The sequence below is a fragment of the Tinamus guttatus genome, unplaced genomic scaffold (assembly GCF_059628265.1).
Source record: "Tinamus guttatus ecotype Peru unplaced genomic scaffold, ASM5962826v1 Tinamus_guttatus_pri_ptg000459l, whole genome shotgun sequence".
In the NCBI taxonomy this organism is placed as follows: domain Eukaryota; kingdom Metazoa; phylum Chordata; class Aves; order Tinamiformes; family Tinamidae; genus Tinamus; species Tinamus guttatus.
Window position 1 is genome coordinate 5,444,546 of NW_028288993.1, and position 114,398 is coordinate 5,558,943.

The 114,398-nt window shown below is 46.9% G+C and overlaps 6 protein-coding genes across 11 annotated transcripts; 3 read left to right on the forward strand and 3 right to left on the reverse strand.

The window, feature by feature from the left end:
* Window positions 1-8,825: 8,825 nt before the first annotated feature.
* PATZ1 (POZ/BTB and AT hook containing zinc finger 1) lies at window positions 8,826-26,303 on the forward strand. Of its 2 annotated transcripts, XM_010228668.2 has the most exons (6): window positions 8,826-10,115; window positions 12,084-12,147; window positions 14,790-14,861; window positions 17,161-17,332; window positions 22,752-22,889; window positions 24,804-26,303. In XM_010228668.2, the coding sequence occupies exons 1-6, from the start codon at window positions 8,839-8,841 to the stop codon at window positions 25,220-25,222; spliced, it is 2,142 nt and encodes a 713-aa protein (XP_010226970.2). In that variant the 5' UTR covers window positions 8,826-8,838; the 3' UTR covers window positions 25,223-26,303. The 2 variants fall into 2 exon arrangements, with proteins under 2 accessions (XP_010226970.2, XP_088388517.1); XM_088532391.1 differs by lacking the exon at window positions 14,790-14,861.
* Window positions 26,304-37,932: 11,629 nt separating this feature from the next.
* PIK3IP1 (phosphoinositide-3-kinase interacting protein 1) lies at window positions 37,933-44,607 on the forward strand. The gene is made up of 6 exons (XM_088532392.1): window positions 37,933-38,026; window positions 38,134-38,250; window positions 38,326-38,442; window positions 40,701-40,886; window positions 41,007-41,085; window positions 43,020-44,607. The coding sequence occupies exons 1-6, from the start codon at window positions 37,933-37,935 to the stop codon at window positions 43,225-43,227; spliced, it is 801 nt and encodes a 266-aa protein (XP_088388518.1). The 3' UTR covers window positions 43,228-44,607.
* Window positions 44,608-47,451: 2,844 nt separating this feature from the next.
* LIMK2 (LIM domain kinase 2) lies at window positions 47,452-76,354 on the reverse strand. 2 transcript variants are annotated; one of them, XM_088532393.1, is made up of 16 exons: window positions 76,247-76,354; window positions 73,329-73,428; window positions 60,247-60,382; window positions 59,516-59,625; window positions 59,067-59,255; window positions 58,508-58,613; window positions 57,431-57,627; window positions 56,577-56,763; window positions 54,172-54,258; window positions 53,292-53,423; window positions 52,952-53,008; window positions 52,700-52,765; window positions 51,748-51,922; window positions 50,313-50,368; window positions 48,221-48,378; window positions 47,452-47,674 (listed from the first exon to the last, which is right to left on the reverse strand). In XM_088532393.1, the coding sequence occupies exons 1-16, from the start codon at window positions 76,260-76,262 to the stop codon at window positions 47,518-47,520; spliced, it is 1,929 nt and encodes a 642-aa protein (XP_088388519.1). In that variant the 5' UTR covers window positions 76,263-76,354; the 3' UTR covers window positions 47,452-47,517. The 2 variants fall into 2 exon arrangements, with proteins under 2 accessions (XP_088388519.1, XP_088388520.1); XM_088532394.1 differs by lacking the exons at window positions 73,329-73,428; window positions 76,247-76,354 and adding an exon at window positions 65,000-65,081.
* Window positions 76,355-77,924: 1,570 nt separating this feature from the next.
* On the reverse strand, window positions 77,925-89,039 carry RNF185 (ring finger protein 185). 3 transcript variants are annotated; one of them, XM_088532420.1, is made up of 8 exons: window positions 88,962-89,039; window positions 87,898-88,010; window positions 85,039-85,267; window positions 83,424-83,442; window positions 82,673-82,785; window positions 82,093-82,147; window positions 80,009-80,126; window positions 77,925-78,936 (listed from the first exon to the last, which is right to left on the reverse strand). In XM_088532420.1, the coding sequence occupies exons 3-8, from the start codon at window positions 85,215-85,217 to the stop codon at window positions 78,839-78,841; spliced, it is 582 nt and encodes a 193-aa protein (XP_088388546.1). In that variant the 5' UTR covers window positions 85,218-85,267; window positions 87,898-88,010; window positions 88,962-89,039; the 3' UTR covers window positions 77,925-78,838. The 3 variants fall into 3 exon arrangements, with proteins under 3 accessions (XP_088388546.1, XP_088388547.1, XP_088388545.1); XM_088532421.1 differs by lacking the exon at window positions 87,898-88,010 and having other exon boundaries at window positions 88,962-88,991; XM_088532419.1 differs by lacking the exons at window positions 87,898-88,010; window positions 88,962-89,039 and adding an exon at window positions 85,869-86,065.
* A 459-nt stretch (window positions 89,040-89,498) lies between these two features.
* On the forward strand, window positions 89,499-92,535 carry CUNH12orf43 (chromosome unknown C12orf43 homolog). The gene is made up of 5 exons (XM_088532268.1): window positions 89,499-89,695; window positions 90,384-90,482; window positions 91,144-91,217; window positions 91,551-91,638; window positions 92,019-92,535. Exons 1-5 carry the CDS (start codon window positions 89,499-89,501, stop codon window positions 92,404-92,406), a joined length of 846 nt encoding a protein of 281 aa, XP_088388394.1. The 3' UTR covers window positions 92,407-92,535.
* Window positions 92,536-95,289: 2,754 nt separating this feature from the next.
* On the reverse strand, window positions 95,290-109,214 carry HNF1A (HNF1 homeobox A). 2 transcript variants are annotated; one of them, XM_010228676.2, is made up of 10 exons: window positions 108,761-109,214; window positions 101,740-101,939; window positions 101,130-101,316; window positions 100,618-100,856; window positions 99,682-99,839; window positions 97,818-98,019; window positions 96,845-97,036; window positions 96,459-96,580; window positions 96,031-96,172; window positions 95,290-95,450 (listed from the first exon to the last, which is right to left on the reverse strand). In XM_010228676.2, exons 1-10 carry the CDS (start codon window positions 109,093-109,095, stop codon window positions 95,323-95,325), a joined length of 1,905 nt encoding a protein of 634 aa, XP_010226978.2. In that variant the 5' UTR covers window positions 109,096-109,214; the 3' UTR covers window positions 95,290-95,322. The 2 variants fall into 2 exon arrangements, with proteins under 2 accessions (XP_010226978.2, XP_088388350.1); XM_088532224.1 differs by lacking the exon at window positions 96,845-97,036.
* Window positions 109,215-114,398: the final 5,184 nt, after the last annotated feature.

The following is a 114,398-nucleotide window of genomic DNA, read 5'->3' on the forward strand; positions in this document are numbered from 1 at the left end:
TCCCCGGGACAAGAGGGACATTGAGCTTCTAGAGAGGGTCCAGGGTAGGGCCACGAAGATGATTAAGGGACTGGAGCGTCTGTCGTATGAGGAAAGACTGAGCGAGCTGGGCCTGTTTAGTCTGGAGAAGAGAAGGCTGAGAGGAGATTTGATCAACATGTTCAAGTACCTGAGGGGTGAATGTAGGGAGGATGGGGCCAGGCTCATCTCTGTGGTGGCCGGTGACAGGACGAGGGGTAATGGGTGTAAGCTGAAACACAGGAAGTTCCACCTTCATGTGAGGAAGAACTTCTGTACTGTGAGGGTGCCAGAGCCCTGGAACAGGCTGCCCAGGGAGGCTGTGGAGTCTCCTTCTGTGGAGACTCCATGGAGACTTCCTTCCAAACCCGCCTGGATGCCACCCTGTGCCACGTGCTCTAGATATCCCTGCTGGAACAGGGGGTTGGACTAGATGATCTCTAGAGGCCCCTTCCAACCTTAAGCAGTCTGTGATAGCAAAAACACTGAGGAAAAAGCAGACTCCAAATCCTTAGTCTGAGGTTTAAGACCACCTCTGTTTCTGCAGCAGATGTCGGCTAAATTCGAAACTTGTTGCTAGCAACAGCTTGAGGAGTCTTGCAAACTAACTCAAAATCCTATATACTATGTCAGACTAAAAATCTCTTTCAGAGCTTGGGCTAAAGGAATAAAGAAGCCAACAAAATAACTTTGGAGTTTTAAGATTGCTGGATGGGTTTGTTTTTATATTTTTTGTTTTTTGTTTTTTTTTTGGTTTAGGTACTCAGGGTCTTCCTACCTCACAGTTCTCAGTGTAGCTTAAATTCCTTCCTTTTTTATTTTTCTCTATAAAATTACTAAAGCAAAAATGTTCTAAGGGATTTAGGCAACAACCTTTTTTTAAAAAAAAAAAAAAAGTATTGCATATCATCCTTGGTGACACAAAGGAAGTCATAGAATCCTGAAGGTTGGAAGGGACCTCTAGAGATCATCTAGTCCAACCCCCTGCACACGCAGGGTCACCTAGAGCACGTGGCACAGGACTGCGTCCAAGTGGGTTTTGAAGATCCCCAGAGAAAGAGACTCCACAACCTCTCTAGGCAGCCTGTTCCAGGGCTCTGTCACCCTCACTGTTAAGATTTTTTTTTTCCTTGAGTTCCTGTGGAACTTTTAGTGCTTCAGTTTGTGGCTGTTTCCTCTAGTTCTGTCAGTGGCCACCAGTGAAAAGAGGCCAGCACCATCCTCCTCACTGCCTCCCTTGAGGTACTTCTAGACACTGCTCAGGTCCCCTCTCAGCCTTCTCTTCTCCAGGCTGAACAGGCCCAGCTCTCAGTCTCTCCTCATAGGGCAGATGTTCCAGGCCCCTGATCATCCTTGTAGCCCTGCGCTGGACTCTCTCCAGCAGCTCCACATCCCTCTTGTACTGTGGGGCCCAGAACTGAACACAATACTCCAGATGTGGCCTCACCAGGGCTGAGTAGAGGGGCAGGATCACCTCCCTCGACCTGCTGGAGACGCTCTTCTTAATGCACCCCAGGATCCCATTGGCCTTCTTGACCGCAAGGGCAACTGCTGCCTCATGGTCAACTTGTCCACCACGACGCCCAGGTCCTTCTCTGCAGAGCTGCTCACCAGAAGAGAGTCAAAGCTTAATAAATACAGGTAATTTGCCCGAGCTTCTCCCAACCAGATGAATGTTTTCTAGATGGACAGGATATTTTGAGCAGTCAGTATAACAACACCCTCTGAAGCCTCAGAAAGGCTTATTCAAAATAGATTGATTCCAGGTTGTAAGCAGAATACAATTATTTTTCTTTACTGTGACAACTGTCTAACAGAACACAGTTTTGTTTTTGTTTTTGTTTTTTTTTTAAAAAAAGGTCTTTTATATCTGTGGTACTTGCAAATTAAGTGGTTATAAATATGGGAAGTTAGATATGCCAATGGGGAAGTGGCTGCAGGTGGGAAGTTGGGAATGGATAAATGAAGTTAGAACTGGAAAATAGAGTGGAAATGATCAAAGTTAGACAAGAAAGGAAAAGAGAGGAAAGGAAAAGGAAAGGAAAGCCCAAGCAACATCTATAAGAGGAAAAATCAGGGAAAATGTTCACAGAAAAAAAAAAAAAAAGTTTTAGTATCAGAAAAGGAAAAAGCTCCCAATTGAACCTGAAAGAAAATTAAAGGAAGTGCAAGAGCCTGAGGTCTCCTCGAAAGATTAATTGAGCTTTACAGCGGTTGCTGAAGGAAGATAGAACACGAAAACTGCTCCCCCCCCTTTTTTTTCCTCTCCTTAAAATGTACATGCATTTTTCAGTTGAGAGAAGTGCGGTTAGTAAATCTTGATGAAGTGAGAGAGGGGATATATTTCGAAAAGCTGCACATTATACAGTTCTGCATTCAGTCTCTTAGGTGGCCTACTAGTTTATGTTTGGAACATAATGTAATGATTAAACTTGGGAGTGTAGGAAAAAAAAATAACAAGTAGTCTCATGAATTACTGACTGATAACTTAAAGTGTATAACATAAGCACTTCTATAATATTTTTAATTATGTAAGGAAAGCAAAATTCTACAGGGCATTTAGGAAAGGCAGGGAAATGCACAAGTAGCAAAGGCTGTCTCATCAATCAATCAAGAAACATGACACAGTATGGAATCATTGAGATTGAGAAGTGAGAGGAATTCGTGTTTCATCAAGCTAGTGACAGGAATGAGCCTGAAATGGCTCCTACCTCATTAGCAAAATCTAAACGATAGAGTACTGTAGCAAGACCTGTGTATTCTGCACAGTCCAGTCCTGCAGACTCATTGATTTTGAGCAAGTCATTTCCTCCACTTGTGCCTCAGTTTCAGTTTTTGCACAACAGGAATGTGCACTATCCTCACAATGATTGAAACTGTAGTGTTTCCATACTGCTGCCCTCTCAAATGCGGGTATGGTAACGTGGATCACTTCAATAGCAGAGCTGAATAGTAAAAGCATGTGGTTTGTTTTCTGTCAAACCACCAATTTTAAACAGGCTTCTTCATTATGGGCCAAATTATGCAACTCCTTCTGGGACAGCACTTAGCTTAACTTGAGTAAGGCTTTTACCACATAAGGAGCAAACTAAATATATTGCCATATGGCTTGCAAGTCTTTCGGATAACTATTGTAAAACAGACGGTAGTAAGTGTATGAATTATTTGTGATAACATCTGGGTAATGTATGCTTCATTAAAATCACCCAGAGAGCCACCTTAACAATAAGCAATGCTTGCTAGCCTATTTATTTTTTTCTTCCCCCACTCCTCTGTTTTAACAAATAAGTTTGATGGCAAATTGCTTGTGGGTATCAAGTCCATTCATAGTGTACCGAGCTAGAGCTTTTAGCCTGAGAGCATTCTGATAGTACCTGCTGCACTTGTTTGGGCAGTTCACCACGTCACAGCAGCTACACAGTATATTGGGAAACTTGCTTTGCTGATAGGTGTATCTTTATGGACTTCCTAGGGACAACATTTCTAGCTTTGTGGTGGAGATAATAAGCATTTTCTTTCTAAGATTTAAAAAGGAGAAGGGAAATGGCAGGGGAGACATTAACTCATGATTACTTGAAATTTCATATTCTCTCAGAAGTGATCACCAGCTTAGTGAAAAATACCTGTATACAATGATAACACTGAGCTGAGAACATATGATTTTAAGAATTATGGATATGGGGCTCTAACCAACCTGTCAGAGTACCTTCATGGAAGAGTTAACTAATAGATCAGGCATATAGAGAACCTGTTTATTTTAAGATCTTTCTCTTGATATTTACTCCTGCATACACTGTACTTCGGTTTGAGAAGTACACACTCCACTAATTAACCCTATTATTGTACTTAGAAGAACTGCTGGTGCTGAAGAGAAGATAGGACATTTAACACGGTGCAAATGAAGTGACTAAGAGACAGTCTTATACCAGCTTGGAGGAAAAATATTTTGAGATCCTACTATCAAAAGGTAAGATTTTGAGATGTGAAACCTGAGTGGAGAGTCCTTGATGGAACCATACTATTGGTTTCCTGAAGTGAAGTCCTTTTTTGAAGATGAAACACTTCACATCTTAACGGAATCTTGATGCAACCAGCATAAGGTTGTATGCCTTTGAAATCCTGTTAAGAACTGCAGATGCATCAGTTAGTTCTGTCTTCCTGAATTAAGTTTTTATGCTAATTTGCTTGTTGTTTATGGAAAAGTTGTTCTCAGGACAGCAAAATAGTTCATTTATTAATCAATAAGTGCCAAAAATATACTTGCATAGTATATTTATAAATGCACTGTACTGTGTGATTTTCATGAGACAGTCATCTAAGTCAGGTTTGCTTAGCTAGATGTGGGCACCTAATTCATAGAGTCAATTAGGTGGAATAGGAAGCCTATCTTATATTCCCATTTTGGTAAGATCCTTAGTGTAGCACTCTTGTTTTGAATGGCTTAGGTGCTTTGGTTCCAAACAGTCTAGAATATGTTAGGATGGGCAGAGTGAAGAAATGAGGGGAATAAAAGAGATCAAATATCCAAAATTGACTTCTAAGACCATGTTAAATTAGTTTAAGAACAAGAGGTCTGTAGTTTAGCATCAACTTCCCAGATATTTTTTTTATCGTGGCCTGCTATACAAGAGATGGACTCAATGGCACGTGAGGGCAATGAGGGAATTGATCAAAATGAAGCAAAGTGAACAGTTCAGTCGTCTCTTTTTAAAATAACTTTCATTACATACTTTTCATAGAACCATATATCTCCCTTTAAGCAGTGGCTGTAGTTTTTGTGAGAATACCAGGTATTTTTAAACGGGCAGGTGTTTGTCTGCTACTAAAGGAGGAAGCTGACGAATTACTAACCCATTTCTGTATGACAGAGCAGACTGTGCTGCCTCCAAATCTGAGAATGCTGCCAGTTCAAGTTAGCATTCTCATGGGATAATTCCCAGTAAAAAAAAATTGAGTTTTAAAAACTAAGTAATAATCAACCTAACAAGTAATGAATGCTGAATTAATTGCTTGTTAGAGCAGTAGCAGTTAATTAAAATTCCAGTGAAAGATCAGAAAAAAAAAAAACATCTACTCCCTGAAATTGTAGGTATGCCATAAAATGCCCAATGTTATATATTTATGTGAAACAAAGGATATGGTCCACGTGACTATTAGCTGGCATAAGTACTGGGTAGAAGAGTCTCTGCAGCATAATAAGCTATGTGAAACAGTGACTAACTAACCTTAAAGAATATTGGAGACTGTTTTGAAAACAGTTTGGTATCCTCAAGACCTACACAGAAACATGAGCCGAGAATGTTCAACAAATACATATGACTCAAATATATTTGCATAACTTCAATGATAGACAGGTTGTTAAAATTGAGTCATGGTAGACTTCCAGCTTCAGCAAGTAGCTGTCATTTTTTTTCCCTGTGCTTTCACTGGAATTTTAGTATTTGTGGACCAATTTATTCTAAGGTCTGCAGTTCTGAGTAAGGCCAGTAGCAACTGGTCTGCAGTGACGTGAGAAATGTATAGTAAATACAATCCCAAATGGTACACACATGTTCAGAGCAAAAGAGGATTTTTTAATACTATTGAAATACCAAAAAAAAAATGCTTCAACAAGGACCAGACAGCTGCAAAACATTTGGGGACAGATCACGAATTCCCATGAGCAGGAGTGAGACAGGAAATAGAGAGAAGCTGAATAAAGTGGCTGAGGAGAAAGCCTTTACTAAAAACAGAGATGCGTTAAAAAGTTCAGCAGATCCAACTGCCGAAGAAGGCAAAGAAAATAGAGCAGGAATCATCTGAAAAGGGGGATAAGTTTCATATACTGAATTCATCATTCTTTTATGCTAATTTAAAGCTGTATTTTGCATCATCTGTGACTTTGTCTTCAAAATAGTAACTAGCTAGTTTGATGATAAATTAAAAAGTAATAATGCTGGTATACTAACATAGTGAAGTATAAGGAAATGATACTAGTTACCACAGTAAATTGAGAGAGCTCATTTTCCAAGCCTGTTTCTATGGGTGACCCAAATTTTGTCTTGATACTGCTCAAATTGTGTTCTTATTTGTAAATGGAATACATTTGAATACATTGTATCTAACCCTAATTAAATGACTAATTTGATAGACACATATTCTGAGTTAGAATAAGTTTGGAACCAGAAAATGTTATAGCAAGTGATTCTTCAAAGGTTCTGTAACAGTTGGTAATGGCATAAAGGTGGAGAAGACCATTACAATAGGAGTGGAAGAATTATAATGAGAGATTCCAGATCTTTTTCTGAACAGAATAGTCTTGGCACCGTCAGGTTCTTGAAGAGCTAAGGCAAAGGGCTGTGTTGGTCTCCTTGTGATTTCCCTGGGAGCGCAGTGCACTCGTGGTCATCCTTAACAAGCCTCCGCTAACTTAATTCAGTGTATTAGCTCACAGCACGTTAATCGGGTGTTCTTATGGGAAGCCTGGAAGGGTGGCTTGCCAAGGAGCTGCCACGCGCTGGGTGGATGCGGAGATTTACCTGAGGGAAGCAGGCAGAGCATGTTGGATGGTGCTTTTTAAATGGGGGAGCTGGAAGCTGAAACCAGAACATTCCATGGCAACTGGAGAAAGTTGTGAGGAAAGTGCAGGGCCAGCGGCAGGAGCCCCCCCGCCCCCCGCTCCTCCTGCCTAGAGCACAGACAAAGAACAGGCGAGGAGGGAACTGAAATAGGAAGCAGGAACCATGTCAGGAGACTGGGGACTAAAAGAAAGCAAGTTAATAAGCCCGGGGAACCACTGGGGAAAAAGGCGTGCAACTGCCTAAAGCCGCTAGAAAAGATAAGCCAATTCCAGATTCTTTCTGTGCTCTAAGTGTGTGTGCAGCCTGGCTAATGTGTTTAAATAGAATCATTTTCTTCACTGTAACAAGCACAACTCATGTTCCTGTGACACAGAAAGAGAACTGCAGGATGCAAGCACAGGCTTATCCGTGTAACATGGTGCATGAGAGCCAGGTTTGTCAGTGTTACTACCACTCAAACAGCTTCCCAAATCTGTGTGTGTGTACCCAGTGTGTGCATGCGTAACGCAGCAATAGAAAACTACTGGTAACGCTGTGCCTGCAGTGTAGACAAACAGCTCCCGTCCCAAGCAAGAGAAAGCAGCGCACACACTGCAGGCACCGTGTGGCCTTAAGCGTTAAGGTACTGCTGCGTTCGGAAGCTGGGGGCTCCGCATGCTCCTTTGCGCATCGGTACCTGGAGCGCTGCTTTGGCTCCACGCTCTTTAATGCTCTTTAATTCGTGTGCTGGGGCTGAGCTCTTGGGGAGCTCTGTAGTTTGAGATGTCCTTGCGTGTACCAAGCAGAGGGTTTTGTGCAGGATAGTCTAAGTGACGATATGGGAGCGTGAAGAGGTCATGCAGAGATTGTTACTTAGGCTCAGTTTCACAGATGCAAAAGTGGACTTTAAATCTGTAACTTTTTTTTCTCTCTTTTAAGAGCGTTATTTTAACAAAACCAAGAACTCACTTCCTCGGAGCATGCACGTGCAGAATATTCCTGCAAAAGTAAACAAAAGTTGTTCTCCGAGTCCGAGAGCAGCTCGTGCCCGGGCAGCGCCGGGGTGCCGCGGCAGGAGCGGCCCTTCCCGCCGAGCACGCGGGGCGGCTGCAGCCCCCGCCGCGCCGAGCGGCTCCCGCGGGGCCTGCGGAGGCCGCGGGGGCTCGGGGGAGGCGGCGCGGCCCCAACATGGAGGCGGCGGCCGCCCGCGCCGCCCGCAGCCCCCGGCCCCGCTCCGTCGCCGGGGAGGGGGGGTTGGCGCTGCAGGCTCTGCGCCCCGCGGGGAGGGGGGCCCGCAGCCCCCGGGGAGCCGCGGCGGCCCCCGCGCCTCTGCATTGGGCGGCCGCGGGCTGGGGAGGGGGGCGGCCGCAGCCCCCCCCCCCCCCGCCGCCTCTCCGCCGGCCCCTCCTCTCCGCGGCGGGAGGGGGGAGGAGGAGGGGGGGAGCCGCAGCCCGGATATTCGGGGGAGGGGGCGAGCGCGGCCCCGCCGCCCCCGCGCGCCGCGGGCGGGGGCCGCGCTGCCGCCTCGGCATTGGCGGAGCGGCGCGGGGAGGGGGGGGCGCAGCCCCCAGCCCCCGCGGGCGGGCGGGGTGGGGGCCGGCCCGCTGGCTCGCGCTGCGCTTGCATTGGCGGATGCGGCGAGGGAGGGGGGCAGGAAGCGGGGGGGCCGGGGGGAGCCGCGCGGCCGGAGGGGGGGTCTCTATGAATAGGGTGGGGGGCGCCGGCGCCGGAGAGCAGCGGAAAGTTGGCGGCGGCGGCAGCGGCGGCGGCGCGGGCGGGGCGTGGAGCGGAGCCGGCGGCGGCGGCGGCGGCGCCTGGTGGGGGAGCAGCGGCCGGGGGGCCCCCGCTGGATTTTCGTAGGGGGGGTGGTATCGCCCCCTCCTTCTCCTCCCCCCAGGGGTGAAAGTGCAAGAGGAAGTGCAGCCGCTGCCATCTTTCCTCCGCTCCAAACACACAGGGACGGACGGAGCCGGCAGCCCGCAGCCGCCGGAGCCCCCCTGCGCGCCGGCCCCGCCGCGCCCGCCCCTTCCCGCCGCGGCCGCCGCGGCCGCAGCGCCTCGTGGCGGCCGGGCCCGGGCGGCGCCGGCGGCCCCGCGCGGCGCGCGCCCCTCCGCCGCCCGAGCCTTTTGTCTCGCCCCCCCCCGCCATCCCCTCGCGCTGTGCGGGGAGCGCGGCGCGCGCCGCCGCCGTCGGGCCCGCGCAGGGGCGGGGAGCAGGAGGCGGCGCCGCGCGGGCGGAGAGCGCGCGCCCCCTGCGGGCGCCGGCGCCGCGGCGCGGCCCCATGGAGCGGGTGAGCGAGGCCGCCGCCTGCGGCCCCTCGGCCGGCTGCTACACGTACCAGGTGAGCCGGCACAGCGCCGACATGCTGCACAGCCTCAACCAGCAGCGCAAGAACGGCGGCCGCTTCTGCGACGTGCTGCTGCGCGTGGGCGACGAGAGCTTCCCGGCACACCGCGCCGTGCTGGCCGCCTGCAGCGAGTACTTTGAGTCGGTGTTCAGCGCGCAGCTGGGCGATGGGGCCGCTGGCGGCGGCGCGGAGGCCGGCACGGCGGAGGGAGCGGCGGCCGGCGGGGCGGCAGCCACCAGCACCGGTGGTGGCGGGCGGGAGCTGGAGATGCACACCATTAGCTCCAAGGTGTTCGGCGACATCCTGGACTTCGCCTACACATCGCGCATCGTGGTGCGGCTGGAGAGCTTCCCCGAGCTCATGACGGCGGCCAAGTTCCTGCTCATGCGCTCCGTGATCGACATCTGCCAGGAGGTCATCAAGCAGTCCAATGTGCAGATCCTCGTGCCTCCCACGCGCCCGGACATCATGCTCTTCCGCCCAGGCGCCACCGATCTCGGCTTCCCGCTTGACATGACCAACGGCGCCGGCTTGGCGCCTAACGGCAATGGCATCGCCGGCATGCCTGAAGACGAGGCCACGCGGGCTGCGCTCTCCGCCGCGCAGTCCTCCCTGCCCGTTCTGCAGGGCGTGGACCGCTTGCCCATGGTGGCAGGACCCCTGTCCCCACCGCTGTTGGCCTCGCCCTTCCAGAACGTCGCTGCCAACACCCCCGCTTTAAGCACCAAGAGGGGCAGAGGACGTCCTCGTAAGGCCAATCTCTTGGACTCCATGATGTTTGGTACCCCGGGGGGCCTGCGAGAGGCGGGTATCCTGCCTTGCGGCCTCTGTGGGAAAGTGTTTACGGATGCTAATCGTCTTCGTCAGCACGAGGCTCAACACGGGGTGACAAGCTTGCAGCTGGGCTACATAGACATCCCGCCCACAAGACTGGGTGAAAACGGTGTCCCTGGTCAGGATGACCCTGATGCACCCCGAAAAAGAAGCAGGACAAGGAAACAGGTGGCATGTGAGATCTGTGGCAAGATTTTTCGGGACGTGTACCACCTGAATCGGCACAAGCTGTCGCACTCTGGCGAGAAGCCGTACTCTTGTCCTGTGTGTGGGTTACGGTTCAAGCGGAAAGACAGGATGTCCTATCACGTTCGATCCCATGATGGCTCTGTGGGAAAACCCTATATCTGCCAGAGCTGTGGAAAAGGCTTCTCCAGGTAAGAAGGAACTCAAAAGTCATAGATGCCAGCAAGGGCCAGCAAAGATGTTTCCTGTCAGATCCTTTGGGAAGTGGAAATAGTCTGTACTTAGAATAGTTTAACCGCTGCAATTTAAAGCATCTGAAGAAAGGCGGCTTTCATCATTTCCATTGGGAGGTTATTCTGCAGCCTCTTGAAAGGATTTAAAAGTAATTAAGATGTAGAACTGGGAGTTGGTTAGCTCTGCATGCCGTTTCCAGCTCTGTCCCCGTGTTGCTGTATGCGTGGCCTTGGGCAAACCAGTTAGTCATTCCCTCAAAACTCTTCTGTGAAATGGGTATTGAGGTAATTATCTACCTCACCTGAGCGTCTTGAGACTTTGGATTTCTAAGTAGTTCGAAGGTACTGTCGAAGTGCAAAATATTAACGCATCTCAAGATCACTTTTTCTTGTATCTATTTTACATTTTCTTTTACTTCATTTCTTTTGGTTCGTAATGTTTTAATCACTCAAATGTGAAATAAGAGGTGAGATTTTAAAAGTTGCGTCATCAGATATCTTTTAACACATGGTCTTTGTGTCCTTTGCGTTTACATTCTTCTGAAGGGCATCTTGCTTCTACACAGCAACATACACAGGATATGTGCATTTAATGTTACTGATTTTTTGTTGCCGCTTTTTTGTTCTGGGTTGTTCCTTAAATAAGTAGAGCTGTTTTAGTGGTATCTTACAGTCTGAATTAATGAGTTTGAAACTTTCTGGGGAAATTTGATGCTCGCTTTAAGATGAGAAGTAGTCGGGGCTGAGGGGAATACATACGCTCCACGCTACTTCTGTAGCAGCAGTTCATTTGCTCTAGCAGGCGGGAAAGAATCAAGATTGGAAATATGAATCAAAAGTCTACTAGGAGTTAGAATTAACCCAGCTATGTAATCCTCACAGATGTGCATCTACTATTTCTGTTTTTGATAGAGGGACTTTTTGTTACTGCTGCAAACATTAACACTTTTTTTTTTCAATCAGCAATATTTGGGAGGCCTTTTTTTTTTCTTTTTCTTTTTTTTTTTTCTTTTTAAGAACTGAAGATCTGGAGGTGGAAGGTCATCATAGACTCGAAATTTTACCTAGAAAGTAAAAGTCCTAGAAGTAAAAATGTTTTTCTTATTAAAGCGTATCTAAGATCATCTGCCAGTTTTTGTCATTTTTAGTCATGCACAAAGATTTCTGCTGTTGCTGTATGAAAGATTTCTATGAATAAGGGAAAGTGAAAGGTGTTGAGTTCTCCTTTTTCTCAATGAGTTACCACGAGCAGGCACAAGCGGTGCTACGAAAGTAAACAACAGAAATGTCTACGCATCTTTGTAAAACTGAAGTAGCGAATCTTTCTTGAGTTTCAGTGCTCAGACATAGGTGGTCTGCCCGGAAATGACTAAAAAGAAAAGTTGGAAGCGTGCGATCTGATTTGCAGAGGCTCTCCTTCATTCAGAAGCAGGGAGGCTGCTAGGTCTGAAGTACCTCAAAGGACCCCCAACCAGTCCTTCTGGTTGCCCCGCTCCAGCCCCCTTGCTGGAGCATCAGGTTTAGCAGCCAGACTGCAAAGTTCAGTGTCTTTTCTGTGTGCAGGCCGTCCGCCGCGTCCTCTCATTGGCGCAGCTGGAAGGCTAGGGGAGGAGGGCTGGGGAACTTGTTTCCAAGCAGTTTTGGCCTCATACAATGAAAAGCTTTCTTGCTGCTAGGAGAAACTCTCACTAGGAAAATCTGCAGCTATTTAGACATCTCTTCATCGAAGTGGGCTTTGCTGATTGTGAAAATGGTCTAAGAGTTCTTATCAGCGTGGATCTTTGTTGGTGATGTGGTTCTTGATAAGTTTAAATTTATTGCTGAATTTTAATGTCTCCGCTGCAGGGAACTTCTTTTTTTTGGTTGAAATATTACATTCTAATTTTAATATTTGTTTTAAGTGTGTATATGTGTACTTTTTTTAAGGCCAGACCACTTGAATGGACACATCAAACAGGTGCATACCTCAGAGAGACCTCACAAGTGTCAGGTAGGAGTTGGGGGGGTGGTTAGTGTGGTTTTTTTTTTTTTTTTTTTTTTTAAGGCATTGGATTTATAAGTGTGAAGGGAATTGCCAAGTAACAATTAAAAAAATGAATGTGTGAAATGGGATAAATGTTTGTAAATAATAGTGTTCAACAATGACAGTTGCTTACATCCCTCCCCTGCTACTCCTGCCTCCTGTGTCATCTGATGCCTTGGTCCTTCTGCCTCCCACCCGTTCTGCCAGATGTTCTTTCCTGCTGCTCTGTCCCAGTCTCCTCCCTGGATCTCATACCCAGCCAATTCAACCCTGGGCTTTGAGTCATTGTCACAAATGATATACCTTTTTTCCTTTGGATTTGCAGTGGTAACCAGCGGGACGCTCCAATGCTGACTTTTTTTTTTTTTTTAGAGTAATTTCAAATAAAACTTACAATCATCACGTGCCAAGATGCTCTTTTTTATCACATAGCCTTCATTGCACTGAGCAAAATTGGAAGCTTGTTTTTACAGCTTTAAGTAATGAATATAGTTTTTATACATATTGAGTTGCCTAAAGGTTTCTGTTGTCCTCAAGAAGATTTGTGGAACCTCACTCAACAACTTTGAAAACTAGACCATTGAGCCTTCACATTTATGCATCAGCTTTACTGACCTGGAGTCTTAGTTGGTTTGAGCTTCCTAAGAAATTGAATGCTATAAATTTATTTACATTGAAGAATTCCACTCACAGCAACTATCTTCCAATTTGGGAATAACAAGTAGATGAACTGCAGATGACTAAAGATTTTGAAGAATTTTGCCTGTAAGCATGTGTTTGTATGCAGGTGCAAAAATGAATATAGGACCCCAAATTCTCCTTCGTCAGCTGATACCTGCTCTAGATATGTTTTTAATTGTTCTAAGAACTTTAAATGCATGTACTTTGTAAGCATGAATTAGAGGATACACTCAAAACTAAAATGTCAGGAAAAACGGAAATTTTACAGCCAAACTCAACGCTATTTCCTTGCATGCACGTATTTTGTGATAGTATTCTGAGAACACCCTTCTGGGCTTTGTTTTGTTGCTCAGTGTGTCATAATATTATAGGCACCATTCATTTCATTATAGAGCTATAGTCTGTAGGTTATAAGTGTGAAGGCAGAGTTGAAGTTACCTCTTGGCTTGATTTGCTCGTCATTTTCATTGCCCAACCTTGCAAGGTTAACTCTTCATTCAAATCAAACAGGGCGTTGAAAGTCTGTTAAAGACCTGCTGCGTGTCTTTGCAAAAACTCTTTGACAATGTCCTGTCACGTTTACAAAATCTTCTTAAATATGCACAGTTCTCATATATATATGGTACACGCCACAAAAAGGATGCTTTCACATTGAAAACTTTCAAATCTGAAAGCTGATGTGTAAATTGATAACATTCTCCTTTTGATTATCTTATATCTGGTAACACTTTAGTTCCTGAACATTTTGGCCACTAGCTTAATGTTGGCGTGTTTCTATTATGTTTTTCCGTTGACTTCATTTGGAATTTTAGATCCTTGTGAGAATAAACAGAGCAACATTGAGCATCCATTTGAATCAGCTGAATTTGTGTTGAAAATTCCAGTTATTGTCAGTTACTGCCAAAGAGAAGGACTCCTTTGGTAAAAAGAAAAGCTTTCCAGAATTCTCTGTCCCAGTGCCTTTCTTGGAAGTGGCACTATGCAATGATTTAAACAATGTCCACTGTTTACTTGAGTCCTTCATGTATCTTTGCAAACCAAAGTATAATTAACATTTTGCTGATGGAGCATCATAGTACATTTTCAATTTTCAGAACAAAACTGGTATGTTACTGGCACAACTCCAGGACAGATAAAAGGAAACTGTGAGAAGCAGGATAATTTTCAGTTCAACATCCCTGTAACAGCTACAGTTTGCAGTGCTCCGTGTGTCAACCTGCGCTCATCCCCCTAAAATAAAAGCCGGACATGACAAAACTTTTAAAGAACTAGTCTAAGATTCAGCATCAGGTGCCAGACAAAGATCCGATTCCATCTTTTTCGCTACTCATAAACCACACTCAGAATGGGAAAGGAAGGCCTCCAGCAGAGCCGAGGCACCTGAGAAATCGGATCCCAGAAGCTGCTTTGGTGCCCAGACAAGACGCCAAGTGGAACTCTGGATGTTTCTCTCTCAGATTGCTAGTGATTTGAGTTTTTATTTTAACTTTGACAGCTGAGTTTTTGATGTAGGAGAAGGGGTAAGTCAGCTTGGTGGCTACAAGGGAATAGTTGAGCTTGTTGACTTGCCTTGGGAAGGGGTGAGGCTGGGTTCTGGCTTCAGAGTGTGAATGAGATGAATGTTAGTCCGCAGTTTGGGAGGAAGCGGTGATATGAAAGCCTGCGGATGGAAAAGGGAAATGGGAGAAAAAGGAAATTAATTCTTTTTCAGTGACAAGAGCCAGGTGGTTCACCTGGCAATTTCCATTAAAAAAAAAAGATAGATGCAGGTTAAATTAAAAAAATACTTTTGAAAAATAATATATATATATATATAAACTATTTAAATCAACCTGAAATTGGCATCCAAAGTCCAGTGCTTTTCCCATTGATTTCAATGCAGATTGAGTTTCTTCCTGTCCTAATTTCTCTTACTTCCTGCCTATTAGCAGGAAAATGGCAGCCACCATGGAATAAGCTCAGAGACATCCACAACCATAGAAAAGTTGAAACTTCAAGAGGTATTTCTTAAACAATGTTTTTTTAAAGAAAAACTATATATATTCTTTTTATCTATTTATATACCTGTGCAATGTTTGATAGGAAAGCACTGGAATTTCCTTCTATTATTAACAATTAATGGTAAATACTTAGCACTTATTTAGCACTTATATCTTTTATAAAATAAAACTTTTTACTTTTTTTTGCTCTATACCTTTTACAAATATTAACTATTTGAATATTAACTTTGGGGTTTTCTTTAAACCTAGTCCTGTCTCCCATTTTTATGATTCAGCTAAACTGGTTCTTGCTTTCTCCACTGGACTTTATTTAAGCTTCTTTGCAGTTATATTAAACTATATAGATTATCCAAAGAAACTTTACCAAACTTAGCAGAAGACTGAGAAATCAAGCACAGAAATTATTGTATTGCCTCTCCCCAAGCTTTCCACTTGTTCAGTTCAATATGGGACAGATCTGTTTTTACTTCTGGTATCCCTGTATTTATGTGGTTTGTCTCTGGTCTGCTTCATAAACTGATGCCCTTCCAATGCTTTTTTTTATGGACACTTACTGTGGCTCAGTATTAGAGTTAAAATTAATGGACCTTTTGGCTGTCATCCTTGGTTGTCTAATAATGCACCTCTAGCTGATACTCAGCAGGTTGACTAGTATCAGTCCTGGAATCATGGCTTACATGAGTGTTTACTTCTAAAAACGTTCTAGTAAATGAAAGCTGTACCTGTTTTGCTCAGTGCTGTGTCCTGACATTTGAACTGAAGAGAAATCTTTTACATTCAAGGGTTTGCTTCTTCACCTCTAGTGATTCCCAGATGTTTGCCTGGTGAGCTTAGTTCCACTCTGTGTACCACAGAAATCCAGGTTATCATACTGTTGTCTTTAAGTATATTAAGTCCTGATCCTGTAAGGTGCTAAGTCTTCTGCCTGCTGCAGAGTATCCGCAGTTCTGTGGGAGCTTACTGTACTTCAGCATCTCCTAGAATTGAACAAGTAGAGTCTACGGCCTGTTGAAATCAATAGACACTTTCTGGTTGCCTTTGCTATAAATCATAAAATCACATGGGTTATTCTATTCTGTATTGTCAGTTGATTCTAATTTACCATCTTGAATTTTAGTAGTTGTTGCTTTACAAACCTATTCTATAGTGAAGCAAGTGTCTTGTTTAATTACTCACTAATCCTTAAAAAGATAGAATATATCCAGTTCCCTGTCAGTTAATATTCCCATATTATCTCTAAGGGGACTGGGTTACACATATTGAACTGCATTTTTCTGTCTAAGTCTAAAGCAGATGCTGTAGACTCTTGAATGTCACTGTTGCCCACTTGCTGTGGTCATTCTAATGTATGTCGCTTTTGTTTTAATTCTGCACTTGTGAGGGTTTCAGACTGTGGTTTATTGCTTTTATGCACACATGAAATATATGGCAAGCCTTTCAGAATTGGCAGGCCAGTTTTGGCCATATACATGCTCTGTGTACCTGCCAATGATTATAATAACGGGAAGGAACCCTCCCTTGTCTATCATCCGACTTTCCTCTGGGGAGTGGGCAAGTAGAACCAGTATTATCTTATGCCGAATCAAACTTGTTTCATGTAGTAAATGGAATGCGATACCTTGATCAGGGTGAGTTATAAACGGGCTACAGTGTCATGCAGTTATTTTGATATCTGCACCCTTCTGAGACTTCACTTCTGCACTTAACTTTTGTCTGCCCTGTCACTGTGGATACCAGGATGGCTCTTTTGTAGTCTTTTGTCATCTTCTCATCCCAGCCAATTCTCTGATGCTTCATATATGTGTTGTGATAGTCCAAAGGGGAGGTCCAGGGCAATGAGGCCAGACTGATCAAATCAAACAGTAAAATTTAGGAAGGTGACAGAGAGGTCATTTTGAGCTGTTTGAAGTGATTGTCATGTCTCAGTGAAATGGCATAATTGGCAGTAACCAGTGTGGTTTGTGCTGTTTCTGTTATTAAATATTACTTAAAGTTTTAATATCTGAATCCTCAGTGAGGAGCTCTAAGGCTTTACAAATTTGTTTGGTTTTAAATTTTACAGACTGTAGTATATTAGAACTGTTTTCTTGCTAAATTCTTTTAAAGTAGTAACATCACATCTTGTGTAGTGTGTTGGTGATCTCATTTTTTTGTTTGGGGAGAAATGGCTCATGCATCATGTAATTTGTTTAATTGCACAGGGACTGAGATACTTACTCTTAACAATATTAAATAGATTCAGCAATATCAATGTTTTTAGCAGAGTTGATAAGTCACATGATTCTCATTGTACCCGCAGACTTGCAATGCTTCCTTTGCCACTCGTGACCGACTGCGCTCACACCTAGCATGTCATGAAGACAAAGTTCCCTGCCAGGTGTGTGGGAAGTACTTGCGGGCAGCATATATGGCAGATCATTTGAAGAAACATAGTGAAGGACCAAGCAATTTCTGCACTATCTGTAACAGAGGTAATGAGACGTCTTTATTTTAGTGGGATGGGGCAACTGTTGAGGGCAGCTGTGCGGCTGCGTGATCCTGTCTGCAGCAGGAGGAGGTTGCACACGTGTACGTACATATCTACGCATTTACGTGTGTAGATATTCTGTCTTTCTTTCCTTATTGAATACTTAGTTTGAAATTGGTGAAGTCAGAGGCCTGACCATTTTACATGAGCAACAGTACCTGAATAAACTCAGTTTAAATGTGAAGCAAATTACCTTTGGACAGATTGAAGAATTTTGTATGCCAAACTATAAGATCCCCACAAAACAACCACCTTATATTGCTTTGCCACCATTCACCATGCATCTTTCTTCCAATACATGTTTGGAACTGAAAACTGCATTGAGCTTGGAAGAAGACTCTGAAATACACACTGAGTTGAAATCTGTAGGTGAAAGAGCTGTGTGATGTTACCAGTCTTGCTTAACCTCCTGATGCAGAAGTAAAGTCAAGCTGCTCCTCCTACTTAATCCAAGAAATGGCTTTGTACTAACTTTACATTTCTAAAACAAATCTTGTAAAGAAGAGCATGAGTAACATTATTGTATTTATATGAATACAGTTTTGGGAGCTTTTGCATCTGTTTGTGATACTCTCAAATGGAAGAAAGACTTGTAGGTTTAAGCACTGTGGGATGTAAAGTGAGCTGGACAAATTTCAGGAAGAAAAAAAACTTTACTTTTTTGAACTATGAATGTACAACTTCAAAGTATGTGTTGACTCACACAGACATACTGGAGTACCTGATGACTGTAGGAGAACATTGCTTCTGTTGTGTTTTAGGATCTAATTCCTTTTTTTTTTTTTTCCTGATGAGTTCTGGATAACATATGTTGCCTTTTCTAATTGCAGAGAGGTAAAAGCTTTTGAGAGAGTGTAGGTGTTGCGTATTTATGTGAGGACTGTACGGGAATGGAGCTTTTGGGTGATTAGGAGATGATGAGTAATGTGAGGCATGAAATTGTAAAGGAGACATTTTCCAGTAGTTAAACCATCTGTTACATCCTGACAGTGGTATTTACAGTTCTTGTGGAAATGACAACTGGCTTGAAAATCTGCAGATTCCGAAACTCCAGGTAGATGGTACAAAATGAAGCCTGGCCCATCTTCTGAAAGTCTGCTTAAATTTAACCCCATTCTTTTTGTGGTAACAAGACAGAAGACCCTATCTAAGATCAGAGCCCTATTTTGCTTTCCTTTGGTTGAACATGATTCTGAACATGAGCTCATTATTTGAGGAGAATTGTCATGTTTTCAGGGTTTGTAAGCCTGGGTTTTACCTTGAATACCACTGGATGTCACTGCAGCTCTTCAGAAATTCAGCCAGAATGGCAGACAGATCTGGCATTCAAACAATGAAATGTTTGGAAAGATTATGCGCATTTTACAGGCTGAAATGTACCATGGAAATGTAAATTAAATGTATTTATGTGTAGAAGGATAGGGAACCTGTTGTACAGTTAAGTACAGCCCCTGCTTTCTTCTTTCAGGGGCTTCTGTATTTCTTATATGTTGTCAGTGAAAATCTTTGCTGCTGTGAATTTCAGTTCATGTCAGTACTTAAAACAATAACTAATCTGTTAAATTGTTGTTAAAGATTTAGCCTTTGTTAATATTTAGCAGAAAGGAAAGTTGCAAACTGGATTTTTCAACTGTGTTATGAACTCAGTAATATATCCTGTCAGTTCTGATTACAGCTTTATGATCCATGGTGTCAGGATGTATAATTCAGTGTTCTAAAATAGAGATGTAATGTTCATGCTCTAAATATCTTTTAAATTGTGGAGTATGGAGATACGCAACGTGCTAGAAAAAAAATTGAATTAAAACCTTTATGATAGGCATGGAGATAGTCGGAAGCTACATGATTCTCCCTGCAGTCCCCCCGCTGTGACTGTCCCATGGTTATCGTGCTTGTGCAGCGAAATTGTGTTTTATTCTTCCCTCAGCTAATGTGCTGGTGTATTTTTGAATTGGAACTTGATGATGGGCATAGTTGTCAAGGAAGAAGGCAAATATTTCTGAAAACTCCTACAGGGAGAAGTTTGAATGCTGACAGGAAAAAAAAAGTCTGAAATGGATGCAAAGGTCTCTTACACAGCTGAACATATTCAACATATCCTACTGCTGAAGTCAGAATGGGAAATGCAGGCTTGGAAACCACAACTTTATCCCATCAGAGGGGCTTTCTATGAATTCACTAAAGTGTATCTTGCTCTCTTAAAGGTTTAATGGATTTAGGATATAGGGAAATTGGTACCTTGACTAAGAGCAATAGCCGGTGGTTTGCTATATAATGTTTCTTCCCAGCTGCTAATTTTATCTATTTACCTATTTATTTCAGATTGGCAATATAATCTCCAAAAATTACCATCTGTGAGTTGATAGTTTTTGCAGGTTATGTTTTACTTAGGATGCTTCTGCTTAGAAAAATATGTAAGCAAACAAGTCTCAGTCAGAGATACTGTGCAGTAGTTTTTGTTTGCTTTTTTCTTTTTTTCCCCCTAGGAAGAGATATTTTTAAAGAAAACATGCAGTATACCAAGTAATCAGTTTTCTGTATTTTTGCAGTTAGGAAAACAATTTTCACAAAATGTATCTCGAGATTTGTATCTGTGCCCAGTGAGAAAGACCACTAATTTAGAGGAGAGCCATCCTGCCCTCCTATGCTAAGACCAAGAGGTCAGCAAGTATATCTCATTTATAGGAAGCAGGCCATTTCCTTTCTTACGCATGTTTTTAATATTTCTGTGGTTTGAAGAAATATTTATTCTGCAAAATTGTAAGATATGTATGGATAAAGCAATAAATGCATTCCTTCATTTAAAAAATGAAAAAGATACTACAACTTTATCCTTTTCCTGGACCCTGTCCTTAGCCTGAATTTGTATTTAAGTATTTAACAAGTAGAAGATTACTGTTTAGGAATCTCTTCCACCTCTTCCTAGGGCAAGCATTCCTAATTAAGGCCTGATAAATATAAATCATCATTAGTGTGTGAGAAAAAAATAGTATTTAAAAAAACCCTCTCTCTAACCAATTTCCTGTGAAGCAACTGACACTCTTTCTGCTTTGATGAAAATCGATGACTCCCAAGTTCATCGATCACGTGCATAAAACAAGGCCAACACACTTTGCTCACAATTTTCATTACGTAAAGCCACGTAGCTTGCAAATAGAATTGCAGAGGTCAGAAAATACAGCATTTTGCAGAGATTCTGCAAAACTCTTTTTTCTTGTGTCACTTGTAGTATAGGAAAGCACTCAATGTTGTGTGTAGTCCTCTTATGGCTGGCAGTGAGATTTTGATGCGCTGCCACATGTAGAGACTCATGTTATCATATGTGTACTTATTAGACATTGGTATGAAATAAGGGAAGTATCTTATAGTTGGAAGTATGGCTGATACATTATGTCCTTCTCCCTAACAGTAAAATTTGAGTTCTTTAACTAGTGAATTTTGCTAAATAGAGAAATATATTTTCTGCTGGCATTTTATGTCTTAAGGTAGATTTTGCATTATTTCAGGTGTGAATATGCTTATCTTAGTTCCCCAGATGATTTAGCCTAAGTGATTTGACTCCCTTTTATTTTTTTGAGTTTTCTTTTGTTGGTTTCTTTAGTTGCGGTTTTCTTGTTGGATCTATTTTCTCTACTTTTATCTTCAATCAGGAGTCTACAGCAGTTCCTTTTTGTTATTCTCAGCAACCATTTTTCTCCCCTGGCAGGTTGTTGGGAGTTCTGCCTTGTTCCGTACGTCCTGTATATGCAATTCATAATAAATCCTGCAATTTCTAATAACTTCTGAAGACCCTCTGGCCTTGGGTTCTAAGAGAAGTCTTTGCAGAGGGAGGTTCTCTAGGTTTGGCACAGAGAAATCTAGCGTAATGCTACATTCATTATTAAATTCAGTGCCTGAAAGTAATGTCTGCTATCATAAAATCCACCCTGGAATGGTGCATCAGTGCTGGTTTTGCAGCCTTCCTAATAAACTGTTACATCTAACCAAATTTAAATGCAGTCATTTCACTGTAAAAGTGTCTTTGCAGTAATATATCTATTCTTTGCAGTAGTATATCTATTCTTAAAGTGAAGTATGGCAAGCATTGCTATTAAAGTTGTCTTGCAAGAGCCTCTGCTGTAAATGCTGTATTAGTTTAAAAAACCTTACAAGTTTGTGTACAGATCTTGCTCACAGTAGTAGAAACGTTTTTGAGTTGCATATTTTTCTCTATGCAGAAAGGGAACCTGAAGCTCTGTGTCTGTGACAGTGGAACTTGCAACGTGTTCTCTGTTCTTAAAGGGAAATCTAGCATGAAAATACCGTAATATTCTGTTCGGAATTTTAAAATGAAGAGTGTTGTCAGTAGGCTTACCTGTGTAGAAATTCTTCAGAACTTTGTCCTCTCTGTGCCTATGGTCCAAATGCTTCTAGTACTATTTGTAAAAGTTTTTAAAATCTGACTTTAAAACATTCCAAATATACTCAAGAGGATTTATTGCATTACAGGAAAAGGTCGTAGTTGTGAAACTTAAAAAAGTATAAAATAATATTTTTAAAAAATGCTCAAATGTCAAAAATGGTTGTGTTTTGAAATCTGTGGTTTGAAATATATGTTCTTAATTTCCATGTTTTGGGTTTGCAAATCAGAGGTAATAGATGTTTTGAAATTTAATCATGAAAAAAAGATTTTTTTCCAGAGTTTTGCTGACTGCAGACACTCTAATGTTTTTAAAACGTAGTATGAACAGAATAGGGGAAATAATATTTTTTGAAAATTTTTATAGAAAAAAATATATCTTAAAAACGAATCAATAGTTTTAACTTTCTGCCTTCCAAGAGTCATTCATTGTAAGTGCTAGAAAACTGAGGGTAAGCACACTAAGTGTTAAAACGGGGTGTTACTAAATGACATTCCTACAAAACTTAACAGCCTGAAAGAAATCATTTTAAGCTGCCTCTAAAAGTTTGTCATATGATGAATTTTTTGTGAAGGCAAATGAACACCCCACAGACTGGTGAAGAGACGTGGGTGCCCTTTGTGTCATGTCTCTTCTGCCTTCTCTTCCTGAACATTTCATGTGACCTGATTGTTTTTTTTCAACGTAGAATCTGTTTCTTAGGGAGGCTGTCACTCTTTCATCATGGCTTCAAAAAAAAAAAAAGAAAAAAAAAGAAATGAAGTCTAATGAAGGGTATGCATTGGATTCATTGCTTGGTTGTGTCTCAGGATTTTACTTGAACATGTTATAGGTAACAAGAAATCAAGCTAGAACAATGGCTATTTTGTGATGGAGAGTAGGAGCAAGAGAAAGATTAGAACAGGGAAGGCAGATGTGTGTCTTTGCTGGTGGCAGGATCTCATCTCCTTTTATCTTGTTTAGGTTTCTCCTCTGCCTCCTACTTAAAGGTCCATGTTAAAACCCACCACGGTGTTCCCCTTCCCCAGGTCTCCAGGCACCAGGAGTCCATCCCGAATGGGGGAGCAGCGTTCCACTGCGTCAGGACCTATGGCATCAAAGGCAAGAGACTCGCTGCTCTGCACCTTGCTGCTCTGTGCAGAGCAACTTTGTGTTGGGGGATGCTGGGCTGGGCCTAAGGAAGGGGGAGGGAGGAACAACAGAGAAATACCAGGAAGCAGCTTAGGGAGGTGCAGAGAAATCACGTAGGGTCATGTACGTAGGATGTAATGTCTATGCTTAGACACCAGGTTTGACAAGTCCAGGGGAGTGAGGAGGGCAGATGAGAGTGCTTGAGTTCTTGGCGGATTCTTTCACTTTAGCAATGGAAAAGGCAATGTTGGTTAATCTGGACAGTCATCCTAGAGCAGTCAGTACTTGAATTTTGCCTGGGGAGTGCGGATCCTTGACAGTGACTTAGTCCAATACTCTTGATCATTGCGTCAAACCGTGTTTCTGATTTGTGGTGAAGAAAGGGGAAGCCGCAGATTGCAGTTCATAAAGATTCTTGAATGGTGAAAGCAATATCCCTCCTCAGATTGATGAGGAACTGTACAGCTGTCTATAGTTAAACATCCACTTTTTAATGCTGGTGATGGGGAGGAGAGGTAGGGTATCAAAGTAGTGCTACTACTTCTTTGTTTTTAATTTACTATTCCTGCCTGCAAAAACAAATGTAAGGATTATTTTTGTAAGAATAGTATGTAAAATTCTGTGTTACTCTATATAAGGTAGCTTGTTTTTTGCTTCTTCATTCTGAGCTGTCAGCAGAGTAGAGCTGAAACAGCAGAAAATTCTTTTAAACCCTGTTAGTCCCAGTAAACTATGGCTACTCTTCCTAGGAGAACAGCAGTCTGGATTAAATAAAGTCTGTGCTCTGTGTTATGCCAATAGGATGTTCCACTTGTTGTGGGTTTTGGTTTTTTTGGTGGTGATGGTTTTTGGTTTTTTATTCTGTTAAAGTCTGCACAGAGTTACTACACAAGCCCTTTGGTTCTGGGTAGTGTGCTCATTTAACAAGAGATTTACTCCAGCTCAGTTGTATATGGATTTCATGCATATCCTGTTTGGTTCGTAATGCCGAGTCCAGAGCAAATTGGTCTTTTGGACTGTGCCAAGTGCTTCTTTGGTCTTTCAGAGTTAACAGTTGATCCTGCTTATTTGTATTCAAAGACTTGTTTAGGGAGCATGTCTGAGTTTCCCACGCTCATTCATCTGCGCTAAGCAAAAAGTGTGGACAAACTTTCTTGGCATAATGTCAGAGAAGAATGGGGAACACTCCAAACATACCAATGGCTTTGCCAGGATATGTATCCAAATGACTTAAAATAGTGTCTTTAAACCGTCTCCTACTTCATGCTCCAGTGTGTAAGGATGGAACAATTTTAGGTTATGATGTCTGCATCTTAACAGCATTATACTTAACTTGTAAAAAGGAGCCCCACCAGATTAATGGAATTGCACCTCTGAGATTGCAGTAGCTCCCTACTGCTTTGCTATTAATGAGTAAAATATTTCCATGTTTCTTCACACCTTGTCGTAGCCTGCTGTAAGTTTCTAGATACTCCCTGAAAGTATTAGCTGTATTTCAGAAGTGTGGGAAGTGACTTCAGTAACTAAAAGCTCACTATCAGGTCTATGTTTTTATAATGTCTAAGGTGTAAGCTTTGACACCTTTGGGAATTAAAAGAAATAACATATAAACCTAAGACACATAATGGATGTGCTCACTGTCATTATAAATCCTTGATTAAAAAATCTGGATGTGCTGTAGCCATATTGTTTGTAAAGAAAAATATGGTCAAGGACTTTAGAACATGTGGGATAGTGATATTAAGTGTATTTAATTCTTTCATGATGGGCAGTAATGAATCAGGTGGTGACTGACATCACCTATTTGAATGCTGGTTAAATTAAATGTTTTGGGCTGGTGAGGTTCTAAAAATTTCTCTCTCTTTTTTTTTTTTTTTCTCATAGAAGGCCAGAAATGTTCACATTCGGACCCGATTGAGAGTTCTGATTCATACGGAGACCTCTCTGACACCAGTGACCTCAAGACTCCTGAGAAGCAGAGCACCAACGGGTCCTTCTCCTGTGACATGGCAGTCAGCAAAAACAAAATGGAGACGGAGGGAGAGAAGAAGTACCCTTGCCCTGAATGTGGCAGCTTTTTCAGATCAAAGTCTTATCTGAACAAACATATACAGAAGGTTCACGTCAGGGCCCTTGGTGGCCCATTGGGGGACCTTGGTCCTGCTCTAGGATCCCCCTTTTCACCCCAACAGAACATGTCTCTCCTGGAGTCATTTGGGTTTCAAATCGTCCAGTCAGCGTTTGCATCATCCCTAGTGGATCCAGAGGTCGACCAGCAACCAATGGGGCCAGAGGGGAAATGAGATCAGTTTGACCTTAACAGAGCAAAGCAGCAGTCTGGCTATAATAAGATGCTGTGAATGAAAGAGAAAATAATGAAATTTTGTTCTATAGCTGAGAATTTTTTATTCATTTTAGCTTCCCTCTTTGTCTCATGCCCCACCCCACCTTTAAACCTTCACTGATGAGAGGGAGAAAAGGCTTCTTAGACGATGAATTACAGAAGATTGTGACCTTGAATAGAAGACATGATTTAAAACATGGAGTAGAGCTTCTGAGGTGCCTGACGGTGTTCCATCATGATCTTCTAGAATAAACAAAAGTTGCCAGCACTCATCTGAGAATTAGAGACAGGCCTAGTGACCTGGACACTTGGGGAGCTACAGTTTATGCTTTTGTTCTCTCTCTATTCCCCACCTTCCCTAACTTACCCCAGAAAAACACAGTAAGTTTTAAAAATAGACCCATTATTGACTGAATATAACATTAAAAAAAGCCCCATGGTACCTAGCAGGTTACAATGCAGTTGTCCTTTTATAAATGGAAATATTTTAAGAAGGTGAGAGAATTTGAACCCCCTTCTGCCATTTGTGAGGCTGTGAGTGCTACAGCAGGACTGAACTGCTGAGGAAAAATCACCATTCAGAACAGGTTGTTTTTGTTACTTTTAACCATTAAACTTGCTGTCAGGTTTTTAATTCTCTTATTATTATTATTATTATTTTAGGACCTGTTGTAGTGAATTGCTACTGAAAAGCCGGTCTAAGGCGATATACAGAGCACTCTTAAAGCAGCAGTCACATTAGGGTTAGTATTAATTTTTTTTTAGATGTATCATAATTAATAACTTGGCTAGTTGATTGTTTTAAGTCTATGAAAGAAATAGTTTTATGCAAAAAAAAAGTAAGGAAGAAAAAAATACCATTGCAGTCTGCTTGACTGGTGCTCGTTTTTCATGTGGGGACCTAGAGTATAAACATGATGAGCTATTGGGTAAACTCTATGTACCACTGACTTGTTTAGTGTGAATAAACCCAGGGGTTCACAGAGTGATTTTGGTTTAATCAAATTGAACTCTATTAAAGAAGTTAGTATGTTACTTTATATCCCCTCGTTTTGTCTGGTTTTTGAGCAATTTAGCCACCTGTCTAAAGGGTGTGCAAACAAGAACCAGTAAGTAGGATGTTACTCCCTCTCTTGACTGTGCTGTACTCTCAGTGCCCTGGACTTTTGGGCTCCAGTCCTACTCTCCTGATCTGCCATTAGTCAGGTTTGCAAAAGCCAGTCTGACTCCTTTCTTTTGCAAAGAAGAAGGGTGTCTACTGTAAGAGATTGGAACTGCAAGCAGCAGATCTCTGAAAAAGAACTGATTACATAAGACAAGCTGGATTCTAGGCTGCTGGAGGTTCTGTTTCATCTGAAAATGTCACTTGTGCAGAAACAGTGTCCCTTCCTGTTCCCATGTAATTTGTCAAAGTGTTTATGTACCAAACCCAGGTATGAATGTTGTGTAATAACTGAACACAGGGTTAGAGGTTAGGAATACTCTGAGTTATAATTATGGTTCTGCTGTTGATGCTCAAGGTCACACAGGACAGCTCACTGAATTTATTCCTTAATTCCCTATATCTGAAATAAACAGTTTTCTCTGTATCACCAGCTCGTTGCAAGTTTTAGTTAGCTAGCAGCGATTTGGTAGTGTAAGCTCCTGTGTGTTACTGAACATTGCTAGAAAGGCCCAAATGAAGAGCCTGATTCCCACACCGAACTTGTGTTCTGTGAAACAATGAATACAGTGCTGGGTCAGGATAGACCACTGCAAGCCGGGACCTACATCCTCTACAGGATGTGTGTCTCCATTAAAGGCAAATATTGCCACAAGCTGCTGTTGTGGCACTCTGCATTGCCTGGTTGTTCCTAATCCAAACCCCACAGCTAGCTCATAACCTAATTAAGGCATTGGGGGATATATATGATACTCTTTTTTTTGTGCTTGTTCTTGAGTATTTTAAACCAAGGATGAATAATCAATGGCTTTCTCTTTATAGCACCAGCACTTTCTAAATTGAGAGCATGTTGCTGTGAACTTGACATTTTGCTATTAATCTGGCTTAGGAGGCTGAAGGACATGCTCTTCTCCATTCGTCTTCCCCCAGAATCCCAGGAATAAGTATGACTCTCTCTTAAAAAAAGAAAAAAAAAAACTTCAAACCAAAGCTTCGTGGAGTTGCTGCACTGATAAGCTTAGTGGACAAGTAGAAACAGAACATTTCAGAAAGGTAACAAACGTTTTAAAATACCTTACTAATCTAGACCATGACCAGACAATCCTGTGAGCTGCTGAGACTTGCATCTGGTGGGAGCAAGTCAAGATAGAGCAGGTTTCCAGTCAGCAGAACAGCTCATCAGATTCGGCAAAGGCAACTGCAGCTGTGCTGACTTACTGATAACTGTGTTTAAGATATCAGGAGTATGCCAGCAGGAAAGTGTCTGTGGAATTGGAACTGTACCCTGAAGAGGATTTGAGAAGAGTTTTGTGTTGCCTTTGTGGTAATTGCTGTATAATTGAACCTAGGATGGGAGGAGAAAGGAGCTTTCACTAAAAAAGTTATAGGAACTTTCTGTTTCCAGTATTCCTATATGAACTTGAAGAGAGTGCATTAGTCAAAATTCAATTCCAAATGCCGAACCCAGAGAAAAAAAATAAAAAGGACACTTTCATCCTGTTTTAGGTCCGCTGACTTCAGTGTCACTAGTGGGATGAATGTGGGCCATATGTATGGGAATTAGTTATGAACACTGTAGAACTTGGCCTGATAAAGCCAGTGAAAAGCCTTGAGATAAAAAGGAAACCTTCTACAACACTAGCCCTGCATTTTGCTTGTCAAGGAAAATGCTTACTAAGTTGGCATGAACAAATGGAATTTAAGCTGCTTTCTTCTCAGTCTAGTGGACACGGACACAAATAGACAGTAATTTAACAATCCCGAAATGACAGTTCTGGATCGTCCAGTGTAAATGGGCGAGATTTGCACCAGCACAGTGAGCAGTGCAGGCTCATGCCAACAGTGCAAGAAAGCAGGTCTTTAGCAGTTGCATTTTTAAAAGTCCTTTTGGGAGGCACATTGTTCATTTCTTATTAGGAAATTAATCTACGTACAAATTCTTCATGTTCCCTACTTTGTGAAATACCTGCTTCTCCTAGCATAGCAAACAGGTCCAAACAGAAAACTTGGCCTCAAGTTCAGAGTCCAAAGGGAGATAACTTAATGTCCCCTGAGCTGCAAGCTCACTCAGCTGTGTTTCTGTCCTGTTTTTAAGTGGCGTATCCGTGTATAGATTATGATTCTTTTTTTTTTTATGCCATCTCTTCTTTCCTTACATTCTTTGTTGGGATTGCAGTCCAGCAGTTGAGTTCATGCACTTCTCTGCCAAGAAATGAATTTCAGTTCATGCAGATTTTGGTAATCAAAGTAGTATTTCTTTGTATTACTGAGGTGCTTAAACCCCTCAGCTGAGGCTCAGTCCCTTGTATATGAGCTGTGATGAAAACATACCAGCAAGATCCCATCTTCAATAGGCTATAATGCAAGCATAAAGATAAGATAAGAAAGGAATAGTTGCTATAATTTTATGGATTAATGATTGAAATACGTGCGTAAATTAAAAACACATGCATGTACATTTTAATATGATGTTGAGTTTAGAGTCTCAGACTTACCATCAGGTTTCTCTTATTGCATAAAGTAATTTTACCTCTACATGCTGTTAGTCCCCAACAAGTGGACTAAATTGCAAGGTAAAGCAATTTAATATGATTTCATAACAAATTAACTGATATTACCTTGTATTTGTCGTGTGCTAGGCAAGTACAAACAGACTCCTGGTGTGGCTCATCTGATGCGGTGGAGTGTGAGCTCGCAGGCTGCAATGATTTGCCTATGGCTGTGTCAAAACTGATTGCAGAACCAGAAATTGAACCCAGATTTTCCTTTTCTCAATCCAGTGCCTTAACCATAGTAGGACAAAGTACTACATGTTTGGGGAATTGTTTTTTCTTTTTTTTTTAAAGCCTAGAACTATAAGATGGTGTGGAGTTGGGTTTTATACCAATCTTTGGAATAATTGCAAATGCTCAGTAACAGTTTTAGACCTATTTTCAGTGCCAGTGACTTAGGGAATACTTGTTATTTCCCAAGCATTTCCTAAAATTATTGTTCCTCCCTCAATTGCTATCAGCTGTAAGGAATGACTTGAATAGAAGAACTGTGTAACTGAATGTCTGTCTAACTCAACTAATTGAATTGATAGTATGAAAGCTACCTAGATTTTGTAGGCTCTGTTGTATCTTTAGTGTCTTTTTTTTTTTTTTTTTAACTAAACCTTTGTTCCTGGAAATCAATATCTGACCTTATGTGTTGAGTCTGGAGTGGGGTACCACTTTCAGCTTTAATTTCTTTAAGGTGCTTGCTTGAGGAGGTAGATGCCAAAGTAAATTTCAGAGGACTCCAGACTTCTGTGTTGGACAAATGAATAGAGAGCGAGAGCTCTGGGTTTCATGAGAGATATATGAACAAATTAAAAAAGACAGCTACCAAAATTTTATTATACTGGGTACAGGAAAGGCTTTTCTTCATTACTTACCAATAGAGTAAAATATTTTCAATTGCCCATGATGACAAAACTCTGAGAGCAAATGCCAAACAAAACTGTGGGATGTGTTGGCTTTTTCAGGATCATGACTATACCCTAACAGCATTATGAATATTTTAACATTAATTAAGCCAGCTTTACACCATTCACTGTTTGCCTAGGCACACAGTACCTGAGTTTTAATTGAACAGAATATAAACTCATGTTGAATCCCTCAAGTTAGCTCTCAGTTCCATCCCAAGGGAAGGAACAAATCAGCAAATGGAAAATAAAAAAGTAGGACTTAAAAGGAAAGACAGATTTGAGAAGAATCTTGTGCTTCCTGAGAGTCCCACCTTTCACGTGGAATAGCCTTTTGAAAACAAGACCTTTCTGCTGCTGTGGTGAGCACTGGGGCAGTCTTGGCTTCCACCTCGCCTGCTGCTCTTGTCTTTGCAGGAAGCTCCTGGCCCGCAGCCCGAGGCCAGCTTCCCTGCTGCAGAGTCCCCTGCCACCTCCCTGCGCCCAGGGCGCTGTGACAGCATGTGCCCTGCGCGCAGGGAGAGAGCTCTGCAAACTCTGCTAGCTCAGAACCGCACCGGGGACCGCCTGGCTTAAAAAGAGTCCTTTAAAAAAGTAGTTCCTTGACCTGTGTGCAAAGTGGTGCAGAGCAAGAGCTGGAGCCCTGGCTGTTAGGGGTTATGGGCATGGGTGGAACTGTTAAAGCATTATATTGGAAAACCACAGTTGTTTTTCTTGTGGTTGGGGTAATGACCGCCTGTTTGTAAAGAATTAACACCTCGTGTCATCGCTAGCCTCTTCCTGCTTTTTGTTCCTGTCTCTAAATGAGATGATGATAACCCCTGGGTAGGAATATTTCAGGATGTGAATGGCATGCCAGGCTGTGCTGCGCAGTGTGCTGCTGAACTCTGCTACAAGTGTTTGTTCCCTCTGACTTTAGGCATGATACAAAGTTAAAATTTGGCCACATTTTTCCTAAAAGATAAAATATCTACATTAATTAATTAATGTACATTAATTAATACATTAAGACTCCCTGCCCTTATTGATCTACTCTCAGGGTTTATGTGAATGCAGCTTTTCCTGGGTGGCCTCTCTACTTGCACTGCAGTTTTGCAGACCTGGAAGTGCTCTGAGCTGAGATGTGCTGAAGAAAGGAGATATTTGGTGTCTCACTGACGTTCCAGTAACTCCTTCCCAGTTCCTGGGCCCCATGCAGACCATGGGGTCACTTCATAAAGGCACTCGTTGCTCTTGAATTTCCTGCAGTCACATAGTGAGCTTGGGTAAGTGCTTTTTTAATAGACAGTCTCTCATTGCTAATAGATTTCTAGCTTCTGGGTCTACAAGCTGGTGCCTTCTCCAGCCAGTTTTTACATGTCTTCTTCAAAGTTGTCACGCTGACTGCTGGCTCTCGGATACCAACCAAGCCTTGCTCCTGGGTTCAGAATTTCTCTCTGCAGTATGTTGCAATTTGAAAATTTGCTGCAATTAATGCGAATACACAGTGTAAGAGAAAATAAAAGGCCATTCTCAGATGTCCTGTAGAGAGAACAACTGAAACATGAGTGTGGGATAAGCCAAGAAAATTGGCATTTTTCCCTGGCTTCATGCCCTATGGAAGAGACAGTGCCTTGGAAGTGAGGGAGGAGAAAAGCTTGCCACTGGCTCTGATCAATCCCAAATCTGCTTCCACTGCAGCTGATGGGAATCCTCCCATTCTCTTCAGTGCAGGCAAGAAAGTATCTTAGGTGAGGATGGTGATTCTTTCACTACTTCAGTGAAGTCTCTTGCCTATTTATAGGCCTGCTTCTGTTGAAACTGAGCCTGTTTAGCCTTTTTGGGTTCTTAGGGACCTGTTTGTATAAAGCAACTTACCTGCCTATCTTTTTTTTTTTTTTTTTCCTAATTTGTGTATTTTTTGTATGATCTGTTGGAAGGTGAAGCCTCTGTAGAAGGGGATACAAAAACTGATTTTTAAATAGAAATAAACCGAAAGAGAATTAAACACTGCAGGTTGCATGCCTTCATTTCCTGGAGAGAAAGATTAGAGATGGTAAGTGGACAGAGACACAGCCTTGTATTTCTCATATTCCTAAGTATTCCTCTTTTCAGGGCAGTTCCTGCCTTTGCCCATTTCCACAGCACTACATGCAAATCTGTAGTGTCATGGGCAGATTGCAACACTATGTGCCAAAATGGTCTCATTTTGACTAGAAAATCCTTTCTATGAGGCTGTGTGCTGAGATTCTTAAATTCTTTTAGCGTAAGTGGATGAAGTAACAAATATCTTTGTGAAATTCAGTGTTGTTCCTGTTTAATACCTGGAAGGAAGTGGAAATAAAAATGAAATTGGATACATAAACATATTTTGCAAAGTTCCTGGCCTGCCTACCTTAGGTGCTAGGTCACTAGCCGAATGCACAGTATTGCAAGCACAATTACATTATAAAGAAAGAAGTGTAAGGTGAATTTTCCCTACATTCTCAACCCCTTGCTCCTTTCTGGTCTTTTTGCCTCCTTGTGAATTTACCATTTTGAATGCTAACTCTGTAAACAGTGAACTCAGCACCACAGTGACAAGAGATGTTTGTTCTGTCCTGTAGATACGTTCAAGGAACAGACTCGTCGCTTTTGTAATAGAGCCAAGTCCATGTATGAGTCCAGCTATGAGAGTTGTGGAAGGAGCTCTCTCTGCCTGTCTATGGCATGTGGGCAACTTGCAGAGAAAATAAAGAAGTTTCTTCAAGGGAAATAAAAGGCAGCTTCCCAAAATAAACACAACCTCTCCCTCAGCCTTCAGGCAAACACCTGGGGAGAGAGAGGTCTTTTACAGTAGCCTTTGTGCCAAAGGTTTTATCTACTTGCAGGACAGATAAGGAAGTAAAATCCAGAGGTGAGAGCTCTGCATTGTGAATGGGCTGCCTGTGAATCCTACACTTCCCTGGGTAAACATGAGGAGCTCTACTGACCAGTTTGGTCTCTGCTCCCCGAGTTACAAAAACGCTGCAGATCCCACTCCCCAGAAACCTAACTAGGTTAACAGAATATAGCCGATATGAATAAGGATCAGCGCATGTGTTACAGAATTTTTTCCCCATGGATACATGCTTATATCCACATTGCCTTCTGTTTGCATGGGGTAGAGGAGGTGCTTCGTTATATTCAGTGGTTGTGGTTTTCAGAGACAGTTTATTTTGTGCAGCATCTGGAAGCCTTGTGTGTTTAACTGCAACTCTATAACCTCATTCCTTCCACAATGGAAGCTAACTGTTACTCTGATAATATTCCATGGTTATTAATGTTTAGATGGCAGAGTTTAGGCCTCCAGTTCTGCTTGACTGTGAAATCAGCTACCAGGATAAGTGAAGTATTAGTAGAAGGACATTTGAATAATCCTGTCTGATTTTGCTAGAAATTCATTTGTCTGTTACTAGAATAGAAATCTTCATTCCCTTGGACTCCAAATCTCCAGGCGTAGATTTTCATGCTGCCTTTGTCACATTTCTCATTTGCAGATGAACTATTATTTTTAGATCAACATTTACCAAACAGTCAAGACATTGGCCTAGCTGACTGCTTTGCTTTGCCAGTCACTTCTGTGTGCAACAATGAATTAAGAAACCAGGAGCTACAAAGCTACTTTTTATACATTATAAAACAACACATGGCTCGTGTTTTTCTGCCTGCGTTAATGTTTAGCTGTGCTCTTTATCTGAGCCAGCATTACACATGCAGGACTTGGAACATCTCAGCCATTCCGTGCATATCCCTTTTCATGATTCCTTCTCCTTGGGTACTGTTTCATAATGTAAATATCACATATCTGAGGCTTTCAAAACACTCAGGCAGATATTTCTTTGTCTTTTCTGGCATAAGTAATATGAACAGGGGAAACTAAGGCAGAAACTTGCCTAAGATCAGGCAACAAATCAGTAAACAAATTTAGATTAAGGCTGCTAATTCTTGACTCAGACCCATGTGTTCTCTGATTAGATCACAGTATCTTTCCAAATAACTCCCCTTCCTCCACCCTTAAATACATGCTCTGTTTTTTGTCAATAGCAGCCTGCATGTGTAGAAAGCAGCAGTGCGAGTGGAAGCTGGAAGCTGAGATGGGATCTCCCTCCCTCTTCAGACAGCTATGCCTTGTGCCTAAGAGCATCGCTGCAGTTTTATACCTTGCTAGGAGATGCATGCATTGGAAAGCAGGTAAAAGCAGAGTGTCTGTGATGCACATAAGGATCTTGACACGCTCGAGAAGGGGAAGGGGCTGAGGACAGAGATCCAAAGTGGGACCCTGACAGCAGCTGCCGCAGACCCGCAGTAGCGCAGGTGCCTGTGGCGCGGGGACCGCCGAGGACGGCACGCGGCGGCACCGGGCAGCGCTCGCAGCAAGGACAAAAAGGTGCTGCTGGTGGGGAGGCCTCCCGGTGCCCAATCGCCCAGCCCAGGGCCCCGGGGAGCTCCCAGGGCTGTGCCCAGGGCACAGCTGCACTGCCCCTGCCCGCGACACAGCGGGACCCCGAGTGCCCTCCCCAGAGCGCTGCCCCCAGAGCCGGCCCAAGCAGGCACTGCGAGCAAGCAGAGCAGAGTCTGAGCCAGTCTGAACCAGTTCAAGTATCACATATGGTTGTTTTGCTTCTGCAGACTTCCTTGTTAGTCCTTGGAGGCTGTGGCTGGCATTTACTTAGCAATAGCTCATGCTGTCAGATGGAAGGGGGAGGGGAAGCCTCTCCTTGAACATGTCAGCGGCGGGATGCAACAGTGCAGCAGAGATGGCTCTGCCGCTCCACGCTGGCTCCTTTGTAGCCCGTGGTTAGACTTCAGCTCCCAATTTCATAAACAACGTATCCGAGCTGTTCGTTCCAACCTTTGATTTATCCTTTTTTTTTTTTTCTCTTTCTCTAATCATATTGTTTCTAGCTTAGGAATGAAACATGCTAGTTTCTGACCCTTACGTCATTGCTTGCAGAAGGCATTTTATAGGTGAGACCCACAGCTATTTTTATGATCCAGATAGAGGCAACAAAGGAGTAGGAAAAAAAAAAAGAGCTTATCTGGAGTATTAATTACTTAATAATATTTAGTAGCATTTGATGCTTGCAGTCCTTTAAGCTTTAAAAAGAATTGCTCTATTGTTTAGCTCTTGCTGTATAAGGCCTCAATGCTATCTTCAGTTTCAGGCCTCACAATTTACCAAGGATGCTGGAAAATTGGAGAAAGGGTGAGCTGGAGTGAAGAGAGATTTAGAAAACTGGTTTGGGAGGGGGGGAGTATATTTTTGTTTTGCCTAGAAAGGATAAAGAGAAAAGTGGTGGGAATATGACATATGACCTGTTAACAAGGAGGGCAGTGTTCAGCTTTCTCTGTTCTAAGCAATCTGTATTAATTTATGTAGGAAAGAATGCTTAGATTAGAAAATTGCTTTTGTTTAATCCTGCCAGTATCTCGTTAGTACAATTAAGTAATAAAGCATATTAGTTCATTCGCTAGGAGTTTGGACAAACTTTTCCCAGGGCAGATCTGAACGTCCTTGGCTGCAGGCAGCGGAGGGGGTGGGTTTGGTGGCTTCTTGCAGAGTCCCTTGCAGGGCTGAGGTTGCCTCTCGTCGTGCAGCTTGTCAGCTTCCAGCTATTTTTCTTCTTTAAGAAAACTTCCTATACGCTTTTTTTTTCTTCCCCCTCCACAGGTGAAAAAGTAGAGCAAAATAAAGCACAGCAGACAGGCAGGACACAGAAACAGACCTTGTTTCATTCTGAAACCTGTGCAAGGTAAATGGCAAAAAAGTATCAGGACAGTTCAGACTGGTTCATGCGCAGTTGAGGGATGTTTGTTAATCTCCCTCTTTCCTAAAACAGCTCCCGAGAAATATTTGTGGATGGTAGCATGTGTATGCTTTGTGGTGTGTGTATGTATATGTACGTACATACTTCTATATGTAAAATATGTGAGGGTGTAGATACAGCGCTAATTGCTTGTTTATGATTCAGGTAGTTCCTTTAAAATCAAGTCTTAAGACATAATGTCAGGTTTCGTCTCTAAAAATGCAGCAAAAAGAGCAAACCCATTCCCCAAAAGCAAAAAGAGCAATCGCGTCTGCTTTTGACAGATGCCACTGGCATCCTATTAAACTTAACTCTGTGAAACTGCCAGGCATAACTTCCCTCCTCCTGGAAAAAAATAGAGATGAAAGGCAAAATTATACTTAAAAGTCAGGCATGGAAAAGACTTTGATCTTTGCCATTAATAGGAAGGCTTTTGCGTTTCTCCCAGATTCCCCGTTGTCCTTCCGAGGACTAGAAACTCCAATTGTTTGCTGGAACTTGGCTGGGGGAAATGAGAAGCGCAAATTTATCTTGTTACATAACAGTGGAGCTGGGAAAGTCTGGGATTTGTTTCCACAGAGAGCACTCCCCAGCCTGCAGTTCTGGGATCAGTATGTACAGGAGGAGGTGCTTTCTGTGCAAGATGGCCTAGGCATTTAGGTAGTCTCAGGAAGGGAACTATGAGGAAATAATTGAATTATAAGAACGATAAGAAATAAACCAGCTGGTGGCTCCTTATAAATGGTTTTGAACGGACTGTGCCTTTGGATGCATGTGTGGTGCTGCAGTTTCCAACTGAATGGAGTTTGGCTCTTAAAATCTCTTCTCGGATAGTCAGTAGGGGTTCTGCTGGCTGCAGCTTCCCCTCGGGAGCTGGAGAGCACGGGGAGTGCACGGGGAGCAGGAGCCTGCGCGCACGAGGAACGAGCGGGCACGGAGCAGACCTTTCAGCTGCTGGGGCCGGCCAGGATTGACACGCAGGCGCTTTTCCCAATTTAGCAAGTCTGGCTGCAGTATTTTTAATCTGACACTACTAAACTAAATTTACTGTGGTGTTAAATCATATTGTTGAAATGTGAATTGCACAAAAGTGCTAAGGTTTCCGGCTGTGTGTTCAGCTGCGGTGCTGCTTGATTGACCCCTTGTTACCCCCCTGTCCCACTTTTTGTGGCCACTTTGTGGGACAGAGCCAGCAGGTGACTGAGCAGGGCTAAAGTGTGGGTGACCGGTCAGAAAAGGGCACCAGCTGCATGGAATGAGGCCACTTGTCATGCGGGTTCCTGTGCCAGCACCACAGGGAGCAGCGCCAGTCTGGAAGTGTCCGGGAGTGGAAGGGAAGGATTCCCGCTGCAGCCAGAGAAGTGATTCATCGCACACCGAACACAACATGCAGCTTCCTGGCATGGAAGCACATTTTGTGTTCAGTTTTCCATGTGATTTCAAGGCACTTTAACAGAAGGGAACCTCCCTGTCCTCCCCAGAGGGGGCAGGTTGGATTATCCCTTGTTTCACGGATAGAAGGTGGCAGAGCAGAGAAGAGATGCGCAGGGAAGGGATGCGGATGGCAGGGCAGGAGCAGCCCCTGGCAGCGCAGGCCGGGCTGCGGCTGGCACCCCAGCGCTGCCTTGGCTCCTGCGGGAGCCCATCCAGGCGGGACAGGGACTCGGCTGCTCATTTTCCCCTGTGTGAACCAAGCACTGCCGGTGACTCTGGGTGCTGCTGAGCCAGCGCCACGGTCCCGATGCCTTTGTTCGAAAACAGGAGCGTATCTTGTACCGCGCTGGAAAGCTCTGCTGAAAGGTTTAATTGCTGGGGCTGAGAACCTCCAGTGTAATTACTGAGGCTTTTTGGATGCTTTTCACTTGCTTTTTCCCTAAGCAGACCCAGCTCTTAGTCCCTGCAGAGGCAAAGCAAAGCGCCCGACGGAGAGGGGCGAGAAGGTGGTAAATGTTAATGGGGCTGTGCACGGGGGCAGTGGCGGCTCCCCGGCGGCCCCGGGCAGGAAAGGGCAGCAGGATTTCGCCCTAGGGGCGGTGCGCGCACCCCCCCCGCCCGAAGCGGCTGCCCGGGTGCTCCCGGCGGGCGGGAACAGGCGCTTCGCGCCCCGGGCTGGGGGGGCCGGGGCTCGGGGCCGGGAGGCGCCGGGGGCGGGCGGCGGCGGCAGCCGGCGGGGTGCGGGGGGGCGCAGCGCGGCGCTCGCTGCGCGCTCGGCAGCGGCGGGGCAGCTCGCGGCGGCGGCGGCAGCGCCGAGGATGCTGCGCGGCGGGCAGCGCGCGGCGGGGCGGCTGCTGCTGCTGCCGCTGCTGCTGGGCGCGCTGCTGCCCGCGGCCGCGCGCGGCGCCGAGGGTGAGCGGCGGCGCCGCCGCCTCGGGGCCGGGGGGCTGCGGGGCTGGGGCTGGGGGCGGCCCGCGCTGCCCCCGCTCGCCGCCAAGGCCCGGCCGCTCTCTCCGCAGAGTGTCTCCGCGGCGACGGCGCGTCCTACCGCGGCAGCCGGCGCGTGGCCCTCGGCGGAGCGCCCTGTCTCAACTGGCTCGCGGTGCGGAGCGGCGGCGGCGCGGCGCTCGCGGCAGGTAGGTGCGGGCGCGGGGACGGGGCCGGGGCCGGGGCCGCCGGGGCCGGCGCTCACGGCCCGCTGCCCCCCGCAGCCGCCGAGGACCACAGCAGCTGCAGGAACCCGGACGGCGCCGCCGCGCCCTGGTGCTTCGTGCGAGGCGCCGCCGGGGAAGCGGAGCGCAGGGCCTGCGACATCCCCCCGTGCCCAGGTAGGAGCCGCCCGTGCCGGGCTGGTGGCGGCTGCTCCCCGTCCTGCCTGCTGCCCCCGGGGCTTTGGCACGGGAGCGGGGAGCCCCTGCACCCTCGCGAACCTCCTCGCACCCCAACGCCCCAGCTTGCATCCCCCTGCACCCCAACAACCCCCTCTGCACCCCCATGTACCGCTACCTGGCTGAATACCAACACCTCTCTGCTCCTCAAGCCTCCATGCGCACAGAAACCCTCCTGCACCCAAGCAGCCCCCTGCACCCTTCTACACATCAACAACCCCCCTGCACACCAACACCCCCCATGCACCACCTTGCACTTTCTCCCCTTGCACCCCAATAGCCCCCCCACCCCCTTGTACACCAATAACCCCCCCGTTTAACCCTCCTGCACACCAACCTCACCCTCTGCACCTCCTGCTCCCCAGCACCCCCCATGCACCCCTCCATACTCCAACACTGCTCCCCACATACTTTGCACATGAACAACACCCTGTTTACCCCAACACCCCCCTGCACCCCCCTTGCACCTCCCCAGCCCAGTGCAGCACCCACACCAGTGCCTGCTTGCACACAAACAACCCAGGCTGCAGCTGCCCCACTTCCCAGCTGCAGAACAGGCAGCTGTCCCCAGGGCTCCCTGCACCCCACATCTGCCCCCCAGCTGTGTCCTGCTGCAGCCTGGGGGGGAATTGAGGGGGGACAGTAAAAGAAGGAAACCCCAAAGACTGGATTCCCTCTGGGCAGTTGAGTGTGTTGGGGTGGGAAATAACCTGCCAAGAGCAGAACTCCAGCTGAAGCCTGTGTCAGGGAGAGATGTTTGTACTGACCGAGTCCAAAGCAACTGCTGCTTATTGGAGTTGTTTCTCTTTGAGCCCCCTTAAACCGTCTGCACCCTACTGTCCTCCAAGATTGCTATCCCTGCATGTAAACACTCTCCCCCCACCCTCCACTTTCCTTCACTCGGCTTTTGCCTGCTTTTCTCTAAAGATAGAGCAAAACAAATGTTGCTGCCAAGATCTTTCCTCAAAACACTCAGTGCTGCAGCTCTGGGATCGGGGGAGTTGACTGACCTTTCAGCCAATTCTCCATTTGCATATTTAAGGAATCGGGCCATGTTTACAGCCCGGAGTAGCAGCCCCGCTGCGGCCGCCTCTCCCCGCTCTCCTCAGCGAGCTGCTCTGGCTGACCTGGAGCAGAGCAGCTGTGCAGTGCGGGAGCCCCTGCCTTCCTCTCACGCACCCCCCTCGCACTTCCATTTCACATTCCACTGAGGACTCAAAATGGCTGCAGATACAATTAGGGAGGTATTGAGAGCTGGGGGGTGAGATCCAGGCCTGCTGAGAGGCAGAGGGAGCTTTCAGGTGTCAATGCATCCTGGGGATGGCATGTCCAAAAGGTAGATTCCTCTCCTTAGGGGCTGGCCCATGCGGGCAGTGGGTATGTCCCCCACCATAGCTTTTACTGTTGCACTGCTTCTGTTCGTGGCACAAAAGAGGAAGCTCTCTCAAAAATAGGTCTCAAGGCTGTAGATAAAAGTCCATAGTGCTGGGAAAGAGCCTGTGCCATGATCATCCATCCTTATGCCCCTTTCCCAGAGCTCTGACTACTTTTTTTTGAGCTGTTTGCTCAAAATAGGGGAGGGAGTTGATATAGTGGCACTAGGCAGGGGCTGTGCTGCCTCAAGTGTTGTTGCTGTGACTTAACCTGTCTGTCACTCTACGCGTCTGCAAAGAGCCCTGAGAAAGAAGAACGAATCAGGGCTGTTGTCTCCAGCTGGAGTCTCCTTCCATCCTTTCCTTTCCTTTGTGTGTAAAGAGGATTGAGGCAGAAAAGAGATAAATAGGCTCCTGGGAGGTTTGGGGTGGAGATTCTGATCATCTTGTTCGTGTCTGCGCCGCGTGATTGAAGCTGCAGCCTGTGTATTGATCCGTGCACTAAATGAAGTCATGGTGCATCCGTGGACTAATGTCCTGAACCTGGTTTCATTCTGCTGTCTTGACTCCTCCCTTGTCTGTGGTGGTTGGTGCCTTGCACACCCTGTTAAATAGATAGAGGTTGAGGCAAAGCGAGGGAGGACTCTGTTTCTTTCCTGTCCTGATAAGATTTAGGATTTTTGGCAACAGTGTAAGAGGTTTCAATGTAGAGTAAAGGCAGTTCAGTGCTACCAGACTAGATCTGTCCTATTCGCTAGGCACCTGCTGCTTTGAAGTACTCTCATCTGCTTGGTATTCAGAATGTCGCTGTTTTCCACCCAACAGATGCTACTTCTACCGCAACCCCGGTCTCTACAGCGGAGGTTGATGCTTCCCAGGAGGTCAACCAGGTGTTTGAACCGGCTGATACGTCACCCTCCCGGAGCGAGGCTGCCGCTGTGCAGCCCGTCGTCGGGATCAGTCAGAGAGTGCAGATGAACTCCAAAGAGAAGAAGGACTTAGGGACACTAGGTACAAACCTGGAATCACATGTTGGATCCCTTCCTGTAATTCTGGCAGGATGAATTTCTTTTGAGACTCTGAAAGCTGGATTTATGGCCTCTAATTTTGCCTCTTTCTTTATCCTCGCAGGTTATGTGCTGGGGCTGATCATGATGGTGATAATCATCGCCATTGGAGCTGGTATTGTCGTGGGATATGTCTACAAGAGGTCAGTGGCTTCTCTTTTTTTTTTTTTTTGTCCAAAAGCTGGTGTAGGCATGAAACAATCTGGCCAGTTCAGGAGTCCAAGCTCCTGCAGACCAAACCAGATCATAGTGAAAAGGCAGATGGAAGTATAAACTCTCATACATCTCTGATGATGCAGGAGCTTTTCTTGTCACACTGAGAAAGCAGCTATTTAAGAATGAATCCCATTCTTCTCATTTTGACCCATCAGGGTAGGATTCTGTTCTATTTAAAGTTTCAAACTGCTCTCCTATGTTTTGTTCTTGTTTGTTTTTGTCCCTCAGGATGGCTTTCTCAGGTGTTTCCAGGAGAGCTGAATTTTAGGTATAAGGTGGAGGGAGCAAATGGCTGAGGTGAAATCCCAGGAAGTTCCTTTTGTGATCAGGAAAAAAAAAAATCCCCAAGCAGGTCAGCTTCCCCTGTGGTCCTCTGGTTCCGTTAGCTAGCCTTTGGAGAATATCTCTCTGGAATGTGCATGGGGTCCCACATAGCATTTTTCTTGGCAAATTATATTTTGCCAAAGCTCCTGTCTGCTCTGAGGTTAGTTTTGATTCACTCTTACGACTTGTGCAAGTACTTTCCTGTGTTGGGCAAAAACCTCTTGGTAGCTCAGCAGCATTTGAGCACCAGAAGCGTCAGTGGTAATAGCAGGCAGGTCATTTGCAAGATTCAGAGGAGGATTAACAAATAGCAATGAACGTGGTTGGAAGGGAAGGCCCGAGCTACCTCTTCCGGGAGGGTTTGTTTTGTGTTTTGGCTGTTTGACAGCAGTCTGACACAGGAAAACAGAAGGAGCTCTTTCCCAAGCTGGGACATGTCCTTATGTAAGTGTTCATAATAAATGCAGACAGTAGAAAAACAGGGAAGAGTGTTACGTAAGGGGCAAAACACAGAGCGCTGCTTGTCGAGGAATCTGATTGGAGGTGTCACTTCAGAGCACGCTGTCTGGGGCGCTGGCAGGCGGCCAGGGCGCCCGCGCGCGGCCTGGAAACCCCCGGCGGCAGCTCTGCCCCGCTGCGATCGCGGCCTCGCGAGCGCCGGGTGCTGCCTGTGTCACCGCGCGCCCCTCGGCAGGGCGAGGCTGAGCTTGGTCTCATGCAGCTTCCTCTCACGCTGCCGGGGTGATTTCCTTCCCTTTCCGCACCGTGCCTTGTGCTCGCCACAGCTTGTCCGAGCTGGCAGGTGTGCGTGGGTGTGATGAGAAATCTTTAATGGGTTTGGTAGCGCTGTGTCTTTGGTGTACAGAGCTTTTCTGGAGACAACATGCTATTAATGCCAGCCATTTTTAAAGTGAGGCAGTTCTGTGCAAATTACAGAGGTATCACCTGCCTTAGGAACAGGCAGGGTGGGTTTGAGGAGCCGATTATGGTCTAGAGCTGTTAGCTGTAACCACAGAAAGCAGGGCCAGCTCTTACGGTTTAATTCTCTCAGTAACAGCTTCATTTGCTGCATAAGTCTGTTTGCTGCAGCAAAAGGCAGAATCTGTCACCACAGATGCGCTTGTTTCTGGCAGATGTAGGTGGCTACAGCAGCAGTTCTGCAGAGCAGAGGGTCTGTGCTGTCTCACTGCGTCCTGTGCCTGCACTGACCAGCGCCACAAGACTGTAAGGTGTTAGGAAGCACGTGTCAGTGCTTTGCTGTGAAGGAGAAGCACAATGTTAAAGTCATGGTTTAGCTGTAGTTCTGTCAGTGAATAAGCAGGTTTATGAGGGAGGAACAGACACAGCTTGGCTGTTTCTTGTATAGGTGCATGTGTAGGGTGCTCTGCTTACAGCAGGGGGAAGCGGGGAACATTTCTGGGCTCTCTGGAATGTCTGTTTGTTAAAGAGCTGAACCTCTCTCTTTTGGCTGCATGACTCTGCTGGGACTCCACAACTGAGAAGTGACACCTTTGCTTTTTTATTTTTAATTTTGTAGGGGGAAAGACCTGAAGGAGAAGCATGAGCAGAAGGTTTATGAGCGTGAAATGCAGCGCATCACACTGCCACTGTCAGCTTTTACCAACCCAGCGTGCGAGCTTGTGGACGAGAACACCATCGTGGTGCACACCAACGAGACGCCCCTGGAGGACGGCCGCGACGGGAGCGGGCCGCTCATGGAGCAGGCGGGTACCCCTGGCGCCTGAGCAGCTGGGGCAGGAGAGCTGCCGGCCGAGCATCGCCCCCAGCTCCTGCTGCGAGGGCAGGGCGCGTGTTCATTTCTGTTTTGTTTTCTTTTTGATGAAAGCTGGATGGAGGTGAAGCAGGGGACAGAGTGATGGGCTGCTCATTACGATCTGTCTGGGGGCACCATTCAGTGCGTGACCAGCTGGGGGCTGGTGTGGTGGACGCTGCTGCTTCCTCCCGTCTATCTCCATGGAGCGCCAAGGGGATAGGGGGGATGAGGGGCCAGGCTCACACCTGGTCACAGATCCCATAGTCCAGAGCATGGTCTTGGCTTCCTCTTTCTCTGTTCCTTTCCTGTTGAATGGTGTGCACTGTTACTTGCGTTTCAGCCTGGAACCCCAGGGGAGAGCAGTACTGCAGGGATTGAGGGGAGCTTCACAGCAGATGTAGCTAGATAATTACACTCTGATTATAGGTCCTGCCTTTTGCTTTAGTGGCTGAGAGCTGAAGACACTGTTCAGCATCCTGCTGCTAAATCTAGTTTTTGGTTTTTGAGGAAAGAGTGTAGTGGCTCTGGCCAGGAGCAGTAGGTTTAGCCCAGCATCAATTTGGAAAAGCTCTTCTCAAGCTGCTGACAAATCCAGGTCTTCCAAGGCTGAGGCCACATCTCTATTCCCCTGTGGTGCTACACGCACAGCCAGAGTTGTAGGTGTCCAGGCAGTCCCTGCCTCATGTTCACTTACACAAATCAGGAAAGCAGAAGACAGCAGTAGATACTTGTGAAGAAAAATAACCTGCCCTTCAGTTACCTGGAGTACACTGAGCACTGAGAGGAGCTTCCAAATTCCCTTGACTTCCTCCAGGACCAGCTCTGGACCTAGAGGCTAGGCCAGCTGTAGGGGTGACCAGGACACAGTAGCTCCCATGACAAGGGCAGGAAGGGCAGCTACTTTTGCAAGTTCCCAAAGTTATGGCAGGGTTTCTGGCCTAGCCTCCTTCACACACACACTGCTTGTGCAGCAAGACTCTCTTGCAGAGCCTGGCCCCCTTACAGCAGTTTTGTAACAACTTTTATCAGCAACTGTTTCAGGGAGTTTGGAAGGGATGGCTGCTGCAGTGTCTCCCACCCAGCACTGTGGCAAGGCCAGTTCAGGGAAACATCCATCCCCAGTTCAGGGGATTCAAGCCATTCAAGTGAATTTTTTAGCCCTTTGCTGCATAGCTGAGGGAATAACAGGGAACAGCACTTGGCAGTAGGGATTTTAGTGTGTTTGATTCAGAAAAGGGAAACATTTTATTTTTAAATGCCTTTGAATACCATTTCTTTGTAAAATGTTTTAAATACCTCATAATGAGAAGGTGCAGATTATGTGACCTGGTATTAAAGCTTAGAAGAAAAACGCTGTGTGGACACCTGCGTGGGCTGTGGCTCATCTGTGCGTTCCTGCCTGCAGAGCACCACCCTTTTGCTTGGTGCCAACTCCAAAGAGCGGGGAAGATGCTACTTCAGTTTGCCTGGCACAGGTAAATCCCTACAAGCAGCAGGACCTCCACGCAGCAGCACAGACACGGGAACAGGGGGCTTGTGCCCCTGCAGGCAGCAGCTGCCTTAGGCCTGGGACACCATTCCTGGAAAGCAGCAGTGGGGATGCAGCCCTGCGAGCCGGGCGGACAAGCAGGCAGCCCTGGGGAATAGGGGTCAGTTACTGCCCCGCGCCGCTTTGGTGCCTCTGCAGCAGCTTTGCTTCATCAGGGCTGTAGGGACATGGAGCACAGCGGGTTACAGGAGGCACTGAGGTAGCCAGCTTCTTCCTTCAGTCCTGGCATTAACAAATGCACTTTAACTCCATCTATGGAGAGTGCAGTTACTAAAAAATGGGCTGTATTCTCCTCCCTGCTTCAGAATGGGTGCACAGCTAGGCCCCAGGAGAGAGGCTGAAGCCTGCTCTTAATTTTGGTTTTCTTAACAGCTTCTTCCCTTTCCCCCACTCCCGATAAAGACTGCTGCAGAGCATTTGCATGGTCTCTGTGCTACAAAGCTGCTGTGCAGTCCGGTAAAAGTAGCAGCCACAGGGCTTTTAAAAAGTGAGTTCTTAGATCATATCTGATCTCTCTAGTTATGATGTTACTGTTCTGTGACAGGACTAGAAACCCCAAGAAAGCAACAACTTCTTCCTGCCCTATATACCACAAAGATAGCGCACAGTTGTTTCCATAGCATGTTTATTGCTTTTAATTTAGTTAGAACATGGAGCTGTCTGTGCAAATCACAGTTCATAAACCCCACCTACACATCACCCAGGACTCTCCCCCTCGCAAACCTGGGAGGGGGAAAGACAGGGCAAGTCCTATAATAATCCTGAGTCCACTGGACCCAGTTAGCGAGGCTCCCTCCTGACTCACAACACAAGGAGTCCTCAGCATTGCTAAAACACCCCTATACAAACTAAAAACACCCCTCTCACACACACCCCTGTTGTCAGGTGATGGCTGATCCCATGTCATTTTACACAGTACTTTAAATTCATGGGTAGGGGGAAGAAATCAAAGTAACAGCTAAGACATAACACCCATTTCCCACCATTCAATACAGAATGGGGAAAGAAATCAAAGTAACAGCTAAGATGTAACACCCATTCCCCCCCCACTCAATACAGAATGGGGGAAGAAATCAAAGTAACAGCTAAGATGTAACACCCATTCCCCCCCACTCAATACAGAATGGGGGAAGAAATCAAAGTAACAGCTAAGATGTAACACCCATTCTCCCCCACTCAATACAGAATGGGGGAAGAAATCAAAGTAACAGCTAATACGTAACACCTCCCATTCCTCCCCATTCCATACAGAACGGGGTGGGGGGCAGCAAAGGAACACACAAAATCCAGTTAAACCACAAGGTTTGTGGAACCTTGTGGAAGAGCAGGACTTGAGCCAGTTTTTTGTTCGGTTCTGCCAACCCCATGTGCTACTGCAGCAGCAGCTTATTTCTCATTTCTCTCCTCCCCTATGACAGGGGCTGAGTGCTGGAAGACGACGCCTCTGCTGACTCTTACCTCTATCTTCTCCCCAAAAGCAGGGCATGACCCCAAAGACAGTTTCTGCTTGAAGAATCAGCTCAGGTGCTGCAGCCGCAGCTGCACCAAGGGACCTTCAAAGGGAGTAGCTCACCCAGCCTGCAGGGAAGGATGAGGTAATGGCAACTGAAGTATTAGTTTTGTAGCTGCCACTCCCAGGAGAATGGGACAATATCCAGTACTTTCCTGTTCACCAGCAAGTCCATCCTTGCAAAAGCCTTGGGTACATGCCCCTTTATCAGCATGCACACATGAAGCTGGAGCTATTTCAAACCTCAAGTGGGATTTTTCAGATTTCTGAAGAGCACCTTCAGCACTTTGGTCACCTCATCTCCACAGGCCAAGGGCTGCAGCAGCCTTGGGTATTTTGCAGCCAGTGCAGTTCCACATATTCAGGTTCAAATCCTCTCATCTGGATTAAGGGCCTTGGGCAGGCAGACTCACTGGGCAGGCTCAGCTTCTGAAGATGTTCAAGTGGCTCATTTGTGGCCTGCCTTGATCACCATCATCAGGAGGGGCAAGCAGAGCTCAATCTTAGTGTTTCTGGACAGGCTTTCAGAGGTATTCAGAGACAGAGAAAGAAAAAAAAAGGGCGGGGGGGCATGGAAAAGGGAAAAATTCATATGTGCTTCCCCAGAGACAAGATGTTTACGAGAACTGCCCGGTTCCTGGGGTCTTTCACTCCCTCCCCAGGCACACACCAGAGGCCAAAATCTCAACAGGCAGTTCTGGAAAACAAACATGTGAACACGCACACTGTCCTGGTGGGGTCTTTTGCTGGGTGCCTGATTTCCCCAGCCTTCTGGGCAGAGCGGTCAGTCTGGGAGAAGCAGTTCCAGAAGTGCTGGTCTCTACCAGGAGTCTCCTAAGGCAATTCCCTCCCTGGCAACAGGCCAGGATGGCTTCACAGCTTGCAGCCAAGTTCTAAGGCACCACAGTAAAGAAGCCTGAAAGGGGCTAGAGAAACACATTTCTCAAGCCAGAAAAATAGTGTTGAGCAGCTTTCCTAGGCGCAGTTGGCAGGAAACGGCCTTTTTTCTGAAACATGCCATAAATCCACAGGGAACAGGAGGTCCAGGAGGAGGGGCAGGTGTGTCGGACGCGGAGGGGAGAGGCAATGCAGCGAATGTGCAGCACAGTGCCTGCTAATGCCCTGGAATGGCTGGAGCGCGTCTCCCTCCCCGCCGCTCCGCTCGGCTCCCGCGCCAGGGCGCGCGCGGCAGGACGGACTGACTAGGTTGCGTTTTCAGGTAGTTTGTCGCGGCTCAGTCCATGCTGCACACTCACATTGTGGTCCAGCTCTTCCAGCTCCGATGGCAGGGGGATAGCCAGTTCTCCCAGGAAGAGAGAGAGCGCTTCGAAGCAATCTTCCAGCTTGGAAAACGTGGGTCTAGAAGGACAAATGAGTAGATATGTACGTGGAAGAGGACAAGCAGCAACTGGAACAGCTGGGCCAAGAACCTATCCAGGCCACTGCCCCTTGAGGAGAGCTGTGAGCTGGAACATGATCCTTCCCCGTGTAGTTTCAGAGACTGCAGTGATCACATCTATCTGGGGTTATTGTGTTTTTTACAGGTGTTGATCAGGCAGGCCTGGCCCTTTCTGAACTCAATGGCATCAACTGTTTTGAAGCTACAAGTTTCACAAGTGAAACCACGTGTGAAGTATTTGCATTTCAGACATGCTGCCAAGGACTGCCTGAACTTCTCACACATGAGAAACTGAACAGTCACTTCCTCTTTACATCTCCATCTCAGTCTCTCCTGAGCTCAGGAGTCCTTAGCCTCCCTTCCCATGGAAGCTTCCCAGGCAGCAATCCCACAAAAGGCAGGAATACAACCCTCTACCATCCTCTGTGCTGAGCAACTCTTTCACCAGGGATGTAAGGACAGATCCCCCAGGTTTACAAAGAAGGGTCCTCCTGCCCAAAACCCACCTGCTCTCTGGTTCCAGTCTGCAGCAAATGGCAGCCAGAGGGAAGAAGGCTGGAGGACAGTCAGCAGGAACAAACTTCTCCCAGAACAACTTGACATTAAGGCCAAAATCCAGTGTGCGTGGGAGGCAGTCCGGGTCAGCATACACCTGGCCTATGATCTAGAGGGAGAGGAGAGGGGTGCTTATGCACAGCAACAGTCCCACAGCATTACAAACAGGTCACCCCAGCATCAGACAGGGCCTTCTGCAAAGGATTAGGGCAGAAGAGAAAGAGCAGAAACTCTGGCATTGCACGAGTCCCTCCTGTCTAGGGGGATAGTTGCACAATGGAGCAAGCAAGGCACAGAAATACAGAGAAGTTTCATGTGATTTTTTTGCAAGATCTGGCAACATGGCTGCTGCTGTGGAGGGACCCAGCCTCGTCTCCCTCCCCAGGGTTTGCTGCTGAAGGGTACACAGCAGTGTGCACCTCCCAGCAAGCTACATGGCATTTAACTGCCGAGGCCCATGCAGCCCCTCCTGACAACAGGATCCTGACCCCAATCTGCATCCCCATTCCTCCCCTCCCCTCAACCTCACCCCATCACCAGCAAAGCTCTGTCCTGCAGAGCTCGAGAGCCAGGCTGTGAAAGGCGACAGCAGCACAAACAGAGCGCTCTGCCACAACCCGCCCACAGCCAGAGAGGAGAGTCAGGAAAGAACCAGCACAGAACAAATGCTCAGGGGGTGCAGAGACGGCAGAGGAAAGAGGATGGGTGGGACACAGAGAACCTGCCCAGGAGGTCCCAGTACTCAACATATCCTGCACAGAGGGGCACTTGCCACCTCTGGCATGAGGTGCCATCAGGGACAACTCAGAAGCAAGTGGCACACACGAGGGTTAGTAAGAGGAAAGGAACCCTCAGCAAGCAGCTACAGGGTAATTTGCACCCGGAGAAGTTTACTTCTGTGCATTACTACAGTCTCTCACATGCAGAAAAATATCAGGTTTAAAGCCTTATCAGGTATCACAAAAAGGGTGTTCTTATTTACAAACACCCTGGCTTTCCTAAGCCAATAACTCAGCAGGACAACCAGGCCCTGTAACTAGGCAGTGGAACACCCAGTATGTATCTTGGCAGCTTTACTCCCTTATCTGTTTTGAGTATGCTGCTTCTTTTTTTAGCATCTTTATTTTGGGGACAAGGGAAATGCTTATCTGCCATCACCTCTTTGTCTTTTTTCTAGATGAAACAATTGTTTTAATCCGTCATACAGATTTTTCAAGTTCCCAAATCCGTCACTCTCAACCACAACATTCTCTGAGAGGACAGCCCAGTGTAAATAGAGCTCCAGATGAGGCCACAAGGATTTATGCTCAGATATTTTCTTCATGTCCTTCATGTAAGCATGGAAGGAAAAACTATGCTGGTCTCCCCTCACATTCCTGAAACTGCTGAATTATCTGCACACATAGCAACCTTAAAAGCCACAAGGTATTTTCATTTTAGAAGGAATACACTACAGTAGAAATGCAGAGGAAGGGTGGGGTGTTCTTTGCTCTGCAGACAGCAGCCTGATACAGCACTAAGAGTGTGAATCAGCTCAGAGATATCCTAAGCCTACAAACTGCAGGGTCAAAGCTTCATTAATCAACTTGCAAGGAGATTTCAGTTTCTCTGAAATCAACTGCCATTGAGGATGTAGACCCTGAATCTGTTGAGGTAACTGCACAGCAGATTGTTCTCTTACTGAGGCAATAGGGTAAAAACAAAACAAAAAACAACTCAGGCTTTAGAGAACAACAACTATAACTCCTGTGGTAAAACAGACAGTAGGGCTCAGTCAGAACCTGCTGCACTTCTTTACAGCTCCTTTCAGTTCAGGAGGAACTTTATTAATTTCTTTCAATCCAGGAGGAAACTTTGGGACCAAAAGGTTACAGGACAGGTATCTTCTGTGAGGGGCCAGAAGTGGGGTGAGCTTGTTTGCATTCCAGCTTAACTCACTGAGCTGCTAAGTCACAGCCTGTGGACCCAGATTCAACGTGTAGCAGAGAAGATGATGAGGAAGGAGAGAAGGAGAAGCACAAAGATACCCCATCATGACCTTACCTCACAGAGCACAATCCCAAATGAGAAGATATCCACGGTCTCATCATAGCTCTGTCCTGCAGGAACATAAGAAATGCAGCTCAGAGACAGTTCCCCATCCAGCTACTCCAGGAGCTGCCAGCATTGTCCCACGCTTGGCCGCTGAAGCTCAGCTAACTCTATTCCCCCGAGGGCCCTACGAACAGCAGATCAGCAGGGCGCACATCTGGGCTGGCTGCATGTGTGCAACTGCATCTTCCCCCACAAAGCCCCCCATATTTAAACCCTGCTTCTTGCTTCTGCACAGGAAAGCCTCACGTGCCAGAGGTTTGAGCAAATTCTAAAGGCAGCTCTGGAAAGCTTGTGCCCAGTCTCATTGATTGCTGTTGTGGTGCCTCCCTACAGAGCACTCGAGGCGTTCAGCTTCCCTGGCAGTCAGCGAGTGCCCAGGCCCTGCTGCAGTGACTGCAGAGGTAATAAATTACACACGAGCAGCACTCTGAGTCTGGGAGGGCAGATGAGCTCCCGCAGGCTGCTCTCCGCTTACAGACACTCCACCCTCCCCAGCCAAGACTGGAATAATGGTGAGGAGAAGAGAGCAGCCCTGCCTCGGGAGGTGATGTCAGCCTGCTCGCCTGCTCTTCTGACAAACGCCAGGTCTGAGAAGCAGGCTCAGACTCCAGCAGGGCCTGGAGAAAAGGGGAACGGATCAGCATACAAGAAAGCAAACAGAGAAGGGTTGAATACAGGGGGGAAGATCCATGTCCTCCCTTCCACGGTGGACAGTATCTAACCAGTTGGGCAATGCCACAGCCAGTCCGACTGTCTCGCCTTGTCAGAAGATTTGTTTATTAGGAGAAAAATGTGCCCACTACGTTTCGCCCTTACCTCAACTTCTGCAGGAACAGTTATTCCCGAAGGACGTGGTTCATCCCTAACGCACTGTCACGTGCCAAAAATAGATTTCCAGGGCCCTCAGACACCCCTGACCCTGAGGCTCCAGCAAGCCTGGTAGCAGATGGCTTCTCCCTGCATCTCTGCAGCAGCACACATAAGCCTCACCCTGCAGTTCAATAACTCTCTGCTCCTCAGAGGGCAGTCATAAAGCACAAGGCTATTACGGAAATTGTTTTCAAGTTCAGTCTTTTTTCAAAGTCTCTTATTCCCTGGACTGTAGCAAGTTTATGGCTACCTAGGCCATAGCAAGTCTGGGGCTACTCCTGCCTACTAGGGAGATCCCGTCTGCTGGTACAAAGCCTTATCAGGGCAGGTACAGCAAGAGCAAATGCAGCTGAAGCACCTCTGTGTACAAATAAGCTCACATATTAGCAGATCTAAAACCATACACTCTAATAGGTTTGGCTGTTACTAAGACATAGGAGCTTTCACTAATCCTGTCATCCCTGTACCTTGGCACAGGCAGGCTCCTCATCCGCATCTGGTATCAGTACCTTACCGTTTAGCATCTCCGGGGCCATCCAGTACGGGTTCCCAACCACCGTGTAGCGCTTCTTCCTGTCGCTCTTGCGCAGCGTGCGCTTCTTGGCAGAAGGCTTCTCCAAGGTGGGCTTCTTCCTCTCCTCCACAATCAGCCGAGACAGACCGAAGTCAGCCACCACCACCGTCTTATCCTACATGGGGGATTTAGCATGAGCCACTGCTTCCCCTCAGGAGCAAAAGGCTGCAATTCCTGTCCACTACCAACTATACTAGAAGGGCTACTAGCAAGGTTTCTTGAAGCCAGATGAGTAGCAAGTCATCTGGACAGGTGTAGGACACCCAGTTCACAGCCCCAACTTGTAATTTCCTCTCTCCATGGTCAATTCCTTCCTATATAGGTCATCAACACTAACCCCATTAACTTGGCTACACTTGCCAAAGCAAGCTCAGACTTTTCTCTTTTCAGACCTTCCTATTCTACCTGGCCAGAAATGAACAGAAACTTAAGAGGTGGGTCAGCTGAAACCTAGACATCAATCTCATATTCCAGCTAAGTGACCAGGAGCAGGGCTTGAGAGAATGAAACTACGCAAAGATCTTGTGACCTAGCACTTTAGGAAGGCAGCACCCCCCCACACACACTTCTAAATCCTAAATGGCAGTAAAAAAAAAAGTCAACAAGTGATTAAAAGAACAGAATCAGCTGCAAAGAATGATTCATAGTTGAGATAAGGAATAAAACTGATTAAATTCTCATAATATGATTGTTAACAGGAGATGCTACCACAGGACAGAACTTGAGAGAGCAGCATGAAGACACGGTGAAAACATGATCAAACTGGAGTTGAATCAGTTCCACATCCTGACAAGAGAGGGCTCCAGACTGAACGTCGGGGTGGGGGGAGAAAATCAGGTAAGAAAGAGGATGAGGAAGGAACAGCATGCTGTGGGAAAGAGGTGTAGCTCACCAGCTTGATTAGGCAATTGTGTGAATTCAGGTCTCTGTGAATGATGCACATGGAGTGCAAATAGGCCTGGAACAGAGGGAGAGAAGTCAGCATCAGAGGGTCCCAGACAAACACCTTTACATTTACAGCCCTCTGCACAAACCCATTTCCTAGAGGCCAGGCAACATCTGCAGCCCCTCACACAGTGCCCTGCCGAAGCAGCTAACCTGGCCCTGGAGGTTGGGTCTGTGATGGAAGGTCCCTCTGACTCACCATTCCAGAGGCGATCCCTTTGGCAAAGCTGACCTTCTGCTGCCAGGGAAACGGGTCCTGAAAGACAAGTCCTCAACAGTCAGGGAGCATCTTACCAGCCAGGTGATGACAGCTATTGCTTCTCAGCAGAGACTCTTACAGCAGTCAGAGAGAGATGGTACAGTCCCAAGAGGCAACACTCCAAGCTCCAGGCCCACTATAGCTAGGGAAAGCTTCTCCATGAAGCTCCACACAGGAGAAGACCAGCAACAAAAATCACAAGTAGCCACGAGCACGAGGCAGTGACCACCTCATGCCAGAGGCAGTAGGTCTGCCAGACACTCTCTCAGCCCACACTCACCGCATTGCGCAGGAAGTCCTTCAGGGTGCCCCCCTCGATGTACTCGGTGAGGAGATTCAGCTTCTTGTCCTTGTACAGCACGCCGATGAACTTGAGCACGTTGGGGTGATCCAAGCTGCGCATCACTTTCACCTGGAAAGCAGAGAGATATCAGCCCCAAAGAAGAGAGTGGAACAAGCCCTGACAGATCTTCTGTGGTGATATTCATACAGAGGAGAGCACTCCAGCCCTGGAGGTCACCTCCAGGAATCACACTCAAACCTCAACCTTAAGGCCATCAATTATCCGCTGCCTCTTCATTTTCATATTGTGTGATTAGCCTGATCTTAGCCTTTAAGGAGACAATCCTTAGGTTTGGCTGACTTTTAAGATACAATTGCTCTCCAGGCTAGCTAGCTGCTCCACACTGCTACCTCAGGGTCAGAAGAGCAGCACCAGGTGCTTAGGAATCCCTCTAAGCTAAATCTGACTTCACTAAACATGCTAAGTGGCCACCAAGAAAATGATTTAGCTCAATTACAGCAGGAGTCTTAAACATCATATGGACATTAGCCTTCACCATTTGTATTTGTGCACAAGGCTCAAGGGATAAATGCTGTATATATTCACACAGCTTAATTTGCCTTAGACTCAGAATGCTTTTTATCATTGAAAAATTAATGATCAGGGAGCTGATGTCATGTCTACTGCTCAGCCAAGGTGAGTCACATTTCGCTGCAGCAAACATTCAGCTAGAGTCAGGCTTTGCCCAGTGTGACATCTCCCCCGTCACTATCTGATTCCTGCCAGGGCTGGTGTGAACACTCTCCCACTGGAGAAGAGAGAGAAGAAAGTAATGGCACACTATTAACTCAGAAACTTCTCAAAATTTTGCTCTTACCTCTGTCAAGAAAGTCTTCTGTGTTTCCTCATCACAGCGAATCAGCTCCTTCATCACCATCACCTTTCCTGTTGCTTTGTGAGTCACCTGGTGGAAAGAGACACCACAAATACAGGGAAGATCTCAAATGCATAGCACTAATGATATGGGTAACATGCTTCTGAAAACAGGGTAACATCTCCCTCCATTCAGACAGGGGGTGTAGATGGGAGAAAACTGAGATCCCAGGGAGCTGCAGAACACAACATAAAATTTCTTCTTTCAGAATTTAGCAAAGAACCTGCAAGTGAGACGAAGACTACCTAAGGCTGACAAAGTCATACCAGGAGATAGCAGCATCCCAAGAACCAGAGCTGAAGGCTCAGCTTTAGGTAGCACAGGGTTGAGCATGCACACAGGCCGTCGAAGCCTCTGAAGGCAGCAGTTCCTTGCATACTCACGCAAGCCTCTAGTTCCCTTGTAGACAGGGTTTGCCCAGCATGATGCTTACATTTTGTACACGGACCCTAACAGTTCTGTATTAGCAAAGGCATCAGTGTTCATTTGCATCAAAAAATCAAAACGAACAACCCCAAACCAGGGACTCTGAGACTCTGAGACTCCCCTCAGTCTCAGGGACTCTGAAGCCTGTTAGCTTCTGATAAGCTTATCAACCCAACTTTTATGCAAGCTGAGCTGGGACACACAGGCCATTGAGTTAAGGATATTCCGTTGTCTTTCCATGCTCCTTGGGAGTAGAGTACTGCTACCTGCAAGGATGGTCCCAGAATGGTGGACAACACACAGAAATCCACCATGAACATCCGACAATATACTTTCTGGCTCTTAAGCATTTCTAGTTCCTCAAGAAATGTTTGCCCTTATACAAACAGTTCCTGGCATTTTCCTGTGTTCTGGAAGCTTCTTTTAACTCTCCTCACTCCCACACCCCAGGGAAGCAAGGTAAAGGGATCAAATTCTGATAAGCAGGTTTCCCCTTCATTTGTTTAGCTTGGACAGCTCAGTCTACCTGGGTAATTGGATAATTAAACAAGCACCCTTCTCTCTGAAATGGAACAGAAGGGAACTATTCTGACCAGACACAAAACTTGTTGCATCAAAAACATTCAATCTGAAGTTCAAAAAAGTTGTTGGTTATTTTTGCTCCAGATCCTTTTAAAATAAAAAGCCTTTCAGAAAGCCTCCAGATCTGCAACTCAGAACACAGGACTGAGTTTAGGAAACTGGTGAGCTTTTGCAAATACTGTGGCACATTAGCACTCTTTGGAACCAGTGGACTGAGCAAGGTGGAATATGGACGCGTAGAATGGAGAATAATGCAAAAGAAGCAGAAGTATGGTATTCTTCTGCTCCTGTCTGGAATGAAGCATCCAAATTTAAATAGCTAGCCAGGGAACACCACACATTTTAGCAACATGGAAGCCAGGGACATCTAATACCCAAAGATAAAGGGAAGTAAAAAGACAAAGACACAGACAAGACAAGGTTAAGTGTAATTTTTAAGCTGACATAACAGCAAAACTGAAGTAAGTGCCATGATTGAACCACAAGGAGATTTTAACCCTTAAAACATGCACCAGAACAGGATGACTATCAGGCAGCTTGGTCAGAAAAGAAATGCCTTTGTGCCATTAACTGTGTGAGCACAGATGACAAAAGCATGCGACAGAGTGAAGTTTCTGCTTACCTGGACCTGCTTTTTCTCTACCAGCAGAGAAGAGAAATATGCTCATTAGCATCAGACCAAAAGCACCAGGTTTGTAGTACTGTCTCCCCAACTCTCATGGGAGCATGAGATGGATATGGTGGCTGGACACCTGAAGTCCCATAGCATGGCAAGCAGAAATGAGAGGAACTCACACCACCTTTGATGAGGCAGAGGAAGCTGCTCCCTGGTGCTATTACAGATCAGAGCTCCTGAAGCACCCTCACTGAAGACCATAGAGTTTAAATACAAGACAGAAGAACTGCTATTAATGGCAATTTTAATTCTGAGTCATGCAACCCTGACAGCTACCAGCATATTGACAGACCCATTTAGGCAGTGAAAGGTGCTGAACTGAGGAGCTGAGTTCACCTCTTCCTAAGGAAGAGTCTTCTAAGAGCAAGTTTCCCATTACCCCACCACGGTTGGTGGCTGTGACACAGGCACTCCAGAGCTCTAAATCTAACCCAGGAGACTGGTGTGCATGAGCAAAGCTGGCATTCAAAAAGGACAGAGTCAAATCCAGCTATGGACACAGACAAGGAACAAGACAGAGGAATTGATCTCATTGAGTGGGCCAGGTGAGTTCCCGAACTGATCACTATCAGTACGGCAAGTATGAGAGGACAGAGAGAGCAGGAAAGCTTCCTGTGATACACAAATACTGGTGATGTGATCCATGTTTGGGGAGCTCCCTTACCTTGATTGCTTGCCCAAAGAAGCCTTTTCCTAGTACTTCGCCATGAATTAGGTCGCAGGGCCGGAAGATCTGCTGCGAGCAGCTAGAGGTGGAACGCAGGGATTCCGAGCGACTGATGTCACGGCTCAGAAGGAGAGGCTCCTTTGGAGAACTGGGGCCAGGAGACTTCGAAATGCTGTTACTTCGCCTAGAAAACAAAAGGAGACAGGGAGATCAGGGAAGCTGCTAGAGAGCTTTTGGTTCAATGTATATTATCATTAGTCCCTAAGGAACCGTCTTCCAGAGATGCTTCAGTATTCTTCATATCTCAAAAGCTAGACCCTCTCCCAGCACCATGGAAGCTCTTGACAAATCGCTAGTAGCTTCCAAGTTGCAGCTGCCTAACAACAGCACATCTTCTGCCCCTTCTCCAGAGGCACAGTTCTGGAGAAGGAACAAGCTGTGAAAAGGCAGCTCTTAACAAAAAATTAAAATATTGTGAAATGATTGAATGAGCAACTGAGGGCCCTGATGTAAGACGACAAACTTTTTCCCAAAGTTGAAATCCCAGCTTCTCCCAGCCATTAAGGACAGTAAGTATCTGTCCTCCAAGTTTTCTAACAATAAAACGAAACAACTTTTCTAGCTTAGAAGTAGAGGTCCTTACTTTTAGTAATGAAAGATGGCCAGCCTGGAAGGGAATGGAGAGCATACACGGCAAGAGCAGGACCACAAGCTCTGCACCTCTTTGCCAGTAGTTTATACCACAGCTTAGTTAAGTCTCTACAGCTATTTGCAGTCACAGGGCCCAGGCCCAGGCAGGCAGCACAGGGCCAAGCCAAGCTAGGTCAGAGGCAGCGCTTCCACGGCTCTACCTGAGGGAGCGTCGGCGCAGCGTTCCTTCCAGATTCTCCTTGATATCCAGTGGAGAGAGGGAGTGGGGGGAGATGGGAGACTTTATGTGGGCGGGAAGCCGGGAGTCCAAACGGAGCCTGTCGAGGCGTTGCGAGACAGGGTCGTGCTCTATCAGCAGCTGGAGCGTCTGGCTTGTCTTGCGAATCAAGTCCTCCACCTGAAATCACACGGAAGGACAGGATGATGGCAAACAGGAGGAACGCAAATGACAAGAGGTACGAGATGCAGCAGAATGCCCTTCAGGATTCAGAGTAGCAAGTTCAGTGAGATCACTCCATACTTGTGGTTTAGCTGCACACACCGCAGCTGTCTACTAGACTAGTCAAGCTAGCTACACAGAAGTTGATCATCCTATGCAGATCTTCTGTTCTGGTCAGCTACAAGAGACCAAACCCTTTTTTTTTCTGAGAAGTGGCCAAACCTACATGAATTTCCATCCTTAACAGTCCTGGGAAAAACAGCTTTGCAAAGGCATCATTAAGCTACACAGAGATTTATCTGAGACACATCTGTTGTGCTCCTCACATCCACATTTACAATACCAACAGTAAATTAAAACCTTATGTAGTCAGAAGGTAATAGTGATTTCACTATACCTCCGCCACATCGCTTGCATTTACATGTAAATGCAGACCCCAAATATACATTTTTGCAATGTGAAATTCATCCCTAGCATCAGCTCAGCATATTCATAGTAGCCTCTAAAGGGATTAGAGCAGCAAACTTTGCTGGCAACACCAAGATAGTATTCACTGTCCTGCTCTTCTCAGCTGTCAGATCTCCACACTTCCCTTATCGCTTTCCTTCACCTTTGAAGGAAATTCTGAACTGCATCCAAGCTGCCTTTCCATCTGCTACATTTTCTTCCTCCACTGGAAGGAAGGGGTAGCAAAGCGTATCTTCATACTGGCAGTGGGAATAAACAAATACTACAAACCTACACAGACACTGTATGTAGGGTGACGGATCAGTGCCAAGAGACAGAAAAATGGTACAAAGGCAGATGAGAGGATGCTTCAGGATAGAATTCTACCCACCTCCTCCACCTGTAACGTCCGAATAGGGGCTCCGTTAATCTCCAGGATACGATCCGCAGGGTGGATGGCATTTCGGACATCTGGGCTGATGTGCATCCTGTTAACCCTAAACATGGGAGAAAGGGGCAAAAAGAAAAGGGGAGAGGGGAAGTCAGTTTAGCCTGTTTTCTCAATGATCATTTGGTTTCTGGTGCTTCCCTTGCTATTGGTATTTGGAAATAAAGCAGTGCTAAGCTATAAGACAGCAAGCTACCACTGGAGCAAGTGGTTAAGCCTAAACTGCCTGGAGGGGGAAGGATTTCATTTGCTCAAGGGCAAAAATTGCTAACTCACTACGATTTCCCAAATGCTGCATGTTCCCTGAAGGAGACATCACCAAGGAAAAAGAGCTATCATTCAAAGTCATCACAAGAGCAAAGCAGAGACTGAACACAGATGGCTATTAGCCTCTGCATGCACCAAGCAGTTAAAGCAGCTGGCAGGACAGCAGCAGGAGGGGAAGTTTCACCAGCTCCCTCTGCAGAGGGATGCACCCGGCGCGCAGCCCTGTCGTACTCACTCTTTCACCTGGACGCCAGTGGCATAGCTGGAGCAGCCGCCTTCCACAGACACGGAGAAGCCCCTCTTGCCATCAGTGGCTGCCGGCATGGAGATGAGGGTCAGTGTATAGGGAAGCTGCTCACGCAGAGACTCAGTCGAGTGTTTTTCTATCATCGGTGTCAGCACAATCTGGTTATGGCATTTTCCACTAAAGGAAGCAAAGGACGTCACCGTGGCAGTGTCCCATCTCTCCCTGTCAATCCCACACATCTAAGTTCCCTTGTTGATCCTAAGCCACAAGGGGCAGCTCCCTCAAAAGGAGCTTCCTAGAGTTCCCCACTGCAGCATTAGACAGAATTAGACAGAATTAGACACTCCCTGATCCCTGTAGCAGATCAGGGAATGTGGGTGACACACAGCCAGGCACAGCACACATTTTCAGTGATGAAATGTGCAGCTGCGTCTTACCAGTAGAGACTGGAATGTTGCACCAGGGCATAAGTGTCCCCATCTTCAATGATCACTTTGCAGCTCATACAAGCAAAGCACTCGGGATGATACTTGTATTCTCCTGCCACCTACACACACAGAAAGAGAAGCAGATTAGTAGGCCATTAGCTCTCATTAACATGTTCATCCAGATCAAGAGGTAGCTTTTTACTAGAGAGCAATACTAGCCCGTTCTACCCTCCCTGAACCTGCTCCTGGGCACCTTGGCCACAAAACTCTGAAACAAACATCAACATGGGAAGCAAAGCTCGTGCCCCTGGAACCTCTGCAATATTTGGCAGCTGATCAACTATCAAAAATACTACTCTGCTGCCGCTTAGTAAACAAGATATTAAACCTTCCTGTTCGGTTGCTCTTGGCACAGTAACTAATATTATGCCTAAATTAGTAAAGTTGAAAGAGCCTTTTTTTTTTTTTTCTTCAAACAGACAACGCACAAACTCAGATACTTTTATTCCCCAGGCAATGAGAAATTGGCTGTGCTCTTTTCAGAGCACCCTCTTAACTTCCTCCTTTAAGAGCTATACCCCTATTTTTAACAGGGACATCTCACAGGTGGACAATGAAGGCTAATTTTTAACCTCTTACACAAAAGCTAAGCAGCAAGTAGAATATTAATGAGAGTTTATTTGGTTATCTGAATAGCCAGGAGAGCTCCCAGGCAAGGACAAGCACGCCAGAGTCTTTACCATCACAGGGCCAGTCATCAGCAGAGAGCAGCCATGGCAAGACTCCCCAAACTTCCCCCAGTAGTCCTTGTGACAGTAGAGCTTCCCATCTTTCTCGTAGTACCAGTTAGTGAGGGGATCCTGACATTCAGAGCACCTTGAAGGAAACAAAGGAACAAGGTTCCAGTTGGCAACAAGTCACAGACCAGCAGAAAAGGTTCTCACACATGGGCAAAACCGACATGTCAGCTGCAGCCTTGCCTCAAGTTGCTCCGGTTGCAGATGTACCAAGGCATTTTTAGCTGAGCACTGGCTTTTTGAGAACTAGTATCAGCCAACACAGCTGGAAAAGACAAGTTAAGTTTTTCAGACACACAAACCTTCAAACAGGAAGCATCACTTGCTTTAAGGTACTACCTTGCCTTAAAAATTTTGCTTCTATTTGCAAGTGGCAAGACCCACCTCTGCTTTCTCCTCCCTTCTTTGAGGATGTGAGCTTCCATCTGCAGAGCTATCCGGCATGTGGACAGCTTCCCTACCTTCTAGTCAGTGTTTCTGTAGCATCATGCCACCTTGTGTCACGTAGCAATATGCCACCTTGTGTCAGAGCACCAGTCTCCTCAGTCACTTCGGAGAGGGCAACAGAGAGGCTGGATCCACTTCCCTATGCAGGTCAAAGGCAGTTTTGCAGCAGTCTTTAGGGAAAGTGTGGCCACCACAGCATTCTGTGGAGGGACAGCAGCTCCTCCTTACAGCCCCACATACATAATTCATCCACCATTTAAGGGTGATGAGTCTCCCTGCTCCTGCTCAGGGTAGAGCATGAACACACACATACTCCAAACAAACAAAACCAAACTCATACCCAAGGACTTCTCTAACTTCAGGAAGGCAGTTGCAAAACTCTTCAGACATCAATGTTAACCCTCTTTTCAACATCCAACTGTTATTAATCCTTTATCTAAAAGAAGCAAGGGAAGAGTTGCAGCGATGCTGCCACAGTCACCATTTCAGCATGTTCAAAAGCAGAACCCAGATATTCAGGCTTCCTGGACACACATCACCCTGCCTCAACAGGACACACTGGGCAGAGGAGTCCACCCCCTTCCAGTTTGCCACACAGAGGTGTGACTCGAGAGAGATAAGGCACAGACAGGACTCCGCTCCCTCGGCGGCTGCATCGCTCCAGATCGTTGCCCTCGCCATGGGCAGCATCTTCCCAGACTTCACCAGGAAAGTTAACCTGGCAGAGGCTACTTCTGAGTGCAGAACCGAGGGCAGGTGAGTCGCCACTAGCCCTGGCTGGCTTGGAGGGATGGGGGGAACGCGGGAGGCTGCGCGGAGCTGCGAGGCCGGCGGGTGCCTCCCTGCACAGCGGGCTCCCCGCTGCACCGCGGGCGCAGCCAGCGCGGGGCGGGAGCCCTCCTGCGCTCCTGGCTCTAAGCAAGAGCTGCTGCTGGCTCCCTGAGAGCCTCTCTGTGCCAAGACATCCCCGTAAACTCGCCCGGCGCGTAACGGGCACGCTGATCTAGGCGCTGGGCTGCGCTCCAACACGGAGTTATTCGCCCCATCTCGAGAGGCTGCAAAGCAACGAGGCAAAGTTGTGTGTAAGCAGTTGGAGGGGAAAACACCTCACGAGGTGTTTAGTGCCGTACCCTGCCCTCAGGAAAGTTGCTCCTTCCAACGGGTTTGGCTTTTATAGTGTTTGTTCTCCCAGCTGAGGAGCTTCATATCCCGTCCCCGCTCCTTTCATATGGGATGGGGAAGAACTTCAACATGTGCCACAGCTCCTGCCAGCCCATGGCAGGGGGAGCAGCAGCCTCTTGCAGTGTGATAGCAGGTACACTTACCATCACCGCAGCCTCGGGGCACGGGGAGGGTTACACCCTGCCAATGGCACGCAGGAGACCCGCAGGGCATTGCGATACACGCTGCCTTCCACCACTTTGGCCTTTGGCTTTCGTTTGCAGTAAATACCCCACGCTGAACAATGAAGCAGCGAGTGGGAGGCAGAACAGAGCACGTGGAGACCAACAGCAGAGATTTCTATCAGCTCGTGGCAGGAACGCCTGGCTGGGCAGGGGCAGATCGCACCCCTCGCGCTCCGCCGCGTGCGCGCCGGCACCAGCGCCCGCTCCCGCAGCCATTACGTCTTCCAGAGGGAGCTGTGGCCACGGCTGCACCTGGGATGCGGGCAGCAACACTGGAGACCGGGGACGGCTCCACCAAGGCTTTAGGACCTGTCCTTCCCTCAAAGTTCTTTCCATACTGGTGAGTGAGGCTTGTTTGGTTGGTTTAGGTACTTTTTGATTAAAAAATACAACACTTTCCCTTCCTAACCTCTCTCCAGCTTCAACCACTCTCTTACCTCCCTAAGAAGTTGCAGCAAAAGCAACATTGCTGCACTTTGATTTTGGCTCCACAGGACCCCCCGCTTTACCCTTCCCTCACTTCTTCCCAGTTTGATCCAACCTTAGGGCACTCAGTTCATTTGCTTCCCTGTGGAAACATCCTGCACGCACTCGCAGCAGCGCGAAGGCGAGGAGGTGGAGCCAGCAGCACTCAGCTCTCTGCTATGCACTTAAACAAATCTGGGCAGGACGAGCTTGGTCCTCCGGGCTCAGCACCCCACCCAGGGCAGGGAGGCAAGAGGCACAAAGCGCAGATGCTGCTCGTGGGCCCAGCTGGCTGCTTCATTAAGCAGCGCCCATGAGAGGACATCGCTGTGGCCCACGGTGCCGAACGGTACCTTCTGCTCCTCTCTGCCACATGCTCTGCAGCGCAGGAGAGGCTCCAGGTTTGTCAGTTTTGGAGAACCGATGGACAACACGATGTTTCAAGAGCTGTTTCAGTGTCTTCGCCCAGGTGATAACGGTGCTGCTTGGCTGTGCCCCAGGACTTGGTGGACAGAGCACAACTCACTGCAGGGGATACACAGGCTCCTTCCTCTTCCTCCCCACTGGAGCACACGGCCCTGCAGCGCTGCCACTGCTCTCAGCAGCCCAGGCAGGAACGCTGTTACCTCGGAGGCACAAAGCCAGCTCCTCCTTGCCACTCACCATGGCCAGAAGAAAGGAAGGTTTCTTGCTCCTCTCTCTTTTAGATTTAGAAACTGTTAGTCTTCTCCTAAATGGTTTGGTAATCTTATTACAGGGCAACAAAACACAGCCCCTAGGAGGACTGGAAGCAGCCACGCTCCATGTGTTTCCTCTTGCTCTTCAGCCCCTGTTCCCAGGGCCACAGGACCCTTTTCTGGTTAAACAGTTGCACACACTGTGATTCTTCCCTTCCCAGCCTTGGCAATGGAGAAAAAATTAATCTCCCTCCCGCTGCCACCCTCCCCAGGTCACCAGCAGCACGTGGAAGGCCACGTTCAGCCCTGGTGCTCATGCATCAGGTGCAGGAGGAGCCCACAAATTGCTGCTCGATGGCTGCTGGGTGCTGCAGGGGGTAGGAGGAGGATCAGGTCACAACAGATAACCAGCCTGCTTTTCAACAAGAGGGAGATTCAGCTGATGCGGCAAACATCTCTTTTTTCATCTAAATGAAAGCTAATACCCCCATAGAAGTGAAGACCTCCCTGGCACCAAGAGAATGATCCCTTTGAGAAGGGCTCATTAATAAAATCCCCCCCAGAGGGCCAGGCTGGATCAGTTAACTCAGGCAGGCAGCAGGGAGCCGCGGCCCCGACCGGACCAGGCAGGCGGCACCCAGCGCGTTGGAGACACCGGCCAAGGGATCGCACGTGCCAGGAATCACAGCCCCACCAGGAGAAGACTGAGCATTTAAGCCCTGCTGATGCAGAACCGTCTCCAAAGCACCTCGTACAGGTGTATCGATGGCTCAGTGCAGCAGCACACATGCTGCGCCGCCGCGCGCAGTCACACACCGTCCTGAAGCTCGAATGGCTGCTCCCTTCCCTTCTTCCAAGGGCAGGCGCTTTTTCGGAAAGGTGCCTAGATAAACTTAGCAATCTGCACAGCAGAGCATGCTCCTATGAAACGGGAATCTGCGTCCTGAGCGATTCCTGGTTGCTTTAACTGAAGTTTCCTTACCCCCAAAGTACCACAGTACTTGCAGGAACAGGAGCAATAACGACAGGCAGATGGGGGTGGGAGAATGGGATGGCAGAGTGAAACTGCAGCCTGGCCTTTCCCCATCCATCCACCTTATCAGCACATCAGCAGTCAGTCAGCATCACGGCTGGGTGCAGCCCCACTAAGAGTTTTCACCACAGAAATCCAATGCAAGCAAAGTGTTATTCTAGAGCTAACATCTTCCTCATGTCTCGTTTGTTTGGCCAAACCAAGAAAGGAGGCTGATATAAACCAAGTAACATGGGGCAGGAATCCTTTCCGTGCAAGTGAAACGTCCTGCAAGTCCCCAGCTACCCGCAGAGTCCCTATTTCTTCTCCCCAACAGGATCAAACCCCAATTGCTGCGGATTACGTCACCTCCCCGGCCGCGGCGCGTGGCGCTCCCTCGCCGCGCGCCCGAGTCCAGGCTGTGCTGCAGGAGACGCGCACGGAGCCGCCGTGGCCTCGGGCTGCCCGCAGCCCTCTCGGCCTGCCAGACGCTGCTTCACCTGCCGGCTGCTGCTCCCTCTTTCCAGAGGGAGCGACCGCAGCAACGAGACCCTTCCCTGCCTGCTGCTCAAACAGGGCCGCTCGCAGCCCCTGGACGTGGCTCCCTGCACCTCACCTACTGCGTGGGCAGCGTTGCAGGCCAGGAAGGACACTTGGAAGCTCCCCTGCTAATTCCGCGCAAGACTTACCGAAAGGGATCCTTGGGAGCGAAGTAAGCTGGGGCAGACAAGTAACTTCCCATCTTCGACACTGGATAAACCGGCTCAGCTACAAACCTGTCCAACAGCCTCTGAGCAGCTCTGTTCTGCCAACATGGCAGCAGCCAGTGCTCACTTCATCCTGTGCTGATCCAGGTGCCTCGCTGCTCCGGGAAGCTGCCCAAGGAATGCCAGGTCTCTCGGCTGCTTGTTCCTTCTCAGATTCTTCCTGGCTCCCATGGCTATAACCATCTTCTGCTGCGCTCCGCAGGCGCTGCACCCTTGGGAAGGATGGGATAACTGGAGCCGGGCTAGCTGGACATGCTTCTGCAATAGCTGTGCAGAGGGAGCTCTGCTGCCTGCTCACTGCTGTCAACTTTTCCCTTCTCTGGTCCCACCCAAGGTGGGAGGGAGGAGGAGCCATTGCGGGACAGCGGGTGACTAAGGAGACGGGATAAGCCCTATAAACTCCCCTTCTTCTCCAGAGGTGGAGCTCTGATCCGAAGGGGACTGCATTAATAAGCGCTGAAAGGCGGGCAATTCTGCCAAAGCGGGAGCCAAGCGCAGCGCTGCGAAACCGCTCTGTAGCAGCGGGGCGCCCCGGCGGAGCCGTCGAGGAGAGCAGCGCCTGGCAGGGACTGCTGGCCCAGCCCGCGGGCACGCGGCCGCCCCAGCGCCGAAACGGCTTCCCCTGCAGCGCTGCCTTAGCACAGAGGCCTCGGCGATCGTTTAACCCTCTTCATCTCCCGAGGGAAAGCCGAGAGGTACAAATCAGACCAGACAAGCACAACCTTCCTGCTTGCAGCGCGTGGGGTCGTGCCGCTTTACTCGCTGTAAAGCCAAGTGTGATCTCTAGTGGCCTCATCAGCTAAAGCTGTTTGCGAGACATTCAGAAATGCAACAACCAGACCGCGCTGCCGAGCCCTCCCGTTTCTGCGCAGTCAACAGAGCCCAGCGTGCCTGAACACAGCCTGCAAAATCCTGCTCTGTTCCAGAGACAAGAGGACTAAAATATGCTTTTACTGGAGATACTCGTCTCAGCTGGCACGTTGCTGGAGGGACGCTCGGGGCTGGGACAACGAGGCAGCCTTGGCTCTGGGTTTGACAGTGATGCTGGCTCTTTCGGTAAACAGAAAGCCAGGCAGCCTTTTGCCTTGCCTTTTTTTTTTTTTTTTCTCCTCTTCCTTTGGCAAGGGCAAGCAGCAGCCACATTTACGGAGAAAAAGAAACCATCATTTTCTTGCATTCAGGGCTGTTGCTAAGCCGGCCTGCAAGAGCGCGGGGAAAGCTCGTGCTGCAGAGCCTGATGCGGCCGCCAGCTCCAGCACGGGTCTAATTCCTCCTGACATTTCACACAGCCCTCCTGGAAGCAGCAGCCCGGTGAGTCTGTGTCTAGGAATGCGCTCTGGTCTCCCACACTCTCTATACGTTGCAGGCTGAAATGGGGCCAGCTCCCAGGCCGCGCGCGCTGCTGTCGGCACCGGCCTGCGACACACGCGTCCCCCCGCGCGCCGGGAGCCCCTGCCCTCCCGGCATCACCTCCAGACAAAAGCTGCTCCCAAGCCGGGGCTGGACTCCCTCCAAGCGGGAATCCACGTGACCCCGTAAATCCCGGCTCCGCACACAAACCCTTTGAAGATTTGATTCGCAGATGCGATAAGCGGCCAAGCTAGCGGTGAATGAAGCCAGCAGATAAAGCCCGACTTCAAAGTAAGAAAAACCACCCAGACAGCTAAGCAACTGGGAAGGGATTGTGTCCAAGACTTCCTTAAAGCCAAAGGACACACAGTCAAACGTCCATTCAAACAGGAAACATCTTATCTAAGTAACTTTACTTTTGCAAGAGTCTCAGCAGCAGTTGGTAAAAGTTAGTTTTTCTAACCCAAATTCTCTTGTGTTACTTTGTGCCTTTTTTTCACTATCTCACTCATCTATTTGAGAACACAATAGCCTTGATAAGGGGCCTCTGGAAAAGGTGCTAATCTTTTAATTCACTACATCAAATGGATTCCTGCCAGGAGGCTTGTGCTTCAAAAATTCTGATAAACAGGTGGCAGAAGAGGTAGGGAGAAGAAACTTCTCTGTAATTTTACTGATACTATCCTTAGGGTACATGGAATTACTTTATTTATTTATTTAAACCAAAGTCAAATATCAGCATCTTCTCTCTGGCAAATGCTGACAGCATTTCCACTACACACATGTAGCCACCTGAAGGGGTTACCTTCCTTACGCTGGCTTGGATTTGTACATTCACTGTTCATGCTTCTACTGCTGGCAAAAAAATACCAGGCAAATAGAGGGAACAAATGGAAAACCCAGACAATGACTTAACAGGAAACTTACTGCCAACTGAGTCTCAGAATTTCACAGCTTCTCCCGTTTTGTTCCTGTTGCATGGTGTCCATCAGCACGTCTGTGTGCAGGTGCACTGCTCAGGGTATCTCCAGACCTATGATCTGCAGATTTCTCCTGGCATCCTCGGAACCAGAACTTCAGACAGCACAGCAGCGCCTTCTCAGCAGCTGGTGGCACTAAGCACATTAGGATGGACAGGTAGATTTGCTCTCCTTCATACTTTCCTAATGGCTCTAAACCTCACACGCATCTGCAGGTGGGAAGCAAGCCACAATAATTGAGTCCGTAGAAACTTCATGATTTACAGAAACAGTAATTTCTCATCTGCAAAAGCGGCATGGCACCTATGGCCATTAAGAGCAGCACTTTAACCACTGCTTCCTCATGTGCTTCTTAAGCCACCGCTTTTGTCTGCGCAGATGGCCAGACTCCTCAGGGAAGGATCCCGTCTCATTCACGCAGAAAGCCTCGCACATACTGAGCTGTATGAGCAATTCTAATTGCACTGATACAATAACATCGCGATGACAGTGCCCTAAAGGACAAGCTGCATAAATCAACTAGAAAAGCGCAGCCTGGAACGCCCAGCTCCTCCTTAAGGACTGGTCCTGATGTCCCCTAGCTGCAAGGCTCGGAAGAATGCGGCCACTGCCACCTGCCAAGTGCTTCATTGTTACCTAGGATTTTTAAATTCCTTCAACATGAGCAGCTCATGGTGACCCGGTGCAAACATGCACTTCGCAGGAAGTTCTCCCTTACATCTACCACATAGCTGCTGAATTTCAATAACAATGAAGATACTATTAAAATGGCATTCCCAAGAACCTGCAGGATTAGTGGAGAAAAGCACCAAGCTTTCGCTTCTAAGACCCTACCAGGAGCTGTTCCTAGCTCCCTGAACCTGGAGAACAAGGAAGACGACAAGATTCTCACCTTCCTGCTTCTACCATAATTCAATTCCCATTTCTCACAGTCAGTATTCCCCCTGCTCTCAGCCGTGGTGTGTATGAACCTGGCTGCCCGCAGAGCGAAAAGCTTTAAAGCATCAAAGATCCCCAGATTCCAAACGCACTTAGTATCTACCTTATGTCTTTGTGTGTCAACATATGCACATTTCAGTTTGATATCCTGTCACTATAAAGCTGTTTGTCCTGTTGTCTTTGCAGAGGAAACAGCTCTTGGAAAATGAAGCCTTATGCCAAACAATTTGAACCAAAGCAATCCAAAACCTTAGGAGATACAGCCTGTGAAAAAAAAAATGCCAGAAATAGGGCTTATTTAGTCTAGGGGAGTACATGACTACTGCCTCAAATATGAAGAGGTTACTTGGAGAATAGCAGGAAAAAAAAGCAACACTTTTTTTTTTTTTTTTTTTTTTTTGAAGTCAGTGGGTAGTGTAGCTAGAAAAAAAAAAAAAGGATTTTTATTTCAACAAGGGAGTCTTCAGAAGATAGCAGAGAGAAATGTTCAACACTAAGCATAATTAAGAGCCAGAAGACATAGCCTAGGAGACTGAAAATCTAGTGATGGGAGAGAGATTTCTATGGCACCGCAGCTGTCAAGAAATTGGTTGTTTGCTTCAAAGACAACCTGACATTGAATAGATACCCCGAGAATCATAGAAAGTACGTCTGGAAAATACCTTCATAAATTGTCTTGTCTATCCTCTAGCCCCAAAACAGCTTCAGCTAACTATACATAAACAATTCCTAACACATGTTTGCCTAGCTTGTGCCCTAGCTCCTCCTCCCCAAAGTGTAAACAGAATTAAGGTGATTCACTAAGTTTTGCTGAGCAAAAAAATATTTTTATATTAAATGAAACAGGCCATGCAGTATGGAAGAGAACATGTCTCTGCCCTGTAGGAAAATCAGTTTATTAGAATGAACGAGTTGCTAGTGTCTGTCTCTGTTCAGTAGCTTAGAGGATTGGGTATCCACTCAATGCATGGAATATCTTAAGTTACCAGTTCCATTTCCTGAAATGTCGGCAATTCTCATGCTGCACAGGAGTGCCCAACGAGCAGAGGACTCCCAGGGATCAACTTTGTTGCACTGGTGAGGCAGGCGGAAGAACCACCGTTTCAGGTTCACTTCAGCAGTGAGACAGAGCCAGTTCTTCTGACTTTGCCAAAAGTGTTTCATGTTTTAAGCATTCATGGAGTGAAAAATGGCCTTCTGGTGGTTAGGATACTGCATGCGGTTAAGAAATCTTGGAAAGGCAGGAACAACTTATCAAAAAGTACAAACACCTGACTCCAAATGGTCTCTCAAATGGGTTGGTTTATTCCTGAGCAATCAGGAATGTTTATTGCAATGTAAAACTTCCATCTTACTAGACTTTTTTTTTACGTATGTAAATATTTTCTTAAAAATGTTAAAACCATATTTAGTTGGTCTTTTATTGGAAAAATCAATTTGATACTTACAATTGCTTAAGTGTATAACATAGCCCCTGATTAGCATAAAAGATTTTAAGTATATTTAATCATATACCAAAAGCTTACATTTTTAATCAAATAATTGCTAATATTATTAGCTTAGTATCAAGCTGCCTCATGATATAATTTTAAAAACCTCAAAAAGCCACAGCAACTTCCCCCCAGGTCAAGCCACATGGTACATGCATTAAAGAACCAGTGCAATAAAAAGTGTTAATTCCACACTGAATTAACAGTTTCTAGTTACCATCGCCAAAACTTCAGAGCTAATTACATATTTTGGATTCATACAAAATTTCCTACTCTTCTTTTCCTCTTCCATAAAAAAGGAAGATTATTATTAAAAGCTGAAAAATCATCAGGAGTCTGAAGAGTGAAGATAAACTGTTTTGTGTCCTAAAATAAATAGTATGTATTTAATCATGTAACTGTAAAACTCCCAGTGATGTACCACTTTCAGGAACTTTGGCTGAAGATACTGGCAGCAGTTTTTCCTTCATAAGGTGTTTATCTGTTTTGTTTTGAGATATTAGCTGCAAATCTGTGTTGTTTGGCTACTTAAATTAGATTTTACAGACCATAGTAATACACATCCTCTGTTATTTCACAGTTCGGAAGGAACAGCTGTCTTCCTTCCTATAAAGTTCTTAAGCACTCTGCTGTAGTAGGAATTCCTACCATCATTTCCAAAAGTTTTGTTAATCTGGCTCCAAAACAAGCTTGATCTGAATTCATGTGTTTTAAGTGCTCAAAACTACTTTAACAAACGCCAGTTCCATAAAATGAAACTGCACAGCTATACCTAGCTCTTTTCATCTTGTCCTACTCAGATTCAAACATGCAAAATCCCTATGGAAATGGTGACTAGCCTTTAACTTTGTCTTTACCTGTGGAAAACAAATGCCACGAACACCAAATCAAGCCAATAAACCAAGTCAACAAACTGTTCAAATGTATCATTCAAATCAGCACCTTTTATTTTGTGATATGGAAAAAAGTAAGTCAGATTAAAAGCAGTGAGAACAGCATGCTCTACGTCAAAAAAAAAAAAAAAAAAAGGTTTTCTTCCAAGAATCCCCTTGGACGAAAGTGGTCCAGACCTAGGAAAAAGATATGTTATGTAAACCTTTCAACGCTCCAGCAAGATAAGGAGAGAAAAGCAGCAAGGTAAGTTCCCAAAGCGGTGGCAGGGTGCCAGCCTTGGAGGACAGGGGCTCTCACAACGCAACTCATGAGAACTCGCAGGCACGAAAGCACATTGAGAGCTAATGCACAACACACTCTGCGACAGAAACATCTAAGAAACTCCTCAGCCAGCTCTAAACCAATGTATCCAAGACATGGACCAGCTGGCCAAAGAACAACTTTAAATATCCAAGTTATTTAAATTGGGATTTTAAGTTGAGTTATTTAAACAAGAATAGCGATTTGCTTGTCCCTCCAGCCACACCAGAATAAATACAGCACTCGGGACAAAGCTCCTGCACAGGCAGTTTGAGGAAGGAGGGAAGTGACAAAAAAACTCAAATCCTCAGAGACACGCATGTACGTCAGCTCCTGCCTGTGCCAAGCATGCTCAGCAGCCTGGCCTGACCACGAATAAAGAGAGCTAACGAGCCTGGAGAGGCGCCAATCAGCATTAGAGAAATTATGTGCCAGGCCAGAGAGTCAGCTAATCCACAGGAAGCCTGTGAAAAACACTCCACAAGAGCTGCCGGAACTCGCAGCTACCCGCTGCCAAAGGCTTCCTACCCTCAGAGGAGTTTTAAAGTTTGGCTCTGGGATACTGAGCACAAGACTGCTGCCCAGGATGGTTAGAGGATGACAGAAGGGAAGGGAGAACAGTGGAAGCTGGGAATTTGTTTTCATGCAGCCCTACTCTGAAGCTAGGAAAGAGGGCAGGGCAGCTTCCTCCGCTGCAGGTTCGAGCTGGTCATTCAGTGCAAGTAAATAAACGTACAGGGTAGGAGAGCTGGTCAAAAGCACAGGGCATAAGAGAAGTGGATGACACTGGCAAATGCAGACAGCTGGCACACACTTCAGAAGAGAGTTGGCATCTTCAATTGTATTAAAAAAATAAATCAGACTTTCATTTACACTATAATCCAGAGAATGTCAGGATTATATATACGGCTAGACCCTATACTCAGCCACACAAGTGCAATTTCGTATGTTGTCATTAAGGGCAGGATTTCCCTCCAACCCAGCTGTTATCCTACCTCAACAGCCCCAACAGCAAGAAGCACCCAGACATTTGCAAATTAAGTCCCACGTGAGAACTATGGCCTGAGAAAGGCAAGACAGACGGACTTACCGGCACGTGCAGCTTGGGTTTGACACCTGGCAGAATGTGGGCAAGCTCAACAACGGGATGCCAGTTTGTGAGGGGAAGACAAGAGCAGTGTTCAGAGAAGTCAATTCTACAGAGCCATATGTGAATACCCAAACGAACAGAAACCCAAAAGATGGGGATTTGCAGTGATATAAAGCAATAATTGTGATGATCAAGAAGTAATTTAAATAATATTTCTTCCAAGCAGAGCTAACATCACTTTGGCACTAATATATACATATATTTTAATACACCAATTACCATAATCCTCACTTCAGCAATGTCTTTTTTTTTTTCCTCTAAAAAACAAAAACAAAAGAAGCAAAACCAAAACAACAATAACAACAAAATGTCAGTGGATTCCTCTCTTGGCACAACAAACACTGCTCAAACGCCACGCGTTGGCTTCTTTGCCCCCCTCATCTGTTTTGACCATATCCGAAACATCAGCCTCAAGAGACTGAAGCCAATAGCTGCTCCAACAGAGAGGCCCATAGAAGCTGCAGGTACTCGACGCCTCTCTGAACTCCAGCCCCCTTCAGAAGCATCGTTCTGGAACAGGAAAACTGGACGGACTGTTCATGAGACCGGGTGGAGGCACTAACACCACTGCCAGGAGGCAGAGCCTGTCAGAGCCCCCGTTTGCCCTTGCTGCCTACAACACCATCATGAGAGATTTCCAGCAAGGTGGTGTGTCTTAATAGCCAGGAATGGAGGGAAAGCAAAAGGGCAAGATCTCCCTCCACATGGGCAACACCCTGATATCTCTATTGCACCACATATGGCAAAAGCAACAGGCTATCCAAAGTGCCTGGGCATTATTCTGGAAAGCAGCTGTAGACAAATATGCAACTCAGGGCCTCCACTACCTCCAGTAAATCAGAGCTTTTATTTGTACTTTATCTGTGTTCCAGGGTGTGTTGGCGTCCGCACAGCAAGACTTTGCCAGACAGCTTCAGCCTGCTATTAGAATGGAAAGGCAGCTCCAAAGTACTTCTGCCAGCACTGAAATACAGTTGCAAACAGGAGAGCACAACTGTTCTGCAAGAGGCTCCAGAACAGGTAAGACACAGATGACAGCAGGATATTGTCACTAGCCCAACTCCCTTTTAACATTGGTACATGATCCACTAGGTTTCTAGCTTGTTTATTAACACAGTGAGAGTTTAACGGGCTAAAGTTTTACCCACCGAAAGCAGGAACTGTGCCAAGCTTCGTTAACAGTCCTGTAGACACGCTGACCAGCAGCGATGCTGTCCCCACATCCCAGGCATCTCCAGACCTCGTCACCTGCGGGCAGGAATAAGGTGAGCTAGAGCAACCATTTGACATAGAAGGAAACAAGGAACCCCATGTCCCTCACAAAGAACATTCTTAAATTACGTAGCTAACATCAAAGTCTTCAGGCACAGAAAGTTACCAGCCACGCCATAACAGCAGAGACGGAAGTTTCTAAATTCAACATCTAATATACTATTTTTTTCCTTGCAGATCTGACACCATCAGCTTCCTCACATTCTGCAGAAGAAAGCAATATTATTTTTCACAAGGCCAGGAAGCCAAGCTACTGTTTCCCCAATGCCACTGACTCAGCACATAACATTTGCACTCATTTGTATAATTAACTGGATTTCCCAGAAGAGAAAGAAAGGCAAACTTTATTCAGTACAGAACAACTTGACTACCAGGAAGGAATTACACACTTGAATAGATATTCCAGTAGAGACCGTACAACAAGCACCAGACTAGAGCCAGATTTCAAGAGAGGGGCAGATGTTATGAGCCTAAAATCCCCTCAGAAAAAGAGCTGTAGAGAGTCAAAAAAAATGTAATACCTTCTGCTAGAAGGGCCAGCCTCCCCCCCGCCCCAGACTGCTGGTTCTTTAGGGGCATGCCTAAAAAAAATGCTGGAAGATTCTTGCACAAAGTGTTTGGCACAGACGTAAATGCTATCCCACATCCAAACAGATACATGGACTGTCTTAAAGGAAGATTCCAGGATCTGAATCTAGCAAAAGGAACAGGTTACACAGCTGCTTGGTGGATCTCAAGTGTCTGTCTTCCTGCTAGCAGGAGGTTCCCTCCAGTAAAGTTACATAAAGGAAAAAAGAATGCTCAGAGAGAAGGAAAACCACTAACCACGGACTTCCAATTTTCAAAGAAGAGAAAAACTCAGCAGTCACTCAATTATCCCTTCTTTCTAAAGCATACATTAAAGGAGACAGTTTTTCTCCAGGATCAATTGCAAGTATCAAATATTTGCAACTGGGTGGAGTAGCACACTTGCAAGTGGCGAGCGGTCAGACACACTCAGCTTCCTTCTGTAACTTCAGCCTGTAACTTATACAGATATAAGATAGCTCTTGAACAGACCAAATCCTTTTCAAGCTTTTTCCTACAGTTACTCCCCCTGCAAGCTCACATAAAAGAGGCAGAAGTCCTACCTGCTAACCATTTGTGACACGAACCTCAAAACAGCTATTAGAGAATCCACAGGCTAGGAATCACTTGGGATATGCAAGTTCAGCACAGGAAGAGCCAATGCTACTGCCAGGGTTACAGTTTTCACATACTCCCCAGACTCTGAATGGCCAAGTCAAGACCAGACAGGTCCAAATGGCCACTCCAGGCAATTGTCACTCTCCAGAAATGACTCAGCTACAGCAGAAGTGGGCAGCTGTACGAGGCCAAAGGAAGCTGTAGAAGGTCAACACGTTAACATTCATTAAGCCAGTCTCAGTACCACAGGGAAGACAACTTATCTTCTCATAGTTTCTCGTTAGTTGTATGGTTTAAGCTGAGAGAATGTTACCCTGCCCAACAAACACAACTCAACATACAGCCACTAGATAAGGGGCTTATCAGAAAAATAGCAGAAAGATGACAACATTTAGTGCACCGGTAACGCATCAGCTTCGTGGAGGACTCTGGGACTACTTGACGAAAGCCCCTGTGACAGCAACCACAAAGGCAACATTTGAAATATACTGTGACTGCAACATGGGTGGGTAAAGCATTACCTGGAAACAACCTGTGGGAGTTGAAAACAAAGAACAAGGAACCAGACCAGGAATGCAAACAAGAGGAGGAAAAAGTCTGAATTCAGCAATCAATATAAAAGCTAAATAATCAGCAAAGACTACGTAGAGGTGCTCATGGCAGCATACATTCCTCTTTCTCAACTACAGTTTTCTAAGTATTAAAATATTGAAGCCAAGTTCCTTGAAGCTACACACAGCAGAGGGCATTCGGCTCCCCTGCACTCCCTGCCCACTGTGTGGGCCAGCTGCAACACAGAAAAATAACATACGGGGAGATGTCCCGATGTGTTTCTGCTGGAGCACAAGCCAGCACCACCCTTGGTAAGCGATGAGCAGCACCCAGGAAGGTCTCTAGGGGGGCTACACTGCTAGATAGGATGGCTCAGTTTGGTGTAACCCGCAACTTCATTTCCCAAGAAAGCTCCAACTCGGGACCTGGGAGTGATTCTGACTGGAGCAGAGCGAATCCCAGCGGAGCTGGGACACACTCACAGGGAGCCTGCGCTTTTTCACGCGTCTCTGAAAGGAAACTCTCCTCAACGTACTAAAAGAGGCTGAGAAGCGAGAGGCAGATCCACAAACCCACCCGCTGTGGTAGGGCGCTAGCAGCTCTCCTCCCGCAGCAGACACGTAGCCCGAGAGGGGCCCCAAGCCCTTCTGCCCCGCCGTAGCTGCTGCAGCCCCAGGAGAGCCCGCCGAGCCGCTCGGAGCCCGTGGCCGCAGCACGGCCAGGGCTGAGGCGGGGAAGACGCAAGCGGAGGAGCGCGCAGCTTTGCACGCGAGCGCCGGGCGCCGCGACGCTGAAGGGTCAGCTACACCCAGCAGGGAAGGGAAGGGACCGTCCCCACATCCGACCGGGACCGCGGAGGAGATGGAAAAGCCAGAGCAGGAAGCAGCGAGGAGAAGCGAGCGGGCACGACCGCGCATGGGGCAGGGGCCGGCTCCCGCGGCCGCGGGCAGGGAGCGCGGCGCTGCCCGCGCGCTCGGCGCGCTGCCCCGGCCGCACCTGCACGCCCGCCCCGCGCCGCCCGGAGCCGCCTCGCGGCCCGGCCCCTCCGCCCCCTCACCTGGCGGCGCCTCCATCACCGCCGCCGCCGCTCGCCCGCGCGTGACGTCACCGCTACGGAGCGCGCGGGTGGCCACGCCGCACCTGGCCCGCGCGCGCCCACCTTCCCCTCACGTCTCTTCCCCACCCCCCTCGCCCCGCCCCTTTCCTCGCTGCGGGCCAATCGGCGCCGCGCCCAGCGCCGCGCTGCCCCTCCCGCCCCTTCCGCGGCGCGCCCCGCCCCCGCGGCGGCCGCGGCGGCCAATCAGCGCGCGGCGCCACCTCCCCCCGCCGGCCCCCCCCCGCCCTGGCGGCAGGTAGCGGGCAGCGCGCGCGCCCCGGCGGAGCCGTGAGGGGGAGCGGGCGGCGCCCAGCGGAGCGGAGAAGTAGTCCGAGGCGCTCGCATCAATGTAAAATCATTTATTATTATTATTATTCTAAATCACTTTCACAACAGTGAAAATCAGCGCGCGGGAAGGAGGACGCACCGAAGGGGCCGCTACGGGCCGCGCGCGGGAGGGGGGTATAATACAAAACCACACCGAGAAAACGGTAACGACAAAGTGGGTCACGCGCCGCGGCTGCGCCGGGCCCGGAGAAGGGCTCCCAGTGGCGCCAGTTTAAACTGCTGCGCCAAGAGGTGGTAACCACCCTCCTCCCCCGCCCCGAACCGTTAAAATCCTGTGTTTCACAACGTGAGCGTCAGTTAAATCTCGGTTAATACCTGCTTGAGCGCCGGCCCGCCGCCGGCCCGTCCCCTCGCGGCAGCAGGGGGTGCTGCCCGCTCATCAGAGCGCGGCCGGGGCCTTCAGGGTAGCCCCCCAGCACAGCGCGGGGGCATCGCTTCGGCTGCCGGGGCCGAGCGACGTCCTCGGCCGGGGTGTCGCCACCAGCAGGACACGCATTGGCGCGGCTGGTTGTGGCCAAACACTGCGGAAGGGCTGCAGGGGCTCCCCCTGCCCGGGGAGCGTTGGAGGCAGCTCGCTGCCCCTCAGCCACCCTCACAGGCATGAGCCGTTTGTGATCGTGAGCGGTTGTAAGCGCTTAGCCGAGGTGCCTGCCCGCGAGCAGCACCCACACGCACCAGAGAAAGCCTAACCTGGAATGGAGCTGCCGCGCGCTGATTGCCTGGGTCAGCTCGCAGCATCACTGCAACGAAGTCACAATACTCATCTCAAAGGAAATCACTGTCAGTGATCTGAATCAAGACAATCTAGAAATAGTAAAGGATAAAAGAAAAACTTTTGGAATTACCGAGTCAGAAGAGAAATCAAAACTGTTCATCCTGCTAGGAAATCCCTCTTTCCTGCTGCTCTGAAGGAATATACACAAATACATCAGGAGTACTTTTTAAAGCTATGTACCCAACAGGATTCCAGAAACGTGACCGTCTTGTGCTCTCACTTCTGAAACAACTTGCTTTCCCCTCAGCACAAAAATGGCTGTAGTTTACTCCAGTATTTCCAATGAATCTCTTTGGTAGATATTGCAACGACTCTTGCACTGTAGCCATTCTGTGGTGGCATGGAGCAGCTGTACACCCCTGTAGAGAGAAACTCTTCCAAGTGCTCCCTACTGTGGCTAGCAAAGGCAGGATTTCATTTCCCCTCCTATAGAATTTTACAGTGTTAAAAGTCCAATCCAAAAACTCTCTTTAAGGTGTCCCTTGATGCTCTCCCCCAAAAAGCTGATCTCATATCTCTGTTAATAGGATTTTATTTAGAGTACATGATCTTGCTTAGTGTCTCACAGCCTTGAGGAAAAGAAACGTAGCTACAGCAACAAGGTTGTGAGGGGATTATCCATGAGTGCAGGCACAGACTGCCGTGTAGAACCAAGGAAGACAACACTGTTTTGTCAGTGGGGAGCCGAGCTGGCTGAGGCGGACAGGTGTGTCGTACTGTTCAGCAGCCCCATCAGCTCCACGAGGAGAGCATCTTCCAGTGTCTGGCTCCAACAAATTCAGGCTTTTAGAAAATGCAGCATAAATTTGTATCCTTTCTTACAACAGCCACTGGAACCACTTCAGCAGGGATTTTTCCATCAATCCATCAAATAACAGCAAGAAAAGAAACGAGTCTCCAAAGTTAGTTCCATTTGCATCACAAGTCACGCCCGAGGAATCTCCGCGGTGCTGCAGGTGGCTTCCTGAAGAAAGCTGGATGTTGATGCGAGGACATTAACCAACATCCACAAATCCAGCTGATCCATTGTGGCTGCCAACACGAGATACTGATCACACTGCAGAACTTTGCTTACCTGCCCAGTCTACCTTGGGGCAACTGTCTTTCACGGGAACCTGTTGTAACTGATTGGCACATGACTGCACAGCAGCACTCCTTTGAGAAGTGGAGCTCAAAACTAGGCCCATGGTTTGTGGCAGGAACCCGTCGTACAAGATAGCTGAGCTGAAATACGCTTTCAAACCAACGTTTAATTTCCAACTCGGGTGCAAAACGCAAGATTCCTCATTGTGCTGTGGTACCACCAATTTCTGGAACCTGTGATTAACTATGGAACCAGACACCAAGAGGTTTAAAATGGGAAGGGGATGCAGTTTGTAACTGTTTCAGAGGCCTTGCTGGCCAGGAATATACGGAATAATGGAAGAGATTTATGCAATCAACAGCCAGAACATTATCACCAGAGCCACAAACAGGAAGAGGCGGGATAGGAACTGCTCATCCACATACTGAGGAGTCCCTGGAACAGCTGGAAAACAGGAAGTTAAAAAAAAACAGTTCAGCTCTTTCTACTTCTGCAGAGTATTGTATATTCAGCATATAGCACATAAGTTGAAAAATACACAAATGATAGTAAGAGTCAAAGCTGTGCGTGCAGCCTTGACCAAGAGCAGTGATGAAAAGCACACAAGCTTAAAGCTCTGGATGGGCCTTTCTCAAACTGCTGTATGGAATTCACAGATGAGAAGTAGATAAAAGTGTTGGTTAAGCGGTGGCTGTTACAGCAGCACACATTTACATACTCCTCAGCTCAGGCCCATCACACAGGTTTCAGTGCAAAGCAGAGAATAGCTGTAAGACAAGTTTGACCCAAGGATAACACAGGTCCTGTGCAACACAAACAGGACATGAAGAAGCAATGAGCTTTTGTTTTTTCCCTCATAATTCCTAGGCTAAAACACAACATACCCTCAGCACACATTACACAGTGAAGTAGATTTACCATGTGGAATTTTTCACACAGGAAGTCTAGAACATGTTGGGCAGTAAGTTTGCTTTTCAAAATGGGCAGACTCATTTTTTTCTACAGTGCTGATGGGGATGAAAGTTTCTGGGGCTTACCAAACAATTTTTAGAGAATAAGGCCAGTGTTTGAAGTAACTGGACTGTTTATTAAAAAAAAGAAGAAAAATCACCAGAACATTACTTCTAGTTGAACACAAATCATGTATGTCTTTATTCTTTTTCTGAGAGGAGTTTGTTGGAGAAGAAATCTATGGCCTGAGGAGAAATTTAAACTGAAGAGAAGGGAGAAGACAATGTCACTCTCTCCAGTTCTACTGTCCCCTTACAGGGGGACACACGGGGGAAAATACAGGGAACTGACAAACTTTCTTCCTATGTAAGTTCTCTTACAGAAGCTCTAATACAGAATGTGCTTTCTACAGAGTGTTTTCCCTAATCCTATGTCTCTCTATAACACAGAGAGTTACTTCACCTTCAGAAAGTTTGTCATTTAGCAGGCTGTTTGTTTAAATGTTACAAGTACTTCTGTAAAACATTTATGATAAGACTCTCCTACAAGACAGGATGCACATTACCTGGAGGAGGTCGCCCATCATTTATGTTGAATGCTGTGGCGAATATACCAAAGGGAAAGGCCCCAATTCCGAATGACATTTGGAAGCCACCGTCACCAAACCCAAAGCCCTGGAATCCCTGCAGAGAACAAAACAATAGAAGATTAAAAATAGTAATAATTTTTTAAAAAGGTTACAAGTAATTAAAAAAATATTTCAATATATTTTGCAAAACTGCAGACAAACATTCCCGCTTGCTGGCTTTCCTAAGGCTGCAGGAGTGGCATGCTGTCCGACAGCTTTCAGTTTGCCACACTCTTGCTACCTATCTGCTTGGTTCTCCTGATTATGAAATGCATCACCCAGTAGCAGCTTTCCCAGAGCAATCCAAAAGTCTGAGAAGCAAACCAGGAGCTGCATTTCAACACAGTGTATGATAACCTATCAAAGTCAACATGGCTAAATACTATTTGTGACATTTACATACTGCAGTGCTGTATTAAATAGCTATTAGCCATATATATCCAAAACAAATGTATTGTGAAAAATAACCTATATTGATTTTAATGTATCACTTAAACATTCAGTAAAGAGATAAACTGACAGAAGAATGCATGGAGCATTATAAGAAAAAACAATCAAAAAATCATATATATATATATGTATGTCAGGGAGGCTGTAAATGATTTGGCATATAAAATCATCTGAGGCAGGAATGCAAGACAAGATAAAAGAAAGGCAGGGTTGCACTGCCACAGCACTGACTGTAGGTAGTCCAGAACAAAACTTCATATCAAGCCAAAAGGTAAGTTATCTGCATCAGGATGAATTTGTATTGCAACATATAAAAGCAGTGTACTGATGAAGAATCAATTGTATATAAATCCAAAGCAGTCGTGTCTTCTTTAACTCTGCAGGGCTCAGTGTCTCTCTACAGCAAACTGTGTCCCCTAATACAGCAAACTGTCTTCTTGTTTCAGAAGACAAGTGATGCCAATTCTGAAAAACACCCTGGCCTGTTTCAGTTGCATAATTTAAGTGCCATTTAAGTGGCATAATTTAAGCCAGATGTTTCTGTGTTGATCATTGATTTGAAGAGTTAGTCCTGATTATGACTCAACTGCTTTAACATTAACTCCCTATGAGGGGGAGCAAAGCGCTGTGCATGGCAGGCCCTGCATTTGTTGGAAACAGGAAGGACCCCATCACTACTGTGAGGTCTCCATACCCTATTCATCTGGCTTACAGCAGCAGCTGCTAAAAGGTTCAACTGAGGTGCAGCAGCTGATTTAATAAAGTGGCAACTCCCTGGAGAGAGAGAACTGAACTCCCGATCTATTCAATGCAAAAATGTTCCTTAATCACACCCAGCAGGGTTGTTTGTGCAAAGTGTGAGGCACACGGATGCTCTCTGAGGATCCTGGCCTGAATTACATGGAAATACACAATTGTTTCATCAGGTCATGCTCACTGTCACTGTGCTACAAAATACAGCGGGAGGTCTGACCTAGTGGCTTTTCCACATGTCTGTTCATCATGTGCGAGCTGTTGTTTGGATTTACCGTTTATAATCTCAACAAAAACACAAATCCCATTCAATGGATCCAACTGATAAATCTACATTCTTTTCAGGCAATGCCATGGACAGTAATATCCCATAAAGAGATACTACAAGTGGCAATCACTGCTAAAATAGCTATGTATATTCATACATAGATTACACATTTCCATATCACCATTTGACAAAAATGTATTTCCACAGGGAATTTGTAAATCGAGTGTTTCTTGTATTTCTCTATGGAGAATGATGAAGTATTGAAAATGATGTTTCCCGTGCTGCCACACAGGGCTGTTTTCCTGAGGCACAACTCACGTTAACTCATTCTTTGGGATGCTAAAGAGTACCACAGGAATGGAGCTTTCCTGCCACACAGCAGCTATCACTTATTCATGAACAACCTGCTAGCAATGAGCAGGAAAAAATACAGGAAGATCACGTGAGCTTCTACACGCACTGTGCCCTTCAAGACTCACAAACACCACCACCAATAAGAGCAACTTATCTGCTCCTTTTTTTTTTTTTTTTTTTTTCTCCCCTCACTTACCCCTCTGTTCTCTGGTTCAGGCCTCTGCCCTTGGGGTCGGGGTGGAGTTTTCTCTCTGCAGGAAATTCTCAAGTTAGCTCAAGTGCAAGGACAATCACATGATAACAGTATCTGTCATAGCCTGGCTTAAAAGACAGAATAAACACGGAGTAATCTCTCGCAGGACCCTGCAGCAGTGGAGTTGGAGGCAGTGCGAGGGAGTACAGCCACTAATGCTATGAACCCTCACTTAGGATCACATCTCTGAATTAGGATTTTACAATTTTGCAAAACAAAGTCTCATGCCAAATGCCAGAAACTGAGGACCAATAACAAAGTCTGAATACTTTATACAGCTGCTACAATCAGATAACACTAATCACACCACTTGTAGCTGATAAATTTACAACCAATTAGAATTAAATAAATTGCTAGATGAACAAGAAATACTGTGTGCAAACCCAGAAATATTTTGCAGAAACGTCAGTTCTATCCAATTTCTGACAATGTGATATTTCACATCGTGGATATAACAGCTTAGAAGTTTCACCTTGAAAGTTGGTAGCTTTCACACAAACATGGTTTTATGTGGGTTCCTTACCTGGGGTCCTGTTGCCCAGTGCTGCCTCTTCCATACAGAGGAATAACTTTGTCTCGACTGATTCCTGCTTTGCAAACAGGACACACTTGCCTGTTTGGCCTGGTCTCAAGCCACTGAAAGAAAGAAAACAAAAACAAATCAAATAAAGGACCACAAGAACACTAACTTACAAACCTCTTTGCAGCCAAATAGAGACTTCAAGCAATTTCTCAGAAAGCCAAGGAGCAAAACATCTCACTAAATGCCAAGCGCTTTCCAAAATGTTGGCATTTTGGCTACTGTTCTGCTGTGATCCATCTGTTGATGTATACACATTTAGAACTGCACTGGAAATATATGAGAAAATACACAGCAACAACTCCCTGACACAGGCCAAAGGCTAGAGCAGTTTCCTTTCATCTTCCTTTTCTGTGATGCTACTACGATATACAACCCCACATATGGAAAAAGTACAATCAAAATTTAGCCTACAAACTAAAGCTCTGTCTGCTATTAAAAAAGAGAAGAGCCAGTGGTTAAAACACTGCAAATTGGCAGGGAGATGGAATGATATCTAAGTTTCACTGAAAGAATAAATTGCAAGTTGTTGCACATGAAGTTGCATTTTGCACATTGTGGTTGCCCTAGAGAGAAAGACGTACATTGAAAAAAGGGGGATGTTGCAGCTTTTAACAGAATACTCTAGAGAGCGAACAGCTTTATTGTGTAACAGAAGCTGATGAAAGACAAAGTAAAAGGTAACCTGTCTTACCTGATGTAAACAAGGCCAGCTGTGAGCATTCCCAGGACAATTTGTTCACAAAGTAGAAAAAGAGGGGAAAATAGGATTAGTTACTGAGAATTTGATTTGACAAAATTTATGAAGTGTACCAGGGATAGCCTAGCTTAGAGACACCAGAATCCCGGAATCCGGTCAGGCCAGTTCTGTAACCTCCCATTAAAATAATTTTTGAAGTCACAGCCCAAGGTTGATCTCCACTGGTCTTTTCAGGTTATGCAATCTAAGTAAGTTGCTAATGGGATTCTCTCCACACAACCTTTGACTGCTGTGTCCTCATCCCTACCAATGGCCCAAAGACAGGCTTAATTCATCTTAGAGTGTTTACAGCACAGATTTTCTCTTCTGATTCCATGAAGAGATATCCCTGAGCTAAGATGCAAATTAGAAAAATGGCAGTAATGAGACTTCAGAGCCTTAACAGAAGTCATGTGGTAGATGTATAGCAAAAAGATTGGCCACATTCATAAAATCTTGGATTAATTCAGGTTGGAAGAGACCTAAGGAGGTGTCTAGTCGCTGCCCTCCCTGCTTTAAGCAGGGTCAGGTATATGGTCAGACACAGCTTGCCTAGGGCACAGAAATTCCCATTATACAATAGTGCTCTCAAAACTAATGTGGCAACTCAAAAATGACCCCAGGTAAACAAGCAAGCTGCAAAGCAAAACTGCTAAGCAGCCATCTGCTTTCAGCGTGGTGATTACGACACTATTAAACAAGATACAGGCTATTCCTTAAAGGTCTATTCTTCAAAATCCTTTTGAGACGTTAACCATTGCAACAGTTTTCAGGTATCATCAGCAAGTGATTCCTCATCCTCCTAAACAAAAACCTGGACCTTCAGATGTTATATACATTATCATAAAAGAGAACTGTTCCTTTTATTAAAAAGGATAAATTAACCAACTGTGTAAAGCAAAACAATGTCAACAATCATTAGCTTTCTGAACATCGGCAAGGATATTCTAGACCAGTCTTCCCAAATAAGAAATGCTTCACGCTGACTGCATTTGTGCGACATTCTTAAGTCCGATTAAGGAACCGAACAGCTAGTATTACAACTGCAATACTATGGGAAAAGAGAAATAGCCCACAAGTAAAAGCATGCTCTACAAAAGTTTTTATGGTTTAAAAACAAAACCAAAAAAAAAAAAGGTTATAGTAAATAAGAAAAATACAGTTTGGCCTTCAGAACCTAATTTCAGATTTAGAACTTAGGTCTGAACAAGATACCTATGCTAGACCAGAAAGCACTAATAAGATAACATGCTTAGGCAAGCATTAGAACACCGAACTGTCCAGGGCTATTTGCTTGCTTATTTGTTCCTACAAAATCAGAAAGTACAAAAAAAAAAAAAAAAAAAAAAAAAAAGCAAGAACAATGTTCTTTGGGCTGTGTGTATATATAACAGAGAAAAACAGTTCTGGAGCAAAAAACACCCATATCACAGCCAAGAGCTTCAGTTCTTGCAATAAAAAAGATTTTTATTTGATATTTAAATTGTAAAAATCATAGGCTTTGGGGTGATCAGAGACACACAATCTATAGCAGATCTTTCGGTTTGTCTGTGCAGACAGGAGTACTTACCAGAAGAGATGTCCACACAGGCTGATAACTGCATCCTTGGCAGTGTCTAAGCAGATGTTACATTCGAAAGTGCTGTCCTGATTAGTACTGTCCCCAGCACCGTTGCTGCTGCTGCCACTGGTACCTCCAGTACTGGAGTTCTCCGTCGATGTAGAAGTTGCAGGTCCTTTGCTTGCCATCCTCAGGAGCTGCCCACACACACACTCCAGAAAATTTTCCTATTGGAATCCTAGCAGGGAGAAAATGAAAAATACTTTATTAGTATTACAATGTCCCCATAAATAAAAGTAGCAGTCGAATCCTGTTAATGATGGCTGCGGTTTAGCATAGCCAAGACGGATCTTTTTTTAGAAACTAAGCTACTTTAAAGTGTGGAGTATGACCTGTCTGATCACGTGACACGTATTTCAAAGTTACTGATCGCCAGTCTAGACACACGGCCAAAACAAAGCCATCCTATTTTCCATAAATGCCATTTTCTATGAAGAAACAAACAAAAAAATCAGCTCCTCTAATCAGCTCTTCCAAAAATTCAGTGCAAACCATAAGTCTAAGTGCATTCTGAAATAGTAATGCAGAAAAAAATTGTAATATTTGAATATGCTGCTGATATGCTTTCAGCTCTCATTAATATCACTGTATATATCAAAGAACACAATTTATTTTCCTTCAGTAAAAAATAGCCTCCCCAATCTATTTCCTAGTTACTCCTGCGCACCTAAAACTCTGAGACACATCACAGGGCAGCTGTATTTCCAGAAGCACACATTTGTACCAGTACAAATCTTTTAACCCAGGCCGGGGTAGAGCTGTTTCCTTTGTGAACTTACGTCGCGAGCAGCAGCACAGGCTTCCTTAGCGTCCCCTCTGCAGCGCTGCCGAAGCGCGAGGCGCAGAGCCACGAAACACAATCTCTGTAGCTCTAGCTCTTCCCCTCGACAGCCTTTGTCACACAATCCAACGCCACGACAGGTCGGCAGAGCATCGCAGTGAAGCCTCGAGAAGGAATGGCCTCAGTGACACCAAACTGCAGCGAGCGAGAAGGGGAAATTTATTTTGCAGAGTATTTTCACTGAGTTACATCATTTTGCACGGTGTCCCAGAGGGCAGCTTAATAGTCACAGATACTGTGCTTTAACATACATTGCTTTCAGCACTGCTGACTCGTAGAATTTCACAGGATGACTTCATTTAGACTCATCAGCAAAACAGTTCACTGTACATTTAAAATTAAAATTCATGTTAGTTCCAGGCAGATGGAAATGCTGCCAGCCCACAAAATACACGCTAAAGACACTCAGAGTTTTCACACATCCTTACTACCAGAGCTTTTGGTTCTATCAGCCTGTCTTGCTCAGTATTTTCATGCCTGAAAACCTACCAACTTCAGACCTATTTGCATTTACGGGGAATGAAAACCAGCACCAGGAAAACATCCCTTAAACTGAGAAAATCAATACATTAAAAAAAGAAAAGAAAAAGAAAACACTAGTGCCATTTTCTGGAATGGGCATAGAAGGGGTCTGGCTATTTTATCTTGCCATAGATGATATTCAAAAACATGTAGAGGAAATAAATATTCTAAAACCAATGAGGAAACAAGGATCTCCTTTTCAACGAATTAAATTCCATATATTTAATACTCAAAACCTAAAATCTCACAAAATAGCTAGAATCTGTATCTTCATAAACACCTACTTGAAAACCCTTAGCTTAAAATAAATGTGAAAAAAACAAGTGTATGAAAAAGGATGATACAAAAATCTATAGGGGTCTCAATAATGCAACGGAGTAAAGACAGCTGAGACAGAAGAAAGATCAAAATAATGTAACATGACAGGCACTGAAATACCCTACTAGAAGGTCATTCCTTATTCTGCACCAGAATCCTCTTCTAGTTCTTTTCCCATATACTGTTTGGCCCTGATGCACCAAGAGGATTTAACCAACTTAAAAGATCAAAACTGGATCAAAGCACACCAATAAAAATAATCAAACAGCAATCTTATTCTGAAAAGCCTTCTCAGGCCCTTGCTTTTGGAATACTGTTTAATGTAACTAAGTCTATAAGAGTCGCTGTAGGACTCTCACAAGCCCCAAGTAGCATCCTGAGACTAGGAGGCGCATTTGATAATTAATGTCTGTCGCATCCCGCACACACCGTTCCTACAAAAGCGGTAGTTCAACCACAACTTCAGTCTGTCCAAGTGTAGAACAAGCTCAAAATTGTAGAAACGTCACTTGAGCTACTTCAAACTCAAAGGCAAAACTACCGGGAAAAAAAAAAGAAAAACAAAAAAACCCAGCAAGCCAGGCCAAACAGAGCCCAGTTTCTGTTTGATCCAGGGATCGTCGGGACGGAGATCGCAAGTGCGCCGGGCCGCGCCGCGACGCCTGCGGTTAAGCAAGCACAACGCACAGCACTGGCTGGACAGACGCCAGCCCAGGTTTGCCAACCCCCCGTCCTTCGGATCAGCTCTTCAAATTCAAGCTTGAGGAGCCGCAGACAAAACAAGGGAAAGGATATAAACATCACTTGAGATCTAATGGCAAGCACGCAAAGATCTTCTCTTTCTTTCCTGTGCTGCTTTGTTCTCTACACGTTTCTAGGAAAATACTGTCTTTATGTTTAAAAGCCATTTTTATCTGCTGTTTATTTAAACCAAGACCTCCCATAATATTCCAACAGATTGCTCTGAAAACATGCTCTGCATGTAGTTTCTAAATTAAACCACAAAACTACAGTTCCAGTAAGAGAAACTGCACAACAGGAACATGCAAGCTCAGTGGATTCTGTACAAGATCGTATTTCTTAACTTAGCAAATTCAAAATTACTACATTTGCCGAAGTCCACTGACCTGATTCTAACGAACAAAGGGATCTTTTCAAGACAGACTGAGGCGGCTTCCACCGTAAGTTAAAACATGCAAGAAATTCCATTGGAAACACAGCAGGTGAACAGTAATTCAATCTGAGAAAGATGGAGAGAGAGAGTATAAATTAAAAGCTCACATTACTATGTGAGAAGAAATTGCAGGACCTGTGTTCATAGTGCTCTACTATTAGAACGCTTGAAAACTTTATTCATAATGTTCCTTTGTGAGCATTAAGAAAAAAAAAAAAAAAAAAAAGCTCAACAAGGAGAAAGAACTCCTGCTATAAAACAAGAAATTTCTTCCTCTTTGCAATGTCCAGCATCGCCAGATTAGGAATTCTACTGGAAAGACACATTTCCCAGCTCAGCTCACGAGACCCTGGTTATCGCTCACACTCAAACAATCTGGATCGAGTTTGGTTTTAAGTTAGGTTCCAATTTGGCTTCCAAACTTCCTTCTGTTTAAACATGAAGGAAGATTTGAAGGTTTTTTTTTTTTTCCCTCAGTACTACAGATATGTGATTTTTTAAAGATACAAATATGACATTTATATAAGCATACATACGTTAACATGGGAAAATCTATCCAAACCTACCGGTATCACCCAGGTTCTATATGGATGTCCCTAATCAAAACGCAAAGGGAAACCCAACCCCGGGCTCGGCGGGGCTGCGCGGGCCGCGGCTCCGCAGCGCCCTCGGCGCCGTCCCGCAGTTAACGATTAAACGCGCCTTTACCCGCGGCCGTGGCCTTCGCCCCGCGGCGCCCGCGCGGCCCGCCCGCCCTCCGCGCGCCCCCTCCTCACACGCGGCGCCGGCGCGGGGCTGGGGCTGCCGGGCCGCCAAGGGCGGCGGAGGCCGCTCCGCGCCCCGGCAGCGCGGGCGCCGCGCAGCGAGGCCTGCCCGGCCCGCGGGAGGCCCCGGAGCGGCGGGCGCCGCGGCCGCCCCGCGCGCTGACAGCGGCCGCCGAGCGCCCCCGCTGCCGCCCGGGCCCGGGGCGCTGCCGCCGGGGCTCCCCCCACCGGCCCCGCCGCGGCGGCCTCTCACCGGCGGGTGCCGCCGCCGTCACCTGACTCCCCGGAAGCGGCCGTGACGGGTACGGAAGGGAGCGGCCTCCCTCCCGCCGGCCCGCCCTCCCCGCGGGCCGCGCGTTCGCCCCGGCGTTCCCGTCCTGCAGCCCCGCCAGCACCGGGCGCTGCCCAGGAGGACCCCACAGCGGCCGCTCCTCCCCGGGCTCCCGGTTCCGCCGTTACCGGCGTTCCCAGCCCGCTGCTCGCGCCCGTGTCCAGCTGCAGCCGGGAATGGGGGGGCCCTGCCTGGCAGTAACCCGCAAAAAGACCCTTTTCCAGGACTATGTACCGCCGGGCCCGAAGTGTGCGACCCTCCACCCGAAGAGGTTGGAAACGGGAAACGCCAGTTCGGGCAGGTTCCGGGGGTCCCTCCTTTTTTACATCCATGGAAACACATAACTGGGCCCGTTGGGCGGGCGCGCCTCGGCTGCTCCGGGAGGGGACTGCAGCTCCCGGCGTGCCCCGCGGCAGGACTACAACTCCCGGCGTGCTTCGCGGCCGGCGCGGCCACACGATGGCGGCGCGCGGGGGCGGCGCGGCCCTGGGCTCGGAGAGCGACAGCGGCGACAGCGGCGACGAGGCGGCGGCCGCGCGGTTCCGGGAGGCCTCCTGGGACGGCGCCGCGTGGGCGGGAGCTGCCGCCTCTCAGCGGCCTCCGTTCCCCTTGGCGGGCGGCCGCGGGGAGGAGCGCGCGGTGCGGCCCAGTCGCAGGTACCGGCGCCGCGGAGAAACCCGGACCCGGCTCCCTGTGGCCTCCGCCCCCTGGAAGGCCGCGGCCGCCCTCGGAAACCCGCCAAACCCTCGTAGCTCTTCCCCGAGCGCTTTTCCCATTTCTTTTTGTTTTAGAGAGACGCATTCAAGAAGGGGTTATGCTTGCAAGCCAGACAGCTGTCAGCACCTGGGCTAGAAACCTTGAAGCCACAAACAGGCTTGTGAAGCCACAAACCTAGAAGCCACACAGGTGGCTGTGTCCTGCACAGGTTTGCAGCACACTTATAGGCTCAGTGTCTGAGACTTAAAAACTTCAAATCCTCTCCCCCAGGATGGGGGTTATAGGAATTGTGGTCTCTCTGCAAGGTGCCACAAAGCTGTTTGCCCTGGGAACCATCTGCAAGCAAAGGGATGCACTGGCATCACTTGTCTCCATTTGTTGGCTCTTTCCCTGATAAAACCACCCAGCTTTTACCCATCCTGGGAATGGCTAAATCAATTCATCTCTTTCTTGGGTGTTGAACTGATACTGCTGAGCTGTTCTGTACCTTTTTAATAGTCTTCCCTGTCAACTAAGTAGGAGTTTGTTACTAGATGCCAACAGATTTTAGTTGCTTATCTTTTGTGGATGAGAGCAGCAGATCTTATTGGCTTAGAAAAAGAGAATTATTCTCTTTATTTTAAACAGACACGATGTGAATGGTCACAACGAGGATGGAAATGAGCTGCAGACCACCCCGGAGTTCAGAGCTCACGTCGCCAAGAAGCTGGGAGCAATGCTAGACAGGTATTGGCATGCGATATTAAAAGGCTTATTCTGGGGGTAAAGTAGCACTGATGCTTTTGCATTTTGAAAATGGGAAATTGAAGATTTGAGTGCCATGTGGATCTGAAGGAAAAATTGCTGTCCCCTTCATTACTGTTCCTGGTGCAGGGGACACTTCCACGCTGCTGTAAACTGAGCCAGCCCTGTGCTGTGCTGCTCTGGTACAGACCTCCCTTTTGCCTCTGTGGTGAGTGTGTTGTGGGGAGGAAAAAGCAGAATTTAAGTGCCTTGGCACTTTCACTCCTTAAGAGCTGACATGAGAGTCTTTTATTCTTGCAAACTACAGCATTTACCTGATGCAGGGTCATGCTGGCAGCATGCCCTGTTTAGAAGCCGCACCTGCCTGTGGGCTGCTCTCACCTTTATTGGGCATATATGGCTTTGAGAACTAAATTCCTGGTGTTTGGAGTTGCCTTTTTGGTACTCTCTTTTTGCCAAGTCTTTCTTGTGGCACGTGTTGGTAGTGGGTGAAGGCATTGTCTACTCTGAAAGCGGCAAAATGAAACAACTTCAGTAGGAAAAAGTAAGAAACTCAGTAGCATCTTCCTTCAGTCTTGTTTCTTAGAAGTGTCCAGCTTTGGTTTGGCTGCACAGACCTGTCTGACTGTGATTTTCTGCTTAGTTCTATCACTGTCCTGAAGGATTCGTCAGGACCCTCACAAATTTCTGTGCAAGAGCTCGACTCTGGAGATGATGGTGAGTCCTAGTCACGCACTCTGGCTTGCTTTTGACACTGCTAGTGAATAAAAAATTAATTGGTGTTGATGGTGTCTGGTGGCTGTTTTGCAACTAGTTAGAGAGCATTTGCAGTAGAAGAATGTGCCTTAATACCATTAAAGGCTAGCATGATTATGATCTCTGCACCAGAACTGACTTTTCAATGTTTTTTAGTCCCAAATAGTTGTTATTTAGCACATTATCAATAGGGAGATGAACAGCAGTGAAGCCTTCTGGAGCAATCGCTATTGATTTTTCTCATCTCTGTTATGTTTTAGCTAAAATTCCCTTTATGCCTTTTGTGTATTTTAGGCTTTCGTCTCTTCTCCTCCTCTGTCCCGGGAGACTGTGGGAGGCCGGAGCCCTGCCCAGCACGGAGGAGACGGCCCTCGAGCTCCAGGTGAGGCCCTGGCAACTGCTCTGCTCCTGGAATACTGCTCTGCAGCTCCTGGTTCAGAGGCAGCCAGGAGACTAGAAAGCTGAAGAACTTGAGAAACACAATTTTATAATTTAATGTTAGCATTTTTTGTTTGTTTGTTTTAATGCTGGGGAGCTAGAAACATCTACGGAAAATGTTCTCTGCCTTTGTGGTATGTGTAAGGATCACCCAGGCTTCAAATGCGTTACCAGTGATACGGAGCACATGGTGGAGCCCCCCTTGTGGGGGGTTCTGACCAGGTGTCAGTCGGGTGTTCGTGTCAGGTTGCTCTGCTCTCTGTGTCTTGGATGAGTTCAAGGCAAATTGTAAAGCAATTTCCTTCCCTTTTTTCACCTCTCCAGTGACCTGGACAGTGATGAAGAATGGCAAAGGTACCAGGAGGCTGCTGTGTCGGCCACAGACATTCTGAAGCAAAGTGCTTTTCCTGTCCTATCCCAAGATTGCACTGAGGATCTGAATCACAGCTGTGTAGAGCTCAGCCAGAAGAAAAAGAAGAAAAAGAAGAAAAAGAAAATGAAGGGAGAGAAAAAGATTCAAGACACAATAGATGTGGAAGAGAGTGACCATATCAAGAAAGATTTGCAGTATTTGTTTTTTACAAATGGACAAGATGAAAGGCAGAATAGAAATATCACAGAGACAGCAATGTTGCCAGAAGTAGTGAAGAAGAAAAAGAAGATGAAGAAAAAAGAATTAAAGTTTTGCTCTACAAATGGCAGAGGATTGTGATAGCTTCTTTTCAGTGTTCTTCATGTAACAAAGAACTTGCTGCAGATGAGGGAAAGTTAATTGCCAGAGCTTCTGTCCTAGAAGCTCAGTGGCCTGAGATTCTTATTAAATGGATTCCTTTGTTGCTGGTGTCCCTTGAGGAAGGGACCGTTGCTCTTCCCTTGCAGCGCTTGTAGGTGCTGCTGCTTACGCAGACCTAGTGTCAAAGGATTAAATACTGTGCACAGACTCGTGTGACAAAAGGGATTTAATCACAGCTGCCCTCTTCTGCTGCCTTCCTTCCCTCGCTCAAACCAAACCTGATGCCCTGGAGCAAGTGGGCTGAGTTTCATTCATGCAAGCAGGTGCTCAACTCCTTTTTCTCCTTGTCTCCCACTAGACTCCAGAGCACTCCAGCCTGGGGACAGCCTTTGTCGGAAGTGTCCTGGCAGATATCAGGGCCTACTTGCTTTTCCTATGATCATCGTAACAACCTGTTGTTGAAACCTGCCATGTTGTTAATCCCTCTGTAATCTGCACCTCTCCAGGACCCCTGCATATAAAGCTAAACAAGGAGCACAGTGAGTTTACTGCAGGTTCTAATAAACAGCTAGTTCTGTCCAAGTTGTTTCCTTTGAGATTTAATTTCATTTACAGCATCTTCCATGGCCTTTGTTGTAACTGAATTCTGCTATGCTTGTCTTATTTAATGTAGTAGGTTTTGTACATCACTGACTCGGATACCCAGCCAGAGAGAAAGACTATTTAAGTTGACTTATTATTTGCATCATGATCTATGTTATAAAATTGCCTCAGGAAGGACTTAGATTTCAAAGTCACTGTGTTTCAATTCTTATTCTGATGAGTTAGGTCTGTCTATGTGTTTAAATAACCAGGTTTATGGTAGTTTTCAATGTGGTTCTTATTTCATTTATAGGCACCAAACCTTAAGCTTTAGTGTTCCAGGAAACAACCTGTTAGTTGATACATGTTGTTCTTCTGTTCTTAAGGTTGTTTGGTGTCAATAGCTCTGATTCCTTGCCCTGCTTTGGGAGAACTTGAAAGCCAGTTTAGATGAGGTAAAATATGAATTGTTTTTTCTTTGAGCATGGGAAAACCCCCGATGTTTTCTTTGCTGTTATAATTCTCATTGTTTTTCATTCAGGACAACACTGTTGGTATTGTCCTAGAAATGGAAAAGCTGATCAGAAAACTGGCTTGTGAACTAACTGACCAACAAAAATGGCTTGGGGACAGCCAAAACTTGAGTATAGTGAATCTGGCACATGGGCTGTCTGGCTGCCTTAAACCTTGAATTTTACTTGCTCTTTAAAAAGCATAGATACCTAATGGTCTAAACATCATTTTTTGACTTGTTTTGATGATTATGATTTTTAGCCTGCCTGGGCAGTGTATGTATTAGCAAGTAATGCACGTAGGAGGTTAGGGCCCAATTCTGGAGTGAAACTGCACAAGGACTCTAGTTACTGAGATTGGTCTCTGATGGTTGATGGTTTCTAGACGAAGCTCTTATCAGTATGAATTGTATTTGACATCTGTAATTTTGAAATCTCTAGATATAATAATTTGAGCTTGCTATTAGGCCTTTTAAAATGTCCTTAACATTAATTTTAACTTCTTAAGTCTTGAGCATGTTCTAGTCTCCAGGATTTTTGTCCTTCTTGTTGGCAAGAGAATAGCTCAATTTCTATTTTAATGACAAAAGTATATTAATTGGGGCTGCTTTCATGTCCGGCTACTGACATAGTGGTGTGAAGGTTGAGAGTAAGTAAGGAAGAGAGGAATAATTAGAAGAGGAATTATGTAAGTAGATTCTTAGGGCAGAAAACCCTTACTTAGTGCAAATAAGGCTTTTAGACCCCAGGGAAATTATTTGCATGGTAGATTTTAGCCCCCCAGGAAACTAAGAATGAGCTGTGCTCTCTAAAATCCATCTGAATTGAGATCTTTATATAGGGCAAAGTAGGGAACTACAGATCTGTGTGGAGCATGGGCAAATCCTATGGGCATCCTGCAGTGTCAAGGAGCCATGGGGAAGAGCCATCCCCTGTCTCCTTCCACGGGGCGATTGAGGTGAGAATCCACCTACTGAATGCAGAAAACTGGAACTGCCAGACTGCTTTTAAATTTTAATTTCTGCATTTAAAACAAAGCAGAGCTATATCAAAAACAACCAAGCCATTTCCACTAGGATAGCATGATTTTCAAAGCGGGTTATTTTGAACTGGCAAATTGAAAATGTTCGGGGTTTTGGCTTGGGGTTTTGCTGTTTTGTTTTAGGTTAAATCATGGGGCCGTAGCTTGCAGTCAGTGATCCTGTCCTGACAGGGTTGTGCCCAGCCATTCCTGAGTCTTTCTCGGTGGGTTTAGTTGCAAAGCCAGGAGTCGGGTTCTCTCTTGCCTCACAAGATCGCATCATTCCTCGAGGTTGCTCCTCGTGCTGTGTTAGGCAGAGGAGCTTTGGGCAGCTCAGCCTCAGCTTTGCTCTTCCCTGTGCGGTTTTCCTGCCTTTGGCAGGTTTGCACAGGCCTGGCCTGACGGAGAGGCTGAGCAGAATGAAAATCCCACTCGCACCCTGGTGTTTCTGCCGTGTTGCAGTCAAATTCCTATCTTGACGGGGCTCCTTCTTGAGCAGCCACAAGGATTTCTAGTCTTTCTAGGTGGCTGCTGGGGTCTGAGTTGGTTGGATTTGGGGAAGTGAGGGGTTGGCAGTGGCTTCTAGCAGTGCCAGCAATGTCTTTCTGTGACTCCTGACGTCTGGGCCCTCTTCTCCCACAGAGGCAGCCGAGCAAGGGGGTCCTGTGAGCGGCAGGGGCTGCCGAGCGCAGCCGCGGGAGGCAGCGGTGACGGTGGAGGCGATTTGGGGATGCTCCTGACAGCCTGGTGGCAGCAGTGCCCTGGAGCGCTTTGCCTTGGTTACTGGGAGGAAGATGCCATCTGCGTGGAGATGAAGGTCTCGATGACGTTGTGAGTGGATGGCAGGAGCTGGCTGTGGCTGCTGGTGGAGTCGGAGCTCTGGTAGAGCACGAGGCTGCTGGAGGAGGCTGCTGGAGGGGCACGTGCAGGCGTTAGGAGCGAATCCTGCCCGCAGCCCCCTCCTCGTGTGTGCACACGCGTGTATCCAGCGGGCCCCCAATCCCCCGGCCTCGGAGAAAAGTTCCTTCCTGTTTTATGTGCCCCTACATACTGAGGGTAGGTGCAAAGCTCAAAAACACTGTGGGACGTGAGCTCTAGGGAGCTGAGACCGGAGGAGCCTGGCTGGTGCTTCATGTCCTCTCTTAGGGCTGGAATGATCCACCCTGGGTCTGTACATGAAGGAGTCTTGGGTTTTTCAGCTCAGGCTGCCTGCTGGTCTGGCAGTGTGTGGACCCTTTAAGGTTTTCTGCCCTATAAACTCTTAAGAGAGATCCCATTTTCACAATTGTGCCTCTGTCATCTGTATGGATGGCTCCCTGCTCTGGTATGCTTCAAGTCTTTCTATTTTTTCCTACATGCCAGCTTTCCAATCCCCCTGGCAGGAGGCTGGGACTGCTCAGCCCTGATTTTTGGAAGGACGCTGTAGAGCTGGCAGGAGGAGCCTGGGTTAAACACGTGGTTTAAAATAGCAGTGGCTGCTGCTCTTACCTGCAGGGCTCGAGGTGAGGCGAGGGCCGGGCTGCAGGTGCTGGATAGTCGCGTCCTGGTTCTGTAAATGTATCGTCGGTGCCTGCGACACCGGTGTGTGCATCCCCGACTCCGTGTGGGATTCCGAGTCAGACGTGAACGCCTAGAGAAAAGAAAGTCGAGAGGGCTGGTTTCTGCATCCCTTCTTACAGGCACGAGACACAAGTGTAGGGATGAGCGAGTTGGTGCTGTTCCCAGGGAGATGAAGTCCTCCATGGTGATGGAGTGAAGAGCTTGCTCTGATGCCTCAGCGCTGCAGCTGGCACCAGCAAGGTGAAGACACAGGAGGGACGTCCACACGCCCCGAAAACTTGGCGCAGGCCAGGAACTCCCTGCAGCCTGATGCTGTTCGGAGGTGGGGAGCAAAGGCAGGTGCTCAAGGCTGTTACCTGCTTAGTTGGTGTCAGGTTAGTCAGGGCGCTGAGGTTTGCAGTGTCTGTTATCACCATGGTTTGTGGCAGGAGGCCGGTGTGTGTGTACTGGGCCACTTCAGACTTGGGGCCGTAGAGAGCTGTGCATGAAAGAGAACAAGGTCATGTGGATGCTGGAGCTTGGCATGGGAATAGCTGGGTTGAGTTGTTCCACTCGTGTGGCCCTGCTGTCTGTCCCCAGAACAGGGCAGGTGGAAGGTCTGCGAGGTGCATGAAAGAGATAAAGAACTTCATAATTAGGACAAAAATAACGAGGGGAAAGGGGAGTGCTGTAAGCCTGGGGACCCAGTGAATGCTCCGTAGCGGCGCTGGTTTGGGCTGAGCAAACGCCTTCCTGCTCTTACCGTGAGGGTTCTGTATCTGGGCCATGGTGGCCATGAAGGGGCTCTGGTTGATGTGGCTCTGCACCTGCTGCATGAGGGGCTGCTGGTAGGACGGGTGCAGCTGCTGGGAAAACTGGACGGGCTGCAGGGTGGTGAGGCTGCTCCCCATGCTGTTTATCACCGGCACACTCTGGGGCTGCGTCGAGGCCAGGCCTGAAACCCAAAGTGACAACGCTGAGACCTTTTTTCTTGGCCCTCTTTACCTTTTTGCAGGCAGGTCTTTAGCAGGGTGAGCTCAGATGCAGCTTTTCGGGAGCTTCTGTTGCGTTCTCTGTGAATGTGAAAATGAAGCAGGAGAGTATAAAACACACAGTGCAAACAGGGCCCGTGGAAGCACCTGTCTGCCAGCGTGTTGCTGTGGGGCCTCCTGCGCCAGCCCAGACCCCTGCCCTGCAGCGTGCCCATAACCTGGAGCGAGGCTGCCACAGGGAACCTTGCACACAAGGAAAACCGCCTTTCCTTTCAGTGTACGATTCATCTTTTTATTCCTTTTTTGAATGAATTTGTTGGCAACAGAGAACTCTTGGAACAGACTTGGAGCTTGTTTTGTTTAGGCTGATGAATTAGAGAATTTGGGCCAGTGAGAAAGAGGTGGGAGGCTTCATGCATTGCTTCTGCAGGCCCACAGCCACCCAGGCACTATTGCTGTAAGTCAGTGAGTCTGCACAGTGCTGAGACACTGTTAACACTGTGTGGAAACTTCCAGCTTTTGTTGTTTTGTACAGAATTAGTATCCACATTGTAACAATTCTGGGTGTAAATGAGGAAATGGAAATAGTTCACAGCTGTCGCCGTGGAACAAAATGGGACCTCTTTCTTCCTGTGAAGAGAGTGTAGGAAGAGTGTAGTTTTGTTCTCTCTTATCAAGTGAGATGCACTTTGGTGGCAGAACAGTCCAGTGCAGAAAACAGGAGCAGCTGAATGAGCGACTCACCTATGACCAGCGTGGAGGCGCCCGTGTTGGTGAAGGCTGGTGCGAGGGAGGAGGTCTCGCCGGCGCCGATGGCCATCACGCCGGGCAGCGATGCCATGATGAGGTTCTGCGTCTGCTGGCTCAGCGCGTGGGGGCTCTGCTCCAGGCCGTGCAGGGCCGTCAGGGTGCTCACGGGAGGCAGCGTTCCCCCGGGAGCCGAGATCTGCGGGGAGCGAGGCCTGAGATGGTGCCGTCCCTCTGGGGCAGCTCCCGCAGCCCCCATAAACCTGCTCCTCCTCCTCCCCCTGTTGCCTGCCCTGGCCCCTTGCTGCTTAGCAGGATGTTGCCTTTGCTTCTAGGCAGTGTCTGGTTTTCACACTCATCAGTTACCTGGTAAAGGTCAGCTGTAGAAAAATTAAGAATAACTTTCACTGTCTTTTAATTCCTCACATCCAAGAGCTCCAAAGGGCTGTACGGATGGGAATGAGGTTGCTGTGTTTCCCTGTGGGGAAGGCTGATCCTCTGTTAATTACACAAGGTTAGTGCTGCAGTTCAGCACAATCCAGGAGCTCTTCCTTTCTCGTTCACTTTTGCTCTGAGAAATGCTGCGATTTTCCTTCCTCTCAAAAAGAGTCTTTTTGGGGCCAGTGGATTTCAGACTGAGATATTAAAGGAGCTGCTGAAATGTTTTCTTTGTTGCCCCTGCCATAGGTCCTTCACCCCGTGCTGACCGGCAGCTGCCCACTCCCCAAAAAGCAGTGGATCAGCTGGATAGAGCAGGACTGCCCTAGACTTGGCTGCCTGGCTGGCTCAGCCTGAATCACTGAGAAATAACTTGACTGTTTCCTCAGCCTCTGAAATGAGCTCATTTTGAGTTTTCGAGTGTACAAAGCCCTTTAAAGACTCATAGTTTAAAAAAAAAAAAAAAAAACAGATAGCTGGTAGAGAAAATTCAGGGCTTTCTATTAAACCTTTTTTTCTCCCTAAAGGCAAAAAGCCGTAGGAATTTTTAGTAAGAGAAAGCTGCAACAGGCGGCTTAACCACAATTTTAGAAGACTAACAGAAGGTTTTTCAGTGCCTTGTGAAATACTGCTTTTCTTCAGAGGGAGACCAGAAAATCAACAAAACAAGTGGGCAACAGTAGAGATTTAAGTCGTACCCATTCACAGTGAACTCAACTTTGCCTCAGGCCACTGTGCACTAATGCAAATGGATGATAACCCTGCAAGCAAGGGAGAGGGTGCAGAGCAGAAGTGGTGTCCCATCATTAGAAGTGAAGCCCTAGGACAGTGTGGGAAGAGGTTTATTTAGGAGAAACTCAAAATAAACTTAAAAGTCTTTGAAAAAGTAGGTGGCTACAACAAAGGTATCCAGACATGTCCCCTGGTAGCTGATTGCAGGCTTTGGGGCTTAATTTTATATATAGGATAGATATAAGTAACCAGTTTCTATCTGTTGATCCCACTGGAGTCTGATTGACTATCTTGAGATGCATAGAGATGCTGGAGATGAAGAGTATCTCACTGGGGAGGGAGAGAGGAAAAAAGCCTCCTAGGAGGAAGGAAATAATGTCATCTTAAGCTCTGTTTTCTCAGAATGGAGTGTTTTTGTTAGTCTTGAGGATGTGGCTGTAGGCCTTGTTTTTATGCTGTAACAGTCACCCTCACCAGGAGCGTGGAAAGCACAGGTATCCCAAGACTGCTCCTATTATATGGTCAGTGTGAAGCTGACCATGTCATATTGCTGCACAAAGGTTATTTTTAAGAGTATCCTAGGAAATGCCATTTGAGTGGTGCATACTGTGACCCTGGGCAGAGGATGTGACATCCTGTAGTCACCAGTACCTCTGTATATATACCATATACATGAGTATATACCACTCACCAGCTTTGTGTCTGTGCTCAGGAGGTTCTGGCTGGGCTCCAGCCCGGGGGGAGAAACCTGGTGCAGGATGGTTTGGGTGGTCACCATGGAGCTGTTCCCATGGGGGTTGCTGCTGGAGGACTCTGCCTCGGTGGCTGGTTGCTGGTTGTACCTCACTCCTGAGTTTTAACAGGGTGGAAATGGTTGTTAGAAATGAAACAGAGTTGTATCAGCAAGTGCTTAACTTGTTTTCCTTTGCAGTTGCTTGTCTTTGCTCGGAACAAAGAGACCGTGGGTGGCAGAGGAACCCGGAGAACGGGTGTTCTCATCACCATGCCCTAGGCTTCCTCTAACTTGGCCAAGCTGCTTCCTCAAGTACTGACATCCAGGTAGGCTTGGGTAGGAGGGAGCTGGGTTGGCCAGGAGCCTCCCTGGGTGCAGGTGTAGAGAGGAGCGAGCGTTGGGAAGAGCATCTTTTACCCAGCACGACACCAATTGCCAGCCCTGGCCTAGGGGACTGGCAGAGCTCTTGCTCCTGGGTGGGAGAGCCCTCTCTTGGAGCCTGGAAATTCAGTCGTGGAGTCCATGGCTGATGCGAGGCACTGGGAAGCGCGGCGGAGACGCACGCGTCAAGGGCTATAGAAGCAACTTGTGGTGGCAGCCCCGCAGGTGACCCCCTGGAAAGGGGTTGCTCCCTGCCAGCTGTGAGGGAGGAGCTGGTGCTGGTGCAAGTGAGACTTGGCTGGAAGTTTTGTTGCTGAACTGTCTGTTACCTGGCTCCTGTCCTCACCCAGAGACATGGTCTTTGTCCCCCATTTTCTTCCCCTGGATCAAACTGGTCTTTCCTGCAGATCCACCTCCTGGAGGGGTGGGCTAGGCAGGCACTTTTGACTTCTGAGCTTAGGCAAGTTTTGTTTTGTTTCCTCCACATCCCTCCCCCCCACAGTTGTTTCTTACCGTGGACTTTGCTGGGTGACAGAGCAGATGGTGGCTGGAGGGAGGAGGAGCTGTGAGGAGTTAGCGGAGCTGCAGGGGTGGCCTGGGGCCCGCTGAAGGTGTCCATGGCCAGCTTGTGCCGGAAAGCCTCCTCCTTCCTGCGGTTGGCAAACCAGTTGTAAACCCTCACCTCAGTCACCAGGTTTGAGCCCAGCCCCTGGGCCTGGGACGGGGAGACGCCTCTCTGGATGCACTCGGCTCTGTGGGGGAAAACACGGAAAGAGTCGGAGCTGCGTTCCGAGGTGCGGAGTTACGCGGGCGTCCCGAGGTGTCTGCGGCCCCAAAGAGCAGCACGGGCGCTTGGGGGTCCTTTGTGGACAGTGAGCGCTCAGTTGCGCGTGACCCCTCGGACTGGCTGGTGGCAGCAGTGACACCCTCTGTGCCATCGGCTGGCCCTGCGCCGGTGCTAGCGACCAGCAGGGACACAGGGACCTTGCTCGGCCCTTCTGCCCCAGCCAGGCACCCCGTGTCACCTGTTGCACTCCTCCACCAGCGCCTCCCGCTCTTCCTTGCTGGGGTTTTTCTGTCTCTCATAGGCTTGGAACAGGATCTGCTGTGAGGCCGGACCCCACTTAAAGCGGTTTCTTCTCCCCTTCTTGGTGGGCAGGTCATCTCCCATGGGCTCCTCTGTCAAGATACCCTGGCCAGCGTGTGTGAATTCTGAGGGCACAAAGGGAAAAGAGGATTTGCTGATTGGAAGGATTTCCAGGAGAGCAGACACAGCCAGAGGAGTCCTGCTTTCCAGAGTCACCCAGAGGCCAAGGCTCTCATTTTAGTTGCAACCCATGAACGCAAAACTAAGACAGACAGATTGCTGCCAAACTCATAAACGTGGCCTGTGCTGCAGGGACAGGCTCCCCCAAAACGCAGGGGCTCTGAGCACGTGAGGTACCAGCCCACAGGGCACGACTGGGGAAGCATCTTCCTGCGTGCAGTCTGGTTCATCTGCGCTGGATACTGGCCGAGACTTTCCTGAGCATCCTGCTATGGATGGCTCTTTTTTCCTATCTGGGAATGGGGAGCAGGGCAGGGAGGAGGCGTTTACGGAGGTAGAGACAGGAGAACCGTCGCTGCTGTACTTACGCTGGGCCACCTCTCGCTGCTTGCGGACGTACCAGGTGTAGAGGGCTGCCCTTTTCTGGGTCTTCATGGGAGTGCCCTTGTTGAGGTGTTGCGAGAGGTGAGACTGGTTCAGCCCCGTGGTGTCCACCACCTCGCGCTGGGGGATGTTGTGCTGCTGGAGGTAGGATTTCACCATCTTTGCTACCCGCCACGGATCCTCTCTGAAAGGAGCAGAAAACACTTCTCAGGAAGGAGAGGTCTCATGGTGCATCCAGAGGAGCATCCTGCACATCGGGGTCTCTCGTTGCCCCAGGTGAGGTGAGAGGGGCAGACAAGCTGCTCTGGGAAGCTCTTCCTCGCTGTGATACCTTGTGCAGCCTGGCCCCGCAGTGTCAGAAATGAGGTGGGAAAGCTGGAGCACCAGCTTCCTCTAAGCTGCTTTTTGCAGGTACTCAGCTTCCCTTAGGAGAAGGGGATGCTCCACTTATCATGGGAATTTCCTAACGCATCACCACAGTCTTTGCCACCTTCGTGTTTTTTTATGCAAGATTTTGCCTCATTTTATCTAGGCGGTTGTAAGTCACAAGTGCTGATGTGAGTAAGAAACAGATCTTTCTATGGGAAAGCAATGCAAGTGTAAAGCATTTTTGTGGCTAGCAAGAAATGTTATGAGGAGGGCAGTGATGTCCCATTTTCATGTTCATTAGGATGTTTTATGAGTGCAGCTCCTCTCCTTTCCTCTCTCTGCCACCCAGTACCCCTTTTCTCTCCCTCCAGCCTTCTTTAAGGCCTGGATGCTCAGGTAGGTGTTCTTCATTTTCTTAGGATAAATTCGCTGTGATTCTGGACAGCCTCATGCCCTGATTCTGGTTAAGGTTGGGTTATCCTGCAATGACCGAGAAAACGACAACAGGCTTTCATCATACATGATATCTAAGCATATACCAAGGCATCCAGGATCACGTCCTTGTACATCTGCTGTGTGTTACTCCTACCATCTGCTGAGTTACATCCAGATCTACTCGAACATCTAAACACAGTGGGAAGCAACAGGCAAAATATTTTCTTCTGATTGGCGCTCTCCTTCCAGGTAATAACCCAGGGAGTAGCCCTGTCTGACACCTCCTCACCTAATATCTTCATAATGAATGTGGATCTCTGCCTGTTAAGATCTGATGATTAGAATATCTATGCAGGATTCCATGCAGGATATGACTTTATGACCATGGTTTCTTTGCTGTGTATGTTGATTTTGCCCAAGCTTAAAATCATAGTAAAATTAAGAAGGTGTGAAACAAGGCCATCTAGAACCAACCGTTTCAGGTGCTTCTCTCCTGAAAAGCCCCTGGCTTCTGCTCTGTTTTGACAAATAGCATCCTCTCTTGCTTTGTATGTGAAGTGTCTGGAACAGAGGGAGTGGAAATGGTCTGTGTGCCATAGAAACACCCTGATGTCATTTCCAACTCCAGTATCAAAGGAACAAAGTGTGTGTGTGTGTGTGTGGGGGGGGGGTGTTTAAAAAAAAAAAAAAAAAAAAAGGATTATGGAAAAACTAATGCGGGAACACCCAGGTCTGAGCAACAGGCCCCAACGGTGCTGCTGGCTGCTGTGTTGACTTGGTAGGTTGCCAGAGACTGCAAAGTGATAAGGAGAACAAAGTCCACCTCTGTTCTCTCAGTGCAAACAGCCTTATCTCTGCTCCCTCGCAGCCTCTCTCGCTGTGACTGGCCAGTCCAAGGAGCAAGCTCTGCTGCAGTTAAAGTGTGACAGGAGCGCTGTCAGTTACAGCTTCCTGAAAGATCTCTTTTCTTAAAATAAGACCATTCATTCCTCTTATGATGGGTCTGTTCCAGAGGCCTCAGTCTCGTAGCTCCTTCCCTTAACTGTCTATGCCTTTCAAAAGCCTCAGTGGGGGCTGAGCTCAAGGAAGCCTTTCCTTCCTCTGTGCTTTTTTTCCCTTACTGCCCAAGGCGAGGAGAAACCTCCTCCCTTTGTACCTGTGATACAGAGCCAGCACGTGTGCCCAGTCCGTTACGCAAATCCCTGTATGGAGACAGAGCTCAAATGTATAACCTCTGGTCTAAGATGTGAGCTGTGGCTCAGGGAGGAAGGGGGCTGCGTTATCACTGATGAAGACCTCAGTTACATGATGCTTTCCTTCCTGCACCCCAATCATGAGTCAGTTCTGTCTCTCTTGTCAAGATCCCCAGTTTGTGGTAAGAATAAAACAGGCAGCGTCTATGAGCTCGGTTCCCTCCTAGTGGTTCAAAGCCCTGGGGTTTTTCCTGGTTTTGAAGCAAACCAAAGGGATAGTTTTCTGAGGTATAACAGTGCAGAGCATCTTAGTACAGTGCAACTGTAGGAGAGTTGTATGAAATCCGGACTGCCTGTGTGAGCTTCCAAGGCCTGGGCTCCATTGCAGCAGTTCCTCTTGGCCGCAGGCTACATCACAGAGAGGGTGATGGCAGTTGGTCAGCTGAGCCCTCACATGAGTCATTGCCCAAATCTGCAGTTCCACCTGCAAAGCCTTTGCCATTTTTTTTTTTTGGCCTTTGCCAAAATATGCTTTTGCCAAAATTTGCCTTTGCCAAAACACAGTTAAGATGAAACCTCCACTCTGCTGAAGTTGGTGGCAAAACTGTCACTGACTGTCAGAGAGTAGGATTTCATCCCAAGTTGAGCCTGGCCTTCCTGGTTGTAACTGTGGTAAAACCTCAGTTTGAGCCAGGACTGTGGAAATGGGTCTGCCTTCACACTCTCCTCTTCCATCTTCAGACCTAGTTTTTTTTGCTTTTAACTTCCCTTTCTCCTCAGATACAAACTGTCTCCACATTCCTGTCTTGTTCTCTAAGGTCTAATATCACTCTCTAGATTCTTCTCCTCACAGAGTCCTTACTCCTTCCTAGGTCTTGCTCTCCTGATGTCTGCTGCTTCTTGCCCTCTGAGCGTAGCCCCTCTCCCTGGCTCTGCTCAACCCACAGGGGCCTGGGTCCTCTTTACCTTCCAGCTTCCCATTTTCTTAGTCCTGAGGTCACTTTTTAAGGGCGTTTTCACCTCCCTTTTGTTACCTGAACAATAAGTAACCCAGGTAGTTAGTTATAAACTCAAAGGGAACAAGAGGCTGGTTGATAATTTATAGCAACATCTCAAATTTAAATGGAAAGTAAATATCAAGTTGTTAGCATTAAAGAAAACCCATTCCAGAGAGCTGGGGATGTAACATTCGGGGTACCTTCTCCCTCCTTCACTCTTCCTGGCTTTTATTTCTCTTTCTTTTTCCTTTGTTCCTTTCTTTCACTCCTCTTCCTCACTCCCTCTGTCTTTCCTTTCCTCCTTAGCCCCTTTTCCCAGGCAAGAGGAGCCCTCGTTTCTCTGAGGTAGATTGCGAAGCGCTGCTTTGGACCAGACCTTGGTTACACAGAGGTATGAGGTGCTCAGGACCATCCTCTGGGCCTTTCCTCCGGAGCCGCCACACGACTCCCGCTGGCGCCAGAGCGGAGGCCAGGCCCGGGCCGGGCGCGGGGCAGGTAAGGACCATCCTGCCGGGTTCTTGGCGGTTCAGCTCGGCCTGCTCTGCTGGGTTTATATGTGGGAATGGAAGGGGTGTGGCAGCTCCATCTCCAGATTCCTCGGCTAGAGCCCTTCCAAGACACCGCTGACATGGGGAAGAGACTGGACCCGTATCGTTACGGCTGTGTTTTTCTTTCTTCCTTCTGGAAACCAGGCTTTTATCCCTGCCTCCAGGGGAAATCTGTTGCTTATCTCAATTTCTCTCTTTCCTAGTGGAATTTCACCCCTTGCCCTGCAGGTGAGTTGTTGCTGTAGCTTTCTGTTTGCTGTGCCTCCAGTAGCATGGTCTGCCCATAACACCTGGGCTGGCTCTATTCTGCCTCTTTACTCCAGGGAATATCTGGGAATTGCTCCACACACCTCCATTTGACTAGTCAGTCTGTTCTTTAGCATAGCCACTGTTCATTTTCGTTGTGGAGCGATCTGGAGACAACATTATTCTTCGATTTGCAGATCTATGGAAGATCAGGGGGTCCTATTTAGGCACCCGATAAAACAGAATGTAAATTCATCACTAGAGAAACCTTTCTCTGAGCTACCTTTATGGATCCTGTCACTAAAGGGGCAAATGCAGTAAGTGCCTACAGGGGCACTCAGCAGTGTGTGTGCGCACTGCTTGCCCGCATCCTGGTTCACCCAGCATTGCTTAATGGTTCCCAAACTGTGGTTTTCTCTTTAGTGGTCCTGTGAGGGCAGATTTGGTCGCTTACTGCTGCCATTTTTATGTTTTAGGCTCCTGGAAAACCCAGCAACAGACACCTTTTCTGATACTCCTTTGCTATAGGAGCAGTGGTTGCAGCTACCACAAAGGCTTTCTCACTTAAAACTGCTCACAAGTCAATCACAATAAATGTGGTCTGAATATTAGTACAGAGCTTGGTTTCTGGATTTGAAACCTCCGTGTAGATGCTGAAACGGCTTTGCAAGCATTGATGTTCTGCAGGATCCTTAGGCCTGGGCATCTCCCTCTCTCTCTCTTTATTTATTTATCCTTCCTTCCATGTGTTTCTGGAAGTAATTTCTATTGAAGACTGTTCTCCCCTAACTACAATTATTTGTAACACTATTTTAAGGATATTAACCTTAGGTGGTATTAATAGAAAAGTTTGTGTTCACTATTTCTATTTCCATTTAATAGAAAAGTGTTCTTAAAAAAAAAAAAAAAACCCTAAAGTTCTAGTTGGTAGATACTTCTTATGTATTACTCTGCTGTTGCTGGAGATATTTGAAATTGACTTTCCAGACATACAATTGCTATTTTTGAAATCTTTGACCAGAAATAGGAAAACTGTCAGTGCAGACTTCCTACTCTTGCTATTTCACCTTGAATAGTTTTGGTCTATTACATTCCCCACAAGGACATTTGTAATTTTTGGCTGAAACTGTGTCTTCTGGTGCCTTTTATACTGTCCTGCAGAGCAGAAGTGAACTCTGCTGTATCCTGTGACATGGGGGAGTGAAGGAAGCAAGTCCCCTGAGGCTTTCGAGCTAAGCGTTGCAGCTAAGGCCCAATACAAGGCTTAAGAGATCCTGGCTCTTGTCCAGTCTTAGGGGTCTTTAGGTGAGTCTTAGGGTCTCTCTGTACCTCAGTGGCTGTGAAATGGGAATGCTGGCCATCTCCAATGAGATGGGAGACTGGAAAGCGCAAGGAATACCGCAGGTATGCGAGAGAGGTGGATGTTGTGCTGAGAGTGGGAGGAAGCAGAGGAAACACCGGGACAACCAGAAACTGGGATCACTGCTGGAGTGAGGGCAGTGGGAACAGACCCCTTCTGCCTGCGAGTCCGTCTGGGGTCGCAGCGGATGCCTGTCAGCCCCGTGGCACCTTCCACTGCGGAGTGGGACGGAGCCGGGGGCTCCTCTTCAACCTACACGGCTGCTTTTCTGGAGAGATACCTGATAAACCATCGAAAGTTAATGATCAAAGAGCTTATCAGGGTCTTTTCATCTATAAATTTATAAGACAAAAGAGAAATAATAAAGCCATTGGATAATTAGTAACTAGCCAGGGCCCGCCCGGTGCCACTGGGCTCAAACTACCCCAAGACCTCTACGCAGACTCAGGGAGAAGAGAAGGAATGAGGAGGAAGGGAAAGAAAGGAGTGTGGAAGGGTCTGAGAGGACTGGCCAGGAAGACACCAAAATGGGAGGATTAGCAGCAGAGCCGAAAGCAAGGGGAGAAAGAGCATGTAAAGAGAAGGGCAGGGAGTGAGGGAAGACGAGATGAAAAGATGTAGCAGAGCTAAGAGACAGATTTTGGGGGCCAAAAAGAAGATTGAATTATTGTGAGTGTTTCCCCTCCCAGGTAAGAGCTGATTCAGTGAATTTTCTTCCATTGGGAACTGCAGAGTCAGCAGCTCCCAGTTGCTCTCCTCTTAAATATTTACAGCGAATGCTAATGTCTATCATGCTGTTTATCTAGTTCTGGCCTTTCGTGGTGGGATTTGGTGTTTCTGTCATTGCACTTTGTTAATTCCCTTTGCCTGCAAAGAGGATTGGTCAGAAGGCCTAAAAAACCTCTCTAGCTGGATTTTAGCTTTGGTGAAGGTTTCAAATGCAGGACGTTGCTGCATTTCATGCCTTCAAAGAACCTGTGATTTCAGAGCTTCTCCAAAACAGCGGGACACGGTTCTGCTTCTGCTGGACTGCGTGTAGGACCTGATCCTTGCTTGGACAAACTTCTCAGGGTTGTTTTGGGGACCCCAGTAAGTGTCGAAATGGGAGTCTTGGGTTTATTGGGAGACTCTCTGGTTTAGGGAACTTTTCATGTCTTCTGGTTTAATGCTTGCATGCAAAGACAATTTTGTGTGGCAGTGAAACCTGTCACTCTCCTATATGTGTGCCCTGCCGTTGTGGCAAGCAGCAGAGGTAGGAGCATAGTGAGCTCTTTCTAACCTCTTTATATGTCTTCTCTTTCTGCAAGAAAAATCCCCACTGAAATCAGGAGGATTTAGCGTGTGCATGAAAGACAGGAATAGGCTCTCTTGGTTTGTCCTGGACAAGTGAGATCTACAAGAAGTGGGAGTAGAATAAAAATATTTATCCCCTTAAAAAGAGCAGGAAAAATTAAAACTCTCTATCATAAACTCAAACTACTGTGAGGACATATAACAGAGGAGAGGTTTTTATGAGCTTCTCTTATTTTATATTTTTCCTCCCTTGATGACAGAAATAGCGAATCCTATAAAAACTAACGTTCGGCCGGAGAGACCCCGGTTGCGCCGGCCTCGGAGGGCTCTGCAGCCCGTGGGTGACTGCTCTAAGCTCTTCCAGTGTCTCTGCGGGCTCTGCAGCTCCCCGTACGCGTTGGGAGTGAGACTGGAAGGGAAGTTTGAGCATCTGCAGGGAGTTTGGGGGGCTGCTGGCTCCGGTGCGGGAGAAGCTGGTATGGTGAGTGCAGGTGGGAGGTGGAAGGAGAAAGAGGTTTAGAGAGAGAAGGTGAGAGAGAGAGGAGCAGCAAATCTGTCCTTACTGTAATAGCCTTTCCACCACCGCCTTCTGGTGAGCAGCCTCCTCGGGGCTCAGGTTTTCCAGCTCCTTCATTATCGGTGGGGTGAATTCCTCCCCATCATCGGAGGTTTCCTCTTCCGATAGCCGGGCCTCCCCCAGGCCGTTGGGGAGAGCGGCGACTTCGGGGCAGGCGTCCCCTTTCTCCGCTTGGAGGGCATGGATGGCGCGCTGGCTCTCGCTCTGGAGGACGTAGGGCTCCGCTTCGCTCAGCGCCTTGATCAGGGTCTCCTTGGTCAGCCCCGACTCCAGCAGCGCTCCCAGCAGCTCCACTTGCAGGTGGCTCAGCTTGGACACCATGGTCTTCGCCGCCGGCCGGGCTGGCGGCCGGAGCTGCCTCCCGCGTCTCTACACCATGTTCCTGAGGTAACGCGCCCGACTGCCGGCCGGGTGGGCACAGCGCAGCCTCCCGCCTTTGCGTCCCCACTACCGCCCCCCCCCCCCAAAAAAAAAGGCAAAATACAAAATCAAGCCACTTCAGACCCCCCACGACTGTCCTGAGCCAGTGCTGATAAAGGGACCCTTGGCTATCTGTTTACATTGGAGCAATGTAAATTCTCCAAGGTTCATATTTATCTGTGTGCTTAGCAAGTTGCTGAACTTTGGACTTCAGCACAGCGGCAGCGGTCCACAAAGTGCAGGGGGAGGGGGAGCAGCGAGGAGAGCGAAACGGAGCGGCGAGAGGTCGGCCGGAGAGGGGAGACACGCTACGAAAATGAGGGAATGGGGAAAACGCGCCCCGGTGCTGGCTGGGCAGCACGACCTGTGCCGAGGTTACCAACCCTGGGGTGCGAGGTGGTGCTGCAGCCGAGTCCGACAGCCCGCCTGGGAGCGTTAAGTGACTTTTCCTGCTCCTGGCTTTGGCTTGCTGGGCAAATGCTCCTCACGGCCTCCTCACGGCTCGTCGTGCCGACTGCAGCCCTCGGTGTAGACGCATCTGCTGGGGGGTTCCGCGCCTGCCCTCGTGCTGTGCCCGTGCTTCCAGAGCAGCCCAGGGTGGCGGTTGGCACCCAACGTCCCTGCCCTTGCTGTGGAGAGGGCCCTGGCCCGGCCGGCGCTTCCCATCTAGCATCTCCCTGGGTGCCCTCTTGATGGCAGCTCTGCTCTCTGGTCCTGTTGGGAAACACTCCGCGCGGAGGGACTGAGCTCTGGCAGGTTGGAGCCCTCATCCCTGTGGTCCCACACAGGGAGCTCATAACCACTGCTTTTCGTTTCAGGTGCTGCCTGCACCCCCTCTCCTCGCCCCACAGAAAGTTGAGAAAGTCCAGAGACCCCCCTCTGTTGAAACAGGAACATCAGGTCTGCATGAAAACATTGCATGTAAAAAATCTTTAGTTTCTAAAGACTTTATTGTTTTAGCACACTTAATAAAAAGACTTTAAATATTCATCTTTTTATTTTAGCATTGCTCTACCTCTATTTTGATGCAATTTCTGTGCATTTTACTTTTGCTTGACAATATTCCCCCGTCCAGGTGGCTGGCAACAGTGGTTGCCCACTGCAATGGCAGTGCCCAGCTGTGCTGCGCAGTTGCAGCCTTGTAATTCAAGGGGTTTTTGCACGCAGAGGCAGCAGACTGTGGGCTCACTGCAATATGTGACAGAGGATGTTGCCAGATCATGCTGCTTAGTTCTGCCTCCCTGTGCGCAGTGATTCCTTTTGCCTGCACCAAAAACGATGGAAAATATTAACATTGTTTTTTATTTACAGACTAACATTATTTTTTTATTTGTTAGACTGCCCAGTCTATTTTCTGATCGTATGTACTTGTTGTACGCTTGCAGGAAAACAGAAATCATGAAGTTTAGACAAAAAACAAATATTTGTCAAGAAAAGCTGTAAAGAATGAAAAAAAAAACCCAACAATATCTGTATTCATCATGTGATTTTTGGGAATTCCTCATGCAGGAGAAGCTCCCTCTCTTCTCGGGTGCTGGCCCCAGAGGCCTTCAGCTACAGACACTTTAAAACAGCTTCTCTTGAAACCAATTAAAGGTCATAAACTCAGAAACGAACATCTGCCAGTATGTTAGGACCTAGAGGATGCTCCAACTGGATATCAGGTGAGGAATCCTGAGTTTAATGTGGAAACCTTTCAAATACTGAGGAAGAGGTAAATGTTCTCTGTCACTTTATCCCAAAGCTCTTTTTCCCTTGATCTGTTACCATTGCCCAGTTTAAACTCCAGGAGCCTGGACGATCAGGGAAGAGGTAAACTTGCATTAAAAACATCTACATAGTAATATTTATATTCACTGTAACCTACCAAACCAGATATACCAGCAGAAGATTCAGTGTTCCATAAAGCATTTAGTTCAGGTTCTTCAGTGCACGAAAACCTGTTTTTCTTAGATGTTACAAGTTGCTAAGTATTAGACCAAGCAACAGGGAGGTAGAGAGGAGACTGCTGCTATGGATTAACCAGTAGCCCTGTTTTATATGTGGAATTGAGGATTATGATCTCGGGTTTCTCAGACTATTACAACTGCCATACTGTGCTCCTGAGAGGTAACAAGGATAGCAGTGGCCGGGGGTGGAAGCTGCAAAGCTTTTACTGGCTAGATTATAACTCTAGTAGTAGAGCAAGAACTAAACTGTAGAGTACCATAATCCAAACAATATATTCCTATCACCAACTTGTGCCTCGTGGATTTGCCTTGCAATGGATTGTTTGAAAGGAAGGGGACTTGGTTTTGCTCTGCCTATGTTCACTTTGTATCATTTGGTTTTGCTGATTTTTTTTTAATCTTTTTTTCTTACTTGCCAATACTTTCTAGGGTTTGTCATGTTCCTGAAGTCACCTTGAGTAACATGATGTTGAGAGTCGGAACAGAGAGGCAGATTTTGAAGTATGAAAGCCCTGGGCAATACCTGCCTCCTTATCATGTCAGCCTGCAGTATCTGGTTTTGCAGGCCCTTTTCTCTCCCAAACATGGGTATCATTAAGCATAACAGCATGGTGCTCGAGACCCCTCAAAGTAACAGGACATGAGCAGCTTTACAACAATAAACTGGTAAGCTAAACAGAAAGCTCATGGAAAATGTTTTATTACCAAAATGGATTGGATGCGCATTGGAGAAATACATCTATTAGTATCACGCTTGAAGATTTTGAGCTCTATAGGCTTTTTGTTTTAAGGGCATGCTTAATAAAGATTATTTAAACAAGTTCAACTTCTTTGCATTGTGCTACCTACACTTTAATACATCATCAATGCATTTGATTATAATCCTTTGATTATAATTTTCTTCGCTTCCCTCAAGTTGTAGGCAGCCTGATAGCACCGTGTGACAGGTAGGGTTGCTGGCGTTCCCCAATAGATTTCCAGGCACGGATGTCTTCTCTTCCTCTATTTTATTCCAATTCATTGATAAATAATAGTCTGCCTTGGTAAGCGGTTCCAATGTAACGCCATCTCCCAAGAGCATGTAATAAGGTAGCTGAACTGCAGATTAATTAATGATGAGGACTTCACCATGAAATATAAATGGGTTTATAATAGGAACATTATTCTTATTTTAGACCTATTGGCCCACATTCTGCCTATTGCAGGAGAGTAAAACTGGTTGAATAGTTGCACAACAGAGTAAGGTGAGTGGGACTGCAGGTGGGCTGTAGGCTCCTAAAGCCTGACTCTTGTATTAATGCACTTGTTACATTCCGTGTTTTTCAATTATTGAATTATATCCATCATCAAGTACACACAATGAAAAGGGTAGTTATTTCCCTAGGATAAAGCCAGCCTAATGTCATGATTTCAAGGAGCATGCAGAGAAAGACAAAAAAAAAAAAAAAAAGGGAAGAAAAAAAGCTAAATAATTTTATAATAAAATTGCTAGCAGGGGGAGCCTGTAAAGTTCCATGAATATGGTAATAAAGCTGTCATTGGCAAAAGAAATATTTCAAAGTGGTTCCTTTAATAATTCTTTGCCATTTTATGGTTCTTCCTGCTGAGACTGCCAAATGCTTTATTGGCCCAAATGACATTAACACCATCCCCTCCTTGAAATGTGAGAATTATTGTTATCGTTGTGTTCACCCGTTTCTGTGATTCTCTAACAGAAAGTCTCACAAGTGCCAAAACTGATTATTATTTGTGTCCTGGGAGCTTTGGCCCCAAGTGGTGTGCAAGAGAGCAAAAAATTCCAGATGAGTGTAATTTGTATGATGTTTTCATAGGGTTGGATTTCATCTATTTGTGCAAGCGCTGTGTGTCGCAGCAGGGAAGGACTTGCTTGAATATGTGATTAGAATATTCCTAACACATACACAATTTTGCACTTTCATATAGTAGTCCTTGTTGTATGTGGTTATAATAGCAAGTGCATCTTGACAGAGGAGCAAAGTGTTTGGGGTTGGCAGTGTTTCCCCCATCTCAAGAAAAGAGCGGGCATTAGAGAGATCAGAAGAAAGAGGATGTGGACAAGGTTGTCTTCTGGTTTAGATGCTCACACACCTTCCCCACTTTCTCCTTACTGCTCTTTGCAGGGTGCGGTTGCATTCAGGAGCAAATGTTTCCCTATTTTATCTGCTAAGATGGTATTTGGTAAATGTTGGGGGTCTCCCCAGGGAGCAAGGGCTGTGTTTGGTGTAAGAGCCCCGTGCTGGGTGCAGGGTGAGAAGCAGCGCGTGATCATGCACTCACCTAGTGGGATAAACAATGGGTGGTAACATCTACATTTTAGCAATGTTATCTGCATTCTTTCTGCGTAGGAGCAGGACTCTGTCCTTCACTCATCCGTCTGTCCCTTTTCCATGTATTCCTGGCTCCTGTCTTCAGGGTAGGGATGCGGTTGGAGGGCCGGGGCAGCTCTGGAGCTCGGCTAAGGAAAGTGCTTCCCGATAGGTGGTGGTGAAGAGAGTGGTGTGATGTGCTCTGGTCAGCACACACACTAATTATTTATATCTAGGGGAATCCACCAGGATCTTGCAAGCAGAATAGCCTCATGTAGCTCCGGGCAACCCGGCCGAGCCCAGTCTCTGCTTTCCCCTTTGGCTCATTCCCGTGCTACATGTTCCTGCCAGGCCCACGCAGGGTCAACAGCTCTACCCATCGTGTCCCTTCCCAAAAGATGAACTCCCTCTGTGTGGAACTACTGCAGCTCTCTTTCCATCTCCATTATAAAGGAATGAGGACATGCTTAGCTAAAATGTCATCTCAAGACATTTAAGCTCCTGGGAGGGGAGGACTCTTTGGAGCGGGTGCGTTTATCTGATTCTCCTCCACCACGCTCGCCTCCCTGTGCTCTGGGCGGTTGCTCTGCCACAGGGAGAAAGAAGAAACTTATTTCTGTTTGCTGCTCAAGCTGAAATACCTTGATAGGTCTAGGTAATGCATCAGTCTAGATCAAAGGCACCAGCCAGAGCAGATGCTTTGAAAGGACTTTGTAATGTCAAGATTGCCGCTCAGATTCGCAGGAATGTGCAAGCATATGCTGGGTCTGCAAAGAAGAATGCATTTGTCCTGTGAATTGATCTCACTGCTATCATGTAATGACAGAGCATGCTTGCAAAATCATCATTTATTAGTCTAGTCACAAAGTCTGATATACTGGGAAAAAAAAAAAAAGCTTTAATTGTTCATCAGCTAAAAATCACTTGC

What these genes read in the sequence shown, in the direction of transcription:
- PATZ1 (XM_010228668.2), top strand. Translation starts at nt 8,839, where the DNA reads ATGGAGCGGGTGAGCGAGGCCGCCGCCTGCGGCCCCTCGGCCGGCTGC. An exon ending in AGAGACCTCACAAGTGTCAG is followed by an intron (nt 12,148 to 14,789) that starts GTAGGAGTTGGG and finishes CCTGCCTATTAG; the next exon opens with CAGGAAAATGGCAGCCACCA. An exon ending in AAAAGTTGAAACTTCAAGAG is followed by an intron (nt 14,862 to 17,160) that starts GTATTTCTTAAA and finishes TTGTACCCGCAG; the next exon opens with ACTTGCAATGCTTCCTTTGC.
- PIK3IP1 (XM_088532392.1), top strand. Translation starts at nt 37,933, where the DNA reads ATGCTGCGCGGCGGGCAGCGCGCGGCGGGGCGGCTGCTGCTGCTGCCG. An exon ending in CGGCGCGGCGCTCGCGGCAG is followed by an intron (nt 38,251 to 38,325) that starts GTAGGTGCGGGC and finishes TGCCCCCCGCAG; the next exon opens with CCGCCGAGGACCACAGCAGC. An exon ending in CGACATCCCCCCGTGCCCAG is followed by an intron (nt 38,443 to 40,700) that starts GTAGGAGCCGCC and finishes TCCACCCAACAG; the next exon opens with ATGCTACTTCTACCGCAACC.
- LIMK2 (XM_088532393.1), bottom strand. An exon ending in CAACATTCCAGTCTCTACTG is followed by an intron (nt 59,256 to 59,515) that starts GTAAGACGCAGC and finishes TGCTTCCTTTAG; the next exon opens with TGGAAAATGCCATAACCAGA. An exon ending in AGAAGACTTTCTTGACAGAG is followed by an intron (nt 53,424 to 54,171) that starts GTAAGAGCAAAA and finishes TCTGCTTTCCAG; the next exon opens with GTGAAAGTGATGCGCAGCTT.
- RNF185 (XM_088532420.1), bottom strand. Translation starts at nt 85,217, where the DNA reads ATGGCAAGCAAAGGACCTGCAACTTCTACATCGACGGAGAACTCCAGT. An exon ending in CTGAACCAGAGAACAGAGGG is followed by an intron (nt 80,127 to 82,092) that starts GTAAGTGAGGGG and finishes TGTTCTCTGCAG; the next exon opens with GGATTCCAGGGCTTTGGGTT. An exon ending in TGATGGGCGACCTCCTCCAG is followed by an intron (nt 78,937 to 80,008) that starts GTAATGTGCATC and finishes CCTGTTTTCCAG; the next exon opens with CTGTTCCAGGGACTCCTCAG.
- CUNH12orf43 (XM_088532268.1), top strand. Translation starts at nt 89,499, where the DNA reads ATGGCGGCGCGCGGGGGCGGCGCGGCCCTGGGCTCGGAGAGCGACAGC. An exon ending in GCGGTGCGGCCCAGTCGCAG is followed by an intron (nt 89,696 to 90,383) that starts GTACCGGCGCCG and finishes TATTTTAAACAG; the next exon opens with ACACGATGTGAATGGTCACA. An exon ending in GCTCGACTCTGGAGATGATG is followed by an intron (nt 91,218 to 91,550) that starts GTGAGTCCTAGT and finishes TGTGTATTTTAG; the next exon opens with GCTTTCGTCTCTTCTCCTCC.
- HNF1A (XM_010228676.2), bottom strand. Translation starts at nt 109,095, where the DNA reads ATGGTGTCCAAGCTGAGCCACCTGCAAGTGGAGCTGCTGGGAGCGCTG. An exon ending in GCAGCGAGAGGTGGCCCAGC is followed by an intron (nt 101,317 to 101,739) that starts GTAAGTACAGCA and finishes TTGTGCCCTCAG; the next exon opens with AATTCACACACGCTGGCCAG. An exon ending in CCTCACCTCGAGCCCTGCAG is followed by an intron (nt 95,451 to 96,030) that starts GTAAGAGCAGCA and finishes CCCCTCCAGCAG; the next exon opens with CCTCCTCCAGCAGCCTCGTG.